Source organism: Anarhichas minor, unplaced genomic scaffold (genome assembly GCF_050575085.1).
Source record: "Anarhichas minor isolate MPS153535 unplaced genomic scaffold, ASM5057508v1 ptg000023l, whole genome shotgun sequence".
Taxonomy (NCBI): domain Eukaryota; kingdom Metazoa; phylum Chordata; class Actinopteri; order Perciformes; family Anarhichadidae; genus Anarhichas; species Anarhichas minor.
The window spans coordinates 3,115,499-3,248,244 of NW_027466469.1; the positions used below are offsets into that span (position 1 = coordinate 3,115,499).

At 42.8% G+C, this 132,746-nt stretch overlaps 1 protein-coding gene across 1 annotated transcript; it reads right to left on the bottom strand.

Moving 5' to 3' along the window:
• Positions 1 to 23,317: 23,317 nt before the first annotated feature.
• arhgef10la (Rho guanine nucleotide exchange factor (GEF) 10-like a) lies at positions 23,318 to 120,816 on the bottom strand. The gene is made up of 26 exons (XM_076097024.1): positions 120,525 to 120,816; positions 118,649 to 118,676; positions 109,764 to 109,924; positions 107,601 to 107,696; positions 107,359 to 107,486; positions 106,049 to 106,144; positions 105,188 to 105,296; positions 103,916 to 104,016; positions 102,793 to 102,870; positions 101,381 to 101,560; positions 100,150 to 100,266; positions 95,147 to 95,239; positions 93,959 to 94,129; positions 91,818 to 91,963; positions 90,812 to 90,975; positions 88,169 to 88,284; positions 86,702 to 86,829; positions 74,411 to 74,511; positions 60,281 to 60,402; positions 44,503 to 44,589; positions 39,429 to 39,640; positions 38,354 to 38,511; positions 36,085 to 36,227; positions 30,048 to 30,219; positions 25,161 to 25,283; positions 23,318 to 24,612 (listed from the first exon to the last, which is right to left on the bottom strand). The coding sequence occupies exons 1-26, from the start codon at positions 120,814 to 120,816 to the stop codon at positions 24,068 to 24,070; spliced, it is 3,867 nt and encodes a 1,288-aa protein (XP_075953139.1). The 3' UTR covers positions 23,318 to 24,067.
• Between the last annotated feature and the right edge of the window lie 11,930 nt (positions 120,817 to 132,746).

Sequence of the window (132,746 nt, forward strand, 5' to 3'; positions counted from 1 at the left end):
ATACATTTGAATGATTGTTGTAACAGAAAGGCATATCTAGCTTCAGTGATGCTGTGGTGTCTCTGAAATGTTTTCACATTCTTTGGGAAGCACACTGTTGTTATGCACCGGATTCCCGAAGTACTTTCTGAGCAAATCCCCCGCAGTGAAAACCTATTGCACCTTTTAAAGAAGTGCCCGTGCCAACGCTGCGAAAGAGACATACGAGTCTGTGGACATCCAATTGATTTTCAGTCAACACATCCCTCACGTAGTCTTTTACGTGTTGAATTATTTAAGCGCCACAGCTTGAGGGAAGCGAGTTTATATCCTCCCAGAGGAACGGGTAACTTACCTTTGTCACTAAGTGTTTGGCATCAGGTATATTCACACAGATTCCACTGTCTTACTTAAATGAGTTTTCTGCATTGGCCTTCTCACCCGTGGGTGGAAAAGGTCTTCGGCAGGTGCCTCAGGGCACTGCACATTACCATCATAGGGAAGGTCTCTCTCCTTACCATGTATTAGTAAATAGTCCGTTCCAGCTTACCTCTCCAAGCATCGTTTTATCATCACACAATGGACTCCCCCCCGCAGCGTTCTTTGGTAAATCACCGTATTCATTATTCATCAAGGATTAGTGTCATAATCGATTTTGTCCAAGCGGTCTGCATTCCACAATGTGTTCTTAATCCTACCCCCAAGAGATGCTGAACTTTGTCTCGTCTAATTAGGTTGCACGAGTCGGCTACACTCAAGACAGCTTTTACAACTTCTCCATTACACGCCTGATAATCGGCCCATTCTCGGATTTAATCAAAGTCTCTATACATTTGCAGCATTGACATGCGGTTGGCGTTACAGCATGTGTGTGAAACCAAACTGGTGCGGGCTTTGTTTAGCATGCAACGTATGAAACATGATTTCCATTTAAAAAAAATAAAATAAAATAAAAAAAAACTTTCAAGGGTTTGATTGAATTATGGTCCACTTGGTGATTCAAAAAAAAGGTTGAGTGTTTTTCTGCCTTTTCAAGTCACTGAGTTGTCCCTATCTTTTTCTTGTGAGGCTGCCTTGCGTCTCCCGCAGCCCCCCCGGAGATGACCGTCCTGTTCCTCCATTCTCAGCTGCAAGATGGACCTGTGCTGCATGTGACATCTGTATCTGCCGATGGACGCGCTAAGCCTGTCAGCTCCATAGCGCCCGACCTGTCAGTCAGCCTTGCCACAAACAGCCTGGGACCACAGCTGTCATAATGATCCAACAGTAGAAAAGAACAATCTGCTGATCCTCTCCTAGCCTGACTGAAACTATGGGTGTTCTTGAAACAGTCACCAGCTTGTCTTTTGCAACTGATATGAACCATGTACAAAACATGGCTTCCATCCACGTACAGCTTTACTGTTGTTCCAATTCATCCTCACCGTCTTTTACTTGATGTTAATGATCACACAACAAACACTGTAAGGGATTGCATCAGCAGAACCCTGACAATACCTGTGCGCTGATGCATTCACTTCTATACGGATTACTTGGACGTTCAAGAGTATGAATCAACACGTCTGCAAATACAGTTTTAAACTATTCTCAAACCATTCCTTAAGGGTTGTCTTTTGTATAGTGCCCGTTTTGCTTCGTCGTAGCTCTGGTCCTGCTCCACATGCTCCTTGGTCTCAATCCGTCCCCTTTTTTTTTTGCCTATTTTGGGATTTACTTTGACACAAATATATTCCTGACAGTCCTGTAATAGCACTTTTCTCAACATTTTAAAAAGTGCCGTCAAACAAAAAGGGAACAAAAAACATCAAAAGCTGTTTGCCATAATAGATTGAGGACTTGCACTGCTAAAACCATTAACACCCATACTTCCCTAAGGGGGGTCTTTGACAGTTAGTCATTACAAACAATCTGGGTCCATCACCTTTATTTTCAGTTACAATGAAATGGGTTTGTAGTATAGTTCCCTTGTAATTAAATGCAGCATTTAGTCAATTGTTTCTATTTTAAAGAGACATTTTGTACTCGGGGTATTAAGTGTTCCGGATGTATCACAGGGATTTATTGACTACAGACATCTATTTGGTACAAGAATCTCAGACACAAGAGATGGACTTCTCGGTGACTCCGTCATTTTTATGATCTTTTGCCATTTAGAGACAACTATTGAAAAGGTTAGTGTTTCAGGCATCCTGGGAGGGCGGTTGGTATTGTAGCGGTATGAGCAAGTGTGTGAATAGAGCTTACAAAAAGAGCCAATTATATTTTAACAAGACTGCTCGAGACTGCTGATACTTCACTGATGTACACGGGTCTAAAGCCTTGAATCCCCTGGGAAGACTGGAAAGGTATAACAAGCCAGTTATTCAGAGAAGATAAGTTCTGCCAGCCACTCGTTACACACAGTGTCACTACTGATAAAACTTGATGACTTGTCTCGTAGCTTTAACTTGTATACGATATGATTGTGCTGTTGATAAAGATCAGACTAGGAGAGCCTGCAGGGTGCATTTCCAAATTCTAAACCTTGAAGGCCTCTAAAACTTCTGATTATTGCAGACAATGATGGCATTAGAACTACTTTCTTAACCTTGAGCACCACAAACGCTACTATGATTGTGTTGCAATTGTTCATTACTGCCATTACACATCTAATAGTTCTTCAAGTTTAAATTCATGTCGGCAGAATATTCTGAAGGAAGATATTATCTCACGGTTATAAATATAGGGCCTTTAAGTCAAATCCAAGTAAAACATGTGATCATTCATTTGGAATCAGACCGATTGCAGATTACTGAATAATATGATTTTAGAAAATTACAATGAAAACCTTAAAAAGAGGAATTAGCTCAAAATATCACCAAATCTTCAGACAAAAAAAACAACTTCTGAGCAAGCATTTCTTGTCAAACATAAAGGCCTACACATCTGTCTTAGAAACGCAATGATGCTGTGTGTTTTGAAACACAGTACGTGAACAACGGGACAAAAGGGCCTGAGGTGGCAGCTTTTACAGCGGCTTGGAGGATTGAGTTCAGGTGCTCCCACTTAGTGATCGAACCTGCAGAAACACCCGAGCAGCATTCCACAGAGGAGAAGGAGCATTAACGACAAGTTAGCACACCTGTGGAGAGGATTTATTTTTGCCTGTGTGTGTCTGTACCCACACACACACACACACACACACACATACACACACAGGTGTTTTCTGTTAGTCTGGTTGATTAGACCTGTGCTCAGGTTACACATATATTTATATAAAAACAACAAAAAAATGATTTCCTGAGGCCTGCTGTATTGTTTATTGATGTGTTTTTATCTCCATGGCCCTTTTGTGACGTAAGCACAGTTTTGATCTTCTTCATTTTGAGGATGCCTTTTCGTTTGTAAATATTGATAATGTGTGCGCATATTTGTAAGTATTATTGATGTATGCTATCATTTACATAAAGGCCGTCCTAAACAGTGTTGACGGCATTTAACGTCATCTTTTATCCCATCAGCTGTGACTTACTGATATACACAGAGTATGTGGTGAAGTAAGAACTGGAATTATTTTGACTCAATACAAATTCTACCTTAGTTTGCCGATATTACTTTTTACATACTTACCAGCCTGATCTTACAAATATACGTGAAATGATCCTTTAAAAGGGACGGTTCACACCAAAATCAAAAATACATATTTTTCCTTTTACCTGCACCGCTATTTATCAATCTAGATTGTTTTGGTGTGAGTTGCCTTGTTTTGGAGGTATCAGCGGTGGAGATCTGGCTTCTCTCCAATATAATCGGACTCTTGGTGCTTAAAAGGGCCAAAAACATTTGAAAAACTCAACAGCAATGTCGCTTCCCATTAATCCTGACCTCAAGATGATTAAAGATAATCCACAGACCTCGCTGTGAGTAGGAAAGAGATGTTACTGTTTATTTTTGGGGGGGGCATTGCGTGGTGTTAGCATAATTTGTTAAAAATTCAGTTTCGGCACCATGGAAACAATGGCAATAGGAAAATCAATTAGGAATCGTGTGTCGTGGTGGACGCGCAAACGAAATGCATCCATGTGAATATGCAATATTCAGAGCTAGTGACGTAGCATGAGACTGGCACATAATTGTACACATTATGAGCCACCATGTAATTCTCTTTTAAAGGCACCGTTCACCCAAAATCTAAAATAAATATATTCTTCTTGGACTGTAGAGCTATTTATCAATACAGATTGTTCCGCTGTGCGTTGCCTGGTCTCGGTCGAGGTCATTTCACGTATTATCTATGAGATCACGTTGCTTATTGCAGTAGATCATGTTTCCATTGAACCCAAAGGTTAAGTCGTAGTTTCCTGTGGCTGGCATTATTTGATGTAAACGAAGGAGAAACTCTTGCATTCATTTGATCGCTCACATTTTTCTCCACTCTTAGCATTCAACAAATGCAGCAAAAGGACTGTAACGAGGCTTCGGGTCGTCTTTGAATTTAACAAGGGCGCTGTGAAGACAATGCTGTCATACTTGTACGGCTCTGACTGTGAACTCAACGCCGTCTGCATTCAGATCGCGGTCTGACTCTCGCTGCTCAATGAATAATGCAAAGCGATCTACTCAGGTGATAAATTCTCGAGTGTAAATCCACAAAGCACATCATTGAAGTGACTGTATTTTGACAGAACATCGTCAGATGGAGAGGCTTCATACCAATCTGTAGAGAGCTGAGGAGAGAGCAAACACTTCAGTGTTAACAGCTCCACTGAAAAGGCTCGACGTTCTGAAAAGGACAAATGATCCGAGATGCTTTGTTTCCAATTTGGTAGTCGTTCTCCGAGCGATCAGATCAAAAGATAATCAAATTTTTTCATCCACTGATAATGCCATCTCAATCAGACGGGGAAATTGCACTGGTGGCTTTGGATCATGGTCTACCAACCACCAGTTACAGCGATGCCCAATTATCTCAGCTGCTGGCTTCAAGCGTAAACCACTGGCAGTCGCTCAGGAGGTGATGAGCGCAAGACTAAAGTACATAACATAAAAGAATAACGTTAACAATGCAGTGAGTAACCTCTGTCCATCAACTACATTTAAAAAGCTGTTCAAAGCTGTACTCCATTATATTATTTTCATACCAGACGTAAAACTGCTTCATGTAGCTCTGCAGATTGCAGCTTCTTAATCCTATTAATACAGTGTAAGCACTGTGCTTTACAGTGTATTCCCAAAGTTGCCTCACCCTTACATGTACATTTAAACCACACTTGCAGGCTGGTTTGTTTGGGAGCTGGAAAAAAAAAGTCCGGAAAGGAAAAGTCAGTTTGCACAGACATTTCAAAGTGTAGAGTATACGCATGAGCAATTAAAGTCGTGCACTGTCACAAGCCAAAACAAAATAAAACAAGTCTTATGTCAGGTTCACATTGGAGGAAGAGGCACAGCAATTTCCGGATAACCGCCGCCCGCGTCCTATCGGCGCCCATGTAAACCATTCGAGCTGTCCTCACAGGATGTGCGGCAGTGAGGACGTCTACAGCCGGCTTGCGATCTTCACTGATAGTTTTGGCGTCAGCTCCATTGTTTTTCGCGCGCCACGAGCAAATCTTGCAAGAAAACCGCCTGGTGATTTACAATGACGATATAAATATGTCTGATGAATGATGGAATAAAATAAACAACACATGCTTTTGACTTTCCTCCCCTCCCCCACGGAGTTTCAGTTCCCCACGATTCCATGGTTTTTAAATTACAGTCTCACATTTTTGTCAGTTGTGTCTAAAAAAAGAAAGCAAGCACGACGAATAGACACGCGTATAAACACAGACCCACAAGCCGACAGACAGAAGGAGATTAGCTCTGTAGAAAGCTGAAGAGGAACAGAATTGCTTTTTGAACAAAGCGGAGAGATGTGCTTCTGGTGTCAACAGCTTACTGCTTGTGCGACCATTGACATCCAGTGATATCCAGTGTGATCCCGGTGTTTTAAAAATGCTTACCTTAGTAGTAGTATGAATTTTACACACACACATATATTCAATATTGGAAAACACTGTTTAATACTGGAATATTCTCCCTTAATATTGTAGCATATTTTTAAAGTAAAAAACACTTTAAGAGCAAAATGAAGAGGCTAAACACTTTTCTGCTCTCGTGAACAATCTAACCATAAACACATCGGTTGTATGAATGCCAAAAGAGTCACAACCACAAAGCACGGTTAACAACACAGGCTCTGTCTCTGAAGATGGGACAGGTTAAAATCCCCCTTCCTCACATTTAACAAAATAGATCAAATAATCCATGTCCCTTTTAGTACTTTGAATACAAATCATGCTCTCCTAAATACAACATATGACACAACATCAAAATAATAAAGGGAATAGATTAGTGTAAATATATGATAATTACCTGCTTTGTGGACCCCACCACCCTGCTATTCCAAATGGGTGGTAACATAAAAATAATTGCAAATGCTTGACCATAAAGACCATTTATGAGAGTCTAGTCAACTTTTGTACGTGATAATTTATCAAGTCAGAAGAAAATGTTTGCTTTGTCTCTCCAAACCATGTGAAACATTGAATGTGGACGTTTTTGAAACAAAAATATGTTTCATGAAAACATATCGGGCTTGTATCACGCTTCCAGAAACACACAATGTTACTTTGGTTAACATTCTGAAATGAGATTAGTCAGGTTTAAAGGCAACAAAACTACTTGGTTAAGGTTAACAAACAGATCATGATTTGTGTTAGAATAATAACCTAAAAACGTAACCTAACCCTAATGTCCTGAGCGGACTTTCTTACCTCACAAGTTGCGTAACAAGCGCAAAGACAATGTTTAGCTTTGGCTTTACACGGGACACGGATACCAGTCTCCTGAGAGAAAGTCCCGTGTTTGTTGGACCTGCCCACAACCCTCCTAGCACACCTTTAGTGGAGTCGCACTTTAAGATAGCCTGTGGTTTGCAGAAACAAACAATTCTAATATTGTTTCCTGAATTTATAAATTTCTGCTGCACTGAAAGAGAAAGAGTAACAAGTGGATGATTGTGATACTTACAACTGATATTTTCCGGAAGAAAAAACCAGTTGAAAGGACTAAACGGTGTGTGTTGTCCACATGTGCTCAGAGTGGACTTAAGTGTGGCATGCCAGCTTGTCGATATTGTGCACAAATGTTGCGTGTGTGTGTGTGTGTGTGTAGTGGGTAAGAGGGGGAGAGAATCAGAGAAAAACATCAGTGGTGCCCAGGTGCATGCAAGCGTATGTGTACATACTATGTTGTGGAAGCAAGTGCAATGGATGTTTTGCCTACTTCACCACAGGCTCTCCTCTCGTCATGCCTCATTGCTGGAACAACTATGACCACAAACATCGCCGGCACAGACGTTGATCTTGTTGGTTTGATTTGGGCCTTCTCCAAACCAGCGCACACCCAAGTGATTTCTAATCATCATCACCGTAACACGTGAAGAGGTGAGTTGACTGCAGCGCATTCGTATAGCTCTCTCATTAAGTCCTGCAGCAGGAGAGCGGCTTTGCACGCAGCATCGTTGAAAGAGCAATTAAGTCTTGATGCCACTGCAGAGTGCAGGCTGTACTCTCTCCCACCAGTTTACCTCATTAGGGCTCAGAGGCGCTTCAGTCAGCCCGTGGGAACTGACTCCCAAGTCCTCGGAGCCATGTCGTATATCAAAAGGATGTTTGAATGTGCTTTGATTGCTCGCACAGTTTCAGAACAGGTGCAGACAAAAAAAAAGCTACTTTCTGCCATGAAATTTTAAATCTGCCTACTGTCTAATGTGCCATTAGGGTATTGAGTGTCAGCTGCTCTCCTTTTGAAACTAAACTTTAGGTTGAAGCTATTTTTAAAGTCTGACACAACACAACAAAAGATGTGATGTTACAAAAGTAGTCACAGACTGTAAAGCATGTCAGACAAACACTAAAGCCCTATTGGCATTGGACTAGTGTTACCTGCAGACCTCTGATCATTTGTAAAACATGCAGAGGTCTCCTGTGATGTTAACCCTGGTCAAAACGCCAGTTCATATAATATAAGTTCCGCAAATACCCTTCCATATTTTACCAAACACAGAGGTCATGTGATAATATTAGTCCAGTGCAAATCAGAATCTCTGTGATTTGGGGTAGAGCTTCTTTTGTTTTTTGCAAGTTTGTTTTTGTTGTGTGCCAATTATAAATTAAAATGTTGACAGCATTTTGGGTGCAAATTCAAGAGACTCTTTTGACTTAACCCCAAGGACGAACAAATATTTACCTACAGCTTCATCATCCTAAAATAACATCTCATTTCATTAAGTGCCTTACTTGTTCATAATAATGCCAAATATAATGAATAAATCAGCGAGAGAGATGTGTTATATCATTCAGTCGGACTGCATGAACAACAAAAGCAGGATTAACAAGTACTGAAACATGCAAACACAGTTCACGTGTATGTATTTTACTCCTTTGATACTATTCCTATAATATCTATGACAACATGTCTGGTAGGTTTGAGTACGTTTACAGTGAGTGGATTCCTGTATGTATGCAGCAGTCTGAAAGAAGAGACCTGAATATTCACAGCCGTCTCTTTCATCTCTCTTAGCTATTTTGCTCATAACTCAAAAGACGTCTGCACTTATAGGACAACCACTGCTGACTTTAGGGGCAACAATAACCTGCTTTACGCAGTGGTTTTTGGTCAACATGACTTCTATTTCAACGGATGTGGAGTCCAAGAGTGACGAGGCTGCTAAATCCAAATCACTCGTCAGGTATAAATCCAGGTCCACATACAAATCTCACCCCCACAACCGGTAAAACAAACTCCTGTTTCCAATTTGCCTCCAGCTCTGGTTCCCATTATCACGTCCCCCCCCCCCCCCCCATTCTCATCTATAGTTCTGAACATCTTGTATCCCAGTGTCCCCTCTGTCCCCCATTTACAGTACATTCCCCAAACTCCACAACACTGTGCCTGTCTGTTTTTTTTTGGTAAATAAGAAATGGTACTCATAAATGGAACTCTTTATTAGAACGGAGCTGGACAACAACAACTGAGATACACTTGTTCTACTCTATAAATGATGCACTCACTGGGCATCTTTACTTCTGACTTACTCGCTATGCATAGCCTTTACAGAGATTCATCAGAGATGTGACCCTAATGCATGTGAAATGTATCGGCCTACCATGTTTTTAATTACCGAAACAGATATTCTCTTAATGATAATGACATCAAGGGCGCGAGCACAAGAACATTAATTGATAATTCATCGTGGTTGTGTGACGGGGCGTGGAAATCAATTCTCCGTGTATGCAGATTCTCTTTGTGGGACGGCCTGACATCAAACAGGAAGAAATTGTTTGTGTCGAGTTGGATAGCAATCATTTGAAAAAATTGAAATTGTAAGATCTACAAATGTAGCGCAAGGCAAGGTCAGTGAAGAATTATTAGGGCGTACAAAGCCTGAACCTTGAGATGAAGGGAATTTACAAAATAACAGATAAATCCTGCAACCTCAACCGGTTTCACCTCAGAAGCTTCAGACAAAGCAAAGAACAAAGTGATGTATCATTTGGCACTTTGATACTAAAAACAAGGTTACAGCTATGATAATTCCAGTATATTTTAATATTATTTGCCTTTCTAGGTGATGTGAATCATCAAAGGACAACAGTTTTCAGTGAAGGCCCTGTCACCGCGTTTACAGTTGCAGGGAAATGTACTGTAATAAACAGACATGCTTACACATGACAGGACGGACAACAGTGAAAGGAACAATGCAAGGCACATATAGTTGGTAGAACTATATGTATATATTATCCTCTGAACAGTCGCTGCACAGTAAATATTGCGACCGCTGTGAAATAGTGTGTAGTCAACCAGACAGTTTACCGTGATGTGGTAATATTGAGCAAAATGAGAAACAGATTAAGTAGATTGGAGAAAATGGACATAATTTCCTGGGTCTGGAAAGTGTGATAGTGTGCATAAACCTATGCTGACAGACAGAGTAAGATAAGTGCAGCCGTGCAATCATGTTTCTGCAATAATGCATATCATGGTTATACAGGGTGGTGCAGGAAAACAGCACAACAGGCGCGTACACCGTAGGTGGTGAGGCAGCCTGGTATCATTCCCAGGTCGTCAAATAATGACACTTTATCACGGCACTCGACATCTTGGTACAGACGTCTGTATAAGAGGCACAAAGGTACCCAGGGGTCAAACAAACACAGCACTTTGACCCAGGAAAGTGATGTCCGTGTCCCGTGTGAAACCAAAACTCAACAATGACTTTTATTTGAAGTTATCTTACGTAACGTACTCAAAGGGTAACTTCAGTATTTTTAAACCCGGACATAATTTTCCCATGTTGTGGTGTCTAAGAGACGAAGTTGTTACGGTATTAAGGGAAAACACTGCAGGCCGCTAAACGGGCTGTGATGTAATAGCTCGGGACAACTCCTACCAATGACAGGCTCTGATTGCAATTATAAGTGTCTGACAACATTATGGAAAGGACCCTGCAGAGAATTTTAACTTTTTTTGTTTTTACATTTCGCTTGATCCGGGATGTTTTTTTTAATGTGCGTCTGGCTCTGACAATTCTCGTTCTCAGATCTCTCGCCGCATCCATATTGTCGAAATCAGCTAAATATTTAGCCATGATGTGCACTAAGCTATGCTGTCTGTACTCACGACACAACAAACTCTGACAACGCCGCTGGTTTTGTGTCTGTATGCGATCAAATGTCAGATTGCTGACAAGTAATATCCTAGAAATTGTATGCATACTGCAATGTGTTGTATTTAGATTGAAAGTTAGATTATCACAAGGTTATTGTAAACGGTTTAAAATGAAAAGGCTGCAGTTTCTCTTGGAAACAGCGACAATAGTTTGCCTTTGACATGAAAGCTGAATTCTTTCCAGTTATAAAGAGATGAAGATATGTACAGCCACTGTATTAAGTTGTCTTAGAAGTGTGAACGAACTATATTTTAAAGCATAAAACGACTGCAATGGTTTATCAATAAAATGCAATCAGTAGCAGACCCAACAGCTACAGATGTAAGGTACAAAATGAATCACTACACGTTATTTTCCAGTGAAGTGAGGGTTTTTTAAAAGCCATCAAACAGAACCCTTAAATTAACTTTCCTTCCACTGTGACTAACAGCTGATAAAGTGTTTGACACTCTTATGCATGCAGTAATTAAAGGTCAAGCGTATTATTGTAATAAAGACCACTTAAGTGATGTGTAATGTGCACATTAGCGTCATACGGCATGTGATCTGACACATCACCGGTTGACACATTCAGTGCAATGGCCTTTCTGGATTCTCCAAGTCTTAGTTACTTTATTATAATTACAGTACAAAAGCACAAAAAAGGCAAGGCCTTACTTTCATGGTGAATTCACACTTCACAGGCTATTAATGTTGGAGGTCAACAGCCTCCAGTGAGTATGTGATTAGATATCTAGCATAAATTTATTGTCTTCAGAAACCAGAGGTCTTTGAGTCAGAAAAGCCTGCAGGGTAAAAGCCTATCTCCTTTGGCACAAGTTAGCCTTATCCACGAGTTAATAATTTGTGGGTCGTACTGTAGAGACAGAGCTAAATTGCACTGACCTCATGCAAGTTAAATCATAGATATCTTCAAATAACTTATATAGAGGCAGTTTAAGTTAAAGCTACTACAAGGAACTTTTATTTTGTGTTGGTTTTGGCGGTCCCTGTGGGCAAAAGTGGTAGTGTTTCCGAGCACCAGACTCCCTTTTAGAAAACCACTCAGTTTACTGCAGCAGGATCTGACAGTTTCCCCCACTCAGTCCTGGTTCTGGTTCTCCCGTGCCTCCCTTCCCTCCAGCGGGCCCAGTGATACGGCCTGGGTCTCCATCAGTGTGGTGATGGTGTTGGGTCCCAGCAGGGAGTCTGAGCTGAAAGAGTTTCCGGTGAACCTGCATGATTTCCTCTGATTGCATGAGGAATCAGACCCAGTGGCATAAAACCAAGCAACAAGAAAAACTAGAATTAGCCGATATTCTCGCGGATGGTCTTACTTATGTCGATCATATGGAAGTATTAAATAAACTGTTTCATAACCAGTTAAAAATTCCTCAACACTTTCTACCTGACACCATATCTGCCACTTAACGGACAAAAACTGACCAGTGAAGAGGATGCATCGCATTTCATGAGTGCTTCTTAAATTGCATGACAGAGAAGACCTTAGTTTAACTGAATTTAAATTGCTATACGTGTGTGTCTGCTCCAGCAGAGGCTACATATGTGCTCTGTAGATCACTTGTCCTATCTGTAATAAAAGCTGGCCCTTTTTGTTTTTGGGATTTGCTCTTGTGCTGTGTGTACACAGCTACGGACTCTGAACAGCAACCCACTTTAGCTTTGTGGCTTTAAGAGGAACAACACCTAAATAAAGAATGCCTTCATGTTATTTCCATTGTGAGCAAAGTTCAATCAACATTTGTGAAAAATGAGCTCCTCAGTTGTTCATGGCAACTAATATTTTTGGACTGTTTTAGACCTTAGAAATAATATGTATGCATTTTGAATATGGGTGCAGTTTTCTTGTAGGTGAAACTGTTATCTCTATTCTAATATGATCTACTATATAGCTGTCTACAGTCAAGCCCAATTCATGCTTATGCTTTCAAGACTGTTAAGGGACTCCAGCATGCAGAAATATTAAAATCCACCATTTTAGAATTGGCAGAAAAATAACACATTTATACTACAATGAAAACACTGCATGATTTTTGTCTCAAACTGCATTGGATGAGCACAATGTGGGCATGTTTATAAAGGGGAGAATCGTGGGTTGTCATAGAAACCATTGTCTTTCACACATCTTGAGGTAAGAGGTTCAAGGACCAACCTGGTTTCCCCTCGCCAAAATGTTGCCCAATTTAGGAGTGTAATTTACACTCCTTCCTGACAAGCTGGAATGACTCGGGTGGTACTGATAGATTCCTATCACTTTCTAGTTTTCTATGATACCCGCACTAGCTTTAAAACTGAACCTGTTACAGCCTCTGGAAGACTGTAGAGTTGGCTGAGGCAGCTGGTGAAACAATGTAAATGTTTAAATGTAGACGCACCTTTGGTACAGTTAGATGCTGGTCGGGTTCAATATCTCTAACTACACGCTGTCTCTCCACGACATGTAGCTTATGCTACAGCAACACTCTGGCAGGCAAGTGGTCCAAGCTGTTGTCAATCAAACATGGACAGGGACACGCCCCTCCAGTCAATGGGAGTAAAATAAGCATTTCTATTTTCTTCCTTTTTAATAATTAAAAAAACTAAATAAACAATACATTATAAATACATTATTTTTGCCTTTTAAAAAAACGTGATGATTAAATGTGATTTCAGTTGCACTTCAAGAGGTCAACTGCTACATAGACTACTAACGGCAGCATGCCAACATGCTGATAGTGAAAATGTTTACATGCTTGAATGTGATTAGTTTTTGTCATTAACCAAAGTTATAATTTTGACCCAGTTATGGAGTTGGAGAAAGAGCCAAACGATCACCAAAGTTGTTGGAAATCATCAAGTAGACATTGATATCCGAACCAACTTTCATGACAATCCATTTGTCATGAGTCTAAGACGTTTCACCCTGAACCACAAATGTCTGAGAAGTCAGGGGATCACCAAAGTCATTCGGATTAATCGTCCGGAAACCATTAATGTCTGCACCAATTGTTCTGCTAATTTAAGCAGAAAATGTTGAGATATTTTACTGGATAAGTCAAAAATGAATTGTCAGGGGATCACCAGTGCATCTAATAGCATCTAACTGAGGTACGTCAGTCTGCACCAAAGCAGTGAACCGACAAACCTACATTGAGCTGTGCCTCTGTAGCAATCGGTATATTTGATTTGTAACCCTGCTCTGCTAAACAAGCATGTTGCTGTTGTTGTAACTTTATAAACAAGAGTACATAGGCTATCCTATAATTTCCAACAAAAATGCAAATTAAGCCCTCCTTCTCAACGCTAATCCCACCCTCAGAGGGAACCTACATTTCAACTTTAATAACAACTGATGGAAAATAAAGATGTTATTCTCATTCAAGCTTGTTCAGCATGTGGAATTCCCATCCACACTATTGGCTTCCTGTCCATGGAGAGTCTTAAGTGATGTTTATGAAGTGCTTTAACTGTCCCTGACAGCCTCCCACTGAACGTTTCATCTTGTATCAGCATAAAACCAGGTTAAAGACACACATCAACCATTTTCAACAGTATACGAATTATTTCTCCGGCATTCACATGTGTAGGATTACCTTCTTCCTTCTGCCACCTGGTTTGTTGAAATCACAATTAAAAACCCCTCTCCGGGGCATCATTCTATTTGCTACCTAATTTCTTGAATGTGGTGGATCTTAGTTGTTAGGCACCAACGCAGTAAACTGTTTAGTTAAACTTGCTACACATGCCAACGGGGTAATCCCGTAATAGTGACGAGACCAAAAAGAAAGCCACGCAGAGTCTGGCAAGTACAGACGCACTTCAGACTGTGACAGCGACATAATGGCTTCAGTAACCACTGGTTTTGTGTGTCTGCATGGCCTGCTTTGATGGTGACTATGACAACTACCCCAAGCGATGACAAAGAGCCAGCCAGTACCATCTGTCTCGAAACAAGGCTATCAAATAATGTTTGCTCGCTCTTTGGAGTTATCGTGTTAATGTCTCCAAAGCGAAAAAGACACCAATGGGCTATATGTATTTTGCTGACAGCTGGCCTGAGATAAATACTTTTTTTTTTTAAGTTATCCCGTTATGCAAAGTGTCCAAATGAAGGGCACGTCTTTAAACTGGCATTATGAGCATACGTTTGTACTTTGGCAACAAATTACTGTACAGTTGAGAATTTCTGCTTGTATGTTCTGAGCTGAGCATGACCTTCTCTTCCAAGTGTCCTCGTAGCATAATGGGTGAGGAATGTCCTTCATAGGTGAGGCAGAGTGGGAGTGTGGCTGAGCTCACTGACCTGATAGATGCCACTCTGAACCAAGCCATAAGCTGATCTTTTCATGTGACGTAAGTGGTCTAACTTTGCAAAACCCGCCCAATAATGATTTAAGTCAGTCATCTGAGGTTTTCTTTCAGATGCTCCCTATCCACAACCAGCCATGTCTCCCATAGAACGTGACTGCATTACCAATTACTTATCAAGGGAAACATTTTGTTGTGGTTTTGCTTTTGACGTAGGCCCAAATGAGGCCGCGGAAGCAGGTCAGAGTGGTGAACGGGTCAAAAAAACAAAAAGTACTAAATACAGTACTTTGTCTAAACCTAACCAGGTACTTTTGTTGCGTCTTTGCTTTGTTTAAATTTCTTGGTCATTTTCAAAAGCTTTTGTTGCAGAATTGATTTGTTTTATTCTGTTTTAATTTACAGCGTTAACCACGTGTTTCAAACTGCGACAGTAATCCGGAGGGGAAACACGTTTCCCTCCAAACCGAGCTGAGAGTGCAGTTTAGCTGTATGGGAACATCATTTTGTAGGAGGCAGGGTTACAACGTGCAATCAGTGTTTTGGAATTTGCACTTTTTTGCAACATATTTTAATGTGATTCTATTTTTCACTTCGAAAACATAAACAATTGAACATTTTGTTAAGCACACATTACTTCTCTTTTGTTTGCTCAAGACAAATACTCGTATCACATCCCAAATGTTACTCGAAGAGTTTGTGGTGCCTTGTCATGTTTCCCCAGCACATATATGCCCTAGAAATAAACCGCCCTGCTGATGGTTTGAGAACACTTTGCATATTTACTTATGAGCACTAAAGAACATTAACAGATAATTAAGAGTTACTTTTAAAGTCAAATGTTTCTCCCATCCTATCGTTTTACACAGGAATCCTCCCTGCGCCAGCCGACTGCTGTGACAATGTTGGATTTCAGGATCTCTCTCAGAGGAGTGAGGGGTATAAAAATAGAAACTGTCATCGTTGGTTACTGTGAATGTCCACCCTATAAAACAGACAGCGTCTAAGCTGCCAAGCTCCCTGCAAAGCCAAACCTCCTCCTCTCCTCTTTTTATCAAGCGACAGAAGGAGGGGGGGGGCATTTTGAATGCATATCTTACCTGCCACCACTGATATCGAGTTTCTAAACCTTCGAAGAATCCGAACTGCTCCGTTTGTGTGTGTGTGGTTGTTGGTCCATAACTCGGGCACACTCCCTTTTCGTAAAGGCTGGAAATCAGGCTTGATGAGCTGGTGGCGGGGCATTTTATTTCACTTCGCTCTGGACTGACACACACAATCAAACAACAATCAACACGCTGCAGCTCAGTGAAAACCATCGGTCACTAAATCACAGATATCGTAACACTCTACATGCACAGTAAACCCATGACAAGATGGCTATACGACTTCCTCTTGCACCCTGGCACCGTCTTGCTGAGCAGCAATATTTCATTAAACACGGCTGCGTTATTTACCAATAAGACAATGAAAATGTGTTTTAATAGCCTCCATCTGTCACACGGATGGAAAACGGCACTAAAAGGTACTGTACTTTACGACATTACATTACAGGCATTTAGCAGACGCTTTTATCCAAAGCGACTTACAATATGTGTATTCAACATAGGTATTCAAGAGAACTGCTAGTCACCAGAAGTCATAAGTGCATCTCCTTTTTTAAACAAGCATCTAAGAGCATAAACCAGAGCAAAAGTACAGTGCAGAAACAAACGAATACAATAAGTGCAACAAAGTAGTATGAATACAATACGTGCTGAGTGGAAGGCTCAGGGTAGTACTTCTTGAAGAGGTGAGTTTTCAGCCTGCGCCGAAAGATGGGCAGCGACTCTGCCGTCCTGACGTCAGTGGGGAGTTCATTCCACCACTGTGGGGCCAGGACAGAAAACAGCCACGACCGGGTCGATCGGCCGCAGGGACCTCTGAGCGACGGGGCAACCAGTCGCCCCGAGGTAGCAGAGCGAAGTGGTCGGGCCGGGGTGTAGGGCTTGACCATGGCCTGGAGATAGGAAGGAGCTGTTCCTTTCACTGCCCTGCAGGCTAGCACCAGAGTCTTAAACTGGATGCGAGCTCTTACAGGGAGCCAGTGTAGAGAACGGAGAAGGGAAGTTGTGTGGGAGAACTTGGGGCGATTGAACACCAGGCGAGCTGCTGCTTTACAACTCTTCCCCCGGGAGGGGAGAGAGGAAAGAGAGAGAAAGAGATGGAGATGTTCGAAGAAAGTGAATGATTTAGAGCAAGCCAGAGGCTCCCTAATAGTGAGTACAAAAATGGACCGAACTGCGGAGAGTCAAAACACTGAAAACTATCATTAATGCAACAGGCTTGGAATGAATATTGTTCAGCGTTCCTGTGAATCCTCCTTCTGCAGGTGATGAAAGTATTGCATCAGCACGTCAAACAGACAGAAGGGGTAAGCCGAGATGAGACGTTGTTGGAGTTGATGCCGAAAATGGTTTGAGCCGTATTTTGATCCACCGGTGAAATGCGGCCGCTTTCAGCGCGTTATTTCCCTCCGAAACGTTCTCTGACTGACATCCAAATCCAACAACGACGCAAAAAGAGGAGAAAAAGACTGGACCTGAATGCTAACGTTCTCATTTTGTTTGAGCAGTGTTGGCACAAAGTGACTTGATTCACTGCGAAACATAAAAAGAAATGTTATCTTCTCCATAGAGGTCCCACTGAGATAGTAGCAGAGAGTTATAGCAATAGATATATGAATTGAAGGTCACCCTTCAAAGGCCCAAACAGTCTGAGAAAATAAAACACGGCGGGACAGAGGGAAGTGCCGAGCATGTGAAAGTGGCATGTTTATACATATAACAGTAAATAAGAGAGAGGATGGGAGTATCGGCTCCGAGACATTGTATAAATGTGTTTTGAGGAAATTGCCTATAAAAGTCCTCAGCTGCAGTTCACCTATTATGATTTTACAGACTGAAAAAAAAAATCATAACGTCTTTGCCAAAAGGAAGGCGCAGAATAAGAAAGCATTACAGAGATGCCACTACATTTATTTTTCAGTACCTCTATAGATGGACAAAGGGATAAATATTGTGTGAGATTGTAACTATTCAATACACGCACGGTGTCATGCCATTATGAAGACCCCTCTCCCCGGGGGGGGGGGGGGGCAGGTTGAATAATGTACGGTGATCAAATTTTCATTAATCTCTTGCATCATTAAAAAGGTAAGTAAATAAAACATATCTGTGAGAGCATTCGAAAAGACAAAGCAATGTGAGACTGAGCACTGAGGGGGGGGAGGAGTTTGGAGGAAGTGGGGGAGTTTAGTCCCCAGATCTGGAAGTTAGTGGAACTAGAACACAGTATCCTCTATTAAAATATAGATTTGTTTGTTTTTTTGGTTCACGTGAGAGAGACTCTGCCAGGGGAGACAGCTACATTGGACACCAAGATGTGACCCAGCCCCCCCTCCCCCCTCTCTCTGTAGGTGCTGAGCACTGGATGTTGACAGGCATCAGCTCCGAGTGTTGATGGAGGGCGATAACAACACCCGAGGCAGCCCCGTGTGGGCCTTTATCCATCGCATTCTCCGTATGCAAATCATTAGCTACCGCTTCCTTTGTGAAGCCAGGTTTGTACAGTGTGCTCTTCCTCCTTTATCATCCGAGCCGCCCAAGCCTTGCGGAAATGAAAAGCAATGCAAATATGCCCCGGCTTTTAGGAGTCGGGCAGATAAAGCAGAGAGACCTTCAAACCGAGACGCTTCATCCGCTTCAGTTTAGACTTGACCGAGGCATGCAAATTATACCTGAGACGTGGGGAGAGTGACGCCGCGAGCTGCACAGGCGCAAAGCTGGGCCTTGAGATAGGCAAATCACTCCTGAGGCAGGGTTAATTGGCAGAAAATATCCATAGAAAGGTTTAGAAAAAGCTCATTCCCCCCCCCCCCCCCCCCGCACCTGAAAAAGCACACATATTTGTACCCTATGCTGTGTGAGTCTTGACCGTGAAACGCTAGCGCAGCATTCCGGGCCTCTCGTTTTTTTGTTGTCGTTTCGCTTGCAGGCCAGGATGTGTTCTACTGCTGACCCGAGTACAAGGCGCAATTCAGCACTGCTTTATCAGATCAGTGGCACACTCTCAATCCTCGCCGGAGTTCTTTATGGACCCTTTCAGGAGCTTCCTGTAGCCGCGTGATCCTCATTGTGTTGCTGGATTGCTGGTTTTGCATGTTGGGGCGCTCCCAGGATGACGTTCGTGAGCCACAAAAACTTTGGGTAAATGAGAGCTTGCAGGAAAAACTGAAAAGAGTACAAGTAAACAAAGCCTAGATTATACACAGCCACAGAGGACGCGCAGGCATATTAACGGCAGCCCATTCATTTTGCATATTGAACTGAACGACTGGTGAAGACATTTAATTGGAGAAAAACAAAAATCCATGCTTGTTTGTGTTATTATTATACAGTTTTTCATGCGCAGCTTCAAGTTGATTTACATGAAGCTACGGTATGTTTGAAAGCCTCAGCTGGCTGGGATGATTTCGTGCCATAATTATCTAAATGTTGCTTTACACACCTGAACCTCCATCTGGCTGATTTAGCCCATAAGCTACGGTTTCTGTTCGCGTCGACCTTTCTAATTTCCCAAGCCACTGCTGAGGCTGATTTCAGTGGATGTGTTCCCGCTCCACCCGCCCCATGTCCTTTTATCTGACATTGTCAGCACCGAAGCAGGTGGGGAGGGGGGCCTTTATGTGGCCTGACTGCCCCATGTGGAGTTGGTAGGAGGGGGAGGCTATTAATGTAACTTTCAGGTCAAAGGGCAACAGCACACAGTGACCTGATGATTGGTCATGAGGAAATAGCTTCACCGCTTCATTTCCTACTATGACGGGTAGTGGATTTATATTCAGTGCGGACTCTTTCGACACGTGTTGGAAGAGAAGGGGGATAAAGAAACACAGCGAGGGAGAGGGACATAGATAAAGACAAGCAAAGAGAGCAAGGGGAGGAGGTGGATGGCAGCGTTCCCCTGAGTGTTTTCACCTGCGGTTTGAGCTCGCTCGTAGCAATCCCCTGAAGTGTACTGTGCCAGCGACGACTTACGGATGGATAACTAGGATGAAGGAGAAGAGGCATAAAGGATGTGACACTACCACGTCTCAATGGTGATCATTTAATGGCCGAACTCGAGTACTTCAAAACGGCAGTACACAAACCAATGGGTGACGTCACGGTGCCATACGTCCACTTCTTATTTACAGTCGATGGGCAGACCAGCAACTCCTGTGTCCTGCCAGGTAAAATGACTTAAGTCTTTTGGCTTTTAGGAGAGCGATATAACCGCTTCAGTTCCCTGTCAGAAAAGGCTGTTTGTTGGCATCATAGAGGGGTGAAAATCTTCTAAATATAGTCTACTCTAAACACAACATTTTGTTTTACGTGGGCCTTTTCTTGGGTGGCAAGAAAGACTCAAGGAAGTGTAAGACAATCCCACTTCACCAAAATGTTTGGGGTGCTAGCCTTCACATAACCTTATTGATTACCTTAGGTACCCTACGTCGCTGCTCTTTACTCACGGCTGAGTGTCCGTTTCCATTTGAAAACAGAGTCAACCTTTAACTTAAACTCCAATACTATAGTTTGCCTATAATTGATGTGAAATGTCAATTCAAGCTATTCTTTTCCTCAATTCTGCTGTTGCTTTTGTAGCTTGAAAGAAAGGGTTAATATATATTTTTAAAATTGATTAAATGTATGTTCCTTGAAGCGAGTTATGCTCTTGTGAAAGCAATAAGAAACGTATAAACTGGACTGTGTGATGTCCAGAGGGAAGTGTATTGGAGATGGAACACTGCTGAGCACCACATAAACATTAACAGGAAATTGAAATATATATATAGTGTCTGTATTCTTACTTGTTGTTATTTCAGCACTGGCTGCCTGGAGATGTAGAGGTCAGCTGATTGTAATTTGAATACCCAAACACCCAAAAATTGAGAAGATAATCCAAATGATACCTCAAAGACTGGATTATCTGTTGTTGAGTCAAAGAGAAGCAGCTGAAGTGTGACATCATTAGCATAACGATGCTGCATATGAACTGCAGCATCTTTGTCAACATCAACCGACATCACTCTAAATAATATAAAAAAAGGCTCAAAGTCAAGTTTAGACATGTTTTTAATTTAGCGTAAGCTTGTTAGACAATGTTTAGACATGTAACACTTCACAAGTATTGTACCAAATGGAAATTTGGCACTGTGTTTCCACATGCCTGTGAGTGTAATACTTTACGTTAATGACCTGTCTTTTGTAGGTTTGGCCATCATTTCAATCAGTGATCGGGTGGAGAAACAGGCAGTCAGATGATCACACAGGTTGTAAACACAGAGGTCAAAGTCAGTCTGTGAACTGAGACGGACGTCTACGACAGACAGTTTAGGTATATAAGATGTAATGCTTTCCTGTTTCTTTCTTCCAAATAGGTCCGGATATCCAAGGTGTTTGCTAAAAACCTGAACGATCATGTGACCTCTTCTTAGTGATGTCCACGCATTCCCAGATCTCAGCTATTCACTAATGGCACAATGGTGTTACCGCAACTGATGGCCAAATCTAAAAAAAAAACAAGATCCAGTCTGTAATAAACGAGATTCTGTGTCTTATACAGTCTCATCTAAAACATCAACACTGTTACAGAGTCCTCTTTACAAAAGAAAATGCAGGTTAAATTAGTACAGTAGCAGTTTTAATTAGTAGTACAGTACGTTCATTCACAAGTATTCATATTCAGTGCATGGATAATACCTGTACACATTGAAATGTATGAGTCAACGTCCATCAAATGTCACTATTCTGTGCTCGTGAGATTAAATCTCAGTTGTTAGCGGATGAGCTTGAACAGGAAAACACTTATCATCCGGTTGAGGTTGAACAAAAAACATCTCTAGTGACCATTAGGGAGTTGTGGCTCCAGCAGCATTGAAAGAGTATACATTTGTGATGTGACATTGAGATTTACATTTAGCTGACAGCATCCATACAGTTTACATCGTCGTATTTTTTTTTTTGTATAATGAGCCTGGCTGATAGGATGTTGAAATGCTCCAGTTGTGAGGAGAAGAAAAGGGAAAATAAACCTCGATGTGCCTCAGGGACGTAGAAAACATGAATTTTCACGCTTCATCCGTGTGGAAGGATAAGATGAGATTCCATGTGTGGTGGAAAAGGCTAAGTAGAGATAGAGGTGGAGAAGAATTATATACCATAACCTTCGCCATCACTCTGTTTATTGAAATGGCACAAAGATCTTCATACTTGGCTACTTGCATGGCCTCCGCCTACACGCCCAACACACTGTAAAATACATGCACTGTAAAGTAGTTCTGGAGTTTTTCTTCAAGACGCATGCCAATGTCAATAGTCCATGTTTACACGCCTGCCAACGCTACCAGCGATTTAAATTAGCAAGTTATGAAGTCAACACAATATTTCACTGAGTGCTTCTCCGACCAGCTCCGATTCATCACACTCCTGCTGGTGTATTTCCAAAATCTCATGGTCTTATCAGTAAAAAAAGAAGAAGAACTTGAACAATTAAGTGGTTAAAACGGTTTCATAAGCCGATCAGGTTAAAGACAGACCATCTAGTCTTTCACAAATGGAGATGCGAGGTTTCCACCCAACATGCATGACAAGATATTTACGTGCGTCCTCATATTTTCATCATAAAAACATTAATATTTGCATTAAACTCCAAATATTGACCAAATATTAGCATGAAAACAGCTGCTGATGGGACAGTTAGCATGACTTAGTGTCTAAGGCTAATATCAGAGATCAAATACATCACGGTGTGTTAATTGTAATATAGACATATGTAATGTAAATCACCCTCTTTAATCAGAATCATGTTGCATATTATTGAAAATGAATATGCATGTAAAACATGCTCATCGGTGTCTCAGGTTTGTTTTCTCTGTTGATACACAGCTGATAGCAGTTCGGATGGCGGCGGCAGCCGTTTCATTTCATCGTGTGATTGTAGAGTTTTGCTTTTGATGTGTAACTGAGGTTTCCAGCTAATGTGTGCAGTGTAGTGTTTCATCCAGCTGATGGGCGTCAGTGAATAATGAAACGTATATGGGGCATTTGCAGGAAGCAGATCATACTGTTCAAACTGTCTTTTCCTCAAATACATCTGAGCATATATAGATTCTGTAATGTCGCGCAATAACATCTTTGACTATTGTAACCTTTGTTTTCCAAATCAGTTGTTTTTACAACAGTTTTGCAGCGAGTCTGTACTACCATGACCCTCCTCAATAAAGTGGTAAGCACTCGGAAGCAACTCATTTTCTGTAACCAAACATCATTTCTGCAACAGCTGCAAGGAGAAAATATCCTTTTTTCTTTTTTTTTTAAAGAGAGCACAAATTCAATTTTGAGACATAATAGAAGGTATCTTACATTCACATTGTATGGGATGAGAGAAAGGCTGGCAAAGCTAATAAAGTGATGCTCATGTGCTTTGTGATGCGGTGTAAGTCCCCAGCTTTCAGCTCTAAACAGATGGGATCTGTCCCACAGGATCAGATAAAAGATGTCCATCTCTAACTCTGCGGAGCATGGCAGACTCAACAAAGGCGGCCCCCTCGGAAGCGAGCGGTCCGTGGTTGCTCACACAGAAGTCCTTCGCAATAAAATAAATGTGGCGGAGCTTGCGCCGCAATGAGGTTAAATTGAGGCGCATCCATCTTAACGAAGGCAGGGAGAGGAGGCAGATCAAAAAGATCACACGGAACTAATCCGCGGCGGCCTCCGCCACTGCTGGGGAGGTGATGACGCACATTGGAAGCGTCCTATAGGCTGACGGTACCTCTGGGAAACAGCACGTCTTAGCTTCCTTATTCCACAAGCTAAATCGTAGCATGTCAAGCTCCGTTACAGTGGCAACGCCTTCACATCATACATGTTTATTCAAATCCTTTGAATTTATGGAACGGTTGATTCAAAGCTAAGCTGGGTAGACTACATCTATAAATACCCATCACCTTGCCTTATGTTTCCCATATCACACTGTCAGTGGGAGCTGCCATACCATCAGAATATTCTCTAAACCCTCCCCACTTGTCCTAGTACCTGCTGCTGCTCCTTCCTTCAGTCTGTGGAAGCCCCTGCCTCCAGAGAGTACCGCCGCAGAGATCACCCTGTCCCTGCGTCCCCCATCCCTCTCGCAAGGACGTCCCCGGACCCACATTTCTGGGTCATCGCTGAGCTCGTAGATGGATCCATCTTCCACACTGTGCTCCAGAGACTCCAGGGAGGAGTCCGAAGCCTCGTCGCCCAGCGCCGTCAACGGCCGTCCGGGCAGTCCCGATGTGGAGCGCAGCTTGTACTGCAGCAGAACGCCGCGTCCTTTGCCTCGCCCCTCTCCCTGGTAGGACTGTTGCAGGGATTCCTGAGAGGAGGTGTCGCTGCGGTCCTCGCCCCCGAAGGCAGAGTCCGGGCCGTCCCCGACAGAATCCCTCTTCAGCAGCTCAGGAGACAGAGTGCTGGTGGTGGCTACCAGGAAGTCCACGGGCCCACAATGGGCATTTAGAGAGACCATTCCTTTTCCTGTAGGACGTAGGCAGAATATATATATTATATATATATATATATAATATATTAATTAAATGTCCTCCAGAGAGGCAATAAATACTGCTCTTAAACTGCTCTAAGGTCATGTCATTGTCAGTCATACTTAAAATAGATTATGATGACTTGAACCCTGGATCATACTCTGTCAGTTAACTGTATTTGTAACTGAAACAGTAATACTGGTATAGCTGCAGTGTGTAGAGTGTTTGCATAGTATTCAATGAACTGGCTCGGAATAAAGGGGTCATGAGGTATAGTTTGTACAAGTGGGAAACTAACGACCTCATTCACTTGGCATAATTAACAAAACGCTAGCAGGCAGTTTCTTAAATTACCCTGCAACATTATATATACACACACACTATGATTTGTGTGTTGCCTGCCCGGTAATATTTTCACTGATTCCCGGAGCCACAAGAGAAAAACAAGTGCGACCTCAATAATGGGCAGTGCAGAGTCATTTTCTATCATGAAAAAAAACCACCAAAAAAACCAACACTCAAGAGACCGTTCAATCACAGTACCTGTTATTTTGGGGATGCCCTCGAGTTTAGGAACTGGAAGAGTGATAATTAAGCCTTGGGCAGTGCCCACCCACAACAGCCCCTGGCAAATTAGCAGACTCGTGACTCGCATGCTCTTTTGACCTGCAATACAGAAGAAACATTGACAGGAGTTCTTCACACCGGCTGTTATACAATGACAGAAAGCAACAAAAGTACAACAGATTATAGGCTCCTTTTGAAGAAAATAATGATGTTGACTAAACGATTGGATGGTCTGCCTTTTAGAGAGTGAATTATGAACTCTCATTGATTTTATTTTTTACCAGAAGTTCTTCCAAAACACTGTATTCTGGAAGCCGTACAATCCTAGCATGATGAAAACAGTAAACAAACTTTGATTGTTGGTTATCAGTGTTAGCTTTGGGTAAGATTTAAGCTCTGTGATCAATCTGTATTTGACAAGCTTAACACACACACACACACAGCACAGCCACCGAGGGCTCTGGGTTACGTAAGATTATGAAAAATTGGATTTGTCTACTTGCTAGTGACCCAGTTGAAAGCAAAACTCCCAAAGAAGCACAAAGTAGAGGAAACGGGACTCTGTGAAGTTGGTGTATTTTCTCTGCTTGACATCGAAGTGGTTTTGAAATATTGAGCTTCAACGTTTTCACCTCCCACTGTAACAGCAAAACTGACTAAAAGTTCCCTTTTATTGGTAAAGAGGTCCAGTGACTTCAGACATCATAATCCCTCGAAATAAGTACGGCCCTACATGCCCATGGTGCACACACACACACACAGGTGTTTTCAATCATTTTGATCAGGCCTGTGTGGGCATGTTCAGTCCGTGCGTATCTGAAAGCTTCCGAACCTTTTTTGTAGTTTTTTTTTTGCTTGGTGTGTTTGACCTGCTATGGTAGAGGAATGCACAATTTCATCATTCTTACAAATGCTAAAGTTAAGTGTCCTTCGAAGACATTAACACTCACCCAACTTCAACCTGAAAACAGAGCAATTGATAACTGTTGAGGTTGTACACAACCTAATATTAAGAAAAAACTTTAGTTTGAAGGTTTGTGTGTTTATTCTTGTCCAATATATATATATATGTATATATATGTGTATATATATATATGTATATATATATATATATATATATATATATATATATATATATATATATGTATATATATATATATATATATATATACATATATGGTATATAGGTTCATAAAGGGACTCATTTTTTGGGTCCGATCATAGCTCTAATCTGATGAGATTGGTTTTGGTTCTTATTGAAGTTCTCTGTTAATGTGACAAATGAAGTAAATCATTTGTAATTCCTTTGATTTTCTTTTCTGTTACAGCGGGTGGTGAACTTTCCGGGGGACAACGGTACATTTTTTGTCCCATGATAGAGCATGACGTAAGCTTTGTGTTTTGTGCACAACAGTTTTTTGTGGCACTGCATTAGTTGTGGGGAAAGGATAAATGCACGCTCTTATTATACATGCACATCCTTTGTTTCCACTTAACAAAGGGATGAAAAACATTGTTTGGTGCAGATTTATTTTTTTGTTTGGTGCAGATTTATTTTTCCTTCCATGGTCCCTCAGCTCTTGGCTCCCATTGTGGCCCAGTTATCTACAGAACCATTTACCATATTATCCACGTCAACCATAATTGAATTACACCAGCGCTCCTGTGATCGCTACTGAGACAGACAATGCTCATTTACATGGGTAGCTGTATTTACATGTTTGTTCTGCGTCATGCTCAGATTATGATGATTTGCACAAGTGGCTCATACTGTAGGTGTCATCAATTAATCCCTCACACAGTGCGGAGATGACTCATCCAAAGTAGGAAACTTGATGCTGTGTGTAGAAGAAGAAAGTGGAAGCAGAGCAGCAGAGCACATTCAGCAAACAGAGCGCAGACGCCTTCAGGTGGAGACCTCGGAGGGTCACAGCCGTGGGTTAGGCGTCATCGAAAAACCTGTCTTTATCTCGGAACTGTCTGCCACCTGCTCGCACCGCCGGAGAGTCTATTTGTACTGTGGTTAGAGAGTGACGCTCATGAGCACCCGCTCTCTGGTTACCATGAAGTTTAGTCGGAAGATGTGGGGCGCCAGGCATTGTCTTTAAGAACAGTGATAAAGAGGGATAATGACAAAAGGCACTTGAGATTAAGGAGTTATAGTTTAACCTCGAGCAATCTTGCACCTCCGTTTTCTGCAGTAACGCGCGCACACTCTTCAGTGTGCAGTGGGTTTATCGTGGAAGACGGTGTCTTGCCTTTAAAAAGCAGATGTCTCCAAAGATAAATGTTTCCCTGTGATATGTCACTGAGGACTTTATTTTGGAGTATTATTTTTTCACCCTCAGGATAGAACTGTTAAAGGCATTAGCAGAGAAGAGATCAGCAGTTTCCTCTGCCTCAGAAACTTCTCTGTTGTTTACAGCAACTGGGATTCCCTGTTGAGTATAAATCACATTAAAGGGAAAGGATTAAGGGGTATATCATTACTGCATGTCCTAGCATAATTCAAGGAGAAACCTAGGGGAGCAGAGACTCATTGATAGAAAGAAACCATCAGTATTTCATGTGCAGTATTGGTGGTTGTCGAGTGTAGGGGGGGGATCCTCTTTTCTCTTGTGAGCTCAACAAATCACAACTTAAGTCAACGATCCTCTTCCTTTTGTGGACCCTGAAGACATGAGCCGAGCAACTCCTTTTCTTTCCGCCCCGTAGCTTCCCTCTGGGCCAAGCCTCGAGGCTGCCACCCTCTCTCAAATCCGCTGCATATTTCAAGAGGAAGCGCTGGTGCTGGGTGAAAATGACCTCTGGGTCACCGGTTCTCTCCAGGTACCACTGCCATAGGAGTCTGCTCTCCTTTAAGAGTACTTTGATGGAAAAGAGAAAAGGTTGGTGTATAAAACACATTCCTGTTTCTTTTATTCTTTGCTCTTCACTCAACTCACAAGAGAAAACCTAGTTTTTTTTGTGTTTTCTTTCCCCTATGAGATGATGTGGTACCACAGCTTTGAGTACTGCTCTAAATACTTCAATCACATTCTGGTATGACTCAATGAAAGGAACAAAATGGTCTAAATCCAGATGCGTCTATACTAGAGATCCACTTGGCCGATACCCATTTCCTACTGTCTGACCTGCCGAGACTGATTTTTGCTGATTACAATATTTTTACTCACTTCACTATAATTGATGGACTTGCTCGTTCTTCTTCACCACTCACCGACAGGTGTGTGTGTGTTTGTGAAGTTATTGTCTGTGCCGCTGTGTGCAGACATAAACTATCATGCAGCAGCAGCAGCAGCAGCACACTGGTGTAAATGTGACCTGCAAAAACCATGGGAATATGACACTGATACTGGGAATATGACACTCATACTGGGAATATGACACTGATACTGGGAATATGACACTGATACTGGGAATATGACACTGATACTGGGAATATGACACTGATACTGGGAATATGACACTGATACTGGGAATATGACACTCATACTGGGAATATGACACTGATACTGGGAATATGACACTGATACTGGGAATATGAAGCTGATACTGGGAATATGACACTCATACTGGGAATATGACACTGATACTGGGAATATGACACTGATACTGGCAATATGACACTGATACTGGGAATATGACACTGATACTGGGAATATGAAGCTGATACTGGGAATATGAAGCTGATACTGGGAATATGATGCTGATACTGGGAATATGAAGCTGATACTGGGAATATGACACTCATACTGGGAATATGACACTCATACTGGGAATATGACACTGATACTGGGAATATGACACTGATACTGGGAATATGAAGCTGATACTGGGAATATGAAGCTGATACTGGGAATATGATGCTGATACTGGGAATATGATGCTGATACTGGTACTAACAAGTCATGGCTGATGAGCTGAAAAGCGTCCCTGTTCGATCTATCGGTGCACCTCTAATTTAAACCACTACCTGAAGCTCAAAAAGAACTCCTCCCGTTCTGAATGAGCCTCGGAATGTTTGAGGCAAGCTGTACTGTAGTTATCACCATGAGATAGTTTTAGGTATGCTTCATTGCTATCTAATTTGTTTACCATAGTTCTTAACAAAAAAAAAAAAAAAGGGAAAGCACCCACACTGGCTGATAAATATTTCATTCATCATGAAGGAAGCCACACAGGAAGTAATGGGCGATCACTGGCGTCCTAAACGGACTGCAGAGAGAAGTGAAACGGGGGGGAGAGGATTTTAAAGCAGAGCGGATGAGGTAAAACAGAAAGGGAGAGGGACGAAATGGGAGAAAAAGAAAGAATAATATGAAGTAAAAAAGGCGGGGATGAGTGGGGAGGTACATGCAGAGAAAAAGAGGTAAAATGGGCACGTTTAAAGAAAGACGAGCGTTTCCATGGAAACCACTTGTATGAAAATCTTTAAGGCTGCCATTTTACCGCATCTAAATTACTTTATTTCTTTTTTTATTCATATCTCTCCACCCATGGCTCTATTATGGCCTTGTGAAGGCCTGAGATGGATATTTATTCAGGTCAGTCCCTGGTGTACAAGGCCCAAGGAGGGACGTGTACAAGACAAGAATAGCATTCTGGGTATAGGGGAGCTTTTTCAGGATTAAATTGGTGCCCTCTGATTGCTCTAATACAACAAAGACACAAATGAAACTACACGAAATAGCATTGTGCCATTTTGAAAGAATAAATTGTCAAGATTGTAGGTTGTTTTTTTGGGTTTGTGGTTCTTTACACAAAAGTGTTTCAGCTGCTCTGTAGGATAGAGGCTGAACTCTATCTATTGAGGTCAAGACCAAGTGTGATGTGTGTGTGTGTGTGTGTGTGTGTGTGTACCAGTGTTCAGCAGCGTCGAGCGTGTCGAGATGTTGATTTCCTGCAGAAGCTCCAGTGTTTCGGTATGAAAGAGACGGATGGAGGAACCCTCAGAGAATGCCATCCACACCCCTCCGCCGGCACATGCCATGTGTGCGACGCTGATCATTGGGTCTGGGTGGACTTCAAACGCCTGTAATGGAAACAATAACACTGTTGTAGTTAAGTTCATTCTTTTCATTATTTCTACTTCATGCTGAACCTCTGGTCCATCCCACATGGGATTACAGGACACTGTTAGTTTATGAAAACACACATAGATAGATTCTTTATTGTCCTTTTCCATGAAAAGGTGTTGCCACAGTCTGCAAGAAGCCTCACATAAATAAAGTATACACACGACATGACTACATGAAAGACATCAGGTACATTATACACACCTATACACATAGGTTGGGTGGGGAGGCTGACTAGAATGACCACCTTGTTGATGTCACTTCGCAGTTTTTATCCATGCCTGTCCAAATGGCTAATTGTCATTAGACATTTGTGGGGAATTATCATAATTAGCATAGAAATTCTTGAGTTATTGCCCAAATTGTGTTTCATGACGTCATAGTGACTTTGACCATAGAAATCGAATGAGTTCATCCTCGAGTCCAAGTAGACATTTGTGCCAGATTCCCCCCCCCCCCGACGAACTAGTCTCCTAGCAGCGGGAAGTAAGGCAGCTAGCTAATTATTGTCTCATTCGTGGTCTGACAAACATTGCATTTATCAAATTCAGTGGTAGCAAACGCGCTAATAGGCAACGGGCTCAATGACACATAAACGGCACCCTGGATTGGTTTGAATGGTGTTCACTCGACAGCGGTCCGAAACCACCAGAGAGCAGTTGTTTGGTCCGCACCAGAGTTTTTGAGTCTGGCGCTCACACGAAAGCAAAGTAAATGCACCGAGGGGGTAAACACTCCAGGGTTCGGTTCAGCAGGACTAAACAAGTTTGGCGTGAACGTGCTCTACACTTGCTCTTCTGTGAATAAAGTCTAACTGCGCTTCCTAAATTTGTGATTTACCGAGTCCCTGACACACGGGGTGTGTTTTTGCACCATTCCCCCGGCTTCTGTCGTTTTAAGAGCACAATGGGGGGAAAAAAGAGTTTCAGGCACACAGTCTTAATGAGTAGCTTGAAATAAATGCAATGAGCCTTATCATGGCAACACATGCACCCCCTGCGGTCCGAGGCGTGACAAGGGCTGGTTTGGGCATCGTCTTGGAACCTGTATCACTGTCAGTGCATGAGTTGCACAAGGCTGGCCAATTAGTCAGTGAGAGTGAATGAGTGAAGATGAGAATGCAACCCCCCCCCCCCACCCCCCACCACAAACCCAAGTGCACTGGCGGACAGGGATTACCACCTGTTTGTGTGCCCTTGCCAGTGGGTCCTTCTTTGTTTGAAATTAGGGAAAAGGAGGCAAGCCTTTGATGTGTTTTCTCTTTTAATTGACTCCTCAGCAGTGGGAGCCTGCTCCGCCTGGGAAAGGATATGCAATGCATCTCTTCGTTTTTCAAGTGCAGCCATCAAAAAAATTCAATATCCATAATAAAGAGGCACATTTCTCCTCCAATAACCCATTGCAATTTCAAATACGTTGACAAGTCTGTGAAGAAAAACACAGTCACAGTGTGCTGTATATGCTGCGTGATTATCACATTAACTATTACCAAGCGTGGTGGCTCTGAAAGAGACTCACAGCTTATCAATGGCTGACAAGCTGCAATTGGTAGATGCCATCTTGGAAGGCAAATGTATATACATACTGTTATTTGACTGGAATACACATAAATCTCATAAAAAGTGCCTGGAAATGTATTTAAATCATTGATTTAACAATTTAAGGGAAAAATGTGCTTTTAAATTAATATCAGTTCACATTCAAGTCAATATTGCAAACTAGAATCCTCCAGATATTCTACCACGGATAGAGACCGAACAAAAAAAGCTCTGTGTCAAACGCGAGATAAATACAAGCCACAACTGTTGCCCTCGACCAACAACCTGGTATTAGTCTGCTGAATGCAGCATTGCTTGCAGAGATGAGGTGGTCAGTGAAGCTTGACAGTAGTAATGTGGCCTTTACACTAAACTCGGCAGTGTCCCACTAACCGCAGCATCCCTCCACCAGCAGCGGGAAATAACAGCGGACCTGAAGTTGCAAACACTACAGCTGGTCTGAACAGCTCATTAGTCCTTCATTATACCAGGTGACAAGGTGTCTTTGTCCTTTCCTGTGCACTACGTCCACATCTCTCTGGGCTATGGCGAGGGAGGTGAGGGGACATGTGAGTGATAGGACAGAGCAGGTAGAAAAAAGAAATAGTAATGGGAAGAGGAAGGAACAAGGCCTGCCAGTCAGTATTGATCAAAGCCTGTATGTCCATGCACGTCCCACTTTGTTAAGGTTTGGTTAGGAGCCAGACTTCCACAGAGTGTGTACAGTTTGGGAAGGAGATTGGCTATTTCAAACTCACAAACAAAGCTGAGATGTGCCGAAAATCATGATAAAATACTGGTAGTTTTGAACAAAATGATGTGTAAAAGCATGTAAAATCATACAAACAATGCACTGCATCATTAGATTCACCCCTGCTGTGTGACTGTCTGCAAAATAAATAAAAATATTTGATTTGTTGAAGGTTTTGCTCATTTTCTTCCCAATTAAATAGTTTCAAATTCCAGGACAATGTTTCAAATTCCCTTTGTGTGCCATGATTCCTGCTGTTACCGAGCACAGTTTGTCATTTTGCAATTTGACTGATGTACCCAGATTTATTTTATTTATTATTTTAGACATTAATCAGTTTAAATTGATTTTCACATTCAAAAAGTGGTGTCCTCTTGCTCCAGGACACTGATGGCCACAGTTTGCTGTCAACAGGGTCGTCTGTCGGTGAGCTGAGCTCGGAGCATGCATTTAGTAATTGCAATTGGGGTTTGCGGGGGATGTTTTTTGTTGCAGTACTGTCGGTTGGCCTCTGGCGGACTGACGGACTTGCTGCACTATATCTAGCTCTCTTACTGCACCAGTGGGCCAAATTAGAGCTACCAATAGCAGGAATCGGGGCTGGGTCTCAGCAGTGACAGGACCCCCCCCCCTGAATTACCTGTTTAGCTTCACAAGAAGTCGGCTGTAGGGATAACGATGTCAGTCCACCGCTTTGGGTAAAATATTTTGATAAGTAATAACTTGATTGCCATGAAAATTAGTACAGACATTCATGGTCACACAGATGATGAAAAGCTAATGACTATGGTGACCCCCTTGACTTCTTCTTGAATGAGAATATCCCAACATGATGGATTGATACGATGCTTGGAACAGACATTCATGGTTCCCAGGTGATGTATCCTAATTACTACTGCTTCCAACAGGTCGACAGTTTGGTTTCAGAGTGAAAATCGCAGCAACTGTTGGATCAGTGCTGTAATTTTGGAATTAATTGTAATAAATTTGGTGATACTTTGACTTTTCATCGAGCACCATCATCAGATAAAAGTTGTTTTGTCCACCATTTCTCTTCAAAAACCAAATACCTGCAAAACGAATTCAATTCCCATCAGGCTCAGCGATACTTTGGGTTTAGTGCCGATTAGCAAACGTTGGCATGCTAACATGGTGAACATGGTAAACGTTAAACCAACCACACATCGGCATGTTAGCATTGTCGTTGTGTGCATATCTATCTTTATCTATCTCTTTTTGCAATGATTCTTTTGCTGCAGTTTTGTCTGCAGCACTATGGTTCATGACCCCCCCCCCCCCCCCCCCCCCCCTCTGGGGTGAAGTAAATAATCAAAGAGAACAAAGCTTAGAGTACACACGCACACATTTTTCAGCGATGATACTTTGGGTTTCTGTTGCAGGCGATTTCCACCACACAGTTAGTGTTACAGCCATGTTTACCCAAAACAGACTGGAGAGGTTATATTTAAATAACACTGTGTCATCAAAGCATTGACTGTGAAGCTGTAAAAAGAGAATCAATCTAGCCGTAGGGTACGACGACCGGCAGCGTCAAACGAGACAGGCTACAGTGTCACTGATAAATAATTCAAAAGTGCAGTAAATTTGACAAAGTGGTGGAACCATCCGCAGGGGAAAACAACGGAGAAAAAAAAGTGAAGTGAATACGAGTCCACGACCCTCTAGCCTTGCTCCCCTTCATTTCTGCTGCAACAGGTGCCAAGCTCTGCTTCTCCAGATCCTGGATATGCACCGCAGCCCCTGTGAAGTCAGCCAGCCCTCTTGAGTGCATATTAGTGAGGAAGACAAGGTTAGCGAAGAAGTTGCCGCTGACCTGTTAAGCTCTGTGGGAGATACAGTGAACCAGAACTGTGCCTCCACTGCGTGGCCATTCAGCTGATTAAGCTCGTGTCTCAGGAGGACCGGGCTATGGAGAAGAGGTGAAGGAATAAAAGGAGACATCCCTAGCTCGGCTCACTCCTGATTTCAAGGATCTCGAAGGCAGACTGGATTAGTCGCTGTCTCTGTCCTGGTTGTCCAGATTTGTCAGCTGCTTTTTTCTAATTTGTTGCAACTTTTAAAAGAAGAACATGTAATTTTCTTTTTTACTTTGCCCCGATTCATTGACATTGAATATGGAAAACAAATGTATATGAAGTGAGCAATGAGACACATTCATTTTCTTTATTGTTAGTGTTTTAGTTTGTCTGGTTGATATTTTTCTATGTCGTCTCCTTGTTTTTATCCAGGGAAGGTTTGCCGAGCACACATGCTCCTTTTTCTCAACAAAAAGCTCTGCTACCCATTAACATAGTGACGCACAATCACATCTGGGAGCTATAATTAAATGCTAATGGTTTGCCGTTCGCTATCTGAATACCATACCAACATTACCCAAGAAGAGTTTGTCCGTCATTCACTATTGTCTACCACAGCCGGCAGGCAATCCCCCCCCCCCCCCCCCCCTGTACACCTCGAATGACACACCCCGCAGATGAACACCTTGGAGAATGACTCTACAAAAATGGAAAGCATGACAACACCCGGGCTGATTTTGTAGAGATAATGGCGAGCATAGCATAACTCACAGCGCTACAGTTAGATGAAGCTTATTTGTGTGCGAGAGCTCCAACAAACATTGTGTGAATCTAAAAAGAGTTTGATTCGTTGTCCATGCAGCAGCTCCAGGCAGTAAATCTTCGTGGCATCACAGATTACAAAGCCGGCTCTCTAAGGCTGTGTGCATAAATCTTTTCAGAAAATGAAAAGGAGAGGATTTTTTTTCCCTCAAATGCCGCAGAAAACAACAAAACACATAAATAAAGCACCTTGTCTCGCAGTTCCACTTGTGAACTCATCCATTTAGGTCTTCAGAACATGTTTTAGTGAAGACTTGGAATATTCAGCAGCTGGAGAGGTGGGCGGATTTGACCTTGTAAGTAGCGATGGAAGAAGTATAACACGTTTCCTTGAAGCACTCTCTTTATCCGGGAAGACAATTATTTCAAACAAGAGTTGTAGAATTGCTTTATCACAGCAGTACGCATAGCGCGCCTGTTTAGGGTTTCAGCAAATGTGCATGTGTTTGGGTATAAGTCTGATGGATACAACTGGAGTAAACCAATTTGTAATGGGATGATTTAATATAGTTTTGCTGTTGTTTGAGTTGTCACTTTAATTCAACAAGAATGTTCTCCGTTTTTGTATTCTTCATTCACCTTGAAGGCATGTGAGAAAAATAATGTTTTTTCTTTTTTTACAAATTTAAGGTAATATATTTATAAATGATCATTTTGGGGGCGAAGTATTTCTTGAAGGTAAATGAGTCATGTTTAGAAAAAGTCAAAGTGCATTAAATCATGTGGAATTGTTGGAACGACAGCATCTCTACATTTATCAGTTATTGTTGTTGCTTCGCCTTTCAGGAGAAATATCCATTTAAATACAAAACATTTAAATTGATGACAATTTGCTCAGATGGATGCAGTTTGTATTTTTTTCATGATGTGCCCATTAATCATCTAGTCATTTACCTGAGTGCTGAGGCTGGAGATGTCCGTGACTGTGACAGAGTTCCCGCAGCTTGCCCACACTGAGTCATCTAACACCAACAGTGTCCGCAGTGGTTCTGAGCCCAGTTTTACACATCTGCAGGAGTCCGGGTCCCAAAAATCATCTGGGGAAAAAATAATTTAAAAAATAAAATTGCCTTTTTTAAGACACCTACAAGCTTCAAAATTCACAAGGAGGGAGTTTACTGATACATTTTAACATCTCAGAACAACACGTTCAAATCTCTTAAGCTTAACCACAGAGCTTATTTCAGGCACCCAAAAACCCTTCGACGAGGGAACCGAAAGTGCAAAAATGCAAACTTGTTATTCTGCACCGCTCTAGCATCACCGCTGGCCTACAAGTTATATTAGTAAACTCTGTGTTGAAATAGAAGTGGGGCATGTGTTCAGTCACATTGAGCGAAGCGATTACATTCAATTCTTCCCCCTTGAATCACAGCAAGTTAGCTTGGTGTTTACCTTCAACATTCTCCAGAAGTTACTTAATGCCGTTGAGCAAATACTGAAGCATCAATGGAGAGGGCTCACAGTGGAGGCTTGTTTGTGAGAGAGTACGAACAACAGGTCGGCCAAATAAAGACTGCGACTGCCATTTGAATCGCGCCACACGCTGTGCGGCGCGATGTTGGTACCTTTGCCACCCACGTGCTAACGATCTCTCTCTCTCTCTCTCTCGCTCTCTCTCTCTCTCTCTCTCCTTCATCAGCGTGAAAACGAAGCAGACCCTTTTCCTCTGAGTTTTAATCACGTAGCAGCTCCCACAGAAGCACATTATAAAGTGAATTACATAAGCATTTCCTTTGCCATGCGTTAATGAAGCAAAATTAGAGAACAGAGTGCACCCAGCCATTTAATTAACATTTTGAGTTGTTTATTTCTGCCTTTCATAGCGGAGTAGCTTTACAATGCCTTCTGACTTCCTCAGGTTAATTGCTTGGCATGTTACAAAAGGTCATTTTTCCACCTTTTCAAAATTCACTCCTGTAAATGTCCCTCCGGTCCCTCGCGCTAAGCAAGACCAATGCCGGCGCTTCTTCTTCTTCGTACCAAAAACCTCTCCGGCCTCGTCCTGCAAAACATTGTCTTTGTTGACACGATGCCTGATGTGCATATCTCGGTAACGAAAGCTGGAGCACATTAATCACTAAGCAACAATGTGTTGCATGTATTCGCCTTTAGATACGAGTCTCAACCGAAGCCTTGGCATGTCTCGGCTACTTCAGACTTGTTTTTAAGACAGTAGCAGCGCCAGTCAAGGGCAGACATCTTTAACAGATGTGCCGAATCCACAAACATTCGCCGGCCCCCTCCAGAGCTCTTTAGCCGTCCTTTTCTTTATACAAAGCAATGAATGGTAATATTTAATCGGCACACAGCAGCTTGGTGTAATTAATCATCCTTTCTGCTTGGGAGGAGGGAGGAGGAAGGCAGGCACGCTGACATACTGAGGCCAGGTAAGAAGAACCTGGTGATAGAGCTATTGTACTCCCGCTGGCTGTGAAGACCGTAAACTACTGCTGAGGTGGTGTTAAGCCCCCCCCCTGGCCTTGTGCAATGCCTGACTAAACATGCCATGCCATCTACCACATGGTGAAGTGTTATTTTCATACTGAGAGGAGGGCTGAAAATCAGTGGGCGCGGGGAGGAAAGCGTAAAGGGTGAAGTGATTCTAAGGCAGTCGTTTGAAAGGGAGTGTAAAATGAATATCATTGTACAAATACTCTCATTATGAAAATAGATTTACTGGGAAATGTGTCCCAAATGACACATAATGCTAATATCTTTATGGCAGAATTATTAAAAACGATTTTGATTTGAGCACAACATCGCAACAGATGTTTACTGCAGAGCTGTATCCTGAATGTATAATGCATGGAAACAGTAAAACTCATTTGTACTTATTATTTCACTGTAGGGACAAACAAATTTTTTTGTCGAAGGCTCATTATAAATAAACAATAAAAAAAAAATATGTAAAGTCCATTTCAGAAACAAAAGCTAGGGGATCAATAAGTAACCAACCGTAGGAAATATGATTTCCTGTTAAATGAATACACCCTGTTTTTCTAATTGTTATTGCAACAATAACAATGACGGGCCTCATCCTGTTTCGCATCATATCTTACCATATAACATAACAAAAGTACCAGTGACAATCACACGTCCTCACTTCCCCAACAGACCACACATAGAGAATTGCAACAGGCAACCTCGGGAAGCTCCTTACCGTTGTTGCTTCTTCCATAAACCATCAAGGACCCGTTCCGCAGGCCCGCAAACAGGAAGCGAGCGGAGTGCTTCAGGCACAGCACGGGGCAGCCCTCTGGGTTACGGAGGGTCAACAGGCATTGTGCTGCAGTGTCCACACTGCCGTACACCAGTACGCTGGAAGAACAAAAAGCAGCACGAGCCGACGTGATAAATGGGTGTCATTTGAAATGACAGAGTGCCTCGTTTTCATGCGGCTTGATTTAACAGCGCACTTTGGGGCAACGCATTGTGTATGTGCAGCCACTCTGTCTTTCTCATGTTCGAAATGCCACCTGAACTTTGCTGCATCTTATTGTCTTCTTCAGAATGATGAATGCACATCGCTTTTGGTTCCTCTGTCTGAGAAGGAAAATGGTAAGTAGCATTGGAGATGACAGTCTTCCGAGTGCGCTAAATTGCTGAAATCGTATGTTTTCTTTTATTTGACTGTCTTTTTTCTTTTTCCCTGGACAGACACTTATATTGAAAGAGGATGAGTCGGCATAAAAACAATTGCTGACTTTCAGCTCTTATACAAATGACTAAACACTGCTGTAAAGGAAAGTTACAGAGAAATGATACAATGGCTGAATCTCAAATCCAACAATATTCTTTGTTTGAAAACAAGAAACAAGCAATTTATTCACAGTGGCGAACTATGACGAAGCCTGAGAGTAAAGCTGCCCTCTGTTCACTACGGAGGGGATCACAGGGTTTATTGGATCTGAAAATGAAACTGTGATCTTAGCAGCAGTAGCAGTATTGATGCTGTGTTGTGCTATCAACTCTGATTTCTTGCTTTGATGAAATATTGACAAGTAAATCTATACTGTTAGAAATATCAGTGGACTGTAACAAAGGATAACACAGGACACGCTTTACAACAGAGGATGTGGAGTATGCTGAGAACAAATTGTGTTCTATGTTTTTATCTATGTGGTGCTTTTTTATTTTTATTTTCCAATAAAATCGAATTTCATATTTTGACCTCATTCACCACAAAAAAAGCTTGTTTCTCATGTGTCTGCAGCTTTGTGTGATCAGTCTCTCACCGCCCGTCATCTAAGCCAACACAAATGTTGGCGCCGATCCCCGAGGGGGCCTTGTGAACTCCAGCCTCCACTTCCTCAGCCGGAGGAGGCTCTGGCACGTATTCCAGACAGCGGACAGCAGAGCCTACCTGCAGGCTCTTAACAGTCCTTGGCATGGGTCTGTTGAGGGAAAATATCTCTATCTGCCCATGCGAACCTTCTCCACTAGCCACCTGTAGGGAGACAAAAAAAAAAACGTCGTTGGAAAAGGTCAGGACCCCATGTTAAGCTGTACCAATGGACTGAATCATAATGACACAGGTAATAAACCATTCTGCTGAAACAGGGGGAAGAAAAGAGATGGGAAGAGCAGAGAGCAGAACCGGGCCAGCCTCCCTTAGATCATCCGTGCTATGTGCGATCTCTGTCTTAATCAAATTATGGAGGCCAGAGGATAATGTGTCTTTGGTTAAACATCCTCTACCTGTCAGCAATTTAGATTTCAGAAAAGTTCAAATCAATTCTCCTTTCAGACCTTGTCGTTTGTAGTTCTCCCTCCCTCACTTGTTTTTTTTTTTGAATATCACTTAGAATTTTAAACACATTATGTAATGGATTCACAATGTCATCTCCGGAACATCAAACAATTCTTATAAGTCTGCGATCTTTTCATCAGCGGAGAACAGAGAGGTTCTCGTACGTGTCCGAAAAGGCTCCGAGTTGTTTATCAATGAGGTTTTTTTCGGTTTTTTTTACGAGATCAAGTGACTGATCTATTGCTGGAGTCAGTTCATGATGAAAAATGAAGAAAAATGTATTATTTTCGCTTTAATTGAACTGACATTTGACATTAACATTTCTAAGGTCGCACTGAAGTTGAGGACGCTGTTCTCAGTACCAACAAATAAGCACAAACACAGCTGTTAAAGCTGTTAAAGCCGGGATCTTTCAGCGGCTTGATTTGGACGGAAGTTTCAACGCCTGTAGATGCCTGTCTTTTTTGAAGAGGGACTTGTTTGTTTGGGTTTCGCCCTAACAAACAAGAAAGCAACCTCAAGCATGTCATCAAAAAAAAAATAAAGAAAAGGTCCACCAATCATATCGAGCTTCCCAGGGCAGTGTCTGCCTCAATAGAGGCTTGATTTCCTGTGCACCGCATTTATATCGGCCTTTGTGTAAGCCTGTCAAAGCCAATGCAGAGAAAACGAAGACAGCAGGAGCCCTCCAACCAATCTCCGATGCAATTCCAATTAAGGTGGCATTGCTCCCATTCCCAAACAATTAAAGTGTCGCTGTGGGTTTTCAATATGACTTCATTCAGTCATTACTCGCCTCGGTGGATGTCCAGATAAAACAATGTCCTCCTCGGAGAAGAAAAGCAGGACTGCTTGCTGCTAGACACCAAGGATGTATCCCCTGTATGAATCAAATCGTGTGAATGTGACAGGAGCTAAATATAGTCTTTAGCTCCTCTCCTCCACGCTCGCCCTTATTTGCATGCAATCATTTGTTTGATTTGTATCAGCGTGCGGAATCTGGACAGGAGCGATCCTGTGGGCTCTGGAGAATGAGAGAGAACAAATAACGGTCTGTTGCACAGGGTGAAAAAAAAGATAGGGAGGACTTATCTTGCAGCGAGGAGCCCAGAAGAAGAAAAACACGGCTTCAAGTGACTCTGTGCAACCAGAGCCAGAGGCAAGAACCCCCCCCCCCCCCCCCCCCCTCCCATCCAGACTCCCCCCCACTATTTATACATTCACCTCCCAAACTCCTCCGCACACCACTATCAGCACTGTCAACGAACACTTTCCCCTCCTCTTTTCAATCCCCCCCCCCCCCCGATATCCAGTGCAAATACTGTGTCCTGACAAAGTCATCACTAGTAATTTAGCAAAATAGATATCTGGAGTCGTGCCCTGGACAGATCCCTGCTCTCAGCTTGGGAGAAGCAAAAACTTCCCAAACAGCAACTGCTCTGCCAGCATTAATTAGATTGCTCTGGCCGCAGCGGGGAAGCGTGGGAAAATGGTCACGATGGCACACTCTGCTCGATTGTATTCGCCACATTGAGAAGCCAAAAATCATGGGTCACCAGATTTGCTGATGCATTTCAAGCTTCCCATCACTGACACCTACTATGAATACTAAACGGAAACGGAATATTTGAGCAAATCTGTGATTGGACCACTAAAAAGCGGGCGGGCTTAGAATTTGGCGCGATACAAAGCAATCAAAGTGCTCCCAATCTCTTTTAAATAGGTGCACAACATGACTGAGGATGTGAAGTAAAAGGGTGAAAATAGGTATTTTTTTAATTTAGGGAAACTTTTAATGGAAACTTTATCAAAAATGTAAAAGTACGATGTTTTGAAAAGTGGGACAAGGGAGGTGAAGGCAAACAGGGAAACACTGGGGTATCAGGCTGATTAGACACAATGTCATTACTCTGATCAAAGCACACAGAAATCCCCATAGCCCATCTCACTTTAACATGATTAGTGTCATCTCTTCTTTGACAAGCCTGCCAGGGAGGTAGAACCAACTGGGGGCGGGAACGCTCAGCCACTAATTATTCTTGCTGGATATGCAAGCCTTCACTATTATTGTGTAGCTCGGATACCAGTTTGTTTTTGCTGTGGTTACATGTTGTACTGTAGAGCAACGTTCACTGAGCTTGAAGGTCAGATGTGATTCGTACTCTAAGAGGTACATTTCCTAATTGAAAGATCAGTTCTGAATAAGCAGGAACGTCCTGCTAAGTCAACTGAGTCTGGAGTATTGAATTTCCATTCATGATAAAAAACGGCTGAAAATGTGGACTCTTAAGTAAAAAACCTAAGCAAAAGGCAGTATCAAGGTAAAATGGTATACCAGCGTATTTAGAATACAGACGCTTCTCTTTCAATTAAACAGACACATATGCTGACATGCTGTATAGGGTTTCCTCCCGTGTACTGTGGGCATGGCTAAAACCACGTTTCCACCAAGAAGCTCCTGATCATTTTAATGCAAGGACTGCTTTTCAAGGAAAGACAAAGGTTCCTTCAGCCTATTGTTGTGTGTGTTTCCATGGTGATCAAGACAGTAAACACACAGCCTGCAGTTCAGTGAAAAAAAAATAAACGTAGGTTTGTCTCACTGCGACAAAGTTTCCTGCTGCAGAGTTTTTACCGTGTGCACCAATCCTCTGCTGAGTGTTTGATAGTTGTACGTGCTTTAGAATGCAACCGCCAAGAAATAATCACAACATACATTTTGAGCGATCACTTTTTTTTGTGACTGTCTTTTTTTAAATGTTCTCCCCTCTTCCTAAAACGTTCGGAAAACTTCTTTTATGAATAAAGCGGTGCACAAGTCGCCGTGTGTGTGTGTTGAACCAATCAGCGACGAACAGCCTGAGCGTTCCTACGCAGCGCGTGTACACGAGGGTATGAAGGTGGGAAAACATTTTCGTTGACATGTTCGAGACTTCCTGATGGCATTCACCACAAAGGAGACACAGTCCTTTGGTCTCTACCAGCAAACATTTTCAAGTTATTGAAATGCAAAGTTTTGTTTTTTTCGAATACCAAATGTGACTCCCTCCAAGCACAGATATGCAATTATAATTAAATGGAGAGGTGCATTTTCTGTTCACTGAGCAATGCTTCATCGCAGTAAACCATTAACATTTTTCTTCCCTAAGTATCACATCCATGTTGAGGCAAACTTAATTGAAACTACTTGAAATTTAAATTGAATTTGTTTTGACCTGGTAAAGTCTCTAGGACGTATTATTGACAAGCCGTTGGGGTAGTTTCTACTCCTTTGCTCTCTGGACTGAGGGCAGACTGGACGCTGCAGTGACTCACTATCGCCTCTCGATCAACCGGTGGAATTACAAGACAGGGCGGGCCGGACCCTGCTCGATATTTCTGCAGCAAAATACAATGATGTGTTTGGAATAACGTCAAAACTGTAACTTCATCACACTCATAATAATGAATCTTCTGAATGTTTTCAAGTAAAATTCCGGCCAGATATTAGCACGTTGCACCTTTTTTAATGATCAGCATTCAGAAACACTTCCTTACACTTGAGACTTGCTTGACAGACTGAAGACAAGTTGAAGTGTCAAAATACTTGAGACTTGAACTGGCCTTGACTTAATAATGTTTAGCTCTTTGCAAGTATATGCTCTCTACAGATAGCTGCTGAATCCACCGCACATGGTTTATTGTGCAGGAACACCAGCCTTCCCTTCGCTTTACTGGAAGCATTTTCTACACACAGCATTATGGCCAAGCTAGCTTTGTGACTCTAAATGGTATGGGAGGACAAGGTCAGGGACTTTTAAGTCATCTGTTATAGTAAATGCTCTCAGAGAGGCTGAAGGTGAGAGCGGCCTGTGCTCCTTCAAACACTGATACAGTGTCACAGTGGCCTAAATGCCGGCTCCGCCATATCTCTTTTACCCATCTGACTGAGCATCCGGTCCTCTGTAGAATAGCCACACAAAAGCAAAAGTCTGAGACACTGAGCCCTAGTCCGCTGTCCCGGAGGACCCACAGTGGATTTAGCCACCTGTTAGGTCGAAGGAGGATTATCTGTGCCTGATAAACTGCCCACATTCCCCAAAAAGAAGAGGGAACTAAATTGAAACTTAAAGATTAATAGCAGAGTCTCTGCATCAGTTTCCCCCTTTTTCTCGACCCAGCTAAATTCCCACAAGTCCGGGGATTGTGATGCGATAGTCTGGCGGCACACTTTGCCCCACTCATCATAAAACACTCTGTAGCAGTTACCTACCACTAGCCTTTATACTGCACTGTATTAATTCACAGTTTCTTGGCGACATTTTACAGAGAAAAATGGTGCATGCCCCATTCTTAGCCTTGGGACACATTTTTTATTCTGTGTTTTAATGAATGGGAGCAGAATGTGGAAAGGACGTTTAAATGGTCATGGCAATTGTGTTAAAAGCTCAAAATATTAGCAACTGTAAATATGCATTGTTTTGCCTTGACGTTTTTATTTTACTTATTTGGCATTCAAGTGTGTGTGTGTTTAGGTGTGTGTTTGTGTGTGTGTATAAGAAACCCATTACAGTACTTACCCAAAAGTAGCCTTGAGGTAAGGAGGTGCTCGCTGCAGAGAAGCCCAACAATGCACAGTGAACCGGATTGTGGAGGGCAGCTTCAAGCTGCAAGAGACAAAATGAATATTGATTTAGTGTGTGTCACGGCTCAATACTAACACTTTAGTTTACCTTCTAAGAGACCACAAAACTGGCCCTGACTGCTCACTTTTCATTGGGTGGTTGCTGACCATGAAGTGCCTCAACTTTGCCACCGACAAGAACTTTGTCATCTTACATCAGTGTTTAAGGCTTTCCACCCACGTCGAAGTAGTGAATGTAAGGGTATGAAAACACTGGCTTGACGCATTGCATCTTATTAAAACTCTTTCTTACATTTTCACAGAATATTCAAAATAGCCGTCGAGTCTTGTTAAGATTGTGTCTTGTAGGCTGTGGGTGAATAATTAATATGCTAAGAATTGTTTTGAAAAACAATGATATCAACAAACGATAGCCCCCGATGTTCGTATTTGAATGTAACCTGCAGATGTTCAATCTTACATCGCCTGCTACTACTAATGCCAAGATGAACACGAAAACTAAAACAATGCTTAATATTTCAGTCATTATTGGAGGCAAACGTTACGCTTTTGGCCTTTAGCTTTCATTACACAACTCTTGTTTTTACACCATTACATTTGTTTGGTGTTACTTTGAGTTGTACTTCTTTGAGTAACCGTACTGTTTGTTCACAAGAGGATGTAACTCGTGAACCAAGGCAGTAGTCTATCTAATATCAATAAAACGAGCCAATACCCTATTAAGAGGGAAAATAAATCTATATTCCTTAGACATATGGCAGATTTGTTCCCCTGAAACGGAGTGATGGGGGTTGACATTTAAAGCGCCCCTGTGGTGAAAGCTGCTCTTCTAACCGGCGGTCCTTCCCATAGGGAATGATTATTATTTTGGTGTGTGACCGCTAAGGGTGGGCCAGACGGAACAGCTAATTTTGTGTTGTCGGGGTGTTGAGGGTTTGAGAAGGAGGGGGGGGGGGGGGGGGGGGGGGGGGGGTGAAGAGAGGGTCAGCAATGAGCACCGCACGTCTTTAACTGTCAGCCTCCACGGCGACAACCATCAATCACGGGTAATTTATAGCCTCTCCGGGACAGGACCCTCCCCCTTTTCTCTCTCTTGTTGTGTGTGTCTGTAAACACTAAACAAAAAGAGGATGCTGGCCAGATCACTGCTCTCCCCATCTGCACCGTGAGGCTATTCCTCCACCCCCCCCCTCCCCCCTGTCTGTCTGTCTGTCTCCATCTATTCATATTCTCTACGCAGATGTATGGTTCGTCCTCTCTATCAATCTCTCAGTCCCACTTTCCCATTTCTCATTCCCATCTTTCACTCTCTTTTTTTATATGCCGGCTCTTTTTCTTCTGTCTGTGTCTTTTTTTTTTTCTCCCTCTCCCCTTCTGCCAGCTCCCCCGTCAAGTGCGGTGAAATGTTTTTTTGATAGGTAATTAAGTGGCAGCCATAATAGTGTCCATATGGAGGCCCTGTGGTTAAGAGAGAGAGAGGGAGTGGCGGTGGACCAGAGGGACCGCAGCACTATAACGGACGGTGCCGCTAGTTCGATGGTGGTTGGATTTGTATCGGTCACCTGAGACTGGCGAGCATTGTAGGCCAATCTTTTTGGACCTAGATTGCTTTATATGTTAGCACTCTCTAGAGTCAGCCTGGCAGTGGGATCTATCCTCTCCATCACAACAGTCCCACCGCAACATTATATTCAGGTATTCAAAGGCAGGAATGTGCATTGATGTGTAAATGAAGAGCCTTGTTCCTTAATGAGATATTTACCATTTAAAAAATGTTATGTGGGCGCAAGAAGAAATATCATTTTGGAATATAATACATGTGAGCTATTTGCAAATGACAGCCTATTATTCAAAAGAAAGATACACAGCACTCTTCCTCTAAATCCACACAATCCCACAATAATTACAATGAAACATATTGTCCATATTATCAATTTAGAATTAAACATTTCGACTGTTACACGAAGCAACATTTTTATGTGAGAATGGCTCGATGTGCGCAAGACTAGCGAGGCGAGGATGGATTGTTTTCCTACTAAAGTGTAGACAGTGACTGTGATCAATACAGTAAACCGCTGGTCCACTTACTGGACTCCTTTTAACAGCCAGCCTAAGAAGCCTGTGTGGATCATTTGCACCTGTGATTGTGGAAATCATTTCGAAGGAGCACAAAAGGAAATGTTGTCTTCGGCAAAGACCATCTCGCTGGCGATCCAAATGCTAATACGGTATCACTGAGACGCCATTTCAAAATCAATGAGATCCAAGCTTTCTCAAAGTCAATCGCCAGTCCTTGTTCTAGCACTCACTGTGTGTGTGTGTGTGTGTGTGTGTGTGTGTGTGTGTGTGTGTGTGTGTGTGTGTGTGTGTGTGTGTGTGTCTGTCTGTAGTGGGAAGCTGAGGCTATTCCCAGGTGCGGAGGCAGGATGAGAGAGGAAGGTGAGCCTGTAAGCCGGCTGATGAAGGTATGATGGAGGACTTTGGGGAGCGTGGGTAGGAAAAGGGAGGAAATGGGCAGGTGAGCTAATTAAAGCGAGATTTGTTGATGTGATGAGAGGGCGGCCTCCCAGCTGCCGGTTACCAATGACCCAATGGTTCGACAGAGAGTCCGCCCCACCCATTACCCCAAGAGAGCGCCAGCCCATATGCTGGTTCCAGGTGGCAATGGTTAGCAGAGGAGCATCCATTTGCTTTCCTGGAAGATAAATGTAAAATGTGTGAAATTACACCAATTCCTGCAGGACAGAATGGATGTACCATTTAGTCTTTTATCTACTGGGAACATTTTCTGCCAAGTTACGCACCCACAGCTCATGGCTCTGTACGTCGACAAATGTAAGAAGAGGTGGTTATTGGTAGTGGTCTAATATGACAGGGAAGGGTTTTAATGATTCATGCTTTAGGCTGTCAGACTGTCTGAGCGGTGTCCCCTTGCTAAGGGTGACTTCCCCAAATCCAATTAATGTTTTACTTCCCAAGGCTACCCAGGTGCACTGATTTTCCTTACAGCAACATTCCTCTGCAAGCACTGTGAAATCTGCTCTCGAACATGTGGGGGATTTACCACACATCCGATTCGTGACAACCGCTATCCGAAGAGGGTCCGTGCATCATATCCTCCCGGGGCACCATCATGTTATCAATGACAAGACACACTGCGGCCAGCATTGCATTGTCTGGCCTCCGCCATGCTTATGCAATGCATTCTCTTTATTGGAAAGAGTTCTCTACAGTCACTTATGAGATACTGCATTAAGCAAAACTCCTGAGCCCACATTTCTGCACTGTTGAGAAGAAAAAAACGAGTTTGCAAATATTATATATTGCACTGCTGAAAATCAAATAAAAAATATCTCTGTAAAAACAGCATGCGTACGGAGAAGTGGGTGCTGTACATATATTAGACCCAGGGAAAGGAAGTATGGCTGCATTTTCTTTTATTTTTTTCTGATTCCATAGTCACAGTGCCTTCCCCCAATTCCACATACCAACAATCTTTTACACGCACTAACAAGCACTAATAGAAAACGTCCACTGTTTATTAACTGGTAATTGACTGGTGCTGGCGCTCCCTCCCCACTGCAACCCCACTGCCTAAGGCTACGGCCAGTCATCCTGAAATGACTTACATCCAGAGCACTGCTACAGGTAATGCACACTAAACAAGCTCCTAACATGAGAGACTCTGCAAAGTTGCTGCTCGGGTTATCAAAAATGAAAGCTCTGATGGAGAGCGGCGTCTCCTCATTGATTTCTTCATGAAATATAAAATGATGCTGAGTTTTCTGACCATATTTTGTCTATTTTGACCTTTTTTGTCAACATAAGTTGTGCTTCTCTAACAGCATGTCTGCTGCGGTGTCACGGGAGTTCACGGTTAGGACCCAATAGCAAGACCACAGGAGACAGAAGTTGGTATAAACAGGTTTTATTTAGCCTGAATAAAGATAGGAAGGTGTGATGTCCCGTGGCTCGACACCAGAGAGTCGGCAGATCGACGGTGTGAGTCCCGTGGCTCGACACCAGAGAGTAGGCAGATCGACGGTGTGAGTCCCGTGGCTCGACACCGGAGGGCAGGCAGCTCGACGGTGTGAGTCCCGTGGCTCGACACCGGAGGGTAGGCAGAGTGGCGGTGTGAGTCCCGTGGCTCGACACCAGAGAGTCGGCAGATCGACGGTGTGAGTCCCGTGGCTCGACACCGGAGGGCAGGCAGCTCGACGGTGTGATGTCCCATGGCTCGACACCGAAGGGTAGGCAGAGTGGCGGTGTGAGTCGTGGCTCGACACCGGAGGGCAGGCAGAGCGGCGGTGTGTAGTCCGTAACACAACGGAGGGCAGAGCGGTGGTGTGTAGTCCGTTAACACAAGTAGGGCACGGGGGATTCCCGGACCGACGGACACCAGAGGCAGGTGCTCGAGGCAGAAGGTGATACAGGGTTGAAGTGGGTGAAAGACGGTACGACCTGACAACCCCAGACTGCAGGACCAGAGTTTATATAGTGCCAGGGGAAGCGTTAGTGGGACCTGAGTCTGGTGTGTCAGCCTGCAGGAGGTAATCGGCTGGAGTGGCTGCAGCTGTGTGGCCATGGGAGGTGTCTGGTCTGACAGGGATCCTGACATGCGGATGCTCAACATTTATCATGACCTAAAACGTGTTCTGCAGCTGGCCCTAATTTAGTAACTGATTAATGACTCTGACAAACTGCTAATACTCTATATCCATAACGTGCATTTGGATGATACTCTTAGGCAGAGAAGAAAGAAAGTAACACCCCTCCAACTTTCCTTCTTTGATTTCTTACAGATTCTTTTCTTGTGCTAGAAATTCTAACTGAGGAGGTGAGCAAAGAAAAAAAACAACAGTAAAACTGACTTTTATACAGTTTAAAAAACAAAGAATAAAGAATGTGAATATGTTGTCAAGAAAAATCTGTACAACTGGAAAAACAAAAAAAAAGATCTGCGGAGAAACAAAAACAGATGGTGAGTTCTGGAAGAACAAAAGCGACTGCTCACCGAGGATGACCGGAGAGACACGAAATTCTGTATGCCTGGGGTGAAAACATACAACAATTTTCCAAGTCAAATTGCCAGGGTCACACGGTCAGTACACCCGATTCTGACAAAAAAAAAAGTTTGACCTTAATTTCAGACTACACTATGTTTCACTCCTACTTATTTGTTTTCCTTCTTCGATTGAACAATACAATGTTTCCTGACAGCAGATGGCTAAATGTATCTCTAAAAGTAGAAGGTACATTTACATAACTGTGGTATCGTCTGATATCACTCCATCCAATAGAAAAGGTTGGGAGCCGCTTCTCTGTAATAAGTCATAAATTAGGATTTCGGACACTTGCATCATCCTTATATTTCACTGGCAGGTGTAGTGTTGCATAAAGGTCATTTCTGATAACCGTCAAAGACTAAAGATTCAGTTGTGGGCTTTTAGCGAAAAAGTACTGAACATGTTCCCTGTTAACAAATGTTTTTGTTCGACTGTGGGAATTTTTGGGGGCAAAATACAATGAATGCATTTTACACTTTGGAAATAAGGGCAGTCAAATAAATGGTGCACATTTGGGAGCAAATAGGGACAGATTATTTATCTGTATTTTCATCAGGGTTCATCAGAATCAGAATCAGCTTTATTGGCCATGTACGCATACAAGGGATTTAACTCCGGTTTTACATTGCTCTCCACGTACATACACAGAATTTACAAATAAACAGGAAAAAAAAATGTAAATAAAAAAACAGGGACAACAAAAAAGAAAAAGTAGAACAGATGTAAGCATAAACATTTAACGACTATGTACAATATAAATATATATATATATATATGGACACAACCCTATACAACAACAGTGTCCATGGAATTAAGGTGATCGTGCATAATGGAGGTAGTGCAGTTTGACTGATTAATTGTTCATCAGAGTGACGGCCAGTGGAGAGAAGCTGTTCCTGTGTCTGTTTATCTGACAGATACATACATTTTGAGGTAACTAGCTATAGTTTTAACCAATATTTGTCTTTCAAAATTGTAACAACTGCCTTTTTTGCTGAAAAGTAAAAAGAAAAATAGATCACATGGCACATCATCAAGATGTATACACTCAGTTGTCTATTAGATACAGCTAGCTAATGCAATCCAATCCAATCGTCCTGCAATAAGTCCTGCGTTTATAAGAGTCATTGATTCAGCTGTTTGGTCATTTGGGTGAGTTACACTGAAAAGTGTTACTATCATATATCAGTGAGGGAAGGCTGAACATCAGAAACACATCTCTGTATACTTCAGTACAGTACAATAGCACCACAAACTGCCCCCTCCAAAATGATCATACAGCTGCCAGCTGAGTATATATACATTGTACAGTATGTATGCCACATAAGCTCTTATACACACACACACACACACACACACACACACACACACACACACGTTGTTTGTGGACACACTCTCTGACACAACCATACGGGGACAGCAAAACACTGTTTGCTCATTATCTGTTCTCCAATACATCGTGCTCTCATAATGAAGCTAATACAAAAGGACAACGGGATCAAAGTTGGAACTTGCTTCTCATGTTATGATTTCGTGAGCTCGATGTCGCCCTGCGATTTAAAATTCCACCCGCATCTACGAGCGAAGATCAAAGGGCCAACCACCTGCTGTGCTCGCAGGCCTGCGTTACGTTCCGAATATTCAAAGTCATTTGAACACAATAAGATTAAACCATCTGCACGAAAGGGCTGAGTAGACAGTCTGATGTTTAACTCTTGATGGGCACGTATTAGCTGCTTTAGAGGAGGTTGGCACTCGAGGCAAAACCATCTGCCTATCAGCTTATTATTAAAACCGGCTCAGGACATTTGCCTCAATTTAATAACCACTGTCTGTACAGTAACGATTCCCTGTCTCCCATGGCTATGCCACAGATCATATCAGCAATAAGTGGAATGAAGTTGGAGAGCGGTTTTGCATATCGCTGCTCAGAGCCACTGCCTGACATTGGTAGGACATCACAAACTCATATTCATGTCTCGACTGAGATTTTCTTCCTGCGTGTCCTTCGCCGCTCCTAGCTGAGCGAGCGATTGCAACACGCCCAACAAATGTGATGCAAATTCGCTGCGTCGCTATGCCCCCCTACTTCCCACACACACACACACACACATAAAGATCCATACACCCACTCCTGCTGACTCCTGCGGCCATGGCAGTTCCAACTCTGGATGAAAGCCATGTGCTGCCCCTGCATTAATGGGTTCAAAAGAGGACTACAGGCCAAAACTTCTGTGCGTAGTCAATCACTTCCTCCATCTTCACTTCCCCTCTGACAGAGACGGGAGACATCCGCACGGGGCTCAGACAAGCTCTGGATGAGCGATCTGTACCTACCTCAAAGACAGAAACTGACACAACTGTTTGTCAACACAGGGGCTACTAGATGAAACCCCGGGCACAGGAGTGGACGAGGCTTTCTATAATCCTTTATCAGATGGCAGGAAACGCAGAACAAAGGGAGCTGTGGCACCAGCTCAGTCCTTGCCATGTGGCGGTTGCAGCTACTTTTGCCAAGGAAGCTCTGCACATGAAGGAGCACCTCCCGAATTTCAATCTGCCCCCTTACAATGCTTGGATCCTAATTCTGTGGTGGCCTGTTTGGCACGACATGAGACGAACACAAATCACAAGTCTTTCTCAAAACAGGAATCTGATTGTTCAACCACCGCACTTCAGGCCCATTGTTTCAAGCCCGTATTGTGATATTATAAAGCAGTTTATATCTGTTCTAGCCATGATATTACAAGCATTAACCATTTCATGAAAGAATCAAAGATGAGGTCAACTCATTTGTTAAAACTTTCTACACGTAAACACTTTCTAAATCACATGAAAGTCCCTATTTGCACCTACTTTCAAAGAGAGCAGAGGGTACAGACAACCTGTCATTAAAGCTCTTAACACTGGCCAACACAACAAATGAAGCAGCATCCAGAGTGGTAGTTGTGCACGTCTTGAAAGCAAGTAGCAGGAAGACTAATTAGCAGAGCAGAGAATAAAGAGAGGGCATATCACTGCAGCAGACAGGATTTGTTTGCCACAATAGAAAATCAAAGAGGAGAGAGAGCCTTCTCCCCTTTTTCTTTTGGAATTGATGCAGTTTTTGCCTCTCCGCATTGACGTAAAGAGGAAGAATGTGACCGAATTAGCACATTTAGCAGATCTGCAGGATTTCCCTTCTGGGTACATAATTTGTTCCTGCATGCTATCTTGACAAGTACAGAGTGAGCAGAGAAGGAGGGCCAGAGAAGGAGGGCTCTACTCTGAGGCATTGCTAGAGTGTCTTTGATTCCCTGTAATTAGTACGTTAACTGTCACAGCAACAGATCAGGCCCTTTGCAAATAACCTCAATGTCAAGCGGTGGGTGTGTCTCTCCCCATTCCACGTCTATACAGACACCGCACTGCCCTCTGTTGGCGAGGAGAGTCATGAAGGGGAAAGGAAATGCATAGCATGGAAGCCAGACTTGCGGTGCGAGAGCAAGTGGCAACTACAATGCAGTTGCCATGTAAATTAGAGCAAGGCGACTGAACTAACATGCAGTAAATCAACTCTCTTTAGTGCACCTTAACTGTGCAAATCAGACTGAGCAGTTAAAATAAAACCCCACCTTAATCCTGTCATTACGTTGGCAAATTAAAAATCCCAAATCCTTTTCACCGTCTCTGTTCCAGCTGTTTAGTAAATGAATTAAGAGCTCAGGTACACGGGATGCAATGATGACAAGACCACATTAGCATGCTGATGCTAACACAGTCTCTCTGGGATTTGTTTCAACGCGCCTCGTATTCATTTCAATACACACACACACACACACAGCGGCAGTGTTGCTGCCGAGCACAACGGGTCTCGCTGTCCTGTCCGATACGTGTTGGAAGGAGGAAGGCTGTGCTGTTGACATCCATTCATAATACAACTCATATATGCTCTCATGTTATTGGTTACATCATCGTAGACTTCTTTTGGAACACTAGAAACTCTGTTTCTTACACTATTAGAGAACAGATCTGGTCAAATTGAACCTAATAATTAATCGAATAAACTCGGAATACTTTGTATTTTTACGTGAATTCTCTTTTCTTTACATTTATTTTACAAGCGCTCATGAAAATTATGAAAGGCACACCTCCATTTAGCCACCTCCATTCAATAATAACAGCACGTCAGTCAAGATTTACACCAGGGGTGCCCACTGCCCGCCCACCACCACTACATTTCTGCCTCTGTGGCTTTTGTGTCGCTGTTTGTTGCTGACATGGGACTTATCGCAAACGGAGGCAGCAGAGCCAGCAGTTTCAAGCTTTTTGGCTTAAAAGTACCGTATAACCATTACTTGAGTTTAATAAAGTTGACTTCTGATGCTGCCTAGTCTGGGCAGAGTGGAGCGATCCCGATCTGCAAAGCAGAAAGCCTGCCCTCTGTACACTCCCGGGTACATTAGTTAAGAGGTCGCAAACTGTCACAACTCTCTCTGAGTTGTTCTCTCTGCAAATGCCAAAGTTTGACTTCTGCCCTGACCTCAGCGAGAGGTGCTCTTTGATCGGGAGTGTTAAGCAGTCAGAGCTTGTGGGCTGTCACTTTCGCCTGTATTTGTGACAGTGACAAGTCTGGTGTGTCTGGAGGTGGGTTTCAGCTGAGCCGAGCCAAGCTGACCAGGAGGGCCAGGGCCCGCATCAGCAACGTGATCCGGCGTCACGCAGAGAAAGTAGATTTGACACTTGCATTGGCATTTAAATATTCTGCATGCTGACAGCTTGTCTTCCCCCTTTCAATGAGCAGCAGCGGTCTGTTTTTTTTTTTTTTTTGTGTGTGGAGAGAACTGTGGTACACGTTTACAGAGAGTGGCTCCAAAAAAATGTACAGCACGATTTGAGTTAAGTGCAGGTCTCAACAAACACACTTCATCAAATAAAAATCGATCGGGAGATGTGTTATACTGAATTCCTGAGCATCTCCGCAGAGTGAACCTTGCAGGAAGCCATCGGAGCAGTTTTACAGAGAGAAAGAAGTATGTTAGTATCTATGAATTTAATATTGCAGAGCGCACCTGTTGATTTTGGTAGTAGCTGCCACATTAGGCTCTGCCACATGTCCTGAAAACATCAGCTTAATGCCTGATGTTAGGTCTTTTACATTAAAATGTAATCTCACTATGAAATGGAAATCAAACATCATGCAGAAACTCACATCCTGTGCAGGTAGAGAACACATTAAGCAGCTGATGGGTACCCACTGACGGCATACTGGCAAGATGACTTGTGAAAGTGATCATGAAGCCAGAAACGGCTAAATAGGGAAATAAAAGCGTGGCCCAGTCAGCGTTGTTGGTCATCATCATGATTCATTCGACCCTGATAATCACAGAAAAGCCTGAGAACTGTACGTTCGCCTATATTCCGAACAAGTCATACATAAGGAGAAAGAGAACCGATCTAGATGAGGCTCAGGTCTGAAATAGAACAACTTGCTCGAGCACAGGTGCATCCCGCTGTTTTGTGTTTTTCTGTTTTGCAAGACGGATATTGCTGCGGTGTTAGAAAGGGAGCTGCGTGGTAAGAAGGAGCTTTTAAATCCATGCTGTGGCATCCATTCTCTGCAAATCAGAGAAGAGGTGGCTGATATCTGCCTCTCTGTAAAGGCAGCGAACGACCTTCAAGACAAACAAGAGGGAGAAGCATTGCAGGAGGCGTCAATGCGATGACTTTACCTTAAAGAAATTAGAATTTAAAAAACAGGCTGGAAGGGGGAGAGGAAATAAATCACCAGACAGGCGTTGCAGCAGGGAAAGGCCACCTCTTCACACTGTGCTCTTTTTTTAATCTGTATTTCATAACATAGTGTCTGTTATGCTGTGTGCTACAGTGCATACACACACACACGCACTCACACACACATGCACAGCCTTCACACTCAGTTGTTTCCTTCATCTTGACTGTACAGCCATCGAGTCATTCACCAGACAATGCGACGCACACAGTGTACTTCGCCACTCAACAAGCTAATTTCCTGTACTTACAGTTGCTTTCATGTGGCTAGCTGTATGCACAGCGCTGCTTGTCTTGTCACTCCATCGGCGAGGGTGAAGATGGATGACACAGCGAGCGAGAGGGACATGCACCACATGCCCCGAAAAGCACCGGCTAGTCCAAGTCAATAAGCGCAGGTACCATTGACCCCGGTACACTGTGACTTCACCAGATGACAAAGACAGACATGATGACCGATAACTTGTTGGATGGGTTTTGAAGACTGAATCACAAAAATACAGTGGTGATCTGTGTGATCGATATAAACTAGTGGAGTGTATAACTAGTGAGATGTGACCGAGCTTTTAGCGGTTTCCTGAGCTGAGACACAGAAGCTAATCCTCTCAGAAAGAGAAAGGAAGCTAACCCCGATGCAGCCCGAACCCTTTCCCAGTTTGTCATTACGCACTTCAAAGCATATATGATGAAATCCCCCAAGGTATTAGAAGAGCTCTGGCACAGCAGCCCTCCTCAGCCCTGTCCTAGCCTAATGCCTCATAAACGGAGTTTGGAAACATGCCCGTTTACTATTTTGAAAGTCTTTGTAGCCTTGGATCTTTAGGATCCTTTTAGAGTTGCAGAGGGAGAGGTGCTTTCCTGCTGGAGGAGACCATTATGCGGCCGAGGGATTCCTGTCCCCTCGCCATGAAGTGCTGCACATACAGTATATGCACATGTGGCTCTTTGAGAATGTTTAGATCAGGACAGGAAACCGGGCATTGATCTTGTTCAAAGCTCTGTTGAATGAGTGCTTATAATGAAATACAGTGCGCAAGAAAATATGTCTCCTAGATAGAGACAGGCACATCATTTAAGCCATTCAGTTCCATTCAGTGACGCCACCCAATGCCACTTGTTATACAGCTGGCTGAGCCGTCTGATGATTTGGTTTCATGAATGCATGTGTTATAGGTCTTCACACTGACACAGCCTGCAGAACAGAACTGAAAGAAACAGCTGGTTCATACAGTCAAACAGGGGCAGTGAGGGACACGGCTGAGTTAAGTTGTAGATACAGCGTAAAGAAAGGAAGAAATATAACTACAATCCCTGCAAACAACACGCCTCTGTTAACGCTGGTAGTGCAAGAAAGTGAATATTCCGAGATGCGGCTGCTACTTCTGGGACAGTGAGTAGGAAGGTCTGCAAACTATTATGCTGAATGTTTCGGTAATCATTTAGTCTGTAAAATGTCAGAGAATAATGAAAAATGAGTGATTACTAGAGCTCAAGGTGACATCTTTACATTGCGTGTTTTATCCAAAACTACCCACTCAGATAAAGATGAAGATAAGATGAAGATAAGCCTGACCTACTGTTTCAGCACTGGGCTGTTTTGGCCCAGTGATGTATGTTAGCATCATATCAGCACACTTAGGAAAACGACTGCAAATGTCAGGAATGTCTGAATGTGATTTCACATTTCTGTACAACATTTGTGTCAAAGATTTCGTCAAATTCTGATCTATCCATCTGTAACAATTACAGGCATCAGTCCTGTTAAAATCAATATCCTGCACCGATATGCTACTCATGCAAGAAAATGCTTATAATTTTTCCATTTAACAGCCGACTCTCCTGGTTCAGCCGTTACATTTTCTGCTGCAGCGTCTCCTAATAATGTCTTAACCCAAGTACATCACACTCTCCCTTTGGGCTGCTCCGTTTCATCTCTCAAAATGGCAGAGAGGGCAACGAAACGGAGCGCACATAGACTGTTGAAACAACAGGGACCATCAGAATGTGGTTTGTCTATTATCAAAGATAGCGTCTGGTTCTGTGTGTGTGTTCGTGTGTGTGTGTGTGTGTGTGTGTGTGTGTGTGAGAGATAGAGAGAGAGAGAGCAAGAGCGAGAGGGGAAGAGAAAGACAAGGAGAAAATGAAAGAGATAAATTGAGTGGAGGCCGTCTGCCCCCGCTGTTCTCACTCAGCGGACTTGTGATAAGGTTTATCTCCGGTGCCTAACGAGTTCGCCCAGTAGCCCACTCCAGCTCCCACCGAGTGGACCGGCGCACGCAGAGCTGCACACGGCCAGCAGTAGGTTGACATCCCTTAGGTGACCTGTGCGCGTTGTTCATGCTACGCTGCTTTGGAACTTTATTTTCTGTCGGAAATGTCTTCGGCCCCGTCGGCCACATCTCTTTTAATCTCGGATTTCTTTCTTTCTTCTTTTCCTTCGCCTCCTGTTCTTCATCCTTTCTACTCACTGTAACTCAGAGTGCCAAGAGAAGCTGCAAGAGCTGGAGAAAGAGATGCTGCGGAGCTTTGGCACAGAGAGGCGTGTGTGTCCCAGAGGCAGTGGCTGAGGCAAAGATGGAGACACAGAGAGGGAGAGAAGGAGGGGGGGGGGGGGCTGCTGAGTTAAGCCCCTAATCACAGTCTGCTCTGCATGAAGGACTTAAAGTCACTCCATTTAATGCTACCTACTCTTTAGTCCCAAAAAAAAGGAAAAGAAATACTACTGCTTACCTCTTCAGCTTTCTGATACCCCCCCCCGTTCCTATTACAAACCCATTCACAGAGGTGCACAGCGCACAGCCACACATAAACATGCAGTTCGAGCACATGCGTTTACAAAACTTAAATGAGCACATACTTGCTGACACAGTAATGCAAGCATGAATGTTTCCCTTTCATCTAGCTTTAGCCTTAATAACATGAGCGGTCTTTACAGCAACCGACTGATGTGAAAACAACATACATGCTCAAGTTTGACAGCCGTCAGAAAATAACACCGCGTGAAACTGTTTCACGGCAAACCACATTGCGGGACGGACGCGGGGCTGCCGTGCCCTGCACCGGCGTGCTCGGGTGCTTGATTTGTTTGCGCGAGGAGAGGAGAGTATGAGCAGATCCTTAAGAGACTGCAGGGTCCCTCCGGCTCAAAATACATTAATTGACTTGGCGCCGCTTCCAGCCAGGTGTAACACACTTTGGCAGAGCACTGCGGAACGCCGGCGAGATCTTTTGGGAAACCCTACCGTGTCGAAGCTACACTTTCCACACTTTCCGCACTTCCAGCTGCCGTTTCACCTCACCTTCCCATCTCGTCCGCTTGGCCAGCAGACTTCGGGTTGGCGTGCGGGTCTTAATCTAATGGTGGAACATTGATTTATGCTTGGGTGTCCCGCAGCCATTAAGATAATTGCATGATCACTTTATAACATCCTCCCCTCAGTGGCCATGGTAATTTGGCCCCCCCCCCCCACCACCCACCTTGCTCAGTGAGACCCATAACCACATTATAGCGCAAGGAAATGTGGCCGGAAATATCATCTTTCAGCCCTTGCAAATTGATTTTATACCATTCCCACTGACTTCTAAACCCCTTTTAGTCTATCTCTCACCTGTGCTCACCGTATGATCTATTGGAGGCTTCTAGGTCTTAACAGCTTGTATTGATCGGAATGCTTCAGCCAGCATCTTAGGGGATGCTCTGGTGTCACCTTGTAATTCCAACGGTCGAGGTGTTTTTGAGTGAGATCATCGCTGAGACAATGTATTTTTAGCTGTTAGGGCAAGACAAGTGGGCTTTGATTGCTTTCAATGGGAAATGACTGTGTTAAATGGCACTATGATCTCTTGCAACAAAATCTTTATTAAAATGAAGATCCCACCCGCCGCCGCCATGGACTAATGGCTGCCTGAGAGGAGAACTTAGCGTCGGTGAAAGTCAAACTGTTTTAACGGAGTGAGCCAAAAGGAAGCACTTTGCTGCTTGAGTAGGATTGCTGAGTTCTACTCAGAAAGATGCAGCGATGCTGGTCCATGATCCAAGGCATCTATTCCATCGTGTTTTCTTACGTACTTCATTATTAATTATTAATAATAGTTTCTGCGTTTTATTGTGTGCATCCAATTAAAATAAACTGATAACAGCCAGACTGTGAAAAAGTAGAATTCCTTTCCATTATATTATGCTAAGTGATTTACTACGTCATCACTCATCACAGAGTCTGTTTTTAAGTTAATATTTGTATATAATTTATTTTTGCTTATTTGTTTGCATTAAAATACTTTATTTTTTTTAATTTAATTTCTTTTTTGACTGTATGACCAGAAAGGGTTGGACAGTATGACAATATACCTACAAAGGTTGCGATACCATTCACCCCGAGGTAGCTTCCCCTTTACTTACAAATGAATGTGCAGGGTTGCTTCTTGCTTAGACACATTTACATTTAGGATTTTTGCATTATGTGATAAAGTACCTTTCTTTGTCAGGTATTTCATTTGCCAAGTTATTTACAAACAAACAATTTATACCTTTTTGTTTTATATATCAGTGGATTCTCTGCTGAATTTAAAATAATTTGTGCATCATATATATATATATATATATATATATATATATAATCATTACCTACAATTTATCCATATACTGTAATCCAGTGTTCACTGTCTGGACTATAGCTGAGCTGCATTGACACTTTTTGTTTTTTTGTTGATGTGTTCATGTGATGTGTGCAAACACGAGAAAGACTATGATATGCAAATGTCCTCCTTTTAAAACACGTACTAACTGTCTGAGAGTTCATGTGATTTAGATCTCTTGGAGCTTCTGAGCACATGGTAAACCTGTTCTCATTAGGAAAGGATCTTTGCCGGCGGATTTACCTTTCTCTCCGGTGACTTAGTAGCAAAGACAGGCATGTGACAGGCCAGCAGCGGACACGAAAACGGGGACATGGTCTTCCCTTCGTCCTGTCCACATAACCAGCCCAGTGAATTCTCCTCCCCTGAAGAAGAAAACAAGAGAGAATTAAATTTTTTTATCTCTTCTCAGAAATGTGCTACTAACTTTTTTTGTTTGACATCCTGTATCTGACCCTCACAGTGAGATATCGCCTCCTTCCAGCTGTGTCAACACCACGCAAAATCACCAGTAAGACATTTTGCTACCGCAGGTATGTAATGTATAGATGATGTTATCAGCATGTGAATGTTCTAATCAGCCAGAGGCTTATTCCCTGTTGTAGGAGGCGAGGCCGGGTACTGCCAACACAGGGCCTCAACAGTGATTAAACCTGCACTTAATCAACAGTGAGAGTCAGTCCCAGCAGGAAAAAATGCAACTGCATGGATTTGAGTTATAATTATGGATTTGCCTGGCGTATGCTCCATCACCCTGCCGCCCTTATATCTCTGAGCCGCACAACAGGTGCGCCTCTGACAAGGCGCCGGGCAAATCAGCCAAAGTACTCCCATTATGAAATTTTGCAATCATAAATTTCAATTTACGGGAACTAAATTGTGCATGAAATTTAACAGCTTGCTAAAATTTGCTTCCCTGCGTTGTTACCATACGTTACGTTTGGAACAAGCTACACTTTATATCTGTTGTCTGCCTCCGAGGCACGGTCACAGATTCATCGGACTCATTTGCAGAAGTAGAAGTGGAGTTTGTTTGATGAGAGTATTATTTTCTCACTCTCCTTGTGGTAAACCAGTAAGGGGAGCGCCTCGGGGCCAAATAGACGAGCTCACACTGACGGCACCGAGGTTGGAAAATTTGTTTTATTTCTCTGTTTTGGCCACACTGACACAACTCTCGTTAAGCCAAACTTCACTGATGTTTAAACTGAAGTGACTGACATTACCTTTTTTTCTGATTATGTACTCGCCTTTATAAGAACAATGAGGTGAAATTAAAAATATGTACCTCACTCGTTTCAGAATTGCCACTGACATTCCTGAACGAACATAAATGTGACATCACTCTTGACAGTTTGCAAACAAGAATCACAGTGTCACATTCAAAGCTTGAGTACATCTGAATGAACGACAAAACGTATTTATACAAAAGGCGAACAGTAAGGACAGGAAAGAGCAGCATTGGGTATATGTGGGTTGGATGTTTTCATATATCAAAGACGAATCAAATTCTATGACTTCTTCTCTCTTGGATTTTTCATTGTTCCCTTTTCAATCTTTTTTTTTAAATGGAGTTTCATTCATTCATCTCCCTTCTAATCTAAACAATGGATACCTCAAAACATCTGTGCATCAAACAGAAACTATCTGCATGGCTACACGCTACACAGGGTCCAGATATATGAAATACCATATATATATATATATATATATATACCGTATATATATATATACACGTACTGTATATATATATATTGTTTTTTTTACGCTGTCCAACTTCTACACTTATAAAATGCAGACAGCAGAGAGCAAATTATGCTTGGAAAAAAAAGAATGCAACCTGTGCGGCTGGTGTTGTTTTCACCCTGTGAGTCTGTCTGTGAGTCATCATGGCCAAATATGCGATCCTGGAGACGCCTACTGTAGCGGTAACTACCACAGAAGCTGCTGTGAGTATGTTGCCAGGTGTCTGTTGTTATGGTGACAACACATGTCACTGCGGCTAGAGAGGTGTTGTCACAGCTTGCCGGGAAGAGAGCGGAGGAAGCAGCCCTTGAGACGGATGGTCGACTTGTCCGAAGGGGAGTAAGGCAGAGGGACCGCCAGCCCGCTGCTCATTTTCTGCACTTAACGCATGGCGGAATTAGAACGCTAGCTAACTAGCCAGCTGTCCCCTGGTCACCTTAATGCTACACCGGTTCCAGAAAATAAGCCGAACAAAGTTGTCACTTGCTGCCGATAGCAACTTCCCTACGCTGTGATAACTGACTGTTAGGAATGGGGTACATAATGATACGGTTTTAAATCATTCAGTCATTTATATTTGCAGTCATCTCGAGTTGTGGAGTGTTCTTTAATAATTAATATTTTGGGGAGGGTTTGGCCTGTGGGCCGACTGTCCCTCAGCGGGCCCCTGCCAGGATACAGAGAGGTGTGAGGTCACTTATTAAAAGTCTTTAATTGAGGGCAGATTGCTTCAGGTGAGGAAGCAGGGCCAGTGATTTCCTTTACCCCAGAGTAATCATCAACTTTCTAAAGCTAATTATTAGATTAGCATAAATAATGTTCCTTTTGGGTACGCTTGGCTTCTACCACTGAATTTGTCAGTCAGTAAAAAAAAAAAGAGGCAGATACAGAGAGATGGAAAGAGAGAGAGAGCGGGATACAGAGTTGATGTGAGGGAACACAAATTACTCTTAACCTTCAATCTCATGTGGTAATAATGATGATGAATAACGCTGAACACATGAGACGCACAGAACTAAATCGAAAACGGCACAAAACGGGGACACTCACCTCAACACACACGTCTATACGTCTACACGTCTACACAACGTTGTTGCTCCAGCACATTCCTCTTCTATAGATCACTCTCACAGTAATTTGTCAAAACACAAAAGGCAGATTCTGTATTTGGATAGTTGTAAATTGTAAGACATAACCATAAAACTACCTTGATATTTAAAACGCTAAGTAAGAATGCAGGCTCATCTTTTCACGACATACCCTGGCTATCTCACTATAAAGCAAGGAATCTGTCTCCAGGACCATTCATCCCATCTACTTCACACTTCATGTGGATGTACTGCTGGGGACCCAGGACGTGTAGTGTCAAAGTTCATTATTAATAAACTTTGAATAAACAAGAGATAGCGATCTGTGCAGCTGTGGGGGGGCGGGTCCTCAGGGCTGTGCTGGGCTTACAGGCCGGCAGACATTGATTGCAGTTCACTTTTGATGCCGGATGCTGAATGTACTCATGCTACGACTGAGAGGCAGCACTTCAATCGGACTGCTTTGAACGGGTACGATTCCATTCAGCCGCGCTCCAGACTGGCACGCACCCTGACATCACTGCAGGCAGCCCAGACATGGGAGCCAATCAATTGGCCCACTCTGGGGACGCGCTCTCCAAACGGCTCGATGGACAAATCAAGCCTTTATTTATTTGTTCTTACTTTATCTAATGTTAATGTAATCTGAATTGTATTTAAATATATTTATATGTTTTGTTCATATCCTTTGTATGTGTGTGAAGGAGAACCCTGGGTAGGCGGATGGGGAGAGGAACTGACCTCCGAGGGGGGAAAAGGGATGAAGAACGGGAGTGGGCTGGAGTGAGGTTTGCAATAGATAACCACAGAACACCGTTAACACTGCTGCCAAGTGGGCGTGCTATTAATATTAATTAATTAAGACATTTGGAGGACAAAAAGTCACTACATCTACAATACTACCTGAATAAATCCGTCTTTTATTTTTCAACAAATCGATTGTAGAAAATAAAGCCATCAGTGCAAACTGTATTTCATAACTCTATAATAATAATGCATATCATGTGTTTATTATCTGTTTCCTCTGGTACAGCGTCCTGTGAACTGTACCTCACGCTACATCAACAGCATGTTGGATTTACCATAAATAGAACTTACCGGCGGGGGGGGAAAAAAGCCCGCAAAAAAACATTAACATCAGCCTCCTAATGGTAATTACAAGTAGGGGCCATGGACATGCGAGTTGCTGTGGCTCTCTATATGTACCAATTAGTGTCAAGTGTGTCAACGCAGCAAGAGAACTGCAGCAAAGCCACTAATGCCTGCAGTCGGAAATAATACAAAATTACAACCCATAAGTTATATTACGGCTAATACAATGAACTGGTTATTTTGCATTTGTGTGGTCAATTAGTTAAATATAAAGGCTCGGAATATGAATATGTCCAACAAATAAAAACATGGCATTCACTGTATACAGGCCTCGTTTCATTCACAAGCACCTGTGTAAACACAAAACCACTTAGTATAATCATGGATCCGCTGTAGGAAACAGCAAAGCACACTGAGCCGTAGATTAACATCTTAAACAGATAACAAAAAAGCTTTATGACATAAGAGCTGGAGAAAATGACAGACCATACAGATCATGTATTTTCCAAAACCTCACACAAAAGAAATTGTCAGAAAACAAACAAGATATTGTGATTGCGTTAAAATAGTAATAAACTCATTTTAAAAAATCGGAGGCGTAAGGTTAGGATGCAGTCTGAGCCCCACATTATTTATCATTTATATCAATGAGTTGTCATGCGGATCACTTGGGCTCACTGTAGACCAGAGAATAAAATGTCTCCTATATGCAGGCAGCCTTATTCTCTCCAGTAAAATAACTTACATCTGGAAACATCAAAAGCATAACAAGAAGAGAGTAACAGCGGTTCAGAAAAGATCCAGGAGTCAGAAATGTAGTTGTCATTTTACTGTTTAAGGTTGGACATAGCATAGAGAAGAGCCTCACTGAAAAGACACGCATGCTGAGGCACATCTTAAATTACACTTGCATGGATGTAACCGTTCAAAGGGAGGCTTTTACAGGGCAACTTCCCACCTGACTTCTCAAGACTCTCACAACTCGTACTCTCTGCAGTTTATTCACATGTAGCTTCAGTCAAAGAGACTCTAATTAGGCTCTCATCCATTCACGATCCCTCTGTCTCCCGCTCTCAGCTGACTGTGGCCGTTCACTCCACGTTAAACCAATTAGATCTCCCCCCAATCTCCCCGAGCCAATCACATCGTTGCTGTCAAACTTTTAAACTCTTCTCCTCTCTGCTGCGTCGGTTTGTCATTTCAGACCAATCGATGGGACCCTCCTCCGCCCCTTCACTTCCAGTCACCATCACAACAGTGCCCAGTCCTGCTCCACAACCCATCATTCAGATCTTCGGCCAACTCTCTTCATCTGCGGCATCTCTATGCTGTAAATATACAACGCCACGGTGGCGTCCTAATAGCCGAATACTCCAAAAGACTGTATTCTGCGCCATTGTTCACTCTAAATGAAGTCTCTGCTGATTGAACTACAGCGTTAGGCAATCTGTATGAATGACGAGATACCACAAGGTCAGCTCTATGCACTGTGTACTCAATCCCAGCTACTGTACGATAACTATGTGTACCTACATCATTTGAGAAGGTGAAGGGTTGGAATACTAAGACGGGATTTCTCGATTTCTTTATTCCAATCATGCTTTTGTTTCAAGTCTTTCGCTGATGAAGATTAATTTGCAGAGCATGGCGCTCTATCAACCCCGGTGACACAAAGGGCAAAGATATAGACTAATTAAATACACCAGTGCAATTGATATTTCCCATGGATCAATGAGAGAGTGTGGGATCTGTTAATTAAATCCGTGATAATGTTTACTCATCATAAACATTTCCCATGTTTGAGCACAGTGAGATGGGGAGATAATCTTTGCTGGCTGACAGATTAATTTTAGGGCTAAGAGAAAATCCCTCCAGCACATACTGAGTGAATGCTTTTTTCTTTCTTTGTTGTGACGGGGAGCGCTCTGCTAAATGTTTGTATTAAAAGTGTTATCAAAGGGAATCTTTCCGGCTTCTTTATCGAGTAGACATACTTTAACAGCACAAAACAAAAACGAGAACAGTTATACAATATGTTCAAGCTAATGCAATTTGAATAGATGCAAAGAAATCAGCCACCGCAGCAGCCAAGCCATCTGACTCCTTGGGCTAGTGAAAGCAAAGCCCTCCCGGTGTCTCCTAGAGCCCACGCAGCAGGGCAGTCTTTTGCATTTTTCCACAGCTTGCTTGTCTCCTGCGCTGTACACATCGGCATGGCACAGGTTATCACACAGTGGATTAAGAAGGCGTGTCGGAGTGTGTGCAAGAACCTCCGAGCTACACTCCACTCATCTATTGATCCGTGTGCAGGGGCAAAAAAGACCGGCACACTTAGCGGTGTAACCACAGGCAACGGCCCCCTGCCTGCCCTCTGTTCCCTGCAGTGGGACTGATTGCTTGTCTCAATCATCCTTTCACAACCCCCTTCCCCCCCCCGACCACCCCCTCGACAGACACACACACATAAACACATACGCCCACAAAAGCCTCAACAGCTCCCATCTCTTTGCCCACACTCATTCGTCTGCTTCTGTCTCCAACGTCTCAGCAGCAATCTCTCATGATTTGACAGCCTCTTGTTCTTCTTGTGAGGGCCATCAAAGTCTGTAGCCTTAACCCTGCCTGAAAGGGCCGGGACTGCATGGCAGGAAGCAATTAATTCTCAAATGAGAAAGCCCATTAATTAGGAAATGCTTCTGGCTATTTTGCGAAGACCCTTCAGAAACAGCAGGGCTACTCGGAGCGGCATAAAAGATGCAGTGGCGCACCGGGTTATTAATGGACCCCGGGGCTTTTGGCGAAGCACCACCGTGGGGTAATTCTCACTTTCTATTTCAAGGCCGCACAACTACAACACGTGCACGCACAAAGTGACAAATGCTGTTTACCGGGAATCAGGCCTGGCTGCCATATTACATCACGTAAAGCCCGACCAAAGCCTGGCCACCAGGGCAGCTTCAACATCGTGCTAAAGCACAACGATACCCAGCCTTTTCTTAAAGGCCACTACCATCCACGGGTTGCAACATTTTATGGTAATGCTCAAGGTGCAAAGAGGCTCAGAGAAAACCTCATAGCATTAACAAGGCATTGTTGATGGGCAATTTGCTGATAGGACTTTAATACAGCATGCAGGAATGTCACTAAAAAGCCACTGATATTCACACATGTGGCACGGGGAAGTCTATTAGCAACAGCAGTGGGATGTCGCTGTGTTTCCTCTAAATGGAGGTAACAGGATAAACACTGGTGCGAAGATGAGTCTGGGGAAAATGAGTTTTGCAATGTCTAATCACTCGCTAAATCATGCATGAGAGCATTAGCTGTTTGCGGTGTCCACCATTCAGGGACATTCCGGAGCGCGGCACCCATTTCGACCTAAACAAGACCACGGTCCGGCGCGTTTGAAATGCCGACTCGACTGTAGGCCTCCCTTGAGCGCGGGCGCAGGCCTGCCCGATGACGAGGAAGCCTCGATGACAGTACGCCATCCGTGAAATTAAATCAACAACTCACTTATTGTAATTACATTTGGTTAAATGGGAAGGCAAAGTGTGGGTGTAATACAATTAACATGTAATTGTCATCCTGACCAGGTTGGTGCTGATCTACTTCCCCAAGGGAGCCAATGAAATCCATCACCCCGCCCTCATCTCCACCGTTCCTTTTTAAATGAATGACTCGATGAGTACCAGCGTGTCACAGCGCTCCTCTGTGTGTGTGTGTGTGTGGTCGAGAGCAATTATTCACATGTTCTGGTGTGTTATTGTCACTGTATTTTTTCCATCTATTTATTTATTTAACTAAATCAAAACATGACTTATCTTAATTGTAATATTGTCGAACTACACACAGAAAGACAGAGCAAAGCTTACTATAATTAAATTAAAATATGTAATTCGGGCAACTAATAACACTGACACAGCTGAGGTATGACAGTTAAACAGACAAGTTAAAATATATATACATCTGACAAGCTGCATTCAGTTCCAAACCTTTGAGAATTCATGCATATATTTAGCTGTTATTAATTGGAGTAAACGTTTGCATTTACATTTACCATTATCCCTGTGTATGGGGTGACTCATCCCAATGCATGCTGGGAGAAGCGCCCCCCCCCTGTGACCCTGTAGAGCAGGGGTGGGTCACTAATAGGCGGACTGCGGTCCGGACCCAGACACCGTTGTCTCCGGACCTGGATGTATAACTGAGAAATAACTGAGAATTATTCATTTTGACGGAGCGCTTCTATTTTAATTGGGGCAGCTTTCCCAGCCTTTACAGTACTCGTTCAGAAGTCCAGGAAACACACCGACCATTGACATGCGTTGTAAATCACATCACGTCATGCTGCTCAGCCAATCACATATGTGTATTCCGATAAGCGACTTGAGTGAGATGAACACACGCACGGGGGACAGACGGGGAGCGAGAAGTTATTTCACATGGCGTTCTCCAAAAAGTGAAAAGTGGACAATGAGACCAGAACCTTTAAACAAGAATGGACAGATTGTTTGTCCGATCTTCCCACGGGCAGTTTAAAACCAGTGTGTCTCATATGTTCAGAAACTGTGATGATTTTTAAAAGCAGCAAAGTGAAGCCACACTACGAGATAAAGCACAAATATTTTGAGCAAACTCATTCATATATATATATATATATATATATATATATATATATATATAACAATCTAAGAGCCCAATATGATCAGAACCCTAAGACATTAATTCACTGCCCAACAATGATGTAAACAGAGAGAATAGAGCTGAAACAAGTGGTTTAAATACCCATAAAGTCCCTGCACACACATTTATCTTTTTAGAAGATGAGAAGAATATGAATATCTTGGCTTTTTCACACCTGAATTAAATAAATGTAAAGCTGCAGTACAATTCAGTTAAATTCATTTTTCTAAAATGAAGTACTTTATTTTAAGAGGCACATTTTTCAAAAGCTTTCTGTCCGCTATCCAGCCCATACTGTACTTGAAATGAGAGAATAACATATATTTATGAATAGCGTATGCATTATCTATAAATCATTCAGTTCAATGTGAAATCTGACATTAAATTATTCAATTGAACTTTCTTTATTTGATTTTGAAAGTCAGTTGTTGACTACATACAGACGTTTAATACAACTTCTCGGCTACTTCAATGTATACGAGACTTAATCATAACGCCAGTTAGACATTATTGTGACGTTTCTGACCTTTGCACCAGGTAATTCTCTCTGACTGGACCTCGTTTGAATTTTAATTGAGCTGTAGAGGATGAGGAGCGATAAAAATAAACGAACAGGTAGATGAACTTTGTACAGAAAGGTCATTCCTTTTAAAAACATTGAAAATGTTTTGTCACTCACACAGTTCAAGTAGCCAAGCTGCAATCTTTGTGTTTATGACCTCTGCGCTCCCATTAGATAATCATGATGAACATTTCCATTAACCTGAGCCTGTGAGGCTACACCAGAGAAAGGGTTGACGTTGCTGTCGACTACATAGGTTTATATAAGCCATGCGAGAGAAAGGTAAATGTGGAAATGCCTTGGATTGAGAGCCTTGGGGGAAAGAAATACAATACTATTATCTCTCTCCATGTTGTTGTGTGTAGGTAGGACTGCAGGGATTTTAAAGCTGCAGCCGTATAATATAGGATACGTGATATGACTTACTATTGTGCTAATTGTGAAACTACAAAACCAGCATCACTGAAGCCAGCCCATTCCCACTCCCAAATCATCAAATACCGAATCGTGGCTACCATTACACTGTTTTAACACATTTGACAGACAGATTCATAACTCTTTTTTTGTTCTTGGTTATTGGCTGTATGCTGTGATTAATGGCCCATGTCCTCTGGTGTGTTGTGTTTGTGTTGTGCAGCAAATTGCGTCAACCAAAGAATTACGTAACTCTATGTCACTCTTACTTTAACGCCAGTTACGTAACAATCATAGTTATTTTACTCATTTTACTTAAAAGAAACTACTTCCTAAACCTTACCAAGTAGTTTTGTTGCATAAGTGAACCTAAAAACTAAGTACAACAGGAAGTTATTTTACAAAGACTGTATGCATGTAACAAGCAGAAACTGTATGTTTCCCATGAACACTTAAGTGTATTTTGAAAAGACACTATCCACGTAACGAGTGGAAACTGACACGCCATTCCTGACACGTCCAAAACTGATGAGTCGTCATAGTTTGACGGCCGCTGACGAGTTGGGACTGAGAATCTGTTGCAACAGCAGAGCAACTGTCAAGTTTAAAGGAAACATCCTAAAATTGAACCCAAGTTGCACGCTGTCAATCATTTTAACAAGAGATGCGTGATTCAATATCTTAGTGAAACATGCCTTCTGGTTGAAAGATGGTCTTTATTCTGTGTCTTGGGCTTGACTTACAGACATCATCGAAGGCTTGGTTCAGGTTGCAGGCAAATATCATTTGTTTCTCAAATCGGGTCTTTAAGACGGACTCTCAGCACTGTTTTTGATCAGACTCAGATTTAGCATGAGTGGCCTTGACAACGGTGTTGGCGTCAGTAACTATAGCTACACTGTTGTCGCTGCTTTCCAACAGGGAAGCATTTGCCATCGAAACAATGGCTCTGTCGAGTCGCAGTGTAGTGTACTCCTTTTCACCGGACAAACTCAAACCGGAGTGGAAGAGATTTGGTAACACTTTATAATACATGTATTATATATACATGCATTATATTCATAGTGTATATAACTACACACTGTGAAGCATTAGTTAATAAATATATATATAATGTATAAGTATGAGTAAACACTTAATTAATCATTTATAAAGCATTGTTCCTACATTAACACTCATTAGTATGCAGTTCATAACAACAGTTATAAATGTTTTTTCTTCATTAATAAGCTCGTCTATTATGTGTTTCATTATTGTGTTTTCATACTTTATAAATGATGGATTCCCCATTTGTAAATGAAGTATTATATATATTACAAACCAATTATTAAGGAGTTGTAGATGATTAATAAGATCATTTATAAAGTGTTAGTAAATGATTAAGAACGTATTTACATTGAATAATTAAATAAGTAAATGTAAACTAAAATGCAAAGCTCCTGGTTAGCTCCAGTCGTATATTTACAAATGTTTTACATCCAGCCATGTTCTCCTGAAGGAGAATGTCTTTGTTTGTTTGTTTCTTACATGAATGAATGGCTGAGAGGTTTGTATTTAACAGTATATTGTTTGCATCTTGCAATAAATATTGATATGTTCTTGATCACTTTGTGTTGTGTCTGTTTGCCTTTTCTGTTGAAAAACTGTGTTTTGAGGCACTGCTGGCCTTTCAATGTCATTTATAAATGCTTTGTAAGGCATAGATAGTCCTCACTTTAGATGAGGTCACACAAAACACGCAAAAATGTAGAGATCTCATCGGAATGGCATTTCAAAACACCATTAAATGTGGTTTGGATCCAATGTTTTTTTATTGTCCAGACTTTCTACAATCAATCTGGATACAATGTGGAAGGACTAACAGCTGGATGTCTTGACGAGGGGTGGCCCAGGAAAGGTGATTTTAAACGGAAATGAGTAAATGGGTTTTGACAAGGTCCGGAGTTAACGGTCCTGCTATCGGTAGTTTCGTAGTTACGGAGTGAAATCTCCTCGTCTCAAACCTCTCTCTCTCTCTTTCCTGCTGTTGTGCTTTATTATTACACACACCGTCACCGGCTCAGTACAGCGTGAGACAACAAAAGTGCGGCTACATTTTACTCCAGTAGATGCTGAGAACTCTCGTTGTCACAAATGCAATAAAACCCTCACAAGTGAGGAAGGGAACACCAGCAGTCTATCACAACATTTGGCGAACAAGCAGAACATCAATCTGCAGAAATGCACAGTTTTCCACTGTTTGGCGAGCAGCCGTCCATCCTCGTCCACTGCAGGTAACGTTAGCGTTTAGGTTCATGTATGAATATCACTTAGCTAATTGTTTAGCTGCACATGTATTCTAAAGATTTAGGATCTTCTTATATTGCTGCTCAGGAAAGACCTTTTTGTTTACATACAAGAATATTAAAGCAATGTTGACTATTTTCTTAATAAACTGTCTTTTCTTTCTCAAAAAGAACCGATGAGAGTATCGATAAGTGTATTAGTATCGATAATATCCTACGATACCTATCCCTAGTCTTGACTGCAGAGGGGGTTAATGCGCCCCGTCCTTTCATTTTACAGCCACTTGAATCCTCGCATCTCAAAGCTTCTTCTCCTTACACTTAGCTGCTTGTCATTCTGGTGATGGAGGAATCAAAGCTTTTCCTGTTGTTCTTCTCAGGGTAACTTGCCCCGGTTAGCAGTATTGGCCAGAGGCCTAAAACCTTTGAACCTTTTCTTGTGTCATTTTCCCCCGATCAGTCGAGTGATCTGAAACCTACGGAAGTCAAAGAAAGGCAAAGATTTTGTGTTTATCTTAACACACAGGAGTACAGTGTCTGGGACAAGCACTCGAGGCTACACGACTGTAGGATAGCAAATCAGACAAAGACAGATTTGTGCTGACAGTTGTACCATTATAGACTCAATCAATATGAGAGTGAAAACAACGTGCAATATTCACATTTTGATAGCATTATATCCCTTGTCTTCGGGGTCTTTTCTCCAGGTGTAAGATCAATAAATGTCTATTTGGTGTTTTCCTGCAGAGTAAATGCCAAATAATTCTGATTGTTTCAGCATTTTGAGCGAAAGGAGTTAGAACGGCATACTTTCAGTCCTCCTCAATGTTCTCTGTAAACAGTATTGCTGCGTGGAGCTCCTCGTCCGTACGACAGCATGTGGATAACCTGCATGATTTGGCTTTGAATGCATCACCTATTGTCCACACAGCAGCCATAGGGGAGGAGAACTGCATGCTATATAACTATGCCACTGTCCTCATCAGTACGCCTGCTGTGTTGCCGATAAAGGTGCGAGCTCCGAGGAAAGATGTGGGAATGCTGCGCATCACTGCAGCCACAGCATCCTCTGTGCTCGGCCTGATGTTTTTGATGCCACTCTAACACAGACCATATACAGTACAACGAGCTCTACTGGAGTCGACAGATGTATAGTGTGTGCTTCATGCACGCTGTGGAGGTACAGTAGGCCAGCAGTAGAGGGAAGGAATCCAGTGTTGTGTGTTCTTTTTTCTTTCTTTTTTTTTTAGAGAATGGAGAATCTCACAATTCAGGTGAGGCGAAGTCTCAGGACAAAGTTTGCAAAGCAAAAAACACTTCAGGCTCCTTCTTGACCTTCGTCCAATTTTTCCGCTACTAAAAACGAATATAACTCTGGCCACTCATCTAGACGAGACATTTACCTCAGTGTCCTTTAATCCACCCCCAATAACCTCCTCTGGAACCTTGAATGTTTCGGACGCTCACAGCAAAGGCCTCTGGGAACTAAGAGGCCACAATAATCAGATTGGAGCTACACTCCAGCGCAGTGTTGAGAGACGTACCGCATGCACAACAAACCCAGAATAGAGTGTGTTTGACAAGGAAGAGCGCTCAAGGCGATGTAGGGAGTAGGAAAGGATGGGGAGGAGAGGACTGGAGTGGTGAGTGGGTTGAATATGCGTGCCATCATGGACAAATAAGCAGATTAATGTCCTCGGTATTCGCCACCGGATGACAGCACGCATTGATGAAGCCCCAGAGAGGAAGACCTCCTCTGACTACAGCGTGGTCAGACTGCATAGTGGGCGAAGGTCTGGGCAGAGCAAGGCGAGGGTTGGAGGAAATAGGAAATAGGTTAGGAAGACAAAAAAAAAAAAAGAACTGTGCTGCTCCCTGCTGGGCAGCATCTGGGCAGTCTTTTCCTGCATCAATGTTGACCACTGAGTCTCCACAATCAATGAGATGTATCCAACATTTGAAGGGGGAGACTCAACATTAGAAAGGACTGGTGGTACAGAATTGAAAAGGAGTTTTAACGCTTGTAGCCAACCCCTCCTGAATAAACATTCATTCATTTATAAATGTAACATTGTTTAAAAAGTTTGCTTCTTTCCACAGCACATAAACTTCAGATGACCCAGTTGAGTCTCGGTTTTTCACTGATTATATAAGTTGTAATTCCAGTTGTGCACTTAGCCAATGGTGAGTGAACCAAACACTGATGACGTGTCTGAGCCTCTGACTTAAAGCATTTTTATTACATTTCATTGCATTACATCATCCTGTTTAAATAGAAATGGCATCGTAATCCTTTCTGTGTGTGTACACCCGTGTGTGTGTGGGGTGTGTTTTACCTGTCTTGTGAGGACATAAATCTGTTCATACAGTCCCATTGTGGGGACTGGCTTTCCTTTTGGGGACGAAATGCACGTCCCCATAATGTAAATCATTACATTTGAATCATGAAAACATGACTGTGTGTGTGTGTGTACGTGTGCATGTGTGTGTGTGTTCTTACGTTGTGCGATCTTGGCCAAGTGCAGACGGTTGACCCAGGAGATCTTGCTAAGGGGGCTGGGAGTGTTGAGGACCACCATGAAGCTGACAGGACGCCCTGACCTGCACAGAAACACACAGATGTACTGATATTGAACGTTTTGTCACAAAATCTTCACCAAATAACACTGAACATAAAGATTATTACCGGTTAAGTCTCTGTTTTTCATTTTTATTTCATAACTTTATCAGGTCAGACAGTCTCTATTATTGAGGCCCAGGAGGGACCCTGGTATTTATTGGTATTTGACACCAATACAGAGGGGCTGCATGTTACTGTGAAATCCTGTATTGTGTAATGACAGTGAAGCAAATGAAATACATCGTCAATAAACATTTTGCAAATATGTTCAGTATCAAGATTTTTGCAAGTTACTTGACACATTAACCATCATTTCATCAAAGAAGAAGAGAAAATCCCAACTTCCCAGACAAATAGTGACACATTCCAGTCCCAAAGTATCGTTAAAGTGGCAACGTCAAAGATTTTCATATAAATAAATTATTGCCTCACTTATCAAAACCACAAGCCCCAACTATTCTGGGACCTGTAGTATTAAACCATATTTTTTAATTCCACGTGTAAATAAGGCGTCACCAGATCAACCAGGACGGAAATCTTAAAGACTGCCAATGTGACTTTAAATTTCAACCTAAAGCTCACAAAATGCTGAAATGAGGATAGCACAACTTTCCAATCCCCTCTTGATTCCTCCTGAACAGCAGGGTATAATTGGCAATGGTGTTTGACTTCATAACAGAGCAGGAAGGTGTCGGATTTTGATATAAAATTGGTGAAAGTGCATGTTTGGCATATCCTGTAGATGTGCTATATCACGACAGAAAGCGGAAAATTGTAGTCAGAGAAACAGGGCACCAACAAGGAAAAGAAATGTTTCATTTCATGGGACTTTAAGTCTTGTATTTTCTGTCAGAAGACCTGCTTTCCTGCTTGTAGTTTCACAGAAGTTCAGTCCAGTAAGCGTCATTCGAGGTAGCGACGACCACACAGCCTGGTCACAGAAAATCGCTTCTAGGTGGGATCCGACGCTTAAAATGTCACTTACGTGTGGGCCCAGCTGGAATCAGGCACGACTAGTACATGCTGTGGTTAGTGAAGGCTGGAGATGTGTGTGTGTGTGTGTGTGTGTGTGTGTGCGTGTCTTCATGTTGTGTTAATATTCATTTCACTGTTATTTTGTCAATCTGAAAGAGAGAGATGTCACTTCCTGCCATAACAAAGGTTAGCATAGGATGTAGTTGTACCATATGCTGATTACCTATTTCATTATCTACTTCATTTTCCTATATGATATTGTTATTCACTGTATTTTTCTTCTTCTTGTATTATTATTGTTTTGATTATTATAATTAGTGTTATTAAAATCATCATATTTGTCATCTGTATTATCTTTATTAAATATATTTTTTGTCAATTGCATTCAATGTATGTAATGGCAATTGTGTTTTGGCCATTAAGGTCAGTTGAATTGAATTTTGAGAGAGAGAGAGAGAGAGAGAGAGAGAGAGAGAGAGAGAGAGGGGTGATATAATGACGGATATAAGCCATCATTAAAAAACATCTTTTTTAATTTCAACGCTGGTTAGACGGATCAAGCAGATGCTTATGTTTGTGGAATCTGTATATAGGATGAACTGTACTTGAGCATGTTTACATCGATGCAGAGCATCACAAGTCCATCTGAAGTGAACATCCTTTACACGGCGTGGAACAGTTTTTCTTGGCCTTTCTTGAAAATCTCAAAACTCTTTCACCCGGTTCAACAAAGGAGAAAAGGGCATGACCAAACATACAAATTGACAGAGGAGAAAAGGATTATGCTGCAGGAGTGGAGTGAAACGGGTCTATGAACCTTTTTCGTCTTGAAACTGGGTCGGCGGTGGAAACCACGGTAAAAGCCATGAATGCAAGTCGACTGCACCTGCCATTGTCGGCAAAAGAGCAAGCTACAAACTTTTCAGAGGCACCTTCAAAGCCTGCAGGGGTCGAGCGTTTGATGTTGAAAACAGACTTTTGGTGGAACAGTCCTTTAACCTCAAAATACACCAAACTCTGGGAAAGTAAAACACTAAGTGATTGCTGCTCATGAATTAATGACTGCGTTGAAGAGTCTAATAAATGAAAACAGAATCATTAACTAAAAGGTATAGAGACAGATGTTCTGTCTTTATGCACAACTGACTAATTTATGCAAATATATTTGCTATGAACGTTGAAAAATATTCTGTCTTCCTCTACAGTGTAATGCATGTGAACATAGTTTGCTCAAGGCCTGGTAACATGTCAGATCACACATCTGTATAGTGGAATTTGCATTTTGCCTCAGTCCCTGTATGGTAATTTAGGTGATTTTGACAAGTGGTAAATATGTTGCCAGTGTCAACATTTCCTTAAAGGGGTGAGCAACTGCAGATGTATTTTTGGTTCAAATGCAGAATTCAAGAACAGACTATTTGTGTCATCTAAAAAATGTGACATTGTAATGCAAAACTACTTATATTGAACTGATCCAGAAAATGGACGTGTGTCTGAAACTGAGAATTTTCAATTTGAGGTGATACATTTTAAACAGCTTATTATTCAAGATATAGTTTGGTTTCTGTCAATTGGTTTCTTACATGAAATGTGTTTTATTAAAAGGTGCGATATGTAGGATCTGGCCAGAACTTGAGTTCAAACCATCAGTGCTGCCCTGTCTTGTGTTGCCACTTGTTCCTTGAGAGGCAATAGTGAGTCACAGTAGCGTCCAGTCGGCCCTCAGTTTAGAGAAGAAAGAAGCAGAGCTGCCAAAGAGGATGTCAATAATACAGCCATGGTCCGTGCGGCTTTTGATTGTTTGTTTATTGGATTGAATCCAAAGTGGAAGGAACAAGAAAATTGCTCTCCAAAAATGTAACCCTTATCTCGTCCTCCCCACCACCGGGAGACAATGCGGCAGCTCTGAGAAACATAGCTACGCCCAGTTAGCAGTAGTTTAAATTCAGCCAGTGCAAACCCCAGCAAAGAGGGTCTGATCCCAGGACACCGACCCGACTACCCACCAGAGAAGCACACTTTCTATTGCTGCCATTACACGGGGTTAGACCCAGCGCTCCACCAGCCAGCTGTGACTCCAGGCGCTGAGGTTTGTGCTGGCTGAATACAAGTTGCTGCAGCCGCTGACCGGGAGTCCGTCTCCCGGAGCTGCAGAGCTGTGGGTTGATCTCCTTGCCTGCGGGGAGGACAAGTGTGATGGAGGTGCGGATCGGACCGTACGACCCCGGAGTTGTCGGTATTTTCATCTTCGAACTTCAACCTTTTAATAGTGTGTTTTTTCAGTTCATTAAAGTTGATCGTGACATTTTTGGTCGCCTATAAAATGCCTTATTCAGCGTTAGGGTGTACTTAGCTTCACTGTCTCGTTTGACCTCCGGTTGCAAAAAGGCACCTGCCAAAAACCAAGGCGGGCCGAGCCGCACAGCACTATTCCAGCCTGAGAGCAACAGGCCGGGGAAAGGCCACGGATGTATCAAGAGAAAGGCAGTGGGAGCAAGGGATCAGACGAACCTTAACATTTTTCTTTTTACATTTCTTTCAACATTAAATATCAACATTTTCCAAAATCGCCGACTGCACCTTTAAGACACACATGTAGCGACAGAACTGGCTGTTCACTTAAGGACTGTGCGTTAGGTATTAAACAGTATTAAGCCAGCGCAAAGATGATTATTATTTTCATATTTCTCAGCATAGACCTAATGCGAGTCAGGATCAGATTTTAAGCTGCTGATTTTTGTCACAAAGTTTTGTGACCACAAGAACAGCGTCTGTGATGTCATCTCCTGGTTGACGCTGGTCTTTTTTCATCTGATCTTTTACTTTGAGTTTTGTTTGAGTGACAGGGAGAGGAGGTTCTGTAACTTGCCCTTTCGGAGAAAATGGAAGTTATTTCAGAATCATAGTTTTATGATGAACATAAAATTGAATTCCAATTTTCCATGGAAGAGACTGTACAGAACTTATTTGTCAGTGCTGTCAATTATAGTTATTATTATTATTATAAGATAGAAAAACAGGAAAAGGAAGGTCCAACTTTTAGAAACGTTGTCTCAGGAAATTGCCATTCGGTGTATCTCTAATAAAAACATGTTATGAAACACAATGGGTATGATTTTGTGAGACCAAGAGTTTATTTCATAGCCGCAGTGACAAACCAGCTCCCGTCAAGTTTCTCTTTTTAAGGTCACTCAACCTGAACACCACCTATAGCGTTCCAAAAATGGAAATGACCAATGAATAACCAATGGTATGTCTTATGAGTGATTTAAGGGAGTTCATCAGTCCACACCGAAATGGGCCCCGCAATGCAAAGTCTCACCCAGAGAAAAGTGTTTTCAAGAGGATTTTTCTTTTTGTAAGCTGAAGTGAGAGCCATGACTTAAATCCAACAAACGACGGGTAATAAACACAGGATGGACTTTATACATGCAGAGGTTGTGTTCCATACAAACTCATCTCCCAACTGTAAAATGCACACCTTAAAACTAAGCTCCCTTAAGCAACTATTTAGTGAAATGTATGTCAGCCTGTTAGACTACCAGCCATGCATTCTGTGTTTAAATATTTCTCTCTCCTGTCAACTAAAATAAAGTAACTTATTTATGCTGAGCCGGCCAAAGTCAGACTGGCAGCCTCGGCCCTGAGTTAGCAATGACTCAGCTGGTACGAGTCCATTGACAGGGCCACTCTGTTGTCTGGATTGATCAGGCTTTAATGGAAATACAAGTACAAGTGTCTGGCCAAGGATGAGGCGCCGTCTTTTTTAAACACTCAGAAGCTTTCCAAAATAACAGCATGTCTCCTGTGCAACTATTCCACAGTGACTCTCTGAGGCGATGAAAGCAAGAGGGAGGAGAGTGCAAGAGAGCGCGTGAGAAGAAGGTGTGTGTGTGTGGGGGGGAGGGGGGCTGCGGTCTCGGGCACACATAAGGAAGACAATTTCACATTCAGGCATCATTAGAAGGTAATTGAGGGGAGAACAGTGCGTAGCCTGAAATACTGCTCCTGTCATACCCGCTGCTGCCCGCTTCAAATTCATTTTCATTTCATAAAGGGTAGAAGAAAAACGGTCGAGAGACACACACTCACACACACACATGCAGGGAGAAACAGAGAGGGAGGGAATGCAGTCGGGAACAGAACGAAGTAAGTAAGATCTCAAACTTCCTTGACATGTTGAAAAAGTGGAGCTTTCACAAAGAGGTGTAATTCATACCATTCACTGCTTAAATATAGCGGGGGTAATTTGCCAAAGACAGAAGGGGAGACGGGTGTGACGAGAATACAACTCCTCACTTGGTTGGAATCCTTAGGCAGCGCTTCATGCCCACACAAACCTCACACATGCTAAACTGAGCGCGCGCTCTCCGATCCCTCCCTCCTGCCCACTGATTGACAGCCGCAGTGCAGGTGCGGTGCACTGCCAGAATAGAGAACTAGGCTCGGGCGCGCTGGCAGAGGAGAGCTGAGGAGGGTCGAAAAAGAAAAGAGGGAGGGGAGAGGGCATAACGGGAGGGGGGGGGCGAGGGAGCGACGCGACGAGCCAGCCCATCTGATTTATGGGAGCAGGTCAGTGCCGGAGCGCACGTGTGACACTAATGCACAAGGACAGGACAGATGCAGGAGTGAGTGCTGAGTGGCAGTCTGTCATGCACCCATCCTTCAGTTCAACTCCACCCTCCAGGGAAACAAACAGTCGGAGAGAAAGGCGCGCGCTCTGCAAATAGTGAGATGAGCCAAAGGAAGCGGCTCAGCGTGCAGAGTTCGTTGATCTAATTCTCAACGGACTTGACAATCGGCTACGGACAAATAGTACGAGAGAGATGTGGGCTTAAAGTGGGTTCAGACTCTATGTGGTCTACAGAGGTGACAGGGTTGTGTGCAAAATCGTAAGGTGGATACAAACAGTACAAAGGCAGTACAAAACGAAGCTGAGTCTGTGCAGTCAGTACATTGGCTATTTGTAACGTGTGAATAAAGTGAGGTAAAAATGGACGCCGACTCAGAACCCAAGTTTAGACTGCAATGCCTTGAGGAGTTGTCCTGTTACACACACACACTTCAACACACTTTTCCTGTTTATGATGCAAGATAATGAACGTGTATTTAATCTGCTTTGACTTTTTGTATCGTTGATTACAAGTTAATACCTGGCTGTCACTTATAGCATACACGTCTCTGCTGAACCATAGAATTAAACCAAAACCTGTATAAATATGTGCTAAACAAGGTTGTTAAGTTGAAGTCCGTTGTCAGTGTTTAGTGGAGAGTTTATTCTGAAGTTAGCGACCGCAGGGTGGTGACCTGGTGTTGATGTAGGAAAGAAAAGTTACAACAGCAACTCACATTAATTCAGTTCTAATACTTTTTTCAATTGAGCAGATAGCCGAGTAGGCTAAATGTTACCGCCGAACATCTACTTGAGGTGTGGATATGCAGTATATGGGCATTACTGTATTTGGACAGCTTCGTGTGGCATCAAATGACGGCATTACGACAGCAGGAAGATTCAGGTTTGTGTTCGGAGCCTATTTTCTCCACTCCCAATATACAGTTTCCTTGAGTGGTGTGTCTGCTGAGAGGAAGGCGCACATTTGTCTCGCTCATCTGTTCAGCATTTATATGAGCCTTGAGAAATGCTTGTTTAGTCTTTCTACTCACACAGTGTTTGTGTAGGAGGACTTTACTTGCCTTACCTGGCTGACCATTTTAGAAGAAGGAGTGTGTTTCCCCTTTATATGTCTTTGTGGGTAATTTTCCTTCTGTAGCGTATGCCAGTTCCAAAGTAAATTTCATTTGTTTCTCTACTTCACTAACAATATTCATGTTTTGCTTAAAGTCATGGATAAATTGTGTGGAGAGAAACCAAAGTGATGAATCTCATTACATTTTTTTTCCCTTTGAAATATAGATTAGAAAGTACAAGGATATCTGTACCACACACAAATACATACATCATTGGAAGCCATCCATATTAAAGCGAACAATAAGTGAAGATTAGATAAAATAACGAGCTCAGGAGCACCTTTCCCACTTTGTTTTCCACTACAGTTGACCAGAGGAAATGTAGCGTATGGTGTCCTTCAGCTCCAGCCCCGCTGCACCGGACAACTGGCTAAAAGTAGAAGACTGGTGGCTATTCTTGGTCGCTACCAGGTGCGAATATGTCTGCATGTGTGAATGTGAAGAAAAGAAGAAAAGAAAAAAAAAGCAAGCACTGCCTGGAGAAATAAGGCTGAAAACAGTGGAGTGCAGGTTGGGGTGGGGTGCAGTGCTATTCACTTACCATTACACACTAAAGATCAAGGATGTGACGGATGTTATAGGAACACTGCCGTCATGTGAAGTACATTTTGACGTCTTATTTAGAGTTCGATGAGAAGAGACTTTTCAACTCTGTGAGATCAGTCTGGGTGTGTGGTCAATGTGCCGAATTGTGGCCGGATTGTTACAGAGATAATCAGCGGTAGTGTCTGTGTACTCTAGATATTAAATGTTCATCTGCAATTTCCTGTAGTGGTCCCAGTAATATTTGTCCTTAAAGTGTCCTGAAGTAGCGGAACACACAGCGAAATGATTTCCCTGCTTCAGCTTCCAGACTGTCGTGGGGACTTTATTTTGCCTCTATGGCCAAAGTTGATACTCACTTTGGGGCGAACCCTCCTTCACAGCGGTAGGGAAGCAAAATACGTCAACGTTATTTGGTTCTCGAGGAGCTGCAGTGGTTATTAATGGACGAATTTAAAACTACACCGTAGGCTGCATTAACTGCCACTAGACAACTTTACTGTTTAACTTTCTCTTCACAATATTTAGAGCATTAATATAGCAGCAAACAACTATGTATTGTGTAAAGATATAGTGGAGCAATGTCGATCACTATCCCTCTGTGCTTTCCCTCAAAAGAGTTAGGTTACTCCTATGAAATATGCATCAAACTGTGTCAAGACCCTACAAGTATAGGACTGAAACACCCTGTTATAAACACATGTAGAGGAAAATAGGAAATTATACTGCGAAAAAAAAGATCTGTGAAAATTTAAATATTTTAGAGCTCCCCTTAAATGTATCAAATGAGGCTTTCTGGGTCGAGCTCTGTGGGGAGAGTAACAACCGCGTATGATTTGAGGAAGTGGATAAGATGGTTGAGGCAAAGACCTTTCTATTCATTCTGAAAGAATTCATTTTGTAACTTAATAATCACTCACCCACTTAGTGACTCACTCAGTGACAGACTTCTGCGTTTATAGGGCTGGCACCCGCTTTGCTACAGTTCAGCAAAATAGAGTATCCAGAGTCAGAGCTGTGAACAACTCAAATAGAATTCCACCCCCCCCCCCCCCCCATTGTATTGAGGTGGAAGCAAAATACAGAGCAGTTGACATCTCAATCTCTGGACAAATACAACCACAATCTGGAATGCTCTCTATCTTTTTTTTGTTTTTGGTAAACCACCCCTGTAAGTGGGATTCTGCCATTCGCCTATCAACAACCCCCCATTTCTTCATGCAGTAAACATGGAACAATCAGAGAAACCCCCTCTGATGTCCGGATACTGAAATATGTTCATATGGACTCATCTTTAGCATATCTGTTTGGGTAAGACTCTCAGCCAGATGGAGTCCAAATCCGTCACGCTATGACTGAGAATGTAAGGTCTGCCATTGGCCTTGAAGGTAGCCTGCACAGTGTCCATAAAGGGGCCCATGAAAAAAATAAAAATAAAAGAAAGCGGCTGCAGGCTTACAATACTGCTCCTATGTGTCTGTGCCTGTGGTCGCTCCAGCAGACGCAGTAAAAAGAGGATGTTAATGAACTGCTGTCACACGTAGGCTGGTGCCTTTGAGGCAGCAGTCAGGATTCTCTCCACGTACTCGGTCTGTTTGCAGTGTGGAGGCTGTGATGTGCTGCCTGACTGCAGAGAGTCGCTTGCAGCCAGACATGAGGGGACCAACTCGGTACAGGGGGTCCCTGCTGCGGTCCCACTCTCTCACCAGCAGAGCAGAGGCTCGGCTCTGTGCGCAAACGTGCGTGTAGGTGTGCGTGTGCGTGCTTCTTTGTCTGAGATGCACGCTGGCGTGTTTCGCAGGTGCATCTGCCAGCAGGAGGGACATGTAAATAAATATAACATACATTTACAGGCTCTAGAAGCACTCTTGTGCCCCGTAGATTGTTTCTCAGATTAGTAACAAAACGGATAAGGATAACGAGGGAAAACCAACGTATGTGTGCGTGCGATTGTGTGGGTGTGTTTGTAAGAGAGACAGAGCCGGTCTGCCCGCTGATCTCCCCTGCAATCTGCCACTGCTGCACCCTGGGTAGTGTCAGGATGGCTTGGGCACCCGCTGTGCCACCTGTCACCCTCAGCCCCTGCGGCTCACTGCCGGTCCAGCCACCCGACTCCAAGGCGCAGCCTCAATTAGATTGCTATCGCACAACCAAGATTGGTTCTTTTTCCCAACAGAAGATGTCTCTCTTTCAGATGACATTGTTAGCTTTTACCTCTCTACAAAAAAACAACTCTGTGGCCATCTCCAGGTCCAGCACAGGTCTTGCTCTACATTATTTAAGATTTAAATGCAAATCTGCGACTTGGACATATGTAGGGGCAGGAAATCTCCTTGTCGGTGCAGTTGCTGATGACATTATCTCATGAACTCAGCAAATAGGCTACCCCTTGAAGGGGAATTCGGGGTCTCTCTTGTAAGCTTGACATCTGGCTCCACCAAACATCTGAGTAAGCAGATTGGCCCTGCAGGCCTGGTGTGACAGCCGACAAGGAAGCTGGGAGATGTGGGAGAAGTGATCTGCACAGCTCCACTGCTCAAGCTGTCACTTTGGCTTGGCTTGGCACAGTTTGATTCTCCCTGGCTCTGAAGCATTAGGCCCACTCTTCTGACTGCCGCTGCCCTGCCGGCACCAAGCCAATTCTTTCGTGGGGGAGGTCGATCATCACTTTCATTCTTTCTTTCTTCCTCTCCTTCTCCTGCTTAGTCTCTCTCAGCAGGGCTCTGGCTCCTCTATCGCACTCTTTCCTTTTTAGTCCTCCCCTGCCTCTTTCTTATCCTTTCCCCACCAGAAGCCACGAAATGGGATCCATTATAATCTGCCATTATTTGCTATTCCCAGTTCCTGTGCAGTACTCTAAGCTACTCATATGCTCTCTCCTTGCCATCTTTGTTCTTCTCTAAGTAGGCATTCATTCATTCAGTAGTCACTCCACCCACCAGGATCCACATTGGCATGTTATCGCAACCACTTTTAGATCCTTACTAGGACAAGGAAACTTGCAGTGGATTGGATGGATATATGCTCAGCTTTTTGGACTCATGAGGTAAAACATTGCCAGTGTACATACAAACTAAAGTATATAAGTTATTAACTTACAGTTTACTTTTCCTTCTTAACTCTTATAGAAATCTAATCTTAAAAACAAAGTGTTAAACGTCTAGATACCACACAACCAGGAGCTGAATTACAGCTTTTACTGCTTTGCCAAGTGCAGAACATTTGGCTTTTCAGCACAGCCACTGTAAACATAAAATAATATGGCTCTTTGTTGAGCAATTCAGAAAAGTTCTGCACTAGGGTCCAATATTAGGTAAAGGCTAGTCCTATGTCCACAGCACTGAGTCAGCGCTAAAGAAAGGTCTGGCTCCACATATTATCATTCTGTAAAAGGGGAAATAAAGTGCTCTGCCTTGTTTGTATTTCTTTAAACCAATCCCTATTGTTTGGGTGTTGCTAAGCCCAGGATGCGGTGAAGGTGCCTGGGTATGTTAAAAATGAACCGTCTAACCGAAAAATATGAATTTTGAACGATTCATTTAATAAGTTAAACTAAAAATGTAAAAGAGCAGAGCAAAACCAAGAGAAGAGCGGCTTGTCACTTAATAGCTGGTCCAGCTTAAAGGTCAGGCCACCTTAAGTGAGCCTGGGCCATTGTTGTTGCTAGCTTTATGCTAACCCCATTCACTTTAGTCAGCAGGCTAGCAAGACAAAGGAACTTGTCTTGGGTCTAGGGGTGGAAGCATTTATTCACTGACATATAAAATGTACACACACTGCACCGCTACGTTCACAGCTGTTAACGTTACTACTAACTTATTCATCACACACACACGCTCTCTCTCTCGACCGAACACTCGCTTACGTTATACCGGACTTGCAATACTCAAATTATGGCGGACAGCTGACAACCTAGCAGCTAACTAATTGATGCGTTCGAAGCTCACTGGTGACATTTGCCTGTTCTGTGCATACACGTTAAGGCTAAGTGATCAGAATCAGCTTTATTGGCCATGTATGCGTACGCATACAAGGAATTTTACTCCGGTTTTTACGTTGCTCTCAACGTACATACACAGAAATTACAAATAAACAAAGTGATGGATTTAACCAGTTCTTTTGGTTATCGTTGCAGCTAGGCGGCTTGTGAGCACTTCAACCACAGCACCCAGAATGCAAGGCAGTAATCCTGTCAGTTAATGATCAATGATCGGTTTACAAGGGTTGACTATCAGTCAGAAAAAAAAAAATCGAAATTGGCATCCCTAACGCTGCCCTTATGTAGCACAGAATGATGTGTGGGTTAAGCGGCGGCTTATACCCACAGTTTACATCCGGTGAGTAGGTAAAAGCTGTAGCAAAAAGTGCCTCAATTAAATCCTGTAAAAGGAACATTTTGTGGAGGCTACTCATTATTCTGTATAAGTACAGAGGGAAATTAATTATTTGAGTAAGGTAATTACCCAGTCACGAAAGAATAAACTGTCCTCGCCTCTGATTTGCAAAAGTTCAGAGAGTCTTGTTGGCCAAGAGATCTTAGTATACACATCTTACCACCATGTCCTATTTTTTACCCATCCCTCTCTTTCCTCCTCCATTTTGATCCACTTTCAGATCAAAATCCTTGTTTGTATGTACATTAAAATGTTTGTCACTGGCTGTTATCTTTTGGTGGTGAACATGACGCCCTGCTTCTGCCTATGTTCGTCTGGTGATTTTATCATTAAAACCTTTTTGTGGAATCACAAATGTTGCTGTACTTCCATCTTCAGGATGGTGCCTCGGGTGTTGCTGACATTGCCTGATTTGTTCCCATTGCTGTTGTGGTCATTTATGTTCTCGCACCCAAACATACGCAGCACATCTTACTTCGAGCACATAGTATGTATGTGAGACACTACTCACTTGTCTGGCCTGCCGGGCACCTGCAGGCGTAAGCGACATTTGTTAGCACTCTGGATCTGTTCTTCTTTGATGCGGATGAGCCTCTGCAGAGCCAGACACCAGTCCTGAGCAACAGTGGTGTTAAGGTTCTTTGATTGGAAAAAAACAAACACACACACACACACACAATTAAAACTTGTTTCTTGGCTGTAGCGTACAGGAAGTCATCTCACCAAGAAGTGTACAGAGCACACTGTGCAGTACATATTTATATTCTTACAGGCAAACAACCACACATCCACTCATATAAAAATTGCAATACATCAATTGACGCTACATGGTCGTGGCTTTTTTTATCCCCTCAAAAGGTAACGTTAAATCAACCTCAACATGAGCATCCGTTTTACAGTCAAATCTAGTCCTTCAAGTCAAACAGAATCAAATCACTGTTGTGAAGCCAACGAGCTGTGCAGAAGTGTTTTGTCTGTTTGTTCGGTGGACAGTAAGATAACTGGGTGGAAAGTGAAAAATCTGTCATTTAGTGCCGGGCCAATATCGCTCCTCCTGAGGACAATGTGCTCATTATGCAGGGAGGCTAACGTGCCATCATTACCCTGAGAGGCTCTTTGGTGATTGCTGGAGTATACCTCCCTGGCTGTGGTAGAGTATGGTACAGCTCATGTGTTAGTGGCAGACTACTGGGAAGTGTCCTGATTTGAACACCACAGGAGGGACGCTGCTGGTTCCTTTTGCAACATGGCAAATCTAACACTTCTATCTGGAATATCAGGGGGAAAATCTCCTTCTCAACATTGTGGCACTGTTGATGAAGAGATAGACGGGAGACTTCATGCTTTTAGGAATCGATGATTCAAGAAGAACATGAGGCTGCTCTGTGATCACATTCTAAACATCAAGAATCCTTTTTACAATTTCTTTAAAAGAGATAGCAGAAAGAGATTTCCCCACATGGTTATTCCTTGTACCATCCAGACTTGATGTCTTAGTGTGCACTGAATCCGGTCATTCAAATTTGCTGTGCATACTTCAATTTTGTCTTTGCTGCCTCTGTGACTCTTTGGTCTGTCATCAGGGCTTCGGAGCTCTTGTTAAGTAGTCTGCTCCATACAGAAAACATTCCATCTTTCATATACACGTATTTTCAGTCAATATCTCCAGAAAACTAGCAATTCGTGACACTGAAAGCAATGTTTGTATAAGGGAATATCACATTTGAAGGTCAATCTGTGAGCTCTTAAAGAAAGCCTTGAGAGAGCAGGGCTGTGTTTTTGTGCTGTGTAAATGTAACAAACTGTGACTTCAGTGGCGTGGCCTGCAGAGTCAGTTGGATTGAGTCAAACCATGCCTGAGATCTTTCCTTTCGGCTGACTTTGGTGCATTATAGGCTATATGTTGTATGATACACATTTCCCCATGTGAGACGGTCCAGGCAGAGTAAAGGTGTAACAGGAAGTGACATGTAGGTACCTGGTACATCCCCTGCAGAGTGCCCACGAGGAGGGTGACCTCCTCCACGACGGAAAGGTCATGCTGCAGTTCCTGCAGCTCCTGGTAGAGCCGTGGAGGGCCGAGGAACGCTTTGCCTGAGAAGTGGGCAAACAAGCAAAGCCTCAGAGTTTGTGATATCAGTGGCACTAATAATAAAAGAGGTTCGATGTGCAGATGGATCGATCTTCATCATTTGTTGAACTACAGAGAATGCATTTATGAGTAAAAAACAAAATCAGATGGAGAAACTGTTATTCGGAGCTATGATGCCCTTTTGCTGGCCAAAAGCAATGCAGGTGTCTCATTAGACGCAAAATTCAGCATCGATTTGAGGCCGGCTGCCCTCTCTCTCTCTCTCTCTCTCTCTCTCTCTCTCTCTCTCTCTCTCTCTCTCTCTCTCTCTCTCTCTCTCTCTCTCTCTCTCTCTCTCTCTCTCTCTCTCTCCCTCCTGCTGCTGCGAATCGATAGCTGTGTCTCCTCCTGTCTGCCATCCCCCGTCCTGGCTCCCCCGGCCCACGTCTCCCCAGCAGCAGAACTGCCTAATTAAATTCTGCAGGTAGATTTTGCTCCTGAGCTGTCCTGCACTGTCACCGCTGCCACATAATAAAGTAGCAGAAAGAGCTGAGCCGGTAGGCGGGCTTAGCGAGGCTGCTCCTCCGAGGGGACCCGCTGTCTTTTGTCTGTCCGCGTGCATAAATGGAGTGAGAGTAAAACCATAAGAGGAAAAGGGTGAGAGAAGGAGAGTGGTGGGCTTGCATTGTTCATTTAAAGAGCTCTATTGTAGCTTTTGGGGTTTAATGGGATCTTCGTCATGGGCCGCCAGTGACATCTGTCAACTGTGCAAAGAAATCAATAGGTGAGACATCTGAATACAAAAGGGTGTGCTGCGAGCCGCGAGAACAATGTCTTCCTGTCCTCTGCAAAGGGAATGCCTGGACCCCTATACAGGTTCGTTGTCTCCTCTGGGGCCGGCTGTTGGCTACGGCGCGAGAGGTGAATGTGCTGAGTTGTAATCCAGCGTAATCCCGTTGGTGAGGCAGGATATGGTTTTCATACTCGGACATGGCTATTCACATCGGCCGCCAGGCACGTAGCCCACTGGTGTGCAAGGCCGGAGCCCAAAGGTTGCTCTGGAATAAGTCTGCATCTAGCACTCAGCTGCTGTGCCAATGACACTAGCCAGTGGATTTAAAGACAATGCGGCTTTCCACAACGGCATCAAAACCCTTGTCTGATCCGCAGCCAAAGCCCCACTGCTACACTTCTGACAAAAAAAAAAAATAAATAAACTGCACTCCAGACAGCGGGTCAAAAGCGAAGCAGCAATAAGGGAGGTGAAATGGGGACAGAATGAAGGTAAGGCAGCGTGAGAGTAAACAACTGACACTAAAAAAAGAGCATGAACATTGGAGGGCTTTTCTGTGCGTTGACAAGAAGAGACATGGAAGGAGACGGTCCGACGGAGATATAGGCAGAGACGAAGGGGGAAGAGTCAGAGAGACGGGCCTGCATTTCCCTAAAGGACAGCTTTCTTCAATGAAAGAGGGCACCGGGGCCTGCAGAAGATGAAAAATGACTCCATTTTGACTCATGCTGAGGGAGCACAGGATTTAGAGTAGACACCCCACTGAATGACATCACAGGGGATGATACTATAAATAGATGGGACAGGCTTGTCTGAAGGAAAATTTGGGGAATGGTCTCACGGATGTTCAGGGAGGTTTCTGCGTCGACATGATTACGGTGACTGCAGCGTGTCGAAGAAGTGAAGCGGGAAAAAAAAAAGAATCCAGCTCTTTCTTTGGAGCATAACATTTGCAGAGTTAGACACAAGGAAAAAGGAAGAGAGACAGCCGCATTGAGAGCGAACCTTAAATGATCCCCAAAACCTTTGCTGCAAAGTTGTGAGTACACACACCACCTGTGCGAAAAGCGAATCATTAATCCGTAGAGAATCGGAACCGGCTCTCAAAACAGTAGCTGCTTGCTGAGAATGACACGGGTAGCTTTGAGGAAGGCACCATTAATATTTAAGTCAGGGAACTGCAACTTTAAAAAGCCTGTACCATTACAGCCTGATAAGGCTTTGTATCTCCCTTTTCCCATGGCACATTTATCAGGGATCTCTTCAAGCTCTGTATACACCAGAGTTTACTGAGGGCTGGTGGGAGAACTAGTGTTTCAACCACCGATTCCTATCTACTGCTATACTGGCTCTCTAATTGGGCCTGGAAAGGGAGGGAATAATCTCTGCAGATTGATGAGTCTACTTTTGGTGTGTTTATGGTCTATCAGAGAGTGAAATGAGACTGTGGGGATGCTGAGGCAGGGGGCTCTCCAGCACCCTCATCTCTCTCCAAGATAAAACACCCTAGGCAGATTGGAACGAGTGACCGTCATCACTGTCCTCCTCACAAACACATCCTCAATCAGAGTGACAAGCAGCGCGGATGCGTCTCCAGCCCTCCGCGGGACACTTGAGAACAGAAACAGATTAGCCTTGCTGAGTCAGAGTAAGGGGCTGACACTAAAAGTCAGTCCAAGTGATGAGATTATCTCGAGGGTGACACACGAGGGAGAGGAACGAGATAGGACCGATTCACGTTTTCTTTGGTTATTTACCTGAGGTGCAGGCTCGCTTGGCCCCGCTCTGCTGGAAGAGGGTGTCTTTGCTTTGAGGGCCCTCCTGGCCCACCTCAACTACTTGCACCTGCTGTAGGGGGGCGCTCCACTTCATGGTGTACTTGGGGCCGACAGGGACCAGGCTGCTAATATCCGGAGGCCCCCTGATTAGAGATGAGACCAAAAAATACAAAAATTAGGACAGAGTTTTTTAAGGGAAAACAACCTGAGAGAAATTCCCCTCCCTCCCCTCTCCGCATCCTGCTAACAGCGCTACACCCAGCGCTCCGTAGCAGGAGACATATCATGAAGAAGACTCGGGAGTGGGAATTAGAATCCGTATGATCACCCATGTTCCCTGCCAAAATTGTACCCCTGGCTGTGAGGAGGAGTTCATTGCTATTCATGTATTCCTGTAATCACGCAGACAATCAACATTGTGATCGGTTTGTCGAGATCCTGGAGGGCAGACAAAGTCAACTTCGTGACACTCGAGTTGAATGAGACGTGGAGCGATAATTACTTTGAAGGCTGAACAAGAGGGCTTTAAGAAACATCTTTGACAGGGGCTTTGCGAAATATACAAAATCCCTTTTCCTGTTTACTTCGAGTGAGGGAGGGAGGGAGGGAAAGAGAGAGATGTGATCAATGTTGCTGTCGCAGAAGATGAATTGGAATGAAACCAAAAAAATGTTTTATGTCAGTAATCTAGGACTCCTGTAGCTGTAGTTAGGCATTCTACCATTTGTTTAAAGCTGATAAAGCTCCTGCAACTCCAGATAGGGCTCCAAACCCCTTGCAGCTATTTCTCTTTGCAATGCAGTTTGCCAAAATATCCTTGCAAAACCTAGGGCATCACATTAGAGCGCAGTGCCACCTAATAGCTATTTCTCCTAACGGTGCAGTATAGCAGACTAACTTCATGTTAGAACTAAGCATCGCGAACGCATTAGCAAAGTATTTTTGAACGGCATCTAGCTCGACATGCTCTACAAGAGGGACTTACTTGACATTTATGTTGGCACAGATGAGCACATCATCAAAGAGGAAGACCTTTCTCTCCTTCGACTTCAGGACTTGTCCCCTCTCGCCGTACACCGTCTCAATAAGCGTCTCACAAAGGACCAGTGACCCCTGCTCCGAGTTCAGTTGCTAAAAGGGACACAGCAATCAGATCAGAGGTTGGTGGAGACAGCATCACAAAGGGCCAGTCCTCCAGAGTTCGACGCCCGGAGGACGCAGGAGTCGGCCTTGGAGGAAGAGATGTCTCATCAGGGATTAGCGACACATTCATGCCGCTGAAGGTTATTTAATGTACAAACGACACACACACACACAAGGCACAAACGCATCCCTAGCGTGTTCGTTCATCCAACTTAGTGACAGAGGGAATGTCCTTTTCGCTATCTCTGGCCTGCACACACGTGACGAGAGGCACCTAAAGACAAACTTTAACGGCGTAACAGGAGCGGCTTTTCTAAATAAACTAGTCCAACACATCCCTTCAGATCATTCTGTCCTTTTGTCTGCGGCGTGCTATCAACCATACCGCTACCAGTGGTGGTGAGTCAAACTGGCTTAGCTCGTGAGCACTGGGACACACAATCCTTTCCACCGCAACAAGGCAACAACACATGGATACAAACGCATTAAACAGTTTGCTGCATGCACACCTTCACACACACACATGCACCCACACACACACAGACACAGTGAATAAATTCCATAACAGATGCAATTTATGCTACAGCATTTTAGCACATGCTGTGCTTTCCTGTCATCCATATGTTGCACGGCAAAAGGAAATAGCAACAAAAAGCTTCTTTCTTTTTTTTTTATCGCTTTGCTCCGGCTTCTTTTATGACTGCCTGAGTCAATATTTTTATGTATACTGCGCCAATCTAAGCCAGGCTCATCACAATTTATACTGCAAGCAGCAGGTTATGTCCAAATATGGCCCTCACATCCTGATACTTTGGCGTTTGTGTTTTGCTCAATAGGCACACATTTTAGCGAGTAAAGAATCTCTCTCTGCTGTGTCCGTTCTACAACCTGCAGTGCAGTAACGCATGTGACCACGTTTCCACAGAAGAGGATGTCCTGTCTGCAGGCAATCTGGAGCTGCTCTTGGCCGTGGCTCAGATAGAACACAGAATGAGTCATTAGTCCGTGCAGGACTGCCGTTTGATGGCCACAAAACTGTACAACTCCCTCAAGAGTTGGGCCGCTATAAGAATACACCCTTAAAGTCTTCAAGCATCAATAGGCACAGAGGGCATTGCACGAGTGTGTGTGTGTGTGCGTGGGAGTGCGCGTGTGGGAGTGTGTGCGAAACCCATTTTCACTCACATTGTTATCTGTCCTATTCCGCCGACTTAGATACTTTGAGACAAAGAATGAATATTTCATTGGATGGTTATGGGGGCAATAGAGGGGACTGTTTCCTATTGGAATTCTGCAGAGTCACCGCGGCAAATGGAATTCTGTGTGGAGTGGAAGAGATTGGGCGAATCAGCTCATCTCAGAGTCCTGGAAAGCAAGGGCTGATAGAAAGAGCAGAGGGGGGGGGGGGGGGGGGAGACTGAGAGAGAGAGAGAGAGAGAGAGAGAGAGAGAGAGGGGAAGATACAGTCACACTAGAGAAAGGGAAGAAGAGTGTACAAGTGGAGTGAGAAAGTAAGCAAGGGAGTGCAAGAGGGGAATAGAGGGGAGGTAAAGTGGAGAGAGAGGAAGAGCGACAGGGTGAAAGAGATAGCTCTCGTACAGTTTCCAATTAAATGTCTCATTTACCCCCTAATTCTTCTTATTCAAAGCAGCATTTGTTCAGATTTGCAGCGGCAGGACTGTAATTTCAGTGTGGTGATGGAGAGGCAACGCCTCTGCCATTGCATTTGGTGACTGTTTGGGAATGATAATGGGCATCATTTCTAGGAGATAATTACCCCGAAATAAAAATGCCTCCCTGGATTAATGTGTGGGAAAGTGATACAAGCGATGGCCATATACTAGTTTAATTTATAGGTGTTTGGCTCACAGCGATAACAACGCGGAGGAGTGAAAGGGCGCAGGGGGCTGGCTGATTTGATTGGGGCATGTGTGTGTGTGTGTGTGTACGCGTGCATGTGGGAGTGCATGTGCATCCAGTCACCTTACTGAGCAGGCGATCACTGACGCTGCGGGCAAGCTGCTGAGTCTCTGCAATCTGGTCGGCGACTCGTTTCTGTTCATTCAGCTTCTCAGCCAGCATCTCCAGCTCCGTCAGGGCGAGCTGCAGGGGCAGGCGGTCCACGTGGCCCTTCGGTGTGTTCTTAAGCATGTCCTGGAAAAGGTCATGAGCAAAGTTTAACACGAAGACCCTGAAAGTTAAAAACGAATTCCAACCACTCTCTGTTCATGATTCAATACTTTATTCTGTTTACTGCAATATAAATAATGTGTTCTGTGAGTATTGTCTTTACTTTGAAATGTTCAAAGAGGGACACTTTTGAAGGTTCTGACATTTTTTGGTAAGTGGAAGCATTTTTGTATAATGAGGACATTTTAGCAAAGAGGGGACATTTTTCAAAGTTCTGACATTTCTTTCTGACGTCAAGCACTCACTTTGAGTTCAGGTGTGTGACTGGCACATATACCAGCGGATTTGACTGTGTACACCACACTGTCCTTGCAGTGGTTATGTAGACTTTGTGAAGCTCATTGTATTCCACTTTCTACCCTTTTTTAAGCAGAGTTGGCTAAAACAAACTAGACTAAGCGCAGGCTTTGTGGCTTGCATGTCTATGTTTGCCCTGCATCTATGACCCAGTGAAAGCTTGGTATTGTCTTGATATGCATCTCAGATGTACCGCGATGCCTTGAGCTCTAGCTCCCTGTAATGTTTGATTTAATACATACCCTTCCTATTTGGAGTACTGAGTTTATACTGGAAGAAAATGCCTGATTCACATTCATAACTTATCTTTTGAATTCATGGATAATCAATGCCTACTGAGGGATGAAATGAGCTTCTGCAGATCCAGCAAGTCAAGCTCAAATCCAAATCTTTGCTCAGAATGGAAAGTGGAAGAGTCAGGGAGGATATAAAGCCAGCATTATGAAAAACTGATGTGGCTAGCTACTTTTCTAGCTCAAGCTAACTTTAGTGTAAATGTATGTGAGGTACAACTTCTTCCATCATCGATTCTGTAACCTTGCAGCTTTGCATCTTTATTAGTGTATGTGCAGCTGAATCTTTAATTTGACTCCTTTCTCATATTGGAAATGTTTAGCTAGTGAAACGTAAGGGATTCACTTAATTAAAACAAATGAATAGCCATTCACAAACAACATTTTGTACCTGCAGGAGCAATATGAACTGAGGGAATCGCTGAATGGGCTTAACCATCAGGCCGTACAGAGTGATCCGGTCAACACTAGACGCCTGCTTCTTCTGGAAACAGAAAGAGAGAAAGTAAAATGTTAACAGAACATGCAGTTGGAATAACATTCTTGCACAGAAAGGCCATTAAGAGGAAACTATGCTATGCCTACTTTAAGAGGAGCTTGTCAGAATCCTCAGTAAGCCTTGTGTAGGCGGGTGAGTGGGTGAATAAGGTATGTAAAGCAGGGTCTCTTAGTCATATGAGAGTATTTAAGAGGAGGTTTTTTTGAGGGTTGTATGTCTAATGTATTACTGTGGGCGTAGGTCAGAAGGAAATTGTTTCGGCGCAGTGTCAAGTCTGTGCCACGATGACACCATCTGTATGAAAAGGCAAATCACTGGGCACATTTAATAGCGGGTATGGTAGTAAAGGTCGGATAAGATCGACTGTGAGACAGAAATCAAAAAAGAGAAAATTGTTGCTGAAAGTTAAGAGATCTCACATCATCTGCTATACAGTGCAGTCGCTAACATAATCTGTTTTCTTTTAGCTTAAAGTATACTTATTGTTCCTTTGGGTTAGAAAACTATTATTGCACTTTTAAGATGATACACGCAGATTAGAATATCTGTTTAACTTATACTTCATATTACAAAATGAATTTGATTGATATTGATATTCTGATATGAGACAAGTCGCTGCTTGAGATTTTGGTAACTATTATATCATGATCCAGACTACATGTGTGTTTTCCAGGCGGCAACCTTGACATAAACTTGTATTCTCTTTACTGGCCAGCAGGGGGCTGCAGAAAGTCTGATCGTTATAGAAGTCTATGAGAAAATGACTTTACTTCTCACTTGATTTATTCCCTCAGTAAACATTGTAAACATGAGTTTATGGTCTCAATCTCTAGTTTCAAGTCTTCTTCAATACAGCATGATGTTCATGTAGTAAGTTATGGTCCATTCGGAGTAAAATAGACCATAAAGCAGAGTATGCTTTAGGGTGGGGCTACCTTGTGGTTGACAGGTTGCCAGTGTTTTCAGTTTGTGAAAGATAATTGCAACTTTTTGGTTGCCTAAAAATGTCTTATTCAGCTTACACTTGTACTCAGCTCTCAAGTCATTTCTGGGTGCATAAAACCAAGATGGCGACGACAAAAATGTAGAATTAGAGGCTTCAAAACGTCAGTCCACAAACAAATGGGTGACGTCAGAGTGACTTCGTCCACTTCTTATATACTTCTTATATGGTGTTTTTTTAGCACTTCATGTTGCAGTCTATTAAATTCAAACGTCTGAGTGTATCTAATGCTTCCAGTTTATTAACATGAATGATGAATACCTCAACCTTTCTGGTCACGATGACATTGACATCAACATATCTTCAGTCACTGTCTCTCTGCGAAGATTACAGATTGTAACTAGTATTTAAACACAGGTAGAGCCCTCTGACAGGCTCTAAAGGCTCAGCCACTTGTGGAGTTCACTCATACTGTCATGCACTTAACCACACAATCAATTGCTCTAGCCCTATATAGAGTACTGAGTAATGTGGGCGAACTAGTCTCCCATGAAGTCAGCCATTTGTAGAGTGGCAGGATGCAAAGATTAGAGGGCTCCACCTGTGGGGAGCCACGTGGAACAGCTTGACTCAATTTACACAGAACTCAACACACAAAGACACATTCTCACTGGTCAATATACTTCAAAATTGCCTTTAAATTGCGTAATAAAATCAATTTTAAGTTATTTTCAGGCATGGGTAAAAGAAAGGTTGCCAGTGTATTCTGCATCAATTCACTTTGTATTGCAGTAAGTTGGTTTATGCAGCAGTCACAGCCCTTTGGTATAGCTACAGTGCAAACACCGGACTAGCATGACACCTTTTTACACAATCACTAGAAGGAGACACAAGCGGTCAGCAGCTACACAACTATCACATCACAGCGGAGGGTAGGAAGGCAGTGATATCAAAGATGCAATTTTTATCTGCACGATCCAATGTTCAGTAACTGGACAGACACATAATAACCAAGCAAAAAATCCTTACACCACACTTGAACAGGTCAAGATGTAAAGAGAGAGATGGGCTCTTTCCGGCTTCATGCGCTGTAGATAGTTGAGTGGTGCCGGTTAGAGAGGCAGTTGTGGGTGAGAGGAGTTTTAGGGAGAAACTCTCCATCTCTCTTTTGGAGGGCAGTCATGTTCAGTCAAACCTGTCCAGCACAGACGGTGTATGAATCCATAACACCGCCTGAGATCATATCAATGCAGCAGTAGTTCAGCTAACTGAACTCTTAGGACATGACCTGGAATTTCTCAGTTGATGTCTTGTCAGTAATAATCACCAATAGGGAAAAAAACAACAACTGCCAAACCTGCCATTGGAGCCTGGACCAACGGCGGGAAACCTGACTGATATATTTCACCATTGTCTTTTTGAGATGAGGGTGATGGACTTATCCTTCACTACCAAGTAGAAGAAGTGGCCAGGAGAACCAGGGAGTGCAGCCTTTGCCTCACATATCAGGCAACTACAAGCTGCCAATGTGTCTCCATGAAGGGAGCAAGGAAAAGCAGAGGCAGCCAGCCAGAAGGCACCCAACAGCTCGGGGTTAGTTGGTGGAGGTGGAACTGACAACCACCAGGTGAGGTGGGGTCCTGTTGTATTATCTAGGCTCTGTGTGTAAATATGTCTGAGCCAATCAGATCAGAGTGGACTAGCTATCAGCTCTGATCTGGTGGTTTGTTATAATCATCGCAGGAGAACGACTGAGAGAGTGATCTGAGAAGTTTTTACTTGCAGCTGCTTGCTAACTGGTCATGCCGCTGCCAGTGTTGGTGTTCTCTCTCTGTTTGGGTCTGTTCAGGCTGATGCTTTTTGGATCGGGCATTACTATTCGCGGGTCAATTTGGACCTGGGCTGACTGTTCTCTGTGTCCTTCGTGCACTTCAGGTTTCCCACAGATCCATTTCAGGTTGAGTCCAATATTTTGGACACATGACTACCTCTGCTGTGAATCTCTTCTCTCCCACATCTCCTCCTCTAGTATCCTCTGGAGAGTGAGCTGGAGGTTCTGAGGCAAGTAACCCGCCGTCCAAACAACCACCGGCCTTCTGAACGCTGACAGTGGCCTCCTCACAATGAGCCTCTGCAGGCTGCAAATTTGAGTGTGCTGCTCTGCAGAGTAGCGAGGTCAAGCTTTATCCCATTAGTGGGCAAAACCTGTGCAAAATAGTGCAGGTTGTGACAAAACCGATTGGATTTGTTAGTGACTATTTATACCATATTTACGGACGCTTGTAACCAACTCTTACTGTACAACTTCCAATGCAGTAGCAATACGTCTAGTTGTGATACATGAATCAGAAACATTCTACTTTGGTCTGTAAAATGTCTTTCTGGCAAAGTCACCTACCATACGGAGTAGAATTATATTTGTTGCCAGGCAACCATATCAGCATTTACCAGTATGCTGGAAGAGTTGGAACTTCCATTTTGCTAATTTTGAGTTAAAACCCTTGACACCTACTTTTGATGTCAAGAAAAAAAGGGGCAATGGGCCGCCCTGGATATGTCATTGAACCTGTCAGGTGGACATTTCCCTCTATAGCTGATATGAACTAGATTAAGCCCATTACACCTCCAGCAGGTTCAGTAATAAATCCTGCCAACCAAGTGCCAGATGACTCCACGCCAGCTCTCACCGCGGACCTGGATAATGCTATGCCACACTAAACGGCTTCTAATACCACTAACTTCTCTTTCGTTCTGATTTGCCGTTTCAATATTCTTTTTCAGTGTACAAAAGAAAATAAATGTTGCTTGGACAATAGCGAACATTCATCCAGAGAATTAAAATTGATTTGCTAACTTCTTCTATATCAAAAACAACTGATTTACACTGAACTCACCTAGATGCTTCTCTGCAAAGCTCTCATATTACTTTTCTGCAAACTCTATTCAAACAATGAATTTAATGATCCCTATCCATATAAATCTGCCTTGCATGCTCATGGTCATGTGCATGCGGTCAGTGCCTCCATAATATTTTAAAACCAGCAGAATGAAGTCTGCTGGTTTGATTCAGTGGGCTTTTGTCCGTCTGTGTCTAAGCCTATTCATTATTTGGTTTGTCTTCACATTGCCGGTGAGAGCTGCAACAGTCGGCGGGAGGGACAGAGGAACCTTTCCACAGAAAGGAGAGGACACATGTTATCTGGAGGAACATGGAGGGCTGTCAGCTGTGGGATCTGCTTCTGTAAATCAGCATTACAGCTCAATGATCCAGGTCGTACTCATGCATGAATGCTGAGCGCACAGGGAATTGTTAAACTCAGCATATTTGAATAATTCCTTGGCACTCTTCCTGCACCCTGGCATTATTTTTCCTCGCTCGTGATCCTTAATTAATATCTGAAGCGTTAGGTAAACAGTACAACAGATCTTGTCTGGTATGTGTAAAGTCGTTGAATCTCCAATTTCCATTTCACATTAATAACCACCAAATTAACAAAGTGTTGCAATGTCCTCGTGTTTTTTGTGAATCCTAATATTAAAAAAGCTTTTCAAGGACAATCTTGGACTCTTCCAGGGTTTCACTAGCACAGTGGGTTATAGAGCGCTTCAATCTAATTGCCAACGTCAGAGAAAGCTACACGGTGGACAACACAATTTTGCAAAATCCATTTGGACCATCCAATGTAAATATATGTAATCTAATTTGTGTATGAAACCACCTTTTTACACACTGAATTATTTGTCTCTTTTGGAGACCTGAGCAAGTTATGTATTATTTAAGCCTTTAGTTTTGGGGCTTTGCTAGCTTCAGCATATGATGAACACGACAACAAACAAACACAACACAGCAGCAAACTAAGGAGACAAAACACAGCTGGTTTACTTTGATTTTAAAATCGAGAAGAAAAAAAAACATTACACATTACAACTTGTGCTCACAGCTGAAGCTCACCTTTAGGAATTCCAGAAAAGCTGGTTTGGAGATGCACGCCTTCTTAATCAAAGCCATGGCGTTGGTGAAGTTGTTCACGTACTCACTGTAAACATCCAGCACCATGGATTTGGAAAACTGCAAGAAACAGAAACAAGCATTTTTTTAAATCTGAATTAGTAACAACAGCCCGACAATAACAAGGTCTGCTGCTGTGCCATGTTTGACTATGTTGTCCTTACACCGGCATCCACAAACGCAGCCGTGTAATTTCTTCTGACATCTTGAATGTTTGGCTAACCGTCCTGTTTGCGGGGCGACCCGAGGGTAATTTCAATGTAAAGCGAGACAAGAAAATGGACATTTAAGTGTCGTGCTTAAAAACAAAAATTGGTTTGTTTACTATCCCAGTCACCGCAACACCCTTCACGAGCCATTTAAGAGGTTGGGCAAGGAGGAATGAGGTGGCTGAGTGTGAGAGAGAGTGTGTGTGTGTGTGTGTGTTGTGCAGTAGATGTTTATTCCCTCTTCTCAATTAAACTCACACCATGCAGCTGATGGTGGCAGTTTGAGGAGGGGTGAGGAGTTAACAAATCGCATGAAGGAAGCAACCCTCTTTGTTTAGGATCCTGCCTCTCAGATACTCCTACAAGATATTACACGCAGGTATAGATACATTGGCACAGGGGCAGCTCAATGAGGAGCGCACAGTCTCAGCACTATCCTTTCTCACTTGATGGTTGGTCTTGGGATATTATTGTTACAGCCCGATAATAGCCAGCAGAGGAGGAGAGGGACGAATCAGCCCCTCTAATAGGCAAATAATAAGCGGACCTTATGGATGAGCATGCTGCAGATACTCACAACAGAAAACTCACACTGTACACTACGGTTCTCGAGCCAGAATGTGTAAACACGTATCCCAGAGAGCGTTGGATGCAGAGGAGATATTCATCACAACTGTAATTGATTGCATGTTTGGGGTAAACTATCCCTGTTTGCTCATCCTAAAGCCTGCAGCTCATTATAACTCTGGCAGCAGCGATTGTGTGATACAGTTAGATAGAAATGCCAAGACAATTTTTAGTTCCTTTACCCAGAATGCAAGGCAATGTTAGAAAGGGATAAACACACACACACACACACACACACACACACACACACACACACAGCAAATAGGCCTCCAGTTTGCATTTCTGTTACACAAACATGAAGATATGTACCAAAAACATGCACATGCATGCACACTAACCGAGGCAACAAATAAGTCTCCGATTTTCTCACTGCTGTCCCACTCGGCCACACGGGACGCCAGAGCAATCTGAAACATGGAGTGGCACTGTGTGATCTCCCTCATTCGGTAAAATATAGGCCGGATCTTTCTTGGGCTCAAGATGCGTGGATCAGCCTCCATCAATGGTCTCTGGTATTCCTGGTGAGATTGTGAGAGAAAATTGGGTTTTTATTGTTGTTGATGTACGTGTGTGTGTGGGGGCGGGTGCTGAAAATGAATCAGCAGTCCACCTTCTTTTAAGCATCTCTTGTTTTCAGCAGCATCTGAGGGGTAGCAGACAAATATCCTATAAATCAAAGAAAATGAAGAAATGTAGTCATGGTGCCCGGCAGCACATCACTCCGAAGGATTCGCCCGCAAAACATCGTTTGCCACTAGCAAACATGTTCAAAACTCAAGGTGACGAGTAATCATAAAAGCCAGAATAATAATGGCAAAAAAAAGCAGCTCCTCGCTGAGTTACAAATGCAAAATGCAACATGGTGACATGGTTGATTGATTCTTCAGTCAGCAATCATGGGCACGTTAGCATGGCTGAAAGAAAGGAGCTGACAGGCTCCTTGTGGACAATATTCTTTGTGGAAGCCAGTAAACATGACTTCTTTGAATCTGAAGCATAGATATTGTGTACACGATGGATACACTATTTAACACAAAAAATGAATCTAATCAAACAACGGCGGTGGTCATTTGTTGCTGAGGCTTTGCAAGTCTTACTGTATCTCCGCAAATAATATCATGGACAGAAGGAACATGGACAGGCAGTACAACATGAACTGTGCGATCTGTTTCACGGCAATAATGACACGCAGTTACAACCCTCGATGTCTAATTTCTCTTGCTTTGCTTGTGGCCTTTCATGCTGTTGTATGTAATTTGTCTGGAGACACTCGGCGGGACTCTCTGAATAACAAGAAGGATTTCAAAAGAGCTAAACCTCCCCAAGTAGCACACGCAATCATGTATGTCACTCAACAACAAAGGTGTCTCATTGTGTCTTAACAGTGAAATATTTTGGCTTAAGGAAGCCAACGATTGCTGCTGATTTCATTTCAGTAGGTTCCTGATGAGGAAATAACAAGTCTCTCTTTTTCCCCACTAAAAAGAGAGATAAAAGAAGAGAGGCTGAACCTCTCTCTCTCTCTCTCTCTCTCTCTCTCTCTCTCTCTCTCTCTCTCTCTCTCTCTCTCTCTCAGCATCAGACCAGCGCCACCGAAATGAGGAGGGCTGATTTATCAGGATTATTTATGCTGAGACACCTCGGTAATTTGATGGATATCACCGCTTTTCTGTTCAGCGCAATTCATAACAGCTAAATAGTGAAGATATTGCATGTGGCAGAGGAGGACAACAGGGACTAAACTGCTCACCTGCAAGATCCTCCTGAGAGATTCCAGGTAGCTCCGCTCGCTCTGAATGATGGAGCCGAGGATATGGCGTCTGACAACCTGCGTAGACAACAGACCAGTCAGGAAATCGAGCACTAAGAGGACATGATGGGGCTGCAGTGTGCTGTGTGCTTTCAGTTAACACAGCGTAGGGTGATGGATTGCACTATAATCACACGCTTGTCATAGGAGGAGAAAGACTCAAAGAGAAGCAGGTTTGTTTGAACAAGGCCTCCATCGGAGTTCTGAATCCTAGGATTTCACGTGACATGAAGTCACGTTAAGTAGCTGTTGTAAAAAAACACTGCTTTTCTAAATAGGATAAAGAGAATATAGCACATGTAAGAATACTGAAATAACAATCGGCAAATTACAGTGCAGTCAGACAGCCTAGAGTGAGGCTGGGTACAGAATAGGTTCACATAAATGATGTTAGATGATGATGGTAAGTACAGTACATGTTAATGCATATGGGGGTTACATTCAATCACAAAATAATAAGAAGAAATGTCTGAAGCTAATGTGCTTGCTCGTGGCATGTGTTACAATAAAGATAGCGATATTGAAAGCATTTTGTACACCGCTATGTACTGCCCACTAGTGGTTTATAGAAAAAGCAACACGCAGAGATTTGCCATGGCCTGTAACAACGGCATGAGATTGCTTCTTAAACATAGACGGTGGTGTAGTGCCAGGCAAACGTTCGTGAGTGTCAGTGTGCCCACCTGCTCTGCCATAGTACTAAACTGCTCCGGTTTGCATGCGGTTGCAGTTTGCTGATTTCTGCCTTTTTGATATGAAAAAGCTGTTTATGCATTTTCATGTAAAGGCCCTTCTAGGGACAGGCATTGGAAATGAGCAGTAACTTGAAATACTGTGATACATTACATGGAAAACTGTTGCGCAATTCTCTATGTATATCTTTCCCTATCAAATAAACATAAAATCAAATGTATTGGGGGATTTTATTACTGTGTTTTATTGTATTGTCTGTTTGAATTTAGGACAACTTTGGACCTTGTCTTTGTGTCAATAAAGTTATCTTTATAAATATTATTAACATTTTATTATTATTATAAATTGTTGCAAAAACAGTCAGGTGCACCTGGTGGCTGGTCAGCCCCTCTGGCATGGGGCTCAGCTGTGGAGGAGGATGCTTCACTTCTGACACAGCCACATCCAGGTATCCGGCATCATCCTCCTCCTCTGCAGACATTCAGACATAAAGAAGGAGAAACATACAGAAAGGTTAAAAAAGAGAAAGTGTGTGTGTGTGTGTGTGTGTGTGTGTGTGTGTGTGTGTGTGTGTGTGTGTGTGCGCGCGCGGCAGAATAAGACAGAGAGGGAAAAACAGAAAGGCAGCTTTCAAATCTCACTGCAGCTGGAGACACATTGCGACCCACTAAGTTTATTACCTCGAAAATATGAAGAGATTTCTATAGTCTCTGAAAAAGAGATGAGAGTGAGAGAGCGAGAGAGAGTTATAGAGAAAGGAGTGAAAGAGAGAGAGAGAGAATGAGAGAGAGAGACAAAGAAGGCTTCCGAAAAAAAAAAAAAAAAAAGCGAAAACTTTCAAAACAATACTGTATCTCTGTAGGAGTAAAAGAAGCACACAGAAGTGTGTCTGCAAAAACATGATCCAACACATTCTCATCTCCGCATTGGCACAAAGACATTCGGCAATCTCAAAAAATGAAAAAAAATCCCCACTTCACCCGTAACCATGAAGACACGGAGACCAAAAGCTTCCACCGTTCCAATTAAAGACTTTGGAATGATAACAGAGGATTGGTGGGAAAGAAATATAATGCCGTGCAGATTCCCCTCGATCAACACCTAAAAATAGCAGCACTGGCCTCTTTACCTCTTTGTGATGGCTCGGAGATTTGTTTGAGGCGTGGGTCTGGTATCTATGGTTTATGGAGCTGCTCGATACTCCATTAATGGATGGTAATCTCTCTCTATTGTCAGGCAGGGGTTCCTATAACACAACCTACATTGCGCCGCACGAGTTCCTTTATCCATCTCTTACTCACACATCAGAAACTTTACTCGACCACATCGTCTGTCTTTAAACTGAGAAAGCCTGTCTGTTTTATTTATTATGGCTACAATCAGTGAGATCTTTCTTTTATTTCTCCCCTGAAGGGATTTGTATAAAGAAACAGTAGGGCTCTCTCCACGATCTGCCTCGAACACTACTGTGGCTCTCCTTGCTTTGCACATAAACAAAAAACTCAAAGAGTCAACTGTAAGAAGTTAAAACCCAGACTTCATAACCAATACCCATTATAAAAAAATAGTATAACTTTCATCCCAAAAAAAAAAAAAGCCAGCTGGCCAACATTTGCAAACTTGTCACACATTCCTAAATTACCCAATTGATCTTTTCTCTGCAGGAAGGAGACTTTGCGCATGACGGCTATCTTGGTCTTTTCGAGCCCATCCTTCGTTCCGCTTCTCGCCGCCTTCATGAGCTGCTGAACCTGGTTGGAAGGAGCAGACGGTAAAAACAAACGAGGGAGTTGGCGTTACAGTGCGAGGAGAGTGCAGCGCTGTGGAGACTCTGTAACCTACGGTGCTCCCCTGGAGGGAGACGGAGAGAAGTGCCGCTCGCAGGGCTCATCGTGAATCTCACCATCTGCGACTCCCTGCGGGTCGCTGTGCAGCCTCTAATCAGAGAGCCTATGAGCACGTCATCAAGTGATTATGGTATCAGAGTGAGCTCCACATCAGAGCCGCATCATCGCTCAGTGTGGGAGAATTCATTTGACCACAAACTCCACCCCGGAGCATCGCAGAGGCCCCCCGGCAACCAGACTCCCCAGACCAAGAATACACGCAGGGTGGTAGTATTTTTAAATGATGCTACTTCAGGAAAGTGGGTCATTAATTTGGCGGAAAGTTGCACTGGTGTTTATGGAAGTAAATACACAGAATATTATTTAATTATTTATGTGTCCCACAAATGCGTCTTGATGTTAAGCCAGGCAGGGAAAGAGAGAGAGACTGACAGAGAGTCTCAAAGCAAAGTCACAGTCCAAAGGAAAGCTTTTGGAAGGATGGTGCAGTGAGTCAGTTAAGCCTGTGAGTCAGCTGTGCATACAACACAGCATATTTCAGCTCTGGGTCATCATCAATCCTTTTGACAAACATCTAGCAGAGTGATTGGGGCTCTGCGAAGAAACAGTGTGATATAGCGGTGTGTTTTTTTTCCCGCTCGCTGCTGGAGATATACCTTGATGTCATAGTTGTGCTTGCCAGACAGCCTCGTGGCCAGTTCGCGTTTGGTCCTGGCACACCGTTCCCTCAGGCGACACACATCAGGAGAGCGCTACAGGTGTTAGACAGGGACGGGCGGGGCGCGGAGGCAGGTCGCGTTTAGCCACGAAAGGCGAAGAGAGGAGGGAAAAAGTAGGGGAGAGGAAATAGGAAAAGGGAAACGGAGGCAAAGTGATCAAGGCAAAACATGCTACGCAACAAAGGGCATTTAATCACAAGCATGGAGAGTGAAGGCTTGGAGCACTGCTTTGGTCAAAAGGGGTTATGAGGCTAATGGACACTGATTTATTGAAGGATGGGCCATTTAGGCAGTTAAGGGCAATTATTAAAGAAGCATACTCTATCACAGCTTTCCCGGGCTCCTCGTGTTAAAGCAGTAAACTGAACAAGAGAGAACTCCAGGTACACTTAGTGAAGATTAATCAGGCGAGACTAATTAAAAACGATGTGTTTTTTAAGCACGTGCTCGCCAAATTGCCCTAATAGTCGAGGTTTCTTCATTAATTGTTCAACCAGTGCAGCTGAATCCTTCCTTCTTGTTCAGCGGCCTGGGACGAGCATGCCAAGTGAACTGTGGGGGATTTTAACATCACACCTTCAGGTAATTACCTGAGCAACTTACTTTCTGTGCCGATACAACAGCCTTACTTTCTTACCCTCTTCAGTCTCCCTCGTTTCTCAAAGCACGGATTTAACTCAGGATTGTCTCGGATTACAATGGAATCATATCCATACATAAACACCTTCAATATGTAAAGATATGTCGAGTTGGGTATAAATCTATACATTAATAATGATTCGACTCAGCAAAATAGTTTTCTATCAGCACGACTCCATATCTTCCCTATGCCTGCATAGGCGCATGCACTTTAACGGCTTGGCCGAGCGTAACGGAAACGCAGCACAATGTGAATGTGCACACAGTGCCATCATGTGGAAGACTGACACTGTGTGGCCGTGCTGCACAACACTGATGAGCAGCATCCTTGGCAGAGAAGAGGTTGAGATCTGAGGCTTTTTAAACAGAAATGCTTCTTGTTTACTTTCATCCGACAATGATAGTTTAAGGCCTAGACGGTCTGTTCATTTTTCATGTTCTTTATAGTTTCCTTCCAGTTCTATACATTAATAAAGACAACTGCGCCAGAGGAGCAGGCGATGAAATATTCTCTTTGATTGTTATTTAAGTGCTGCAAACTGGTCATGTGGAATAAAGAGAGGCGGTTTATTTGTGTGAGATAAACACACACACTTCGCTGACACTACCTTGCTCCGTGCCGGATGTTTGGTCTCGTTATCCGACTGTTCATCATAGCTTTCGAACTCACTGGAGCTCCATCCGTTGTCGGCGTCCGGAGGACCGCTGTCTCTCTGAACATCCTCATAGATCATATCTGCTAAACGCACAAACGAAGCACACATCAGAGGCTCCACGTCAAGATTCACGATGGGACAGACGTCCATAAACACACACGCACACACGCGCGGTTCTGTCGACAGCTACTGACCTTCATCGGGAGTGAGGGGCCCCTCGCTTGGAACGTCATCGTAGATCACCTCTGGAGCCTCCGCCGTCTGCGATTCAGCTTGAGCTGCACGTGGAACTGTGTAAACAAACACTGTGTTTTAAATAGGAAGAAGAGAGTGCTGCCTTCTGTCTTTTATCTCCCTCTTCTGTTTTGATAGTCGCACCTCCCGTTGTCAGATCAGTCTTTTTACGTTTCTCCCCCAAAATCGACGCACACAAAGACGGGCACGCACATCGCCTGAAGCCTTTTGGCGAAGTAGAATTAGATAAAAGACGCCAGATCTTCTAGCCTCTGGTTAGGAATTTACTCAGCCGTTCAATATTTACATACTTATTGTATCATTTGAGATCTGACACATGGCTGGCGCATGTTGCCATAATGCCTGTGTCCGTGACGCGACGTGATTGTATCCAGCTTGTTTGAGCTATTGACCCATTCCATCTCCACGCTTGGCAGGATTTGTCATTAACTGCTTTGAGAGTGTTTCAGCCTAATTTAGCTCAGTGAGCTTTATTGATTTGGTTTTAAACTGTGATTTGTCTGTAACACTTACTCCTAAGCCCCCGAGCAGCAACAATCACTGTTTTCAATTAATCTGATTGGAGATGTGTCTTCTGTCATGGAGTGCAGTCTGAAAATTCAAAATAACCTTGGATAGAATCCAGGAGATGAACAAAGAGCAACTGTTTCTCTACAAAAAGAGGATTAGCTACACAAATGTTCTTTATATATATCGCTCACTTGCCTGCACTTGTGCATTCAGAGAGGATTTCAAATAGAGAAGAGAACCAGTGGATTTGGGCTATCAGCCTGACGACTATCAGCATATCTGCAAAGTGACTGGGCCTCTTGGGAACACGGCTTGTTATTTCCAACCAGAAGTTCCTCTCTCTGTGTTTTTTCTTACTTTTATTTAACTTTTCTCTGCAGCGGCACTGTGACATTGCAATAAACTCATTCGCGGTTCAAAACGGCACTGCAGGCAAAGCGAAAACAACACTGCCATTACGAACAACCCCCCCCCCCACACACACACACACACACACACACAAAACAAACAACAGGAAAGCGTTTGCCATCAGTGTCAGATAATCACATCAAAATGTGCCATGGCCACGTTGGAGGAGTGAAGGGACATGATTGCTTTGACAAACAGGAAATACTTAATTATTCATAATGATCCTTATAAACTAGATTTCGTCAAACTGAAACGCAGTCTTTCTTTCTCGTCTCTTTTGTCCTCCACAGCAGGTATCGCAGCATTATGCAAAATAAATCCTGGAGTACCAGATTTAAAAAAAACACACAAACAGCATTGCAGTAGATTTCTCATTAACATCAATACAAATGGTTGCTCCTTTCTGTATTGTAATCAGATATCTAGGAGAGAGGTTTCATATAATTGCATTATTCCGTTAGTTTAAATATACACGTTCAAAATGACAGCAGAGGCCTGTGTGAAAATACATCAGAAGTGTGGGACATAAAAAAAATAAATGTGGCGCAGCATTGCAGGGCTTCTTTACATCTCTCATTTCTGAGCCACCTTCAAATAACGGCTGCACTGCTGACTGAGTCGAAATCCAAAAGCAATTTTCCCTCATGGAAATGGTTCTCTATTGATCCTCATCCTGAATTAATTGGATTCATGTCATGTCTGTGTTGAACTCAAATCATGCCGGAGAATATGTGCGTTAATGTTTGAATAGAGTGTGGGTGCATATTTGTGCACACGGATGTGTCTATACGTGTGTGTGTGTGTGTGTGTGTGTGTGTGTGTGTGTGTGTGTGTGTGTGTGTGTGTGTGTGTAGGTCTGTGTGTGAAATCGATGAACCATAAGATGACCGTAGGCCGGTAATATGGTGTTCTTGCCACCTTTGATCAAGGTCAAGAGATACAATTTGCAGCCCTAACAAAATAATAGTACACAATTTATATTGTAGCAGCGGGATACTGTTTACGCAACTCTGGAGACCCATAGGTGTTCGAACAGATCCATCCACGATGTGAACACTGTAATATAAAGGTGGAATGAGCCCGAATCCCAACGCAAGCTTAAATTTGATCCCTTCGGTCTGAAATTGAACCCTCGATGTACAATATAAGGTGCACTTCCCTGTAAATATGATTGTGTTCTGTACCTTCAGAGGTGTCCTCGGCATCGGAGCTTTCCTTGACGATTTCTTCTCCGTGGTTTCCTGAATCAGTCGCCGTCTCCACAGCTGGCGGCACCACTGGAAGCTTCTGGAGCTCCTGTCCCACACGAGGAGCTGAGGTTCTGCTGGGCTCCGCTTCGGAGGCCCTGGAAGGTACCCAAATATTAGCACACTCAAACTGACACAGAGTGCGATGTGCCTCATTAGGAGTTCACTTCACTGAGAGGAAGGGGAGGCAGAGTGGCTGGACGTGGGGGTCAGAATAGTTCTTTGCTATCCAAGCATGCACACACACACTCCCTAAAGTCTGACAGGACACATCTTGACGTTGTGATATTTTTAGTAGGAACGGTATTTTTCCACATGGACAGCTGTGGTTTGTCTCCATCCAGGAGGCTGTGCTGTGTGTCCCTCTTTGTTGGTCTGTTTAGTTGATGGTTAGCAAAAAAAAAAAAAAAAAAAAAGAGTCCAATGAAATTTGGAGGAAATAAAGGACAAGAACAAGACTACTAGAAGCGAGTTCATTTAAACAAGCGGACACTAATCACAGTGTGGATCCAAACTTTTCATGGAATGACTCAGTATTGTATCATAGGCTTTTTTTTGTTTTTTTACTTTTTCACAAATTTACACAAAAGTACCGCTCAAGTGAATGAAAATCATCCGGCACAGGGAGTCCATGATTGCCTACCCTTTTCTATATCTAATGCAGCTGTGGAGTCAGATACAGGTTTAACATTTCAGCATTTTCGGTACCAAATAACACATTTAGATGATTGTCTAGCAGAGGCAGAGGCCTCTCTGAGTGCTGTCCTCATTTTTTATTTCAGTCTTTATATGTAGCTTTTGGTCATGAAACTGTTCCACCCAGACAGGACCTTTAGTGGAACTGAAAATTGTAAAATATTCAGAATTACAGAGTGGCTTCCATTAAGCCATTATTCGGGACTTTCAGCCACTGTTTCTTAATAAGCTGCGTTAATAATGACGTCTTCAAGCTGTGGGATAAGTTGCTGATCTACTTATTCAGAAGAACTTTTGTGAGGCCGCATGTGTAAAGAAGAGACATAATCACACTGCTTGTTGCTTGAGTTGCTTCACTTGGCCCTGAGCACTGTCAAATCATTACCTGTCATGCCTGCGGCTTACCATAATCACCGCTGGCTTTTTGAATGAGAACATGCCCCGAACCAGCTATTAAAAACAGACTCCGGCATCACAGGGGAAAGACTTGTTTATACAGCTATCACATGGCCTGTGTTGATGCTGCCAGTGAGAGATGTCCTCCCCCACATGACTGATAATATGACAGGATCCAGCGTGGAGGAGAGTCTCATCGACACTAATTAAATCTGTCCCTCTGCTAAACACCTCAGCGACGCTTGCAATGCCAGCAGCAGCTATATACTCAAGAGTGATGGGCGGCTAAGAGACGAACAAGGCAGGCAAGAAAAAATAATGTGCACAAAATGCCATGAAGTTGGAGCTGTTGAGGCGGCAGCCTTACTATACATTACAGCAGCAGTGGAAGAAGACTATCTATTCAACCATCTTGCAAAACATTATCTTTTCTTGTCGGGTGCAGCAGGATCAGGTGAACAATGTATTATGAGTCAGAAAGAGAGGAAAGCATGCCCAGAGCAGACAATGATCAAATAAATAACAGTAGGTAGTTTGTAGCATCTGTGTTACCATACACACAATACTGAGAGGTAAGATTCACTACAGGAGTGTGATTTAGATTGTGTCAACCACAGAAAATGCTGATGCTAAAAGCTATATCAGCAAAACCCCAACAGCTCCAATCTTGTCCAAAATGAAGAATTTAAAAGTTATATGTAAATATAATGATGCATGCAAATAAATACACGTATAGCATTATAAACATTATTAGAACCGTAACAATTTATCAATAACGTATCACTTATTACATGAATCTTTGCTCCTATGTGACGACAGTAAACTGAATATCTTTGAGTTGTGCACAAAACAAGAGATTTGAGAAAGTCTTGGGCTTTGGGAAATACAGATTTTTTCACCATTTTCTGACATTTTATAGACCAAACAACTTATCAATTAATTGATGAAATCATCACCAGATCATTCGACTGTGCAAATAATCGTTAGTTGCAGCCCTAAACATTATAAACCTTGTATAGATATAGAACTATGTCTGGTTGAGTCCGTGCCATGCTCTCCCTGGTGTAAGTAATGCCCTGTCGACATGTCATATTAGAGCTGCTGATAGTAGGCATTTGGTTTTCGCGGCGTGTGTCAAGCTGCAAAAGACTGTAAAGCATCACTCCGCTGCATTCTCTCTGATGCCGGATCATTCATCTCAATCTAAAGAACAGAAATGATCCCCACCCACATGAAAACAAAGTAAAGAGCTATTTGTCAACACGTTTCTTACGATAAACTGATCTCTAGCCGTTGAAATTGCTTATGCGGAAAAAGACCGGAGCCAGAACAACAGCGATATATACAGCTTGTGTGTGCCTGACTGTATGCGTTCATGTCCCGTGAGTGATTTGAGCGGTGTAGCTATCGATCCAGGCATATCTTTGCGCACCCCCTCACAACTTATCTGCGCCTATGAGCCCTAGTGAGTCATATAGCTCACGCAGAGAAGCAGGAATCATTTTTCAATGCAAATGACATAGCCTGGGGCAGAGCGCGGCTTAAAGGAGAAGCTGCCTGAATGCAAATCTCACACTTCCATCTGTTTCCATTCCCTTCAGCTACTGTGCCAGGACGGCGCTACCTGCAACAGCTCCACCTGTTCTGCCCCCGCCCCCCCGGTCCCTCTCTCTCTCTCAGAGCTGTTCTTTATAACTGCACAAGCGTCGTGCTGACCATACCGATGGAGCTCTATTTGTCCTCGGGTCATAAATCTCCTCTGTAAACAACTGCCCACCCCCTCGCAGTGAACCAATCCCACAATGCACCCTGGTGTTACCCCCCAAAGTGATTCTGTACATGACAGACTCTTAATTTGATACATAGCTCTTGAAGTTCTCGGTTCATGGCTTCTCATTATGATTGGCTCTGTCTCACACTTTTACAGCATCACCCTTCTTTTTGCTGCTTTCCAACTGACTACGACGAGGTGAGGGGGGGGCTTGTGAAAAATAAATGTTCAGAGTTTTGTTTTTTCTTCACAAGGGCAAAAGTCTAAAGTTCTGCAAGGCTGCAAAAGGGCAAAGAGGTGAACTCAAACTAACAAACAAAAAAAGTAACTTTCTGACGGTAAAAAAAACAGTTGATTTACACTCTGCGGTTAGAGCTCTGTGCACATAAAACAGACGCTCACATGCCACGTTGTCATGGTATCCTTTGTGTTCATCTTTTTCAGCGCTGGGGTTCCGTGCAATGCGTTTAATGAAAGCTATCTGTCAAGGGGGTAAAAAGTGAGGAGTCAACGCCGGCATCAAACCCCGGCTGAGCACACAAAACTCACAGGAGAGAAATGCTGCCTTGAGCTTAATAGCTGTAACGAGCTGATGTGCCGTCATTGCAGTGTTAAGGAAAACCCATATTTTCTGCAATAACAATCGCAAAGTAATTTTGGCAATATTATTCTAAAACTGCTGACAGATCTGGTGGATGTGCTGACAGTCTTAACACCTTGATGGTGGAAAGTGCTCTTCTTTAAAAGGCAGACTATTGACTAAACCAAAGGGGATATGTGCACTCAGCAGAAATCTCCCAGCGTGAGAAATTGTCAAGACCTCACTGTGACTCGACTCTACTCCACACACACACACACACACACACACACACACACACACACACACACACACACACACACACACACATATGCATTCATGCACTGTATACACACACCTGTGCACAGATATAGGCTCTTATTTTCAGCACAGGAAAGCCCACAGGAATCCAAACCCTGAAGAGCACTATCAGTAGAGGTTTCTGAGCACACTTCCCACAGCAGAAGCACAGGTGGCGGGCCTCACGCCCCTGCATGGCTTCATTACCAAGGCCAGCGAGGGATGATTCTGATGAGATCTGAACCCAGAAATATGTCTTCATGGTTTGTTTTAGCTTTGAAACATTTAGTTAAATCTCATAACTTTAAATAAGCAAAGAAAGAGTACTTTATAATTTCACTTGTCTCTGAATTACTTTAGTGTGGTTATCGCTATCTGGAGGTGCAAACAGTTTGGATGTTAATGTGCTTCCCCTGTGTGAGGGTGGTGTGAGCTTTATAAACTTTATTTCAGTGTTTGTTTTATACTTCTTAGGGCATTAAATGTCTTTCAAATCCAGAGCCTTTGGAAGAACTACCTCTGTCTCTCAGCTCCAGGGCTGCTGTTCTGTAGGTGACTTTGGCTGCGGACCTCCCCGTGGACGGGTGCAGGCAAAATGAAAAGTTGCTTTCAACTAATCAATAAACTATCACATTATCATTTACTGTGCTGAGGCCGTGAAGCAAACATGAAATGAAGGAACAACTCTGTTTCTGTAAAGCCGGGTAGGTCTTTATTCACTGTTCATTAAAAAGCTAACGCAGCATGTGTAGACATTCAGTTTTCCTTCTGTAGCTAGCGTAGCATAGAAGTGCTAACGCTAGGTAATGATGCACTAACTTACTCTGCTAATGTTAGCTCCACAGGTTTTAGAAACGTATATTTCCTTCCAACCTCTGCAGCTAATGACTATCACTATTACATAATGTTTAACCATGACTAGCTTATAAATTGTTGGACCCTGGTCGGAGCTGGCCGATGCTACACTTTCATTGGCCAATCTGCGTCAATTGGGGGTCAAGTGTCCCCTTTCTAGACCGCAAGAGATCAAACTGAATGGAAAGTTCAAAGGTGGGTGTGGTCGAGCAAGGGCACCGGAAATACACCAAAAAAACTTTACGCCTTCAGCCGAATTTGGCGTCACGGCTGTTGTGATCCCATCGCAAGATGGCCTCTCGCAATCTAAGAAGCTGTGTCTACCAGCTCCATAGAGCTTGACTGCAGTTCACTGTGTAACGCTGCATGTTGACTGTATAAGACTTCCTCTGATCAGTTAGTTAGCTGTATTATTAGCGCTGCCAACTGTCATGCATTGACTGTGAGACTCACGCATTAACACTTTTTACACGCTATCACGCCAAACGTCCATTTTCTCAAACAGAGAAAAAATGTATCTATAACTACAACAACAAATCAGCTGCTCGGGATTCGGTCAACACTGAAAAACTCAAAAGAAGAAGGAACGGAAAAAAACAACGGGATGTTTACAACAGCCTGCGTGTTGTTTTATTCATCATGTTATTCACGATGCTTCATGTTTCAGATGTCCATCCGGTCTGTCCTCCGAATCAGCAGCTGTCACAGAGCGTTTGATTTTATCTCTTTACCTCCACAAGTCAGTGGTTTCTGCTGCTCTGTGCGCACAAGAGGACACTGCGGGCTCGTGAACCCAGCGGTGCCGCCAGATCGCAGTAAAGTGCGCCTTGCCAAGTTGTGTCGGGAGCGTGCCAAACAGACTTTTGTTAATTCCGTGGCCAGGCTCCCTCTTCGTACTTGGGCACAGGGTGGGATCAGAAACATTATTATTAGAGCATTATAGGAGTTCTCCCCGTCAGGACGCACCGTCAGTTTGGGAAACTGTTGTGCAAGAAACTGAAGAATAGTTCATCAAAACAACACGTTTGATGTACACAGAAGCACGGAGGGGCTCTTATACTAACAGTCTGATGCTGGTTGCACAAAATGTAACCAGCGGATCTGCCCTGCATAATTGTAACTTAACAGTGCACGACATCACTCCAGTTAGAGACTGCAGATGGAACAGACACCTGCTGCCGTCAGACGGCTGTAAAAAGAGTCTCCAGTGCAAAGGAAAGGCCTTCAGTACAATACTACTGTCATGACAGACAGAGCTTTATTCTGCCACACAGCCAAATACAAAATCCCATGAATAATAATAACGCTTATGATTATCAGTTTTAATGTTTCCATAAGTTGATGTAGGACTCTCATTCCTAAACTCCACAAGTTTCAGTCATTTCACCCATAAACAATGAAATGTTTCCATTAAGTTTGTTTAAGTTTTATGTGAAAAGGTTTAGAATTTCAAGGTATTCTCCTTCGGCTTTGCACCAGGCAGCAAGCTCCGCTTCTGAAAAGTGAAGCCAATGCTGAAGTGTCTTAAACTTGCATTTCTACTGGCCATCAGGGGGCGACTCCTCTGGTTGTAAAAATAAGTTTTATGAGACAATGACCCTACTTCTCACTCGATTTATTACCTCAGTAAACATTGTAATTGTTGTGGCATTTTATCATATTGTTCTTTTAGATTTTAGATAACTTGCATCGCTTAAACCGGAACATATGCAGACGAGGCCAACCGGACTCATTTAAACCCAAATAATAAAAGTTATCATATCAAAAGGTATTTTCATGTCTGGCTTGCTGTAGTGTCATCCTGATCTCACCACTTAACCCTCTTCCCATGAAAACAATACCAAGGCTGGGACCTTGGCCTTGGTGGATGCATCGGCAGGCAGAGGAGGACATCTGCGAGGGGGGCAAGATAATGTGCGTATATACTCTGTTAAACTATTCTTTTGTTGTTAGACCTCCGAACTATCTGTGGGCAAAGAGCTCTATCCATTCAGCTGAATTATTCTAAGTGTCTGTTCAATAAATATATTTTGGATATTTTAAGAGTTTTCTCATCACGGTTATTTCTCACAGGGAGGTTAAAAAGATTAATTTCCACCACAGTAAACATGAGTTTATGGTCTAAATCAGGGGTCGCTAATTGGCGGGCCGCGGTCCGGACCCGAACCCAGACGCTGTTGTATCTGGACCCGGAACGAAAACCGATAAATAATTGAGAATTATTAAATGTGAGAGAACCAACGTGTACGTGAATCAGGGAAGTTATTTCACATGGCGTTCTCCAAAAAGAGAAAAGTGGACAACGAGACCAGAACCTTTAAAGAAGAATGTGCAGTCTCTTATATCTTCATTCTTCCCATCGACAGTTCAACACCAGTATGTCTCATGTTCAGAGACAGTGACGATTATTAAAAGCGGTAATGTGAAGCTTCACTACGAGACAAATCACAAATCCTTTGACCTTACTCACATCCGAAATGAACACATAATAAACAATCTAAGAGCCCAATATGATCAATCCGAACATAAAATGTTCAACTGTCCAACAATGATGTTAACAGAGAGGAATAGAGCTGAAACAAGTGGTTTCATAACCACTGATAAAGTCACTGCACACTGCACTTTAGAAGATGAGAAGAATATAATATCGTGGCTCTTTTCACTTCACACCTGAATGAACTGAATTTAAAGCTGCAGGACAATTCAGTTCAGTTCATTTTTCTAAAATAAAGTACTTTATTTTAAGATGCAAATTTTTTAAAAAGCAAATGTATTTAATTTTTTTAATCCAGTTCTAATTTTACATTTATTTATTATTAGAGTATTTATAATTTATAATTCATCCAGTTTAATTTGAAATCTGACAATAAATATCGTTGGGATATTATTCAATTGAACTTTCTTTATTTGATTTAACAGTCAGTTGTTGACTACATTAATCTGATGTTCCGGACCTTTGCATGAGGAGATTCTCTCTAACTGGACCTCGTTGAATTTTAATTGAATATGGTCTAAATCGCTCGTTTTAAGTCTTCTTCAATACATGTTCATCTAGTAAATTATGGTCCTTTTAGAGTCAAATAGACCATAAAGCAAAGTATGCTTTTAGGGCGCCGCTACCTTGTGATTGACAGGTCGCTACCCTACCAGAGCCGTATGTGGCGTCTCCACATCACTTCTCGAGGCTTCAAAACGGCAGTCCACGAACCAATGGGTGACGTCACATGCCAATTCTTAGAAACAGGTGTTTTCGCTTATTCTGGCTGATTAGACCTCTGCTCAGGTTGAAGGTAGACCTGTGCTGGGAATTTTGAGAGGTATGCGAATGATGTAATTGTAATGTAAGTGTAATTTGTCCCACGCTAACTGGTGCAGCAGAGCTAACCAGAGACGAGGGAGCTGCCACTCACACAGTCAAACACGCTCACACTGTCCTGAGACGAGGCCTCATCAGCCAAAACAACTCTAATCACCTGTGTGGGTGTACCAGGTGTGCGGCCACCAAACACAATGAATATTGATATTCCCCTGTATTATTAACACCAGCTCACTGGAAAGGATGATAGGGAGACTTAATTGAACTCAGCCATCAATGTTATTAGGTACACCTGTCTATCTCTAGCAATTAAAAGCCAAAATGTTTGCAGTGAGAAAGATTATATATTTCTGGAAGGAGAATGTAATTATTCAGTGCTTTGAGCATCAAAAACTACTTTATATTTAACCTCCACTGACTGTATTGGGGGGACAGCAGAAATCTTAGCGATGGCTAACTTAAAAGTTAAGCAGAGAAAAACAACTGTTTGCGTACATATCACTAGGGTTACATGAGAAAAATGATTAATTTTCATTGGGTGACTGACTTTTTGAATCAAATTCATTTTGACACTGCATTACAGAGTATAAGCACGGCTCATCGTGTTATACTGGATGCATCATCATACATTTTGCAATCCTGCTCTTTCCTCCGAGGATGGTATCCGCTATACTTGACATTACCACTTGTCACCGTGGGTGTGACGTGCCATCTGGCATCTAAATGTTGTACAAATAGATGCGGCGTAACATCAGAGCATCTCGTACCCACTGTGGCGTGTTTGGATGGAGTGCAAGCATGACATAATCTCAGACATAATGACATAACACTGATGCGATGTGATGTTGAGTTTCTCCACCGCCCTTAAGTCATTTTTTCCGATACTGTAATAGGAATCGAAGGCAACTTACCCGCTGGGTGACTCATTAACTGGAACATCTGTCAAAAAAGAAGAAAACAGCAACCATGAGACAAACTATTCCAAAGCAAAGGAAGCACATGTTTCAAAAATGACAAATGCAACCTCGTCAGAATTCCATAAAGACAGCTTGAAAGACTGTGACTTTGTGTTGTAATTACTTCTTCCCTCGTACTTCTTGTAAAACATTTCTGTCAAAAACTAAGTCACACCTGCTTACACGTAGGACACCGAATCTGAGATACTTAAGCAGATGGGATAAGGTAGCCACGGTGTTGATTTTGCATGGTTGTGTTGTATTTTCAAGGAAACTGCATTTAAACAAAATGATTTCCTTTAGATTGCACCATGTAAACTTGTGTCATCTGGTGAGGGAAAGATCTGAATCTCAGCTGCTCTCCGCCATCGATTAGATAACAGTAACAGACCTCAATACACTTTATTAGCAACGCCCAGAATTCCCCAATGCATCACCACAGCCCACTCAATGGATGACCACACATAGACTTGGTAAAAAAAGCTTTTTAATTAAGCATTAATCGCTTCACTTTGTCCAACAGAACTTCTCCATGACCTAGATCTCTTTCATCTGGGCGTGTAATTACCAGGGCCTGTTTGGCAGCAATAGCCAGGTAGTAAATATATCATACTTATATCTACATAACTTCATCCAATTAATGGGGATGTTAACTCTGCTCTGTCCGCCCAGAGGCACAAATTAAATCCACTTAAGGAGGTATTAAAACTACATATCAGCTACGGACACTCACACAGCATGTGGCTATGGGAAACTGATCAGATCCATTAACTAAAGAAGAAGCATAAAATCTCAGAGGCAGCTTGTCAAAGACAGATTATTGTTCAGTGAAATAGGTAGTGGTTCAGTGATTTGCCCAGCAGGCAGCAGCTTGATGACAGCGTACATGTTGAGAGGATGAAGCGTGTGGGTTTCGGTTACAGTACAGCAACTTCAACCACTATCCCCTGTCTCTTGTTAAAAAAAGAAAAGAAAAAAAAGGTTGGAGTAACGTTAATTGAAGCCAGATGGTGTCAAACTGTCAAAGTCCACATCTGTTAGTACAGTCTCCCTGTACTTCCCAATGTGCCAGAGAGGCCAAAGTAAATGTTCAACATATGTGTACAATAGATATATTCTATTCTGTTTATACTATACGTCCATTTTGTCATTTCCAGCTATACCTTATACTTCTATTCCACTATATTTCAAAGATATTTATTGTAAGTTTCTTCACATTTATATGTATTTATCAGCTTATGAGGTACTTCTTTAGTACATAAACATTCGAATAGAAAACTAAATAATGCAAAATAAAATATTATTAATATTAATAATATGTGTCATTGTCCAGCTAGAACAGCAGTATATAGTTATATTACATATAAAGTAATGTCTAATGTACCAGCTTTCAACATGCAAATACTCCTACTACTACGGGTCAATGCATCAGTAATTATGATCCAATATTCGACAAAATATGTACAATAACACAACATTAATACTACAGCCTTACCTTAAATAATGAATAACGTTACGGTTCGGTTACTTTTGACACCAATATTGGGTCATAATAACGTTAAGGAACTACAGTAACGCTAATATCATTAAGTTAGATCAAATAATATCAATATTTATTTTCAATCAGTTTTAGAAAATGACTTAAGGGAAGTTCTGCACACCAGTATTGCCCCATTTATTATAGTAAAGGAAGTAAGGTCACACCTTCCACCAAAGTGTATCACATTGATATCGGTCTGATCAGCTGATCCAGAGCTGTACAGTACACACTAGAACAACCAACATTCATCACCAGTTTAACAATAACCTTATCATCCAGAGAAAGTCTTACCTGCAGTGGAAATTGGAGCTACATCCTCGGTGAGGATGCCCTCCTGTCCAGCAGGAGGCGACGTTCTGAGAAGTTGTGTGCAGTCTGCGCCTGTTTGTGACACGCTGCCTGATGTCTCTCTGTCCTCCTTTTTTGACAACTGGATGGCTCTAAGAGAGTCAGAGGTGATCCCTGTCCTGCCCTCCAGTAGTTTCTCCTCACTGTCCTCAAACGAGAACTCTTCCCCTTGCTCCTCATCTTCCTCCTCTTCATCCTCCTTTGGCGGTTGCTGGTGAGACATCCCTGTCGACATGATCCCTGAAAAAGAGACACAATTCAAAATGAGATGTCCACTTTTTGAGTTGAACGTGACACTTGACTGATGACTGAAACCACAGAATCAACTCATATTTTAGTACAGAAAAGTTCCTGGTTGATTTCAATGTATAGTGAAAACAATGGAATTGTGTTCTTTTTGTTGATACATGACCTTCAAGTTTTGAGAAATGTGTAAATAGTTTAATTTTTCATCTGCATTCAAAGAGAAAAACTGTAATACAGCATGTTTGTCTCCACAGACACAATATTACAATCAGTGGGCCATGGGCTCAATCCTCAATGTGCTACGGTTTGATGCTTTTGTTTAAGCATTCACTTTCAGTGTGTAAGCAATAGAAAAATAAAACTTGAATACATTGCTCTAATACAACTCTAAAGCACAGAAAAAAATCATGTTGTAACCAGTCTGCATCTGATAATAAGCTGCACATAATATGAGTACTGACCCTCATATAATGTTTATTATTTGTATAAAGACATAACAAAGATAAATGGATGGAAGGACTGGAATGTTCTCTGGTCTTTATAAACATAAGCTGCTTACACGTTGTTGTTGTTTTTGAGGGGGAGGGTTGCTTACACACTAAAAGTGAATGCTAAGACAAAAGCATCAAACCTTGACTTTTGTAACCAAGCCTTAGACAAAGGCTCCAAAAGTGCAAACACATTTTCTGCTTTGCACTTTGTTCGCAATTCTGCAAAACACTTCTTGCAAAACACTACACGCTGTTTCTTGCAGTACACACACGTTCAAGAATGAAATCTCTGGCAATCGTTGGGAGAAACACTTCTATTCAAAATGCAAAAACAAAACGCTTACACACACTTTCATACTAATTGAACACCGTTCAGTCTGTTTCCTGACGCTACAAATAGACCTCAGGTAAGCTCACCTCTTCTGTGAGAACTTAGCAAAACATGGAAGCAGTGACAGCAAGAAGAAGAGTAGGAAGAGAGAGAGGATGATGAGGAGGAGAACAAGGGGACCACGGAGGATGAGGTGATGTGGACAGACCCGGAGGGATCCAAAAACACACGCTCTCCCTTACAATACTATTATTTTAGATATTTTACTGTCATTATTTCTGTTTCAGTGATGTTACAATAACATATTGTACTGATTACTGTACTGTAATTCTACTTTTCTTTTCTTATTTTGTAAAAACCTAAGCTATGTCTGTTTTTTTTCTGAAGCCTTTCTATCTATTTTTGTGTTCATTTAAAGTGAGGAGATGTACTGTACTGGAACAATCTTTCACAAAAGCCTTTATGAGAAAATTAAAAAGGTATACTGCAGTGTGCTGCTTTGAAAATGTTATTCAAATGGTGCATCGTTTTGCTGCAAAAATGTCTTTGTGAAAAAAGGATTGTTAGGGTTCGATTGCAGAGTTCCCACTTTGAAACAATGACAAGGGTTGTGTCTTATTTGGCTTGTGTGTAGTGTGTTGACACAATGAGCCAAAGTGTGTAAGCAATTGCAAAAAAAAAACTATCAAAAACAGCCGCATGTCATACATCTTTAAGTAAATAAATCTGTGTATTATTAAGTTACACTGAACTGAAATGAACTGTTAACCCAGTGTGCTCACAACATAGTGTGTTCTTACAAGTGCATAAAAACACAAAAAATTGAGCAACGTTTTTCAAAGGGTTTGACGAAATGAAATTGAAGTAATGTGCACAACTACTCCCAATGTCTGACAAACACAGAGAGAGAAACAGACTCCAAGTACAACAAACATGACATATGGCAGTTAGACAGACTGTTAGTTGAATTAAAGAGTCCGACGAGGCTTAGTGGCAGAGTAATTAAGATATCCACACACCCGCTGATGAAAACATGTGCCCTAACATTACAGACCTCAATTATGAGGAAACAGGTAAGACAGCAGATAAGACATTTGAGGAGTTGATGAAAAATGAACGAAAAAGCAACACAGGCAAGTAAGTGCAAACACATAACATGTTTTGCAATGATTTTGGATGCATTGTACTTCCTCAACAAATAGCTGGGTACGTTAATTGTCAACTGAAATCATGGAAATTAGATTTGTCGTATTTTAAAAGTAAAATGGACATTTTCCAAGACACACATACCCTCGAGGCATCAAATTGCTGCACATAGCAATTGTTTCATTATTGCACAAATGGGGATTTTCGGTGACGTATACGGACTGCTAGTGTACCGCTTAATGAACCCAGCATCTGCTTTGCATTTTGATCAGCAACGAACTGCTTCCAATGCTGGACCATTCTTGGGCCTGATGGGGCACTTTTGTTGGGCTCCTTTGGGAGAATGACAGCATGGAGCGGAGGTGGCTGTAAATTCACTGTCAGCATTTGTTGCTCAAACTGGATACAAGGGCTGTCATGATGTCAGGTAAAGCTCTCAATACATTGTTTGCTGACTCTACTGCTTGCTGACAGCTGAATTTGGGCATGTTTGTTAGCTCTGTGGTTCAGGAACTGCGGTGGCTTTGAATTTCTTTTAGGTCCTTTAAGGCGCAATATACTAAAGTGGGAGCATTTCCATTGCCTCTCAACGGTTCTCAACACTTCCGCAGCTTTGTGAGCTAGCCTTGAGCTAGCCAGTTAGGCTAGTAACATGCACTGACATGCACTAAAAGCAGATGTGGCTGGCCCGGCTATGTCAACAAAGGATAGAGAAGTTCTGATAATAACACACACATAAGGGGAGCAACTTCATTCTCTGCTAAGGTACACGTTCCACTATAACTTAACATAGCAAATAGTTGTTTACTGCTATATTAATGTTCAGAATGTTAAATACAGCTCCTTTGAATTACCGGGAAAATAAAAGTTATGTGAAGCATGTGTGCTTTCTTTAGAAATCAGCTCTAAAATAGTCTGATATGCCACTGCAGCCTTTGGACCCAGCCACCTCCTCTGTACCACAAACACCGTATTTTTTCCCAGTCGGCCCACACATTGGTCGAGTCAACAATGACTCTTTTGTGGAGGGAAAACCTTGTGCTCAGCCTCAGAAAGCATTGTTTCTACATTCGTCACCGCACTACTGATTAGCTCACGGGTCATTTGGGTCATGGCTGTGCCGTCCATGGTATGGATCATGTAACTTTGGTGGGAAAAAAAGGAGGATTTTGTCAGAAGAAAGCAGCATCCTCTTTTAATGAACATTTATAGGAACCATTAGTGTGAGATTTCTATTGAAAGTTATTGTCACTGTACTTCCACACAGATAAAAGTCTTTCTTTATATCTGTCATTCCCAAACACTGGGTCACAGGAGGTTTTGTTAGGGTCGCCAAATAAATTTGCAGAAATAGTCAAAATATTATTCAACATTTATATCCACAGTAAACCTTTAGATCTACATCAGGGAGCCTAAATGATCTGGTAATTGTAGCCTACGTGAATCTAATATGAAAGGGTAGCTTACATTCTGTTGGTTGTATTGATGAGAAGATGTTAAAAAGTAAAGTACATAAGAGTGTAAACTTTATATAATAGATGTTTTCACATTATTACAATCAACAAGACAGCTGGTGCCTCCAATGAAAGTTCAGCTTGATCACACTAATACAAAACCAGAACCCAAATGTTTTTCTCTTACAATGACCCTCCCCAGAATCAAAGTGAAAGGTACTCTGAGCGAATTTCTTTGAGGGGAGGTATTTGGACAAGCCATCAAATGCACTCCAGCTTAGAGAAATAAAGAGCCCCGAGGGTGGAGCTGCGTGAAAGCTATTCTTGAGAGGAAAATAAGATACATCACAGAAAAGAGATGAAACCAACTCCTACACACCCTGTTCCTGACCCACATAGAGCTCTGAAAACTCTCCCGCTGTGTACCAAATGTGCTAATTAGTGGAGGAGTGTTTTATAAGAATAGAGGAAAGTGAGGTATGTTTACTTTCATGGGTGATCCGTGACACGCATGGTCACATATTTGCAGCTACGCTCTGATTGAAAACCCTAAAAAAACGTTATTATGTCTTGTTTTAAATGTTCCGGTTCTTGGTTTTGCATTTCGCATCATTTCACAAAGCAGCAATGATGTGTAATCTGCTTTAAAAAATAAAAGGAAATGACAAAAATAAGAACAAGAAGAAAAAAAAGAGTTTCCCAACAAGTAACAGTATTCGAAGCTTTCACTCCGGATTTTGTAGATCCGCGTATAGGTCTAGCCACTCATTTACAGAGTCCTATGTTTGACCGAGCGCATTGGTCAGTGGCAGTCGGGTATATCAATAGACAATGGCAGAGAGCAGCAGCTGGTGGCGACTGAATAAACAGCATTGGAAAATCTAACAGAAAGTCACTGAGAACACCACTACTTAAGGCCTTTTTTTCCTTCACGGGGAATGGCACACAAAACACTCGGCAGACAATGAGAGACCAGCAGACCATTGAGAGCAACAAACAGTGCCAGGCACAGACATTTCTGCTCCAGGCGCTGCTTCGTTATTCAGCTTCCCTGAGGACATCCTATCAAGAGGTATACCAATGTGACTCGGCCACTTTAGGAACCGCAAACTGCTCCTTGAGAACAGACGGAATATATCTTTCTCTGGCTGTCAAAAGGCAATCTGAGTGGGAGGCTGTTCACAGGCATTTGTGGATTTCATGGCTTCGCTTAAACATATCGTTGCCCCTCCAAAGATATTTTGGAACACAGAAGAAGCGAAGCCTATTGCATTATATATTATGAATGTCATGAATATTTTAAATTTCACTTGAAATGAATTTCTGAAGACTGTGTGCCAAAGGCCACGTGGACTATTATGTCACACTGTAAACACAACATCATTAGAAGGCTGTCTGTGCATATTTGAGATACTTTCCCGCAGGTTTGCCGTCAAGTTGCCAATGTTAAGACATTCAGAGACATATTATTCACTCGAGAGCCCTGTCTGGCCCTTCATATGCCCTCTGCTGTAGAGAGCAGCTCCAGTAGTGTCAGTCCACAGCAGCAGTGATGTGCTGATGGTGGCACATTAGTCAAGGACACAGTGGGAGTAACCTCCTCCTCCTATCTGGCATTTGTTCTCACAGCGTACAACGTACAAACGCTGAGCAGAGATGAGAATGTCCCGAATGTGTTATCCTGACAATGCATCAAGAAAAATGACTATGTCCAGGTTAGACGGTAGGCTACAAAGTCATTTCTTAGACATTTCTGGCACACATTTTTTCAGCATATGACAAGTTAAAGAGTAATTGCACACTTAAACTAAACAATAGGACTGATGAAATGCATCAATGTTGGTGTTAATATTAACATTTCTTACCAAATTCATTAAAAAAAATTGACATTTCATGGTTGAAAATGGCTCAAAGCACCATCCACTGTTCTAAATCAGCGCTAAAATTGCAAGGCCAATTCTGAGATAAAGTCGACTGTTTGTGACTAATCTACGTCATGAAATGAATGAAAGTTAACGGCCTCTAATCAGACCTCGCTCCTCGCCTCTACAGCACAGCACAAGTCTGTTCTCTCCACTCAATGGCCTGTAAACTAAGCTATCAGTACATTACAACGTCTGTTGAATCAGTGTTAATCACTGATTATCTGGCGATAGCAATGTGCTTTCCTACGCTGTGACAAGAGTGTTTAGATGACGCATTAAGTTCATTTTTGTCATTTAGCGGATGGCTAGTTAGCTAGCTAACATTAGCTTGCTACTTCCACCATGTTTCATTGCTAACGTTACACTGGTTACAGAAAATAAGCAGAACAGCAGGCTGGTAACCAGCGGCCGCGCCGGGTCCCTGCTCCCCGCCTCTAGAAGACTACAGCCGGGAGTAGAGCAGTCAGACGCTCCAGAGACAAAAGCGCTAACGTTTTACGGTTTGCTCTAGCTGAGTGTCGACAGTGGCGCCCGCTCTCCTCCCGGCAAGGTAGTCTCCCAGCGGCAGGGAGTGAGGCGGAGGGAATGCGGGGTGTAATTCTTGTCTCGATTATGGCCTGGTAAACAGTAAAACCATCACATCCAGTGCCACATGCCATATCACTATTTTCCAAGCTATTGTAGCCGTCATATATTTTTGTCGACGCTGAATCAGGGCTTTCATCATACGGAGGTTTGTATGGTTTCATCTCTCTGGCCCTTGCCCACATTTTTGCATTATTAAAAATATGCAGTGGGTGGCTCAGACCTGTACCACCCACTTTACTCTTTAAAGATAGCTAATAAATCCTGGAACACAAAGTGACTGCTGTATCTTAATCTTGACTGTGCCGTTGATCAATGCCAATGACTCAACAACCATCTTTCTGTTGAAATGTTTCTGGATTTCCAATACCAATCCCACTCAGTCGCCACCACTTTAATTTCAACTGCAACATTGTGCAAAACCGTTATAATATACAGTATTTTACTTTTCATGAGAATACCTCATCTTGTTGCATTATTGCTATGATTAGCTAATCCATCACTGGCCGAAGGCTGAGACAGAAACGTATGTTGGGGAGGATATGTTTAATAGCTGCTGCCGTCTCTCCTGACAGCCAGTAGAAATGAATGAAAGTCATGAGTTACTCAAAGGACTGCAGGAACTTTTTGATTGGTGCCTTGTTAGTCACCTCACTTTTCCAATGTTAGCAAAGTGCAAACTCCTCTCTTTAAACTCAGATAGATATCTATGTGCACATTCTGCACATTAAAAGTGGTACTCCGGCAATTCAACTTTCATCAAGTTTGGGGACTCACGAGACAAACTGAAACAAAAGGAATAGTCAAGATGAATGCAACAGAGGCCCGATGTATCCTGACATTTATTTCCTAGTGTGGGTCAAGTTCTAAAAGGATGGATCCTACACTTCCCCTGATGCAGAGGTTTTCAAACTGCAAGGTGTGACGCAGAGGGAGAGACGAGAATCAAAGAGAGGTGAAATGGACAGGTGGATGCTGTCTAAAAAGATGGAGAAGTTAGTTATTGTAGTTTGGCCCACTTATCAGTGCGGCCAGCAGGTGGAGCAGCAGGTAATGTAAAACACTGCTTGCTGCAATTAGCATCAAAAATCTCACTCCTTCTCAGAGTCATAACCCAATCAAACAGAAATAATACACTTTTAGATCCAATGTGACTTACACTTAACAAGGATACTCTCTCAGATGTGCATCATTTAGAAATCAGAAAAAAAGACGCTCATTATTACCACAGAACTTGCCTGAAAATCATCACGTTTTCCAATGATAGTTGTAGATGTGTATACTCAAGGACACTTTGGAAATAGGAATTGCTGATGTGGCTTACTTGTCTTTTAATGATGCCAGTTTCCCCAAATGTGAACAAATACAGGCTGAAACAAATGTAGCCATAAAGTATGATGTGGATGACGGGCGATATTGAAAAGTCGCAGTTGTCTACATTTTTGAATCAAAGTCCGACTTTGAAAGCAGCTGCGCTGGTGCAACAAATAGTTAAACACTTCCTGCCTGGTACAAGCCCACGCCTTTCAGACTCCACACTTCCAGGTTGCAACTCCAGGCCGACATGTCATCACGTTTTCTTCGAGAGAATCTTTGACTTGACACGGCTCCTCCAGAAACTAAAGAACTGCAATAAAACTGTTTCACAGGCTTCGTTATCCCCATGACAACCGTAGTCACCTCTATGTGTGTCTGTGGAATTCCCATTTCATATGTTCAAGTGCACAGATTGAGTGACAAAACCCATTTATTAAAAGTCTGCCCTTTTTAATAAAAAGCTTTTACTTTCAAAGTGTTTGCTCATGGCTCAATAACTGTAATATTTCGACTAAACTCTTGTGTTCCCACAGCCACTTGTTGCTTTTGGCATCAGTAGTTGTGTTTGTCTGATGTACCGCCTCAGGTATAGCGAGGCCTGCTTTCACTTTCATCAGTGCAAAAGAAGGACGGCTGCTCCTTTGACGTGCCAGTCAAATCAGGTATCACCTATGAAAATATACTCCTGAACGAAAGCGTTCAGTCATTATTCAGGAAGTGTAGTTGAATGCTTTTTAAAATATTGGCCAACGACCTGCAATTCAGTGTTAGCTCATGCTCAAGATATTAGCTCATGATTATTCATCAAACCAGTGTAGTTGAGTTGCTTTGGCCTTGAAACAAAAGGTAAAGTTTGGTTGACGTGACGCAAGTGTGACGACACATGTTCTCACGCAGCGTTCGTAGCTATTCCAACGAAAATGAAAGCGCTGTAATTTTAAGATATCTCACGATATCAATTAGTTTGTAATGCACGTACTCATGAACCAGGAAGTATAAAGATCGCAAAAACCCTCACAGGCTGGTTAGGAGTTGAGGTGGCTGGGTCAAACAAAAAAAACCGGTTCTTCACTCAGGAGACCACAGTTTGTGCCCCGTGTGAAACGAGAATTCTGTCAAGTAACTTCCATACCTAAGTAACACCGCTTCAGTAGTTATTTTAACCCAAACCATGATCTCTTCCTAAGCCTCATCAACTGCTTTTGTTGCCTAAACCTAACTAAGTTGTTTCCTTTGAAGACAGAAGTTCATTTTGACAAGACTGTAATTCACACGAGCTGCTGGAATCTCGTAGGAAAATGCGCAAAAAATGAGGAGTAACTCTTTCTTAAGATTCATATGAACCATTGTATGAGGATACTTTGGACGACTACATAGTGCAAGTAAGCCTCCACTTATAAACATCCCTGAATTCATCTCCTGTTTGTTAATCATTCAACAATCCCAAGGGATGTAGTCAGTGTGTAATACAGTACACCTTCGAAACATGTGGCAGACGTGTCACCACTATCAAATGGCTGATTGTGTACTTGAGCACCACGGCCTTGCATGTGTATATTTGACTGTGCGAGTGCAAGGTTTCCTGGGTGAATGTGTCGCAGAAGGGAAAGGCTTCCCATTGATAGGGAAGCCTTTGTGGGCAGGCCATGCATGCATGGATTGTTAATGTCAGTTGGAAGTGCTAGACTGTGAGTAAGGAGGAAAAAAATCAGATACAGTGAGTCCATGGAGTTTCTTTATAGCAAAAAAAAAGGGCACTTGGACATCCGGCAAGTGAGGCAGAAACGGGGCCCTAGCTTAAAATGCAAATGACTTGGTCAGAGGTCCCTTAGCCTCCCCCTCAGAGCATAGAGGCAGCATGAAATCCATCCTGGGAGGGGCTATTGTACTCCGGGAAGCAACCGCGCGGGCCAGGGAATCTCTTTTTTTATAGCCTGAAGCTGTGGGAGAGCTGTGCAGTGCTGCAGAAAAACAGCCGGCCAGAGGTGTGTGTGGCTCTTGGGGTGAGCCGCCAATCTCTCACTCATCCTTCCTGGTGTCTGTCTCATGCACTTCTGCTATCATAACAAGGCCTCGCACTCTGTAGCCACGCCGGCTCTCTCTGAGGCAGGCTCAGGTGTAATCGTCCATGATGGTGTGTGCTCTGCCGAAAAAAAAAAAAAAAAAGGGCCACACCGGTCTCAACCATTCCCATCCTCTCCTCCTCCTCCACGTCCCCTTGTCCTCTCAGCTGCTCCTATAGCTGCCGGACTGAGACAGAGAGGCACAGACCAGCACAACCCCCAACGGCACTCCATCAGTGGACAAAGCTGCTGCCTTTGCAACATGCTAGCAGAGCTGAGAGTGAGGAGGGAGGCGGAGGAGGGACAGAATGAAGGGAGTAAAGAGGGAAAGTGTTTAAAGGGACAACAAATATACACGCCTCTCACCTCCTCGGCTTCAGCAGTATGTCCTCCGAGAAGCTTCAGGCGCTCCCTGGTGACCCTTTAATCCTGGTAGCCTCCCATAAACTCAGTTTCTACCACACCACCGGGTCCGGTCCAGTCATCTTTATGGTCTCCTTCGAGGGCTGCAAGTGGCTGAAAACAGATTGGAATTCTCCTGTGCTGTTTACTTTCCCACAACTTCTCCCCTGCACCGAGTGCACTAGCAGCTCTAGATGAGATATCCCTCTCTGCTCCCCCCCTTCTCTCTTTCTCTCTCTCTCTCTCTGCCTCTCACGCCTCTCTGCTTGTGTTCCTCCCTCTATGTCCCCTCTCTGCCCCTCTCTTTTTTAGATGGGTCCTTTCCCCCCTCTCAACCCCTCAATTCTCATTCTGTCCTTTCTTTGGTTTTCTCCCTCCTCCCACTCGCCAGACCCCTGCTGCTGCCCAGACAGCAGCACAAAGCAGGGTGAGGGCTAACAAATACAGCTGGCCAATGGCAGAGTGGCAAAGTCAGGCGTGCGGCCAATGGAAAGCCTAGGGGGCCGTGTTTCTACCAATCAGGGGAGTCATTCAGAACAAGTGGGCTGGACAAAAGGAATTAGGAGCAATGCTGTCTCGCAGCACTTCCGTGTGGGATTGAAGTTGACTGTTAACCCTGGAGTCAGCTGTAAGAATTTCTCACACATGGCAGAGATTTAACAAGAGAAGGTGATACACCAAATCATTTTTAGCAATACATTTGAATTTTGCTCATGCAAAATAATAATTCACGTAAGACAAATATTTTGTATCAAAAAAATAAACACTACCTGTAGTTTTAGAGACCATGTTTGTTTTCAGCGTATGGTTTATTTTTTATCTTTTTAACAAAAAAACAACAACACGTCGTGTTTTAATGACTTTGGGAGATATTATATTGACCTACATTAATTTCCTGGAGCATTACCCTAACCATAATTCCATTACCATCCTAATCCTTATCCTAACCTTGAACCAAGTCTTCACCCTAAACAGTAATGATTTACACTATGGGAACATGCATTTTATCACACACAGTTGTGTTTTCGTGACTTTTGGGGACATTACATTGACCTAAATTCATTTCCTGGAGACTTAACCTCTCCATAACCACTACCAACCTAATCCTAACCCTTACCCTAACCTAAACCTAACCAGAACGTAACCTTAAACCAAGTCTTCACCCAAACAGTAATGATTTAAATTGTGGGGACATGCACTTTGTCCCCATAAGTCATATAAACACAAAACATTAACACATAGCACAATATAATAAAATAAAAGAGAATGCAGTGTGTTCATTCTTCATTCATTCAACACATAATGCTACATGAAGTATTATATTTATAATCATATCATTTATTGTATCCTGTTGTTCAGAAAATAATTAATGAGAACTCTGAGAACATGGAATATAAGTCTGAGTATAATGAATGAATAAATGTAAAAGCAGCACAAACTTTTTTTATGTAACCCGGTTGTGTTAATATGTAGCTTTATAAGTCTGTAAATGAGCCTACACTGTACTAATGAACATTAAACACTCTGGTATCCAGCTTGAAAATAAATATTTAAACAGGGTCTGAAATTGCAAGTTTTACTGATACAAAACTATAGTAATTAAAGCAGAGAAAGTATCCCCCAATGCCTAAAAGATGCTGGGGTTTGAAAAGAAACATTTATTTAACTACCTTTTTAGTTTGAGTTTGGTTTATTGCTTTGGGTCAGACGTTGGCCAAAGTACTTGTATTTCATCTTATTATTGTTGCCTGTTCATTTCTCATTGGGTCAATTATTTAACTACACAGCAGCTACCTCAGATCATCCATATTTAACTTTACTGTGCCCAGGGGGACTTTATGTCTCGGAGACAAAACAAAGACTTGAAATTAAAACATAATAAAGTCATGAACAAAAATATGTAAATACACCTGGAGCTCTGTACATCAGGGCCGGCAGAACATAAAACCTGGAGCACAGGTTGCGCCGGCTAACGTTACATATCTGAAACAAGAGGTGAGTTTGCGTTGAGGTGGCATAATGATTATGCCACCACTATTTATTTTTTTGTCTTTCTTTGTCTTCTCTGTAGTCTGTCTGCTCTGTGAATGGCCTCTGTTTCCTCTTTGTGTCCCTGATTACACCAGTGATTCTATTTCTGCCTCTAATCACATTTACACCACTGCTGGCTCATGCAGTTTGTGACAAGGTTACGCGGTAACAAGG

Bases quoted from the DNA above. Each gene is read 5' to 3' on its own strand.
- arhgef10la (XM_076097024.1), bottom strand. From the start codon at position 120,816: ATGTCGACAGGGATGTCTCACCAGCAACCGCCAAAGGAGGATGAAGAG. The intron at 102,871-103,915 runs GTGCACCTGACT...TTGTCTACGCAG, and splicing joins AGGGGCTGACCAGCCACCAG to GTTGTCAGACGCCATATCCT. The intron at 100,267-101,380 runs GTTAGTGTGCAT...TGTTTCTTGCAG, and splicing joins GAGACTTATTTGTTGCCTCG to TTTTCCAAATCCATGGTGCT.